The sequence below is a fragment of the Taudactylus pleione genome, unplaced genomic scaffold (assembly GCF_031769625.1).
Source record: "Taudactylus pleione unplaced genomic scaffold, aTauple2 ptg000130l, whole genome shotgun sequence".
In the NCBI taxonomy this organism is placed as follows: domain Eukaryota; kingdom Metazoa; phylum Chordata; class Amphibia; order Anura; family Myobatrachidae; genus Taudactylus; species Taudactylus pleione.
Window position 1 is genome coordinate 5,503,414 of NW_028284532.1, and position 144,179 is coordinate 5,647,592.

A 144,179-nucleotide genomic window follows, 5' to 3' on the forward strand; every position below is an offset into this window, starting at 1 on the left:
CATACATATTCCTATTTCTTTTTTTAAAGACCTCCATAAATTAGTTCAGGATTTTATATGGGGTAACAAGCATCCTAGATTTAAATAGTACCCTCTATAGACGAAAACACCAACGTGGTTTGCATCTCCCTATTTTTTTACACCATTACCATGCTGTTCTTATTTGTGGCATAGTCGAATGGAGGAGAGGTACAGATTTTTAACAGTGAGTCTGTATTGAAAATTGTTTCTTATCTATCCCCATTAATATAGCCCCTTGGATACAGATATCCCCATCTCTGACACACCCGACGATTTCTCCTACGCTATCATGTTGGATAAAACACAGGACTCTCATTTCTACTTTAACTTCACCTCTTACTTCTTTCTTCTACAATTCCGACTTTGTGCCAGGCCTCCATCCACACTCATTCCCACATTGGCGTACATCTCACCTGCTCCGTCTTGGTCAACTGGTGGAGAATGATGATGTTGTCCCCTTCCTCACCCTTCAGGAAAGATGGACTTTGGCGAGTAGTGAGATATGGTGATACATGCAAGTGAAACATTTTATACAAACAAATCTTAGGAAGTTTTCACTCTCTAAAGGTGCCCATCCACTAGACGATTAAGTTGAGCGGTTGAACGATAACAATCGTTCATAAATCGTTTGCAAAAATGTCTAAAACGACCAGCGATGCACGTACCTGCTGGTCATTTAGACATCTATCAACGTGCAAACATGCTGGACAACCTGACGATAACGTCAGGTTGAGAATGTTTGCAGATGATTGATGAGCCTGCACTGAATGACTGCTCGTTCAGTGCAGGCTCATCACAGACTGACAAACGACTGCATGATTACAATGTCGTAATCGTGCAGTCGTTTTCATGTCTGCTAGTGGATGGGCACCTTAGGGCCCTCACCCCCTTTGAATCTTTGAATCTCTTCTGTAGCACCTTGTCACATTCTTATATAAATTGCTGGCTGAAATCCAGTATAGTTCTCGTCCCAATTTTAACACTGGGAGTTCTGGAATACGATTATCCGGATCACCAAGGTGGTTGTTGGAGACTGGGCACTTAACCTAATAGACTTACAGTATATCTAGAGATAGGTATGTCTCTACTTATACATTTTATTACTGCAGCAAAAGCTATAATTCCGGTTTAAATGAAGGGCCCTTCACCCCCCTCCGATAGCTGCTTGGTTTCATAGAATAGAAATGTACATGGATATGGAAGATCTCTCCGGGATAGACAACAGTAGTTTACCACCATGTGGTTTGCCTGGCTGGAATAAAAAGAATATACTGAGTACTGGGACCATCTGTCCAGGTAGACCTGGCAGATAAGTGTACACTACTGTTTTCTTTTATCTGGGTGCTATATTTTGTGGATAACTGTTCCTATATAATGGATATGCAATCTGACCTCTTCCCTTTGATGTGTTTTCCTAAAAGTCCTGTGTCCCCCCCCCTCTCCCTCTCGATTTCTGATTTTCTTCTTGATGTTATTTCTGAAAAATGCATTCACACTGTGATTGATGTTACGCTAGTTTTTATTGTACTCATTGTCTGGCTGTTTTTGTGATTCTTAATAAAAATGTATTATACAAAAGAAAAACAATAAGTGATGCAGGGAGCAGGAGACCATAGATCAAACTGTAATAGCAGACAAGGGTTCATGATACCAGCAGTACAGAGTATTCACCAGGTATTCAGATCAGCTAGTTTACACCAAGGCATTAAGCTATAACTAATGGAGCATACACACGGTCAGATTTGTCAGATGAACGATTGAATGATTTTACCAAAGATTTGAACGATTTTTGACTGCATTAAAATTAATGGAATAGTCCAAGTCTGACTGCAAACACATCAGATGTCAGATATCGTTATCTGACCATCGGGAATGCGCATCGTTCATCATTCAGGCATGTCAGATATGTCAGATTTTCCTTCAGATATGAACGATTGAACGACTTTTTAAATCGTTATCGTTCAGATCTGAAGAAAAATCTGACCGTGTGTATGCACCATTACAAAGAGGTAAAAGTCTGGCTGCCTTTTAACCACTTAACTGACAAATTCTTTTTCCAAAAACCGCTCCAAAATTGTCGTTTTTTTTATGATTGAATTAGGTCAAGAACATCTAATTAAAACTTATTCAACACAATTTTATTAAAGAAAATCTTTTTTTTCCTGTTTTTTTTTTTCTATTTTGAAACATAGTAAACCATAAAAATAGCTATTTTTTTTAAATCCATGAATTTGAACTTTAAACACTTTAAAACTATTTAAGACTTATATAAAACTCATTTAACAGTAATTTTCATAGTAATAGCCAGCGTCTGCAAGGAGCAGCGCTGGGCTGATCAGTGAAGAGGGGGGGTGAGTGGCAGGGGGAGGCAGCAGGCGGAGGCTGCCTGTTCTCTTCCCCGGCAGCGCGGGGTTACACTGGAGCATCGGCTCCTTTCATAGTAATAGCCCGGTGTCTGCAAGGAGCAGCGCTGGGCTGATCAATGAAGAGGGGGGTAAGTGGCTGGGAGGGAGCAGGCGGAGGCTGCCTGTTTCCTTCCCAAGCAGCGCAGGGGTTACACTGGAGCATCGGCTCCTTTCATAGTAATAGCCCGGCGTCTGCAAGGAGCAGCGCTGGGCTGATCAGTGAAGAGGGGGGGTAAGTGGCAGGGGGAGGCAGCAGGTGGAGGCTGCCTGTTCTCTTCCCCGGCAGCGCGGGGTTACACTGGAGCATCGGCTCCTTTCATAGTAATAGCCCGGTGTCTGCAAGGAGCAGCGCTGGGCTGATCAGTGAAGAGGGGGGGGTAAGTGGCTGGGAGGGAGCAGGCGGAGGCTGCCTGTTTCCTTCCCAAGCAGCGCAGGGGTTACACTGGAGCATCGGCTCCTTTCATAGTAATAGCCCGGCGCCTGCAAGGAGCAGCGCCGGGCGTGTGTGTGTGTGGAGGGGGGGGGAGGCGTCGGGCTGCTGATCACTGTTCCTAGCAGTGATAAGCACAAACGAGTATAATGCGTAGTTGCAGAGGGACCGGACGGTCGCTCTGAGGCTGGTGGCTGCCGGAAGATTCTCTTCCAACAGCCACCTGCAGGGCATTTCTGAATGGTCGTATCAGATACGACCATGTCAGGGAAAGCCCAGTCTGGTATGGTCGTATCTGATAAGACCATGCCAGGCAAGTGGTTAACACACACACAGACCAATCACAAAACATCAATTAGAACCAACCCCCTGCAAGTGAAATAAGTTACAGGTGTGATACTGCACATAGGAGAGCAACTAATGAGTATCCCAGCAATTAAACACCAGCTGCAAACATTCCTGTGCAGCCTTTGATCACATACACTGGGTCCTGGTCTCCTAGCAATGACCGGGACCAGCATGTACAGCGGTTACTGATACTGGCATTCAGCCCTCCTAGCAATCAGTGGAACCCAAGGAGGTAGTGAAACGCTGCACTGGCCACCGCAGCTCCTAACATTACCCCCCTTCCTGAGGTGAGTTTAAAGATCCAGGTTTACCCGGAGACAATCTAAAGAAGTCCTTCTTTAAATTTTATGCATGTACATTCCTATAAGGAACCCAAGATCATTTTTCTGGCCCGTAACCTTTCCAATGTACCAGAAAATGTATCTGACCATGAACTCTTTTGGAGTCCAAAATTTACTCTACTACATATTCCTGGTGACCTTGGACTAGTACTGGAGATGGTTTTCTAGGATGAACAAACTTGAATTTCCTAGAAGAAACCAAAAACTTAAGTAATGGAAGACATTAGGAATTTTCAGACTTAGGCAGTCTGAGGGCCTGATTCAGCTTGGATCGCAGTTGCTAACTTGTGTGCAATTCTGTAGGCAGGTCTTAGGCGAATATATGCAAACGCTGCATTCGCAATGCCGTCGCACAGCTAACATACACACGCCCTCTGTCTACAATCACATTCATAACACCGCCCAAACCAGGCAAACATCGGACACATCGAAGGACATCGAACCCACACCCAGCATTGCGGCAGGTCAGACCTTGCTCACAAATTGCTAACTTTCAGGTCACATGGAAAGCTCAGGCTAATTTATGCACGCCCATGCAACGGCGTTCAAATGCACAGGCACGCCTGCGTTTCCCTGATCACCCCCCCATCACCACCCCCAAATGCTGTCTGCCTGTCAATCAATCTGCTAATGCCCTGTGTGGTGTCATTCACAATGGCGAGTTTGCACGCACACACACTGCGATGCGCAGTACGCAACAATCGACCGATTGCGTACACATTAGCAACTGCGATCCAAGCTGAATCAGGACCTAAGACAGAATGTCACAGGATGTACTTGTATAATGATCTGAAATGGTCCAATGTACCTGGGACCAAATTTTGTCGATGGTTGACGAATTCAAATATTACGAGTGTATAGCTATGTTTTATCGGCCACTTTAAAAGTACAAGGTCTACGATGCTGATCTGTAAAAATTGTTGAGCGTTAAAAAGCCTTGTTGAGGGCAGAATGTATACCAATAGTCAATGCGAGAAGCCATATTGTGAGTCAGGGGAAAGTTACTGGGCATTAATGAAGAAAGAGAATTTGCTCTAGAATGATATCCATAAACACAAAAGAATGGAGATAGCTTGGAGAAGGAATGACATGTTTTATCATAAGCAAATTCTTCAATCGGTAAGTATTCCACCAAATTATTATGCAGTTTCTAAATATAACGGAGATAGTGTTCCAATGATTGAATCAATTGTTCAGTTTGTCTGTTAAGGGGCTTATCCATTAGGCGACCTGAAAAACTGAACGACTAGTGTTCAGTCCTTCAGGTCACCTAGGTGCTGTGCCCGCACTGAATGGCGTTCACTGAACGTCATTCAGTGCAGGAGTCCGACCTCCTATCTGCGAACATGTGGAACCTGTCGATGATCGTCAGGTTGACGAGCATGTTCCACAGATAGTCGGCATCGACAAGCACCATTGTGCACGCGCATCGCTGGTCCTTGCCGGCTATCCATTAGACGACTTTCTGAACGTTCTGGTTTTTTTTCGGATCGTTCAAAATTTCGTCTAATAGATAGGCCCCATTAGACTGAAGATGATATCCAGAAGACAGACTAAGGTTTATACCAAAAGAAGAGCAGAAAGATTTCCAAAACTGGGCAATAAATTGAGAACCTTTATCAGATACAATCTGAAGATGTGTTTAATAAACAATGATGCCAATCCTGAGCACTGGGTAATCTAACAAGAGGATTGGAATGTGCTGATTTACTGATGCGGTCTACCACTACCCAGATGGTATTACATCCTCATGCAACTGGCAAGTCCTCAATAAAATCCATGAAAATGTGAAACCACGGTTTTTTAGAAATATTCAGAGGCATAAGTTGTCCAGATGGAGTAGTTTGAGGCAATTACCTCCTCCAAACACTGACTACACTGTGGACCTCATTCAGAGTCGGTCGAAGCGGCCGCACGGTCGTACGGGAAAAGGGGCCGGATATGCAAATGATTCTCTCGCAAGTTGCGTCCCTAAGTTCGGATCGGTAGCTGGCCGACCAAGGGGAGGAAGCGGCCGGAATTAAAAAAAAAACGCCCCCTTCTCGTACGCATTGCACGTCATCTCCGGGCATATAAGGATTAATCGAGACCATCGGAACTGGTCGTAGAGCTTAAGGTTGACCATACCCTCTCTTAAGCTCTACGATCATGTCAGTGTAACATGTGCCATGACGCTACTTTGTTAATTATGCACTCCCATAAACCGTATGCACACCCATAAAACGCCGTTCGCATAATTAGGCACGCCTGCGTTCTGATCTCCACTCCCCCTTTTTCAAGCACCTTCCCCTGTTACCACCCACAAACGCCTCAATCTGTCACTCAAACTATCGACCTGGCTGTGTTCAAGGAGAGAGAAATTTCTGATCGTAGCGGCTAGTTTGCGCACACGCATTGCGGACTTTACGCATGCGCAGTATAGTGAACATCGGTGACGTACGACCATGCAGCCGCTTCAACCGACTCTGAATGAGGTCCTGTGTCCGCCATCTCAAATCCATCGTTGTGCATGCACAGTGCGGCACTGGCACATGTGCAGTAGCCATAAATCACTCCACAGCATCTGACATCGACACTGAATTTGCCTATGAATCAGGTCTTACATGACTCAGGGCCTGATTCAGAGATGGACGCAGCTGCAAATCGCATGCAGATCGACCGATTGTTTGCCATTGCGCATGCATCGCAGTGCGCGAAAGCAGCAGTGTGATTGCTGTGCCTTCACGCTTCACGCAGACCAATTGCAGATTGATTAACAGGAACTGACGTTTGGGAAGGGAATGCCTCCGTCTGGCAGCCACGCCCCCGGCACGCCCACCAAAGGGGGCGTGCTGTCAATCAACATCGACAGCACGCCCCCTTTGGTGCGAGACCCGGAGCGACGGCTATCCCGTCGCTAGCCGGGTCTCGCGCATGCGCACGACGGAGCTCCATCCGTCGTGCGCATGCGCAGTAGGGCACCTTCGACCCGCTTGCGAGCTGGTCTGAATGACCCCCTATATTCCCTACCACATGCTCACACACATACACGCTAGGGATAATGTTTGTTGGGAGCCAAGTAACCTACTAGTATATTTTTGGAGTGTGGGAGGAAACCGTAGTACCCGGAGGAAACCCACGCAAGCACAGGGAGAATATGCAAACTCCACACAGGTAGAGCCGTGGTGGGAATAGAACCCACAACCTCAGTGCTGTGGGGCAGTAATGCTAACCATTACACCGTCTGTGTTGCCCAAATTGTAGTACAATAGGTGGACCTTCCCCAAGATTTCATCTTGCTGGGAAATGTTCTCTCTCTTACTAATATCACACAGGTTCTCAAACTCGGTCCTCAGGACCCCCAAACAGTGCATGTTTTGTAGGTCTCCTCACAGAATCACAAGTGATATAATTAGCTCTACCTGTGGATCTTTTAAAATGTGGCAGTGAGTAATGAATACACCTGTGCACCTGTTGGGTGACATGGAAAATGTGACCTGTGTGGGGTCCTGAGGACCGAGTTTGAGAACCACTGTAATATCACCTTGAGAAATCACTGGTCCTGCTAATTAATGGGACTGACAAAAATACTGCCAAATTGTTTCCTGTATATACTTTGTTTTGTACATGTACTCCCACTCTGAACTGATATGATAAGGCACTTGTGTCTAAAAATTAGACTAAATATAAAATCCAATGGATTCTATTCACTACTAACCTCATGAACAAAAATAAAAACTAAATCATGTCAGCTAGTGGTCAGGTTGACACAGCTAACTTAGCATTTTATGTGCATATCTTGTGATTGAGCTTTTATGTACATGTTAAATATCGCAGTTAAGATTTTTCCCATTTATTGCCAGTAAACATCATTTTAATTTCCATTTTATACATTTAATATTAGGCAGTTGTTGTAGCGAGTTATTTATTAATTTCCATATAATATATTTAACATTGAATAATCCTTCGACAAATAACGTTCAAATTTCCTTGGTTCCTACTGAGGGTTTTTGACTTAAAAGGGTTTCAGATCCAATGTAGGTTTCTTATTCTGTATCCTTTGCCTTTGGAGATCCTGATGCGGGAGTTGCTACCCACTTTGATACATGTCTAATGAATGGGCGTTTATCAAAAGCACCCACAATTCCCATTCCAAGTGCCAAAAAGAGGGTATAGATCGCAAATGTGGCTGCTGGCACTGGATTAAGACCTATATGATCTTCTGCATTTGTAAATAAGGGCATTTTTAAATTGTCTGAACAACTTGAACTTTTTAAAGGATTGTAATCTAAATCCTAGCTCAGAGTCGCTGCTGGTTATATCAGAGGTATGAGATTACTTTGATTTGTTCTAGGATCTCAGCCAAAAGGCCCCCATACATCAGTGATGGATTGTCACAATTCACAAATTCCCAAACCACGATGTCTTTGCCAAAATATGGTTGGGACTGGCAAATCAATGTTTTTTAACAAAGAATTTCCATGACAGATCAGCTTTTCAGACAGACGGATCCAGGAATTGGCAGTCTTATGTATGGGGCATTTTAGAAATGATAATTTGGCAATTAGTTTGGCTTAGATCTTGGGATGGAGACGTAGACCCTGTAACTCTTTGGCATCCCTATCTTTCAAGGGTAGTGTACTTTTTGATCCTGACAAAGCCATCTGTCAATACACAGGGAAAAGGTGGAGCATTCCGTGGTAGCCCTTAAAATGGGTAAGTTAGGTAGAGGCAGGTAAAATATCCCCAGATGTATATAATGTAGCTTCTCCTCTTCCCCTGTCTGAGTCATTTCCCAAGCTGTCTCTGATAAATATAACATCTGAAACAAAATGGGGTGCAAGGAGTACCTTGAAGAAAAAGAATTGTCAGGTACATAATTCACTGTTTCTTCCTTCTGCACTCTATGGCAGCCTTTACAATGGATGTACCAATCCAATAGAAAAATTAGTGCAGGAAAGAAGCCAAATATGCTGCATAATCAATAATTTATTTAAATGGCTGCATGGAGAACATGACTCGCACCCATAGGTTCATGAGTTTGTAGATGTTCCTGTGTTTCCATACTCTGAAATAAAATAAGGGTAGGTTAGTTGACTGTGGAGTAAAATTTACCCTATTGTGTGCACACTTTGTGTTAGGGAATTTAGGGCCTGATTCAGACCCGCTCGGAAGCGGGTCGATGGCCGGGCAGTGCGCACGCGGGAGCCCCGGAGCGAGTGAGAAATTCACTCGTGACGGGGCTCGCTACAAACGGGGCGGATGTCGATCTTTAGCTCGCCCCGTTTTGTAGGCGTGTCGGGAGGGTGGCTTGCCAAACGGAGGCGTTCCTGAAGGAACACCTGCCATTTGGGGGCGGCCCTACTGACATCACGAGTGATGTCAGTAGTGAGCTTCCGGCTCTATTAGAGCCGGAAGCTCACTGGGGCTTGCGGCAGACGAGACCCTACCACAAGGGTCTCGTCGCAAGCGCGATGGTCGGGACCATCGCAACCATCACCTGGCCGCTCGCTAAAGCTGTGGGTGGTCACCCACAGCTTAGCGAGCGGCCAGAAGGCCGGTCGAAAAATAAAAACGCCCTTCAGACCTGTGAGCTGCCACCGACAGCAAGCGGGTCTAAATCAGGGCCTTAGACTGTAACCTCCAATGCGGCAAGGGCTAATGTGAATGTTAAATCTCTGTACAGAACTGTGTAAATTGTGGCACTATATAAGTAAATGATAATAATACTTCTGAACCATCCAGTAATGGCTTGTTTGGAGGAGGCATAACATTTATGGGTTCCTTATGGAAAAACTAACTGTATTCCTGATATAGTTTAGGGGAGATTTACTGAGCCTTGGAGAGATATAGTGGAGTACAGAGGCGGATTGACCGTTATCTTCAGCGGCATAAATCCCGGTGGGCCGATTGGTCCGAGGGGCTGCTTGTTATCTTTAGCTCCGCCCCCTGAATCGCGTCACAAGCTGTCCCTGTTTTGTGTGTGCATGACAGGCAGCCCGCCTGTCACAAGTACCAACCCGCCTCTCTTATGCAAAGAGGCTTTCCTTTTAAGCCTGGGTGCTGCTTCATTCATATGCAACGCAATATGGAGGAGGAGTGGGCCAGCGTACAGCGGTGGCAGGTAAGTCACAGAGGTAGGAGGGGGGTCCGCCATGCCTGACAGCCAGCCCCGATTGTGTTCTTTCCACTCTGTCCCCTCCCCAGGCTGTGAAGTTAAACTGTAACTTTACAGCCTGGGGAGGAAACAGAGTGAAGATGGAGCAATCACTGACCCCCCCCTAGCAAAGTCAGTCCTACCTCAAGTCAATCCTGCACTACGCAGGTTAAGATCCCTCTGTGCACACAGCCCCCAGGAGCTTTATCTACGATCAGCCTGCATGCTTTATTAGGCTGTGCTGTAAACGGAAGGTGATGGGGGAGGGCTGCAGTGTCCAAAATGTTATTCATGCAAGCAGTCAACTCCCAACCACCTGGAACTGGGTGCACACAGCTCCATAACATGCTAGACTGAGCCGGGGGTGGAGGCTGCTGAACTTTTAGCTCATAGAGCCGCTGAGGCTGAGTTCTGTAATAAGTTAATAACAGTGAGGAGCAGCAGCAGGCATGATCCTGTCCCTTCCCTCTCCCTGACCACACTACACCCTCTCAAGTCTGCACATTAAGTAATATGTTCGACCTGGCCTGCCTCACCCAGATATGTGGCTGCAGATTTGGGCACCTGGGCTGACACCTTCCTGTGCCTACTTTAAGCAGTTTCTAGTGCTGTTTGTCATGGGCATTCCTGTATGTATCTGATGGAATTGTTATTATATACCGCCGGACGTAAGCCCGGTGGATGTAATACCGACACCGGGAGGCAGATGAGGTAAGTATGTCATCTATCCCTAACCTTCCCCGCCCTAACCCTCTCTTAGGGGTGCCTAACCCTAACCTCCCGAGTCTCCCTAAGTGCCTAACTCTAACCTCCCCCCAGGGGTGCCTAAACCTACCCCCCCTCCCTGCACCATAAACCTTACCCTCCCAGGGGGGTCGCTGACCTCTCCCTGTGGGTGCCTAACCCCAACCCCCCCCCTTTCCCTAGCCTAAGTCCCCCTCGGGAGCCCCTAACCTAGCCCTCCCCCCCCGCCCCGCGGCTGTCTACTCTCGCCGCCCGGCTTACCTACGTTCGGTATGCCGGGCGTCAGGATCCCAGCACAGGGATAATGATAGGTGTCGGGATTTCGACGCCTATCTTTAGTCCCATGCCGTAATTTGACAGTCGGGAAGCTGGCGGTCAGCATTTCAACCGCCGGTTTCCTGACCGCATACCGTATCCAATTGCCTATAGAAAGCTATAGGCTTCTTTCTGCAGAAATCCCCAGAGAGGGATCCTTCTGATCCCTCCTCCCCCCTGCATGCATTGGCCCACAGTCAAAAACCCAAAAGTCATAACTTCACATGGGACAGCTTATTATCGGAATAGTTGTTCTGAGTGTAAGTAATCATGCATACGGCATCAATAAATGCCAATATGCATATGATAAGGGGTGGGATGCGAGTACGACAAAAAGGAATAAAAAATACAGAAATTGGAATAATCCATGTGACCACCAAAATAAAAATATTTTTCTTAAATACACCAGTACAGGGAAGGAGTTGGAACCAGAAAGGGGAGGTGCCAGGACAGGAGAGAGGAGTCACAAATTATTAAATTTGCCCCCCTTAAAGAAATGTGGAGATCCACCCCTGGGCAGGGACCAGGTTAATTCAACTAGAGGGAAAGCCAGGAGAGGAAACAGACGGGGCTGGGGCGGGAGGGGGGGGGGGGGGGAGTATTCTTTCTTTTTTTAAAGGCTAGGTGATTGCTCGGGTAGGTAGATGGGAGACAGGGGGCTATTCTGTACAAGTCTGGGGGTGGGGGAATGATGATCTGTCTGTCTGAGAGGGAGGGGGGCTATTCTGTACTAAGGTGAGATGTATGAGGGGAAGGGGGCTATTATGTGCTAAGGGGAGATTATCTGTCTGAGAGAAAGGGGGGCTATTCTGTGCTAGGGCAGGAGGAGGCCACTGGGGAAACGCCGGATATTGGCATTGGAGAGATGCAGGATAATGGTGCTGGGGAGATGCAGGATGATGGTGCTGGGGAGACGCGGGATGATGGTGCTGGGGAGACGCAGGATGGCGCTGGGAGACACAGGATAGTGGAGCTGGGGAGACACAGGATAATGGAACTGGGGAGACAGGATGATGGTGCTGGGGAGACGCAGGATGATGGCGCTGGGGAGACACAGGATAGTGGAGCTGGGGAGACAGGATGATGGTGCTTGGGAGATGCAGGATGAAGGCACTGGGGAGACACAGAAGGATGGTGCTGGAGAGAAGCAGAGTGGTGGCACTGAAGAGGAGTAAGGGATAGCACTGAAGAGATAAATGGGGGGGATGGGCTGGAGACACACCAAGGCGATGGTGCTGGAGACACACATATAGTATGATAGGACCACTGGTACTTCTAGAAGAAAAGACGATGCAAATGGTACCAAATCTATTTTATTAATATAAAATTGTTTGACATAGGAAACTCACATTTTGACCCACCCCAAAACTTCTGTTTCTATGTATTGTCTGGTTGAACATATGTTGCATGATAAATTACATTGGCTTTATTGCTACGCAAACAGGTGGCTTTCAGACCATGTGATCTCCTGCATCAATAGTGAATACTGACTCTGAAACTAGAAACTGCCTGTCCATGAAGGATCAATATCTTCAGAGGTTCCCCGCTGCAGAGAAATCATTTAGGTAAGAAAATACTCATTCACTTGCTCACTGTGCTTATTCAGAGAGGGACTGTGGGCATGGCTATCAGATCCTGGAGCGGTGGGCATGCCCCCAGCATGACATAATGGGGGGAGTGGCTTGCAGGCATGGCATTTCACATTAGGCCACACCCCTTGAAATTAGGCTCCATCCACCTTTTCTGGGCGCGCACCTTCAGCGCGCGCACATGGGGCTTTTTTCACAGTTTTTTTCCAGGGCCACTTTATATTCCCAATCCGCCCCTGGTGGAGTAGGATAAAGTACCAACCAATAAGCTCTTGTCACTTTAGAGACATTGGGGTCTATGTACTAAGCCTCAGAGAGAGACAAAGTGGATGGAGATAAAGTACCAGCAAATGAGTTCCTAACTGTCACTCTACAGGCTGTACTTGAAAAATGAGTTATTATGAGCTAATTGGTTGGTACTTGATCTCCGTCCACTTTATCTCTCTCCAAGGCTTAGTACATAGACCCCACTATTTGAAAATTAGGAGCTGATTGGTTGATACTTTGGACCTCATTCAGAGTCGGTCGTAAGCGGCCGCTCGGTCGTACACCTAACGACCGTGAAACTGAAAAAGGAAGCAATCACACGGCCGGTCGGTCGCAACCAAAGTGACGCCCATACGTGAACAATGCACCTCCTCTAGCTAGTGAGTGATAGCAGCTAGCGATCGAGTCAATCGTTGTCAGTCATTGTCAATCGCTGTATGTTAATTTTCTTCTGATGGTTGCTGCCGCTTGTGTTGTGTTGATGCCCACATGTCATGTTTCCATGCTCTATCGATCAGCTTGATACTAGCTTGTTGCCAATTATTATTATTCGCTAATGCAAACGCAACTGAATCAATTACAAGCCATTTAGCAGTGTGGTATACAATCGGGAAGCCGGCTGCCTTAATACTGGCAGCCGGCTTCCTGACTGTCATATCCCGGCAAGGGTGAAATGCCGGGCGTCTATATTTAGATGCCTGTCATTTCCCCAGACAGGTGCCCGGCATCCCGATCGAAGGGATGCTGGGCACCGCGAGCGGACAGCCGCGGAGGGGGAGGGTTAGGTTTCGGGCACCCGGGGGGAACTTAGGGTTAGGCACCCCCCCCGGTTGGGTTAGGCTAGGGGGAGGAAGGGTTAGGCACCCTCGGGGGGGACTTAGGGTTAGGCAGCCCCCAGGGGACTTAGGTTTAGACAGCGGGGAAGGGGGGGTTAGGGTTAGGCACTTAGAGGGGAGATTAGGGTTAGGCACAGGGAGGGAGGTTTGGGCTAGGCATCCCTAAGGAGGGTCAGGGGGGTTAGGTTAGTAGATACTTACCTTATGACGATCAGGATTTCCAGCACTCTCGGGCTTCCGCTGCCGGGCTCTGCTGGTTTGTCGGGCTGCCGCTGCTGGGATTCGACCTCCCAGTCATGCGGCAGCTGGGATATCATACAGATTCCAGCAGTGTTATTAGCTACAACAAACGATTATTAGCTGCTTGCATTGTGTGGCTCAAAATAGAAACAACAATCCTAACATCAGTAACATTCAATAGTATCGATTGTACTCTGGGGCTTGAGAGAGCATGTACCCAACCTCAAGCTGTACGATCAGCCAGGCCTCAAATCTGCTCGCAGAGTGAAGTTTTACTACTTCCGGCCTTCTATGTCGGTCGTAGCAGGTAATTTATGTACGCCCCTAAAACGCCCTGAAAACAGTGAGGAATGCCTGCGTCAACCCCTGTCAACACCCACGAACGGCCTTTCATGTCAATCAACTCTCAGAAGCCACTTCCTGCTCGTAAGCCGTACGATCAACAGCATTTTGGATCGCAAGGTCTCGTACGCACCTAACCGTACGCATGCGTGGTTTGGAAACATCGGATGCGTACGACCGAGTGGCCGCTTCCGACCGACTCTGAATGAGGTCCTTTATCTCTCTCCAAGGTTTAGTACATCTCTGTTACAAGTCGCGGTCACGACTTGTCTCCCTCGAGCAGTTCGCCTTCCCCGGCTGTTGTTGTTCCAGCTCCCTCGGTTGCTAGGCAATCGTCACGCCTCAGGAAGTGACATGCTATCCTTAGCATGGCGTGATTGGATGGTCCTCCTATTTGTACACACTGGCCTTTTGCCGCCTCGCCGACTATAGCTTATCTGTGGGTTGGCTCGGCTGCATGGTCAGCGTTTGGTTTTCCCTAGTGGCTTCCGTGCTATCTCCGGCTCTCCAGCTTCCCTACGGCTTTCTAGCCACACTTATACCACCCTCCTGCCATCAGCTCTCCAAGCCGCAGCACCGGCTACCTACTCCTCTACCATCGGCTCTTGCTGCACCAGCAGCTTCCATGCTGTCTCCGGCTCTCCAGCTTCCCTACGGCCCCCTAGCTGCACATATACCATCGTGTTGCCATCGGCTCTCCAAGCCGCAGCACCGACTACCTACTCCTCTACCATCAGCTCTTGCCGCACCAGCAGCTTCCATGCTGTCCCCGGCTGTCCAGCTTCTTCTAAGGCTCCCTAGCTGCACCAATACTACTGGGCTGCCATCGGCTCTCAAAGCCGCAGCACCTACTACCAACTCTACCATTGGCACATTTGCCGCATCATTGGCTCCCAAAGCCGCAGCATCAACTATTAACTGTCTACTACCGGCTATTGCTGCATCACCGGCACACAAGCCTCACCATTGGCACATTTTCCGCATCATCGGCACACTTGCCGCACCATCGGCTCCCAAAGCCACAGCATCTACTAATAACTGTCTACCTCTGGCGATTGCTGCATCATCAGCACACAAGCCGCACCATCAGCACATTTGCCACACCATCGGCTCCCAAAGCCGGAGCATCTACTATTTAACTACCATTGGCACATATGCCGCACCATCGGTTCTCAAGGCCGCAGCATTCATTATCAGCTTCCTGCCATCGGCTCTTGCCACACCATTGGCACATGGGCCGCACCATCGGCATACAAGCCGCACCTCTCTAAACTATACCATTAAATCTTCCTGTACAACACTCTTTCCCTCATCACAGAATTCCAGTCAACACCCCAGTAAGCTGCTACTACTCCGAGCAGTAAGTCCAGGAGGCCGCCTAAGTGCTGGTGAGCAATTTATCTCTAAGGGAACAACGGGCGGTTGTTTGTGATGGAAGACCTCATAGCCTGAGTTTATTTATTTTATTTATTAACAGTTTCTTATATAGCGCAGCATATTCCGTTGCGCTTTACAATTGGAAACATGTATAGAACAAAACAGGGTAATAACAGACAGACATAGAGGTAAGAGGGCCCTGCTTGCAAGCTTACAATCTATAGGGAAATAGGCATGGATATACAAGGATAGGTGCTATATATTGCAATTTCGTCCGGCCAGAATGCAGAGTTTCTTGGTGGTCTGCATGATCCAGTCTCACAGGAATGTCAGCCAAATGTCAGGAGCATGTGAAAGAAAGACAATATGTGAGATTATGGCCCTCATTCAGAGGCGGTCGGAGGATGCAAGCGGTCGCTCAGAAACTGGGCGGCCGCTTGCATCCTGACCGGCCGCCTGTTTCGGTCGTTAGGCTGTGGGTTAACACCCACAGCTCTAACGACCGCTAGGGTGATGGTCGCGATGGTGATTGACCATCGCGACCATCGGGGCTTACGACGAGACCCTAGGGTAGGGTCTCACTTGTCATAAGCCCCGAAGAGCTTCTGGCTGTCAGAGCCGGAAGCTCTCCACTGACATCACTAGTGATGTCAGTGGGGCCTCCCCCAAACGGCAGGCATTCCCATGGGAACGCCTCCATTTGGGCTGCCACCCCCCGGCCCGCCTTCCAAATGGGGCGAGCTGTCAATCAACATCGACAGCTCGCCCCCTTTGGAAAGAGACCCGCTACGACCGGCGCTGTCGGTCGTAGCGGGTCTCATGCGTGTGCACGAAGGAGCCGGCTCCCTCATGCACATGCGCACTAGACAAACATCGAGGCGGTCGTAGACCGTACGGCCGCCTCTAAATACAGCCCTATGTGTGGACTGTGAGAGGGGATGTAATAAGACATGGAAGCTATGAAGGTTATGTGGTCAGTTCTGGAATCTGATAAGCTTGTCTGAAGAGGTGAGTTTTAAGGGAACGCTTGAAGACTAGAGTTAAGTCTTATTGTGCGTGGTAAGGCATTCCACAGAGTGGGTGCAGCCCGAAGAAAGTCCTGTAACTGTAAATGGGAGCAAGTAATGCGTGGGGATGAGAGACGCAGATCTTGTGCTGAGCGGTGAGGTCGGGTTGGGAGATATTTTGAGATGAGTGAAGAGATGTTGGTGTAATTCGGTTAATGGCCTTATGAGTAAGTAACAGCATTTTGTATGCGTTCTAAACAGCTTACTAGGTGTGGTCACTGGAATTCATAACAATCTACCTCTTAGGAAAACTCTGTCTGTCTGCCGACAGAGATCCTGGCCTCTTGCTTCTCCCTCCAACTGTGTCATCATGCCTCCGTCTAGGGCAACGGAGGCCATCACCGCCTACTGACAGTCTGCTGCCGCTCTACGATCAGGCAGGACCTGTTCTGCACATGCGCAGAATGGGTCCTGCGCACACAGTTTCCCAATAATCGGTAATCTGTGTTCAGCTAGTAAAGCTTGGTTGTGATCCTGAAGTTAACAATTCCAAGTTCCATCTTGCCCAAGGAACTATTTCTATGGGGGAAATCATTCCCGATAATTGAAGCACTCTAGTCACTTCTGACAAGCAATGAATATGTACTTGATGCACAAATTTGTTTTTGATAAATCTTTCTTTTGACAGAATTAGTTTGTTTTGTATGGTATTTATTTGTACCAAATAGAAATTGTATTTAGTGCGAGGGAATGAGTTGACTTTTTGCCCTGGTCACAATTCAGCCATGTTTTCCTAAGAACATTATCACATGTATTGTCTTCATATTTACAGCATGTTCTCATTCTCCTATAACCATTATGTATCCCTGGTATTGACCCCGTTTGCTCAATTCTGCTATTCATGCCAGATCAATTTTGTAAAGGCTCTTGGAGATGTTGTTACACAAAGATGGCAAGTTGCTCAAATCAATTTATTGGTCCACTACAGGTGCTTGCAAGGGAGGGGCTAATCTAGAAACCTAGTCTAGAAAAGATATCTTGGAGATTTCACCAGTCTGGTGAATTGGACATGCTGTAATGACACATTACCATTAATCTAATAAACTAAAACAATATTTTTAATCAGAGAAAGAGACTTCTAACAACATGCTAGAAAGCATTGTAAACACGTGTAGCATAAAGACTTGAAGGGACACATGCAGCCATATACCTGCCTTATTGCCCATTACTGTTGTAGGCTATTCTCTAAGACCTTTATTTTAATTAAGTCTGATGGAGTCTTAAATTGTACAAGGGTATTTCCATCTGGCTACTGATGGAATTTTATTTTTAATTAAGGGCCTGAATCAGAGCCGCTCGCTGCTGGCGAGTGCTCGCTCTGAATCAGGGCGTTCTTTGTTTTTTTTCACCAGTCCACTCGCAAAGCTGTAGGTGACCACCCACAGCTTGTGTGAGCGGCCTGGAGTCTGTCGCAATTATCGGGCTTGCGACGAGACCCTGTGGTAGGGTCTTGGGGCTGCCCACAAACGCCAGGCGTTCCTAAGGGAACGCCTGCGTTTGTGCAGCCACCCCCACTCCCCGCCTACAAAACGGGCGAGGTGTCACTCACCATCGGCAGCCGCCCCGTCTTGTAGCGAGACCCGTAGCCACGGAACTGCCGTTGCTGGACGGGTCTCGCACATGCGCATGCCGGGGTCGGCCATGCGCAGTGGGGGATCATCGACCCACTTCTGAGTGCTGTGCGCTTGCGACCGGGTCTGAATCAGGCCCTAATTCTTTATAATGTCTACAACTCATTGGTGTTTGAATGTGACCATATGTGTGCATAATGTACAATTCTGAGCCCTACATAAATTAGAGGGGACTGAACCTGACCATAGTCATTGTAGGTTCCTCTGATTTGACCTTTCAGTTTTGAAGTCCCAAAATGGCTGTCTACAGTTAGAAGGAACATTCTTTTATTTTGCCTTTCAGGTTTATAACACAAACCCTTTTTACACTAGTCAAATAACCCGGGTTATTGTTGTGTCAACATGGGTCACGGCTCAGTGTAAACGGGTCTCCGAAAAATAACCCAGGTCCAGTGACTCGGCAATCAAACCAGGGTAGCAAGCAGGGTTGGGCTCGGGAAGGACATGGGTTGCGGGGCAGTGTAAATGGGTAACCCGGGTCAACCAATCCGGGTCCCATTTACAGCCGGCTCATCAGGGCTTGGAGATGATGTAATTTCCATGTGCTGGCAGAAAAATTAACACTGCACCAGTGTGCAGTGTAAACGGCCCTATCCTGGAATAACCCCGATCGGAGAAGCAATGTGAACGGGGTCTGTCCCGGGTTAAAACCATGTTCCAAATTTCGGGTCAGATCCAGGATTTTACTGTAAAAGCGGTATTATCGAGTCTCTGAGCTTCTAATGTTATGAGCAGGGGCGGATTGGACCGCCGGGACACTGAGCCGGTTCCCACTGGGCTGGTCCCTACATTGGCCGGTGGCCCCCCAACTCCCCCGCTGCCGTGATCGGTGTTCAGCTCCGATCGGGCAGCACAGCAGCTAATGGTAAAAAAAAAAAGGCTGACAGTAGAGCCGCAGCAGGTCCTCTCACAAGCCTTTGTGGAGCGGAGCCTGTCAGTCTCCACTGACGCCTCCACCTCTGTCCAGCTCCTCTGCAGCCCGCCTAACCCCCCCACCTCCGGGACAGGACAGCAGCCTGCACAGTGACGCCGCAGCCGAGAGAAGCAGCAGGCAGCCAAAAAGAGCAGTGGCAGGTAAGTTGCGACAGCGGCGTCTGCACGGGAGGATGGGGAGGGGCAAAGTGGAGACATACACAGGTGCTGGGGGGAATGAGGCTAACACATTAGGGCTGGGGCACATGGTATCGAAGCTAGATGATTGACTGAGACAGAATCTGTTAATTAAAATCTGCACAACGCCCTTTTTGCGAATGGCCGCACAGCGCCATTTTAGCGAATCTCACATATTATAAGTATATATGGCGATGCTATTATTTAGTGTCGTGCGATTCCCACGCAATAGAACAGTGTTAAAAGTCCTCATTATATAAATACATACATTTACTTAAACATTTAATATGAACAACCCTGCAAAACAGGTACCACGGTGTACTCCACAAGCACGTAGTCGCACAACGCTAACTAGCGTCTTTTCTTAATATTCTTACACTTAGCACACTTACACAGGAAGGTTCCCTAGCATTTAAGGTTAATTTTCAAGGTTTTATTCATTATTAATTATGTAATAAAGCGACTGTATTTAAGATCTCAGGTTTAGTACATGATAAACAGACCGTGTTTGGTGCCATTCTGAACCACTGTTTATTTGCAGATTTCCGGTTCAATCGGCAAGGAAATCGCAACCTGCGTCTGGGAATTATGGATCATAGAGAGATAGGCATTGAAATGTACTCTGTTCATGTAATGTAATTAGCCAGTTTAGACTTGTTCTTCGGCGGGAAAACAGACACAAAGAAGCTGTTGGAGGCTGAACTATTACAATACAAACTGACCTATGAACTGCATCGTAACAGGAGAACCAGGAAGAAGAACCAATGGGATTATGCCAATTTGTTCTATTGTATTACCTATCTCTGCAAGGGTTTATATGCAAGCACCCTGAATCTGCTAGTCAGTCATCTTTTCTTTGCTGTTGATGGAGGTTTCATAGTTGATGCCGGGAATCTGGATTCAGAGTGCATGCGTATGTATTCGACTGTACCTAGTGATTGTATAATCTGTTTGCGCTAATTGTATTTAGATCACAGCGTGTAACTATCTGCTTTTTGGTGAATAATATCTTTTCGTGCTTTGGAAACACAATCAAAGTCTGGAAAGCAATTATTTCTTGTGTGACTTATAACGCTAAATAGCGACATTTAAGGTGTATAGATAGCATAGTTGGGGGCTCGTAGTGAAATCACGCTACCATTCACGCGGTAACACAAGGTTATTGATCTCTCAGCAAAGGGAGGAGGCACCATACGCAGAAAAGAACGCATTGTGCCTTCGAATACCTGCTATCACTTTGTTGTTGAGACCGCTATCCGTTATTGTGTGAGCGCTGATTAGAATCCAGGGACCAGGAAGGAAACATTTTTTTTTACTTCGTTGATAAAACTTCATGTTAAAAGGGGAAGTCGAACAATAGAGTAAGGGTAATAATATGTTTTGTGTAACGGTCGCATTATTGTATATGCGACTAGTCGCACAACAGCGTATTCATAATGGACTGAGGCACAGGTGCTGGGGAGAATGAGGCTAACACATTGGGGCTGTGGCACATGGGCTGAAACACAGATGCTGGGGAAATGAGACTGACACAGGGACTGGGGGGAATGAGGCTGGCTGACATACAATGGGGCTGGGAAATGGGGTTGAGGCACACACTGGGGCTTGGGGGGAATGGGTCTGAGACGCACACTGGGTCTGAGAATGGGGTCGAGAGAGACACACTAGGTCTAGGGAATGAGGCTGAGACACACTGGGGCTGGGGGAATGAGGTTGAGAGCTAAATGTGGGCCTGGGTATGGAGAGACGCAGGGGGTCCTGGAGAAAGACATGGATGCCTGGAGATGAAGAGATACAGGGAGCCTGGAGAACCACAGGGGGGCCAAGGGAAGGAGAGACATAGGGAGGTCTGGAGTAACATGGGGGCCTGGAAAGACACAGAACTTGTTTGATCAGGGAAATTCACATTTTGCCCTGCACAAACACTTTACTGTTACTATACATTATCTAGTTATAATGAAGACATTGGTTATATTTATACGTAAACAGGCATCTTCCAGTGTGATTTACATGAATAGTGAATACCGGCTGAAGACGCTGACCAGTGAAGCTCAAACTATTTAGAGGTTCCCTGTTGCAAAGAAAATACCATATCAGTAAGAAAAAAAGACTTCCAAACTGACTGGCCTATACTTAGTGCAGAGGGATGGGGGTCCCCCCCAAAAATGCATCATTCACGAAGACTTCTGCTCTCCTCAGTGGCTTGCAAAAGCCCCTCCAGGCCCTAAGAGGGAGTATCCTGCCCTCCTCCACAGACCCCACCCTCTCAACAGACCCACACCCATAAGGGCTGCTTTCAGAAATTTGCCAGGCTGGTTTTCCATCCCAATCCGCCCCTGGTTATGAGGGAAGATGAAAACCTCTTTAACGTCTTGTGAGAATCAATTAGATCTCCCTCTGGAGGATTTTAGTATCATGGATTCTAGTTTTTATCTATATAAGAGGATTCCTCAAAATGGGAGATTAGCCATGAGCAAAACCAGAGGCTTCTTCTTGCCTCTGCTGTTGATGCAGTAGAGTTTGAAGAAACAATGGTGACAAAGTAGCTTCACACATAAATTAAATTATTTTCTGTATAACTCTCATACTTCTGAAGTTTCTTGAATGCACTCTCCATCTTCTTATACATGGGGTCTATAAGTGACCCTTATCTTTTAGGGGAATTTTAGTATTTTTTTTTTATTTTTTATTGAAGCATCATACAGAATGCATAAAAATAACACAACATCGATACAAAATCAATACTATTGAAATACAGAATGTATAATGGTTACAACGTACAAAATAAAAAAGCAAACGACTATATTAGAACAGTCGCAATCAGACATAAATATATATATATATATATATATATATATATACACACACACACACACAGTATATATATATATATATATATAAATATTCTTGCATTGATCACAGAATAAAATAAATTTGCATTGTAGTATTACCAGACATAGGCCCTCATTCAGACCTGCTCGGAAGCGGGTCGATGGTGGAGCACTGCGCACGCAAGCCCCGTAGTGAAAAAAAATCACTCGCTCCGGGGCGGCTGTCAATGTTGATCGACAGCTCACCCCGTTTTGTAGGCTGGGAGAGGGGGTGGCTGGACAAATGGATGCGTTCCGGAAGGAACGCCTGCCGTTTGAGGGCGGCCCTACTGACATCACTCGTGATGTCAGTAGTGAGGTTTCTGCTCTATTAGAGCAGGGAGCTCACTGGGACTTGCGGCAGACGAGACCCTACCACAAGGGTCTCGTCGCAAGCCCGATGGTCGGGACCATCACCTGGCCACAGGGTGTCGTCGCAAAGCTCGATGGTCGTGATGGTCTAGACCATCGCGACCATCATTTTGGCTGCTCGCTATAGCTGTGGGTGGCCACCCACAGCTTAGCGAGCGGCCAGGAGGCTGGCTAAAAAAAAAAAAACCCCGCTCCCTCAGTGAGCGGCTCTGAATGAGGTCCATAGTGTGCACCTCTGTAGCAGGCCCTAACTGCATGCAATGCCAATATTCTGTACATAGATTTGGAAGAACTGCACATACGTTCTAATGGTTACCGCACGGAAACGCAGAATGAATTTGGACTGAAGAGCTGTCGATTACAATAAATTTCCTGTGAGGTAACAGGGGGGTTGGGCTAGCCATACGCGAGTGTTATTGACCACAAATGCATCAAATTATGCAGTATTGCTAGCACAGGACGCCATGTTCAGACAGATGTTGCGCCCAACGATGTGCCTAAAGATGCACCGAGTCATACACTTAAGTGCCAATAGTCATGGGATAGCAGTATATAAAGGTAATGGTGGGTGGCATCACCATACTGCGACTTCTGCCCAGACCTGCATTATTTGTAATCGGACACCTTTTGAGTCAGTTTGAACTAGGGATGTGCGCCGACCCCGTGTTTTGGATCTGTATCTCCTTGTGTTTTGGATCTGGATTTGGTTTTGACAAAATCGCCCCTTGCATGTTTTGGATCTGTATTTTTTCTAAAAAAAAAATCATAAAAACAGCGAAAAATCACGTAATTTGGATGTTTTTGTTTCTACAGTATAAAGAACCTCAATAACATTTAATTTCAGTCATTTCCAGTCAATTTTGACCACCTCACAATATTGATTTTTTTCATGTAGTTTAGGGCCAAAAGTTGCATCCAGCTAGCTGGCTTAACTAAGCTAAGCGACAACAGTGGGCGGCACTAACATGTGTCAGTTCAGCTTCCAACATGGCACAGATTGGCATTGCAGTGGTTGATTGGATGGCAGTTTAATAAACTATACGACCCCTAGGAATTTTAAAAACCAAGAATGTTTTCTTTAACTAGGTCAGAGACCCGACGGAGTTGGAATATGTTTATGGACTGAAAACAGGGAAAGGACAGAAGGATTGATTAGTTTTTAATTTATTTTAATTTTTTGATTCTTAAAAAAATTTTTTAGGGAAAAATCATTCTAGGATCAAGTTCTTCAGTTTCCTACGGAAAGAGGCACCTTAAAAGGAGCCATCTGACCTCCCCTAATAAGAGCCATATACTCAGGACCATTTGTCCATAACCACTTGTCTTGTATATATACAATTATTCCTACTCAGAAACAAATAAATGTTTTAACATAAACAATTCTTGCATACAGATATTATTTATATCCCTAGGATTTCAGATTTTAGGATAGCGCTGGACACAACCCCCTTCTTTTTCTATCAATTGGTTATACTACATAAAAACTACTTTTTATTCAACAACACGTTCTTTTTACAATGCCATGGTACCGCTATGGGGTCAAATATGGCCCCTTCATATGCAAATCTGTTCATGCATGTCTTTGAGAAACGACACATCTGTTAGCTTTTTTTCATTTAATTTGTTTGTGATACATCGATGATGTGTTTCTCATATGGGCAGGCGGACACAATCGGCTCATTAAGTTCTTTGAAGAACTAAACAATGCCAGCAGAGATTAAATTTACATTGACTTTAGAAGAGTATCAATTACTTGGATGTGACAATTGACATTTCTACAGGTCTGTATGTCACTACTGTATACACAAAAGTGACAGACAAAAATACTCTGCTGGTGGCTGACAGTTTCCACCCTGCACCTCTGAAGGGATTACCATATTCCCATATGGTTAGTGTAACAAAAATCACCTCGGACCACTCCCTTTTACCTCAAGCTTGATCAGATGTGGGTAACAAATTTAGTGGGTATGATGAAAAAGACATCCAAGAGGCCATGCATAAATGCTTAATGTTGGACAGATGGGAATTATTGACGAGACAACACCAAAAGAACGACTGAGCGTTTTATTTTTTCAAGTACTTTTTCTATTGGGTCACATATTATCAAACGTGCATTTCATCAACACTGGCACACTATTCAAACTGACCCGATATTGGGCCAGTTAAGCAAAGAACCACCATTATTCTGCTATAAACAGCAGCAGTAACATTAAAGACGAAAATACGTCTTCGGAGATTGGAGCAAAAGTGCAGAAAAATTGGTTAACCTTAAGACCTGGCTCATTTTGTTGCTCTGGATGTACAAACTGTCGCTTATTGCTAACAGGTGATAAATTCTGTGATCCTCTATCACAGTGGTTCTCAAACTTGGTCCTCGGGACGCTACACAGTTCACATTTTACAGGTCACCCAGCCGGTGCACAGGTGTATTTATTACTCACTGACACAGTTAAAGATCCGCAGGTGGAGCTAATTATTTCACTTGTGATTGTGTGAGGATACCTGCAAAACATGCACAATTTGGGGTCCTGAGGACAGTTTGAGAACCTGTGCTCTATCAGGTCGAGCATTCAAAATGAATCACCGTTTAACATTTGAAAGCAAATTTGTCATTTATGCTTTTACCTGTCCGTGCAAACGGATTTATGTAAGACTATCAGAATTCTCAAAGAGCGAATAGCTAGTCACCGATCTTCCATCAAAAAAAGCCTCTACCATCCAGGATGCAAATACCCCTCCAGTGGCGAAACATTTTATAGAAAAAGGACATAATATGCTTGACTTTAAAGTCATTCCAATTTACCTCTTTTTAGAGGGGCAATGTGGTCATCGAGAGAAGCTTCTTCAGAGAGAAGCACGTTGGATCTATGATCTGAACTGTCTAGCACCAGCAAGGTTAAACGAAGAATTCAATTTACTGTTTTCTTTTGAGTCATTTTCTTTTCTTTTTCCATTTGTTTATGCTTTACCTGTATGAGCCATAATTTGATATCTCTGTAGTTTTACAGTGCATTTCATTATTGTATATATTCTGTATGCGTGTTTTATAATCATGCAGAACTCATGTGTCACATCAAGTGTTGTTGAGACTTATCTGATTCACATTAATACTTTTGCTGTATGTTGTTTTAACAGGCACTTTTGGCTGATATGCATTAACAGTAGTTAATACTACAGGACCAGTTTGTAGTTTTTATAAGCTTGATTCAGTTGCCATTTCTACCCAGTGTCCCATTCCTATAATGCACAGCTATCAGCTGTCCAGTTCACAGCGTTGCCACCAGATGTCTCAACTTCCAGTCTATGGAACGCATGGCTGTTGAGCCGAGCGTTCCCTGATGCGTACATGACACTTCTGAATGCTGGGTGCATACACACACCGGCCAGCATTATCTGCAATTTTCTACAGGCGAGTGCCTATAACTTATTTGGAGTCACACAGAGGGTAGACCTTCCCTTTCTTTGTATACCTGAATTATGGGCCTTTCACTTCAGTTGGTGTTGTGCCCTGTGATAAAGATGCTTCATAGCACCGAAACGGCCATCCATACATTAAGGTTGTTTGCTGCTCTACTGGCTCCAGTGTGCGTTCTATTAAGACTCGATGAGTATGATTTTTTGCACAATGCAGTTTGTAATATGTGGCTGAACACTGTTCTGGATGTCAGTTTTTTGGCTTACATGCACTTTACATAAACTTAAAACTTTTTTGTATCTATATGGAGTGCTGATCTTTCCACTTCTGGATTTAGCTACACATTCTTTATGATTAAGCACCTATAATCTAAAACATGAATACTGAGGGTGCAATGCTCCCTATATTATATAAGCAGTAGCAATATTCGGAAGTGGGTAAAAAAAATCAAATATGGAGCACATGACTTTAGTGCAGCCTGTCTCACCGATCATTATCAAGCACGGAGCAGCAGATTAATAGTGGAGAACACTACACCTAGCCCTTGGAAAGCCTACCTGGCGGCTCCATATGTAACTAGAGTTGGTCAATGGAAGCCGGATATCGAATGTAGGACGATGGTCTACACATGCACAGGTCACAAGGTTGTGCTTGCAGCGCAGCCCACAGGCACAATACAATTGTTTAACATTGGAAGACCATCACTTCCACACCATTTGATGATAGCCAACATTGGACAGTCACCATTAAGTGGACAAACCACTTACATCAGGGGAAACCCATTGATGGCAGTAACCCATTGAATATCAATGTTCGTCCCTATTAATAACCTGACAGTCTACATGAAGAGGATATAGTGGACCCAACATGATTGTAGCTGTGGCCTCCTATGATGGGAAATGTTTTCACTTCGCTTAACTCACGTTTAATGTATCAGAGGTCTAAGTTCATGAAGTGCCATACCAATGTTTTCTTTTTTGGTCACAAAACTAGTCAGACCCCCTGGTTCATGTAGTGACTGACCCTCAATCATAGTCCCACTCAAGCTCAGATTTATCAGCATAAATCCGTAACCTATCTTCTCACACAGAATTCTTCCATCTTATTTCATTGCATGCTTTGACTATCCTAAATACCTTACTTCATCCTTTCCTCAGAGACACCCTTCAATCTAAATTTCACAGTGGATGCTCCATCACTAATCACCTTTACTTCAACTGAATCTGTTGGCTTGGAGTTTATAGACCAACTGCGCCTTACAGGTGGCATACATATCTTATCTTTAAATGTGGCACGGGCCTTGGCAGCAGGGAGTAGTGAGCAGCAGACTTCAGACTATAGTGGCCTTTGTGTTCAGGTACACAAATCCACACACTAGAAAACCAGCGACAAAGGATAGAGATTGATTGCTATAATATAAATATATACACATACACAAACTTGGCACTCAATTGCTTTTCAAATTGCAACTTGTTGCAGTTTGAAAAGCAAGTGAGTGCTGAGTTTGTTTGATATTTTTTTATGTAGATGATGTGGTCACATACCAAGGGCACCCCAGATGGTTTAGTGCTGTGGATTAAGCCGGTCATTTATTTAAATTTTGTGGACACACTTGCTAGGGCACCCTGTTTTTCAAAAGACAAACCTTTTTATGTCTATCTCCAGGTGCTTATTAACTGATATTCCTGGGTGTGGTCCTGTCTCTTTAAGCCAGGACCCATATTCATGTTTAAAATGTATGCAAGCTTGAGCCAAAGGTGGCAGACCAAGATCATTTATCTGAGAATCAGTGTAGGGACTGGCCAGATGGGAATGACCGTGAAGTGGTCGGTCAGCTTAACAAATTATTGCAATATTTTGGAACCAAAATTCCCTGTATTCAAAAGGAGTTGCAGTTTGAAAAGCATGTGTGTGCCAAGGTTGTATGATATTTTTTATGTAGATGGTGTGGTCACATACCATCTACATGTAGATGGTGTGGTCACATACCATCTACAGATGGTTGAGTGCAGTGGATTAAGCCTATAATTAATTTAAAAAAAATATATAAAAATGTATATTTATATATATATTTGCTCTGGCTGGTTGGCAACCAATATTTCTTATGTTATGCGCTTTTAACTCAGTTACTTGTACACCTAATTTAGCTCTTGGAACATTCCTGAAAATTGCCATTTGTGTGTCTAGTGCACCCATTTGGTTGTTAAAAATAAGTAAACTGCAGTGTTGGGACCATTTTCTTTCAATTATGGTGTCTTGGAAACACAAGCAGCAGGATAAGGTTAAGGATGATCTTGCTCTTCTGGTAAACACAATCTCAATCGTCTCTTCCCTTATGTCACCCTGTTACTACAACTTGTTCTGTCCAAGACTGAATTAATTCCATTAACCTCTACGCAACTGAAATTAATTTCTGCAAGCATTCGACCATCACTCCCAAAACTATGAACCTATGGTATTGCATTGTATTTCATTCAGACTTCCCTTCACTCACAAACAATGCTTTCTAATATAGGGTGGCCCTACACATTACATTATCTTAATGACAACTTAAACATTCCTAATTATGGCCTTAATTACGATGACTATATGCCATTTGCGGTTTCATTAACCAAACTGGTGTTCCTTCAATATACATTGAATGTGGCTTAAAATTGATTTTCTATACTAAACTGTATTACTAATGCTGCTAGGCTGCCATCTACTGCACTGGCTGCATTTTTTTTACCCAGCATAATTGAAAATCTTCTAAATAACAAAAGTTTCACAATACTGTACCCCCCTACAGGTCTTCATTAGTTTCTTTACCTCCCTACTCATGGTCTCCAGTATGCCAGTGACTTACACTGATCCCAATTTAATAACGCCCCTTGCCCACCTCCAAGACTTCTCTTATGCTTCACCAATACACTGGAATGCACTTCAGCCAATAAAACCACTACTGTTTAGGTACCTTGAACCACATCTCTATCAAATAGCTTAGGCACACTGGTAGTAAATCCCTTATTATCAGTTAAATCCATCTGATTATTACACATTCACCTAAACAAATATTTATTCTACCTATAATAAAACACTAACTGTATCCTCCCATCAATATGTGACCCACAATGTGCTTTATTCATGGAATTGTAAAAACAGAGAAGTGCTTTCTGACTGGCCTATAGAGAATTTTACACTTGTCCAAATTCTTCTTTGTAAGACAGAAGATGCTGGTCCACTGCATAACATAACAGGCACATTTAGTTCCTCCTACCTACACAGACTTTAATATGTAAAGAGTAGGGTCCTTTAAAAAAAAATGTTTTTACTGTACAAACCTGCAGAATATTGTATTACATTTTTTTTTATAGAAATGTTTTTTTTGCCTATATGACCTTACTGGACCTCTACCACTTGCATTGATCAAAACAGAACTTTACTAAGACCAGCATGACCTCAAGATTGTGCGTTTCTGGATAAAATTCATTTTCCTGCTAAATGGGAATGGACTTTCCCAATGCACATATTTTGAGCTTTCAATGCCTTTATCACTGATTTTAAGCAATGCATGCCCCACACTTAAGATCCCCATTCATGAATCTTACTTTATATTGGTTGGACCTAAGCCCTAGGTATAACTGCCTCACAGGAGACAATTGTTGCACCATCTGTAAATAAAACAAAGTTTAAGCATCCAACTTGTTTTCTCTGTTTATCTCCTTTATTGCAGTGTTTGTTATGTAGACGCATCAGAATAAAAAGATACAGAAGGGGTAGCCCCTCCACCCTTACCGGAAGACTTATAATCCCTCTTCCCTCATTAAGCTTCTGGTTAAACATTAAGACTTTAGCCCTCAGGCAACAAGAGCTGCAGTAAAAGCCTGCTCTCTAGCTTATGCTAGCTCTTATAATTTGCTATGGGGGAATATTTAATAGACAAGCACTTCTCTTACAATAGAGTTGTCATTTAAGTTTGTACAACAGAGAATCTACAACAGGGATGGGGTACCTTTTTTTCTGCCGAGGACCATTTTAATATATATAACATTATTTGCGGGCCTCTTGCAGGCCACGCTCCTCCGTGTGATGTCACACGGGGGCGGGGCCACAATTGCCGGTGATTACAGCAATGCCCGAAGCATGCTGCGGGGAGCTGTAAGGGCAGCGGGTGTGACCGTCTGAAGCGTTCTAAGGACGCTCCACGCGGCACTGTTGCATAGATTCTGGCTGCAAGGGCGCCATTCTAGGCACCCTGCTAGCCAGATGAAGCTAGCAGAAAAAAGCTCAGAGGGCCCGACCAAATGACTCCGGGGGCCTTATACGGCCCCCAGGCCTGAGATTCCACATCCATTTTCTACAACAATATAAGCACTCTGCAGTTACCACCCCTCGTGCACATAATTACATCACTGGTGGGCTTCCAGGGGGATGTACACTTGGTCTGCTCTGTATGATCATCATATCCAGTCCTAAATGGAAAGGAGAACTGAATTGCTAATAATGTGACCATGTACAATTACATTCAGTTACTGTAAATGCCAGTGCTGTTCTCAATGCACTTAAAGAAATCAGTGTGCAATTCAATGGTGAAAGTGTGTTGAAACGGATGAAATTCCTCATTATGTCAGAGTGATTTTCTTCATCAATGGCACCTGTGCTCCTTTCCTTTTGTCTAAAGGCCCCATACATCAGTTTCCCATATCTGACCAGACAGGCTGATCGGTGGTCAGAAATAATGCAGATCGGCGGCTATCGATGACTGCTGATCCGTCAGGGAAATCTGTGAAATTCATGTTAAAAATCCCCTATTTGCTGATTCTTATCATATTTTGGTCGGGATTGGCAAATCCAACATGTTGGATTTCAGAGTGTCCCGACCACGGCATCTGCCCTTAAATCCGTGTGGTGACTAATGCTGCATGCTCTCCCCTGCCCTTGAGTACAAGCTCATTGAGCACTGAACTGGATCCACTATGCAACTTACACTCAGCCTGTGTCCTCAACCTACTTAGTCTGTCATTTTATTGCTGTATGTTCATCACAGATAAGTCAATTTCAACTGTAATTATAAGTCAAATTACACTGCTCTATATATTCCTTGAATAACACTGCGGAAACTTTGTGGCACCTTAAAAAATAAGCTATATCAATAATGTATTTCCAATAGTCCTGGTTTAAAAAAACAAACCACAATTTCAAAAGGTAAATCACCAACAATAAGCCACAACTTTATTAAATCAATAGAAATAGTATAAATCTCAACTCGAGCTGCACCCATCCAAGAGCATGACGAAAACCGATCACCGAGGGGAAAATCACATCGTCAACTCCTAAGGAGGAAAGAGACATTTTATTAGAGGAAGTATTCGCCAGGCACAATGAGTTTGAATTATCACGTTTATACCACTCCAACAGGAATAATGAAGACATTAAATGCAGGCTTTAGAACAGTTTACACGTGTGTCTCTAGCATGTAGTTTAACGCTCTAAAAGAGATGCATTTTATTAACAGAGGCAGGCAAAATGGCTCTGCAATCATATAAGGGGGTTTGACAAGCTGTCTGATTGGCTAAACTGGTTATGTAAGGAACAATTTATATTTTTTTTCTAAACATACAGCCATAGACATACAGAGGACATGTATGCCCCCAATGATGAATATTTTGAAGAAAAGAAAAAAAAAAAATGCTCCTCAACAAATGCATCTATTCCCTCAACCCCCTAAAAAAATATTTGTTCATAAAGGTTTGTCTAGGGCAGAGATCCATAACAATGTGGTGGGGTTTTCGTTTTAGTTGCACCGAGCTCTGAAACAACTACTCAAAAACACAATGCTAGATCACTATATACCTAGCCTATGGGAGAGGCATACACGGAGGGTATACGTTTAGGAAGCCTGCGGACAGGATGCCGACCGTCGGCTTCCAGACAATTTAATCCCGACAAGGGACAAATGACAGGCGTCTAAATCTGGGTGGGCAGGGTTAGGCACCCTCGAGGGAAGGTTAGGGTTAGCCACACCCACTGGACCGATTCCACGGGGAGACTCACCTGAAACATCCTGAAACCAACAGCTAGAGCAGCACACCGATAATTGACTGTGAGCGTCTCATATACATGAGGCAGGTAGGAGGAGCGACCCAGACGTGCAAAAACCTTTGAAGGGACTGCGTCTGGGTCGGAGCTGCCGGGGGAGTGCCTACATCCCCTACGCTGCATCAACTGGCCTAGTACACTGGCCTCATGGCAGCAGAAGGGTCTGCTGCCGATCCCCGGCATCAGACGATAAGGTCCCGGTGGTCTAGTGAGAACGCAGACGCTCCGGGTACTGACTGCAGCGGCTTTCAGTGCGTCTCCTATGCTGGAAGGACTGCAGCACGCGATTCCACGTAAGAGAGAAGTTGCCTTACCCGACATCTCTGTGCGTCTGGTTGCAGTCCGGGTACCAGCATCGCTGCTAGCAAGCTCAGCCGAGACACACCGAAATCACCAGCCCAGTTACTTATGTTGCGGCCCGGCAGAGGTAGATGGAGTCGCAGTACATGCGTCTTAATTCAGACGCTGAGTAGTGCCAACCCAAAAACATAAAGAATAAAGTAAAACATAAAATAAAAGCTTAGGACTGCCTGAGCAGTCCCCTGTTACAAAGGTGCGTCTGAAACCTGAATATATGGAGGAGGACCAAAGGCATCCTGGAAGCTTTAACTGTTTGGTGCCTTGATCTCTCCCCATGGTATCCCTGTGGATTCCTATGGACCCTGAGGAATAAAACAGTGGTGAAACGGTCAATTAAAAGTTTCTTTAAAGCCTCAAATCAGTGTGCAAGACACACTACAGCTAAAACGGTGGGAGGTTGCTTCTGCCAATAAGAATGTTGCCAGAACAGTCAGCACTTACCATGATGGCATTTACTATGTCATTGCTGTTGTTCTTAAGAGCGCGCACAGCCTTCGCCCTGGACACATTAGCCTGTGACATTACAAGTTCAATGTCCTTTACTTCTACTCCAGTCTCATCAACCTGAAATAAAAAAATAGGATATAAGGATTCTATACGTGCAAAGAGATAAGAAATGTGATATTGTTCTGCATAGAACTGGAGGGCCGCATTCACAACCTGGCAACGTCTCTCTCAGAGTGAGCAAACAAAGCTAAGTAGTGCCGACATGACACCTCAATATTATGTTTTTTCTGCCCCCATGAGACGCCATATATGGTGCATTAAAATTATTTTGCCCACCACCTTATGGGTAGGGATACCAAATATCCAGGTTGACCTAAATTACTCTTTTCAAGAAATATAAATCTAGGGCGGGAAGGAAATTGTAATGGTGACAAGATTTATTATTTGAAGACATGCACAGCTCCTCCAAGTGTCATTCCGGATTGTGCACCCACCCCAAGTCACCAACACTAACTTTTCACAATCGCTTGGCGATACTGACATCGGCCTTTCTTTACTTACTCGACAGACCCTCTATAACGGTATTCACAATAAGCCAGTTTTCATCCAGCACAACCCTTATAACTGGGCACAAAATACAATATAATAAAAAATAAAAAGACCCCCGTTTGGACTTTCTACGCTACAGGCAAATAGAGCCTCCTCAGCATTTTCTGTACATACAGTAGAGGTCGGCATGGAGAAATCGTATTAGGTATGGGTTACACATTATAGTGTTGACCTATAATTCCCCTCTCCCAATATGCAGCACTAATTCTAGGGAACACTCCAGCTTTAGTAACAGATACCAGGAGATCTCACCTCTTCCTCTTCGCTCTCCTCCTGTACTGTGGGAGTCTGCGTGTTCTCCTGTATGTTTGATACTGCTTCTCCCTGTACCTTGAATTTTTCAGCTGCTGCCAGCTGGGCTTGTTGTGAGAGATCTTCAATCTATTGAAAGCAGGAAGATGGCATAGAAAGCAATGTATTAAAAAGTTACAGTGACAAAAGTACATTTTTGAATAATGACAAGAGTATTAAAAATATATCATTAATCTGAAAATATATTAACAGAAAGGCAGCAATAAAGCCACAAAGCCTTAGACCCTGAATACACAGGTCTCCTGTAGTCACATACCTTAGCCTCCCCAAACACAATGTAAGTGTCAGATGCTGGGCTCTTGTACACGTCTGGCTTTGTGATGACAAACAGAATATTTTTGGATTTTCGGATTGTGACTCTTGTGACTCCAGTGACCTGGCGAAGCCCCAGCTTTGACATAGCCTAAAACAAAAGTGGGGAAAGGTATTTAATATCGCTTGTGTTAAATGTAAAATGATTATATATGATGTCTATTGTTTTGTATTTTCACTCTACTATAACATTCCAAGCAGCACAATAAGGACGACATCATTTAACAGGATCTAAGCGGATATATTCTGCATTTTAAAAATGTATCTTACATGGAGCTTGTGAATAAGTTTTTGCATATTACAATTAGGTATAATTTTTCATTAACTACTGTGTTGTATTTGAGTCAGAAGTGGATATATAATTTTACCATGACTTAGCAGTTGCATGGCAATTTCTTAACACAGAAAAATAATGCATTATGCAGTGGGAGTACAAACACTGTTGGCAATGACAATTAGCATTACAGGCGGAAACACTTGTCTGGCTGCACTCTTACAAGCTATTACACACAAGCACAGACGGTGTAATGGTTAGCGTTACTGCCTCACAGCACTGAGGTCGTGGGTTCGATTCCCACCAGGGCCCTACCTGTGCGGAGTTTGTATATTCTCCCTGTGCTTGCGTGGGTTTCCTCCGGGTACTCCGGTTTCCTCCCACAGTCCAAAAATATACTGGTAGGTTAATTGGCTCCCAACACAAATTAACCCTAGTGTGTATGTGTGTGCGCATGTGATAGGGAATATAGATTGTAAGCTCCACTGGGGCAGGGACTGATGTGAATGGCCAAATAATCTCTGTAAAGCGCTGCGGAATATGTGTGCGCTACATAAATAACTGGTAATAAATAAATATAATCCTTAGGCCTCTCTCCTGAATAAATAGAACCACCGTTGTCTGAACATTTGGCTGGAGTCTTCCAATAATAAATTAACAAACTTGTAAATGTACAAAAGCCTGAGCTTTTTGTACATTTATACCCCTTTTACACCAAAATCCCGGGTCCGACCCTGGAATTTGAATACTGGTCAGTCCTGGGTCGAACTCGGCTTCAGACCCCGTTTACACTGCAACTGAACCCGGGTAATCCCTGCTTTTCCCTATAGATGTCATTAAAAAACCAGAGATATGGTAAGAACTTACCTTTGTTATCTCTGTTTCTACGAAGTCCATAGGGTCCACAGGGTTTACCTTGAGGATATAGCTGGATCAGGAAGCCGTCCGGTCCACATAGATTCTAAGCGCCCGGAAGACATCTAAGGAAGTCTCACCAGCTGAAAGATCAGGGGACTGAAAAGCTGGTTCCTGATTAATCAGAAAAAAGTTCCTGATTAATGTGGAACTTCGAGACCACTTTGGGCAAAATCTCAGGACGAGTGCGGAGCACCGCTCTGTCCAGATGAAAAATCAGGAAAGGAGGGCGACAGGAAAGCGCCCCCAATTCAGACACCCTCCTGGCCGAAGCAATTGCCAGGAGAAAAACCAGTCTTAAACGTCAGCCACTTGAGCTCCGACTCAAGAGGCTCAAACGGAGGACCCTGCAGGACCCGTAGAACCACCGCCAAGTCCCAAGGAGCCACAGGAGGCACAAAGGGAGGCTGGATCCTGAGAACACCTTGGAAAAAGGTGTGAACATCCGGCAGTATTGCAATCCGCCGTTGAAACCACATGGACAAGGCGGACACGTGAACCTTCAGAGATGCAAGGCGTAAGCTGAGGTCCAATCCTGATTGAAGAAATTCCAAGATCCTAGAAACTCGGAACACCTGAGGATCATAATGTCTGGACTCACACCACTGAAAGTAAGTGTGCCACATCCTGTGATAAATCCATGCTGAAGCAGGCTTGCGTGCCCTGAGAATGGTACCAATAACCGAACTGGAGAAGCCCCGAGACCTCAAGACGGCTGTCTGAAGAGCCACGCCGTCAAAGACAGCCGACCCAGATCCGGGTAAAGGCAGGGCCCTTGAGACAACAGGTCCCGACGCTGAGGAAGAAGGTACGGCGCGTTGATGGAGAGGCTCCTGAGATCGGAGTACCAAGGCCGTCTGGGCCACGCCGGAGCCACCAGCACGAGTGTGCCGCCGTCCTGCTTGAATTTCCGCAGAACCCGAGGAAGTAGGGATATCGGAGGAAACAGATACGCCAGGTGAAACGTCCATTTCACCGACAGCGCGTCCACCAGACTTGCGCCTGCGTCTCTTGTCCTTGACCCATAAACGGCAACTTGTGATTGTGACGGGAGGCCATCAAGTCCAGCTCCGGCAGTCCCCACCTGTCCACGAGTAGCTGAAACACCTCTGGGTGAAGCGACCATTCCCCGGGATGCACGTCGTGACGGCTGAGGAAGTCCGCTTCCCAATTGAGGACTCCGGGGATGAAGACCGCCGAGATCGCTGGAATGTGACACTCCGCCCAAGTCAGGATGCGAGACACCTCCGACATCGCTGCCCGACTGAGAGTTCCTCCTTGGTGGTTGATATACGCCACCGTGGTGGCGTTGTCGGACTGCACCTGTACCGCCCTTCCGTGAAGACGACTGTAGTGCCCTGTATACTGCCCGCAGTTCCAGGATGTTGATGGGGAGAAGTGCTTCTTCCGCAGACCAACGACCCTGGAGAGACAATGAGCCGGTCACTGCCCCCCCAACCCTGGAGACTGGCATCCGTCATGAGCAGGACCCAGTCCGGGATCCAAAAGGACCCCAGAACTCTCATAGCCGAATGGACCGACAGGCGGCGACTGCTCAGGCAACTGCGTATCCGCAGCTGTAGGGAGGCGACCTTCTCCGGAGTCAGGAAAATCTTTTGCTGACGCGAATCCAGCAGGGCTCCCAAATGAACCATACGCTGTGATGGAATCAGGGAGGACTTTTTCCAATTTATCAACCACCCGTGTGCTTGCAGGCAAGCGATCGTCAGATGGAGATGTTGAAGCAGTACCTCCGGGGAGCTCGCCAGCAACAGGAGGTCGTCCAGATACGGCAGCAGCCGTACATTCTGGTTCCGAAGATGTGCGGCCATGACCGCCATAATCTTCGTGAACACCCTCGGTGCAGTGGAGAGACCAAAGGGTAGCGCTCGGAACTGATAGTGGTATTGAAGGATAGCGAACCTCAGATACCGCTGGTGCGAAGGTGCTATCGGAACATGGAGGTAGGCGTCCTGGATATCCAGGGTCACCATGTAATCCCCCGGTTCCATCGCCAGAATGATGGAACGTAACGTTTCCATCCTGAACTTGGGAACTCTGAGGAATTTGTTCAGAGACTTCAAGTTGAGGATAGGGCGATGAGAACCATTGGGTTTTTGCACCAGAAACAGAGACTAATAATACCCCGTCCCTCGTTGTGATTGAGGAACGGGAACAATGACCCCTGCTTTCAGCAAGGACTCTATAGCCTCCTGAATCTGTAACGCCTTGGTCTTGTCCTGAGAAGGACTGGTGCAGAAAAACTGGTGGGGTGGTCTGTGCCGAAAAGACAGGGCGTACCCCTGGGAGACCACTTCTCGAACCCAGGCATCCGTGGTGGTATTGTGCCAGCACTGGGCAAATAGAAGAAGTCGGCATCCCACTCTGAGGTCCCCCAGAGGGAGGCCCGTCCCATCAGGCCGCAGGTTTATCTTCCTGCTTGGAAGAAGGGCGCCGAGCACTCCAGGCTTGCTTCTTGGGTTTAGAGGCAGTCTTACTCGCAGACTGTCTCGGGAAGGACTGACCTTTTGCCTTACCCTGAACCCGAAAGGAACGAAAAGCCGAACTCCGAACCTTAGCAGGCAGTGCCGCCGAAGGGAGGAAAGCCGACTTGGATTTAGCCAGGGTATCCACTATTTTGTCCAAGTCCGGACCAAATAGTAATTCCCATTGAAAGGTAAGGCCTCCAGGCCTTTCTTTGAATCAGAGTCCGCTCTCCAGGACCGCAACCATAAGGATCGGCGGGCAGACACCGCTGCAGCCGATACCCGCGAAGTCAGCAGACTAGCATCTAAAGAAGCTTCCCCAATGTAAGAAGCAGCGTCCCTCATCTGTCCCAACAACGCCCTCTGGACATCCGGAGCGTCGTCCGGGAAGGTATCTTCCAATGCATTGGCCCACCCCTCAATGGCCTTGGCCACCCAGGAGATGGCCATGGACGGTCGGGCCACCGCCCCAGAGAGGGAGTAACTAGACTTTAAGCAAGTCTCAACTTTCCTGTCCGTGTGATCCTTCAGCGAGGATATCGACGGTAATGGTAAGGTAGCGCCCCGAGTTAAATGGGTGACATGGGAATCCACCGCCGGTGGAGTTTCCCATTTTTTACAATGTGCCTCAGGGAAGGGATAATTAGAAGTCAACCACTTCTGAGGAAGGAATCTCTTACTGGGCGCCTGCCAAGCTACCGCCATATGATCCATCAACTGATCCGACAGGGGAAACACCGCAGAAGCCACCTTAGTTTTTTTGAAACTAGGAAACTTCGACTTAGGAACCGGTGCCTCATCCTCTATAAGAATAGCTCGCACCGACCTAACCAGTGCTCGCACATTAATGGACGACTTGGTATCCATTTCCTGGACCGAGGCGTCCGAGTCAGTGTCATCAGGGACCTCCCCATCATCTGAGGAACCCTCTGAGTCAGATACCTGAGCCGCCCGCGCCATGAGTGGGCGTTTTGAAACCCTAGAAGGCATGTAAGTCTGCAACATTGACTGAATAGCCGAGGATGCGCGGTGCCAAATTTTGCATGGAGTTGGAGAGCACATCCACCCAGGGTGGAGGAGTCGCCATAGGGGCCTGAAAAGGTACCACAGGCTGCTGCGGCACAGGGGGAAGCCTGTATATACATAGGCAACCCCGCATATGGACCCACAGGCTGAGATCCACGAGGACTCCGCAATAACTGCGGGACACCCGGGGAATGGTCGGCTGGGGTAACTCCCTAGTAGGAAGAGCAGTCGGGACCGACAGACGGTCCGCAATAGACACCAGCACTTGAGAAAACATCACCCACGGTGGTTCCTGCGTCAGAGAAGGTCTGGATGGGCCAGGAGCCACCTGGCACCGACTACACAGACCATCCTGTGACAAATCCTCCCTATCCACTCCTGTAGAACAGCGTCCGCAGGAGGCCAACACCGGAGCCACTGAGCACTCAACCTCCTCGTCTGACATGACAGAATATATTATATATCTGGCAACAGGGCAGAAGTAAACGCACAATATGGCACTGTGTCGCACACAACTGTATGTGACGAACCTCACAAATACGTGATTTATATAGGCGAGGTCTGTAGAAACGCCCCTCCCCCACACACCTGTAGGGTTTGTAGGAGAAGTAAAGGGACAGGTATAAGCTGACAGTAAGCGGAAAATAAGCACAGACAGGCAGCACTAGCAAAAGTCACATACCATGCAGAGAAGATATACTCACTGCACCTTTCCATTACAATCAACATGCCCAGATTCAGTGTCTGGGAGGGCTATAGTGCTGTGTACACTGTCCTTGTCGGGGGAGAGGTACACAGGGGGACCGGTCCGCGTGCTCCCTGAGATCTGCGTTGCCACAAAGAAAATGGCCCCCAGAGACCTCAAAGGAGGAGTGGCCGAAGAGTCTGCAGCTCAGCGACGCCAGACTGCGTGCTGAAAGGCGCGCTGAGGGGAGGAGCCGCTGAACAGGGAAGGCTTCCTCCCCTGGCTGGCCATAACCCCAGGGATGCTGGCTTCCCGCTTGCCTGTTATCCCTGGTGGTCTAGTGGTCCCACGGGTTATGGGGGGCCCGCCGCCACTGCCAGCAGCCTCCGGTCTGTCCCCAGGACCGGAGGCTAATGGACTGCATCTTAAGGCATTCCGCGCGCCGCCGCTAGCCAGCGACGCGCGGCTTACCTGAATCCCCGGCGACTCCGGCAGCAGTTCTGGGAGGTAGAGAGAGTCCGGCTAGTACGGACTGTCCTCCCGCCGCGATCCTCAGATCAGTACTGGTGTCGCTGCGCCAGTCGGGGATCAGAGCGGCAGCGTGGGCGTCTGTATAGACAGCCCTTCGCTGCCGTCTGTAGTAAAAAGAAAGATAAAATAAATAAAATCTATACTAAAATAAAAAGCTTCTGGGGGCTGCTTCCGCAGCCCCCCTGCGCGGTGACAGACTCCGGCCGGGCACCAACTTACACTGAGGTGCCTGTGGCTCGGGAGCAGGGTATAGAGGAGGACCCAAGTGCATCCTGGGAGCTAAAAGCTTAACTGTGTGGTGCCCATGGATCCTGTTCCAGCTATATCCCCAAGGTCAACCCTGTGGACCCCGAAGTAGAAATGGTCTTTTTTAAGGGCTGACAAAGATGAGGTCAAAAAAGGCAACAAAAGAGAGGGGTGGGGACTGCTTACAGCATTGCAGCAATGATGGCAGACGGAGCACTTGTGTGGCTGTGGTGCAGACTGCAGTTCTGGCTGTGGCAGGCTGTGTATCAGCCTGCGTTTTGTGGCTGTTGGTCAGGCTGTGGTGCAGGTGGTTAGGCAGGCAAGTGATGGCTGCGTGTGCGTCTCTCTGCAGGGCACTGACAAATGACATCTCCCTGCGCCCCAGAAGCTCCAATCAACAAATAGCGGAATGTAGCCGGGTCAAATAATCCGGGTAGCACCCGTTCACACTGTCGCATGACCCGGGAACAACCCGTTTTCAACCCTGCTCTCAACCAGAGTAAGATTGCCGGGTAAATAGTCCCGGGTTTTTTTTCCTGGCAGCTGTTCATACAGAGCCTCGACCCGGCAATAACCCAGGTTATTTGGTTGGTGTAAAAGGGGTATAAGTAAAACTCTGGAAAGGAAATGGAATGCAAAACATTTCTAGGTTCTCATTTTGTTTTCATTTTTGTAAGGGCAGCACAGACAGTGTAATGGTTAGCATTACTGCGTCACAGCACTGAGGTTGTGGGCTCGATTCCCACTATGGCCCTAACTGTGTGGAGTTTCCGCCGGGTGCTCTGGTTTCCTCCCAAAAATATACTGTCCTCATACAGCGATCCCTTTTGAGCTATATGGAGACAGATGTCAGACGCGATTCCCATGCTGCATAATTTTATCTTCATTTTGCTTTTTCCTCAGTTTTGCCTTTTAGTAAACAAAGTGTACTAGGTATTTAGGATTAGTTCTTTTTGGCAATGGAACTAGTGGGAAGTCACAGATTAAGCATAATGATGCATGGCGAGGGTCATTCATATAGGACCTTCTTTGCCGTTTAACAGATTGTGTATTTTTTTACTGCTACTTTTTCTTCATCGACGCGTCAAAGTTCACTTACTAGGTATTTCAGTTTAGTGTTTTGGAACGGGTAAATAGTCTATGACGCGTTTAACTGGGCAATTTTGCACGATTTAAGGAGTGTTATGTGGACACATCTGTATAAGAGCATGACAGAGCTGATCTAGCACTACCCCGCTGTTTTTGCATTAATATATCATGTATAATAGTGATTTTGCATTCGATCACATTTACAAATTATGGCACCCACCCTCTGACAAAAAAAAATAAAAAATTATTTTATGGCTCAAAGTTAGTCTACATACATGAAATTCATTTATGATTCATATACACCTTATAGCCTGAAGGTAATTTAATAGAATATTTTTAATGATTGTGTGCATTAAAACCATCAAAGCACAACCTTTATAAGCAAAGGTTTTACGATCTCAGAGATATCTATATATATATATATTTTTTTTTTTTTATTAAACATTCATATGTTTGTATGAGAGTTGACTGTCTCAGAGGATGGGTGACAATTTGTAATGGTATTTATATATTTTGGCATACTTTGTAATGTAATATATAGATTTCTAAAAACATCCAAATCACCAGTTTTGGTGTATGTCCCCACCCCTACTGCACTATAAAAATGAAAATGTACACCTTTGTCTTTAGGCCTTTGTACAATTAAAATGATGTAATAAATAAGTGGGGTTACCTTAATAATCTAACAGTGGTTTTGGGAAGACCTGTGAAAATATGTATACCCTTCTACCTTTTTTATGATTATACCCCATCTAGTTTTGTTATTGCTCCTGTCCCCAAAATATAAAACACTATGGGATATGCTTGAATTGTATAAGTAATAAAAAGTAATAAGTATATAGCCTATTAGATAAAGTTCTACAAATAAGCTACCAAATGAAACAGATAGCATAAACACGTAGAAAAACAAAATTCCTGTGAAAAAGGCGTGACACCAGTAAACATAAAAATGGGCTCGGTGTTGAGTGGGCGATAACCTGCAAATGATGCCATTAATGCCCACTTCACCACATCTGGCCTGTATTAAATGTAGTGTGTAGAACAGTAGCTTAAATTTATTGCTGTTCTATAAGCTTATGCAAATGTAATGTGATATGGGACTGCAAATCTGAAATCACTCGCTAGTCAGGTGGTAGAAGACAGCCGCAGACAATCTTAGTCAGTTAGAAGGTATTCAGCAGCAGTATGTTATGTATTGGTCATCGTTATATCTAGAACAAATTACCTTTCTCGCTTTCTTTTCACTCCTGCTTTGTTTTGCTTTGCTGACAGGTTCCTCATCTATTTCTGCTGCTGCTGCAAGCTGTCAAAAACATGAACCACATTGAATGGCTAGTATACAAGATACACATTTGTGCGGAATAGATCATTTCAGAACCGGAGATGCAAATTAGAAGTGTGACCTTACCTGCGCTTGTTGTGTTGAAGTTTGTGTGGAGTCCTGTTCCAACTCTGGAGGAGAATCATCACTGTCAGATTCTGTTCCTGACCCTGACAAATAAAGCATCAACATATTAGTCTAACGGCGTCATTAGGGTTCTGGTCCATGGAAGCCAAATTCTATTGTTGCAACCTACATGGGCAAAGAGGGGCAAGACCGTGAGTTAGCACAGAGACAGAACCTATGCAAATTAAGACTGGACAGAACAATATAAACCAGAAAGGACACACAGTTTTTATATTGTATATTAGAAAGTAAAAAATTGTCCACATGATGTTTAGACGTACAAACCCACAACGTGTTCCACATTAATACCAACAATTACATAGCCATCAACAGTTAACATCTTTGTCACAAATTGTATCACTGTATCAAATACCAAATTTTAAGAGGACCTGTCACTGAAAGTTTTCCTGTAACCAGGTTAACTCAGGAGAGGGAATTATGTAAGCATCCTCTTCATGCCCCGGTCTTTGGGTGTGCCATCATCCAGGCAGCACAGCAGACAAAGTAGGAGGCATTGAAGGGCATGGAAACTGGTTCTGTAGGACTCATAACCAGAGTAAAACTAGGTTACAGTGCTCCAAGTCAGCTTCTTCTATATCCACCAGCTCTTCTGCTGACCCACAAGGGAGCATAGTACATAAAGAGCACATTAATGTAATCATTTCCCCTATGTGAACAAGAGTCAGAAAATAACTCTTTTTGCTAACCACATAATAGTGCCTTGTGCACATTGCAGACTAGCATAGATCCTGGTGGCAACAGGACCTATTTAAGAAGCAGGCTAATCGCTTTGTATTAAATGTCAAACAACTATTTTGTAATTGATCGCTTAATAAGCACGTTCCAAATGAAAGACTGCTAATGCGCATTGAAGAGCTCTTGTTAAATGCAAGGAGGATGGATCCATGTCTAAGTGTAGCACTGTTTTTCTAACTTGAAAAATAGTGCATTCAAAAGATGTGAAACCATGACGACACTGAACATGTACTATGCAGGCACTTGGAACAGAGAGACGCTGAACAATGACATGACCATGCTTTACAGTTTGTTAATTGTACAGGTTTTCCCCACAAGGGATACAAATTAAATATACTTAGAAGACATTATACAATGCAACCTGTCTATATCCCAGTGTCCCCTAGTGGATGAAGGAGAAATTGCATATCATAATAACCTTAAGATACATGATTTATCAGCCTGCTAAGGCGTCAAAGTAAATATATCAAAAACAGCTCATTACTGAGAGTACAGAGCTATTTAAAAACAAACAAGGAACAACATTTTTGTGCCAACAGACATGCAAACGACATCAATTTACGACTCTACAGTATTTGTTAGCAATTAGAAAACAGATAAAAGTTGGGTTGTTTTCCTTCCAGTAAAGTAAGGTAAACCTACTAGGGAAAAGGTGATGTTTTTTGTTTCTTTATGTTCTAAATGCAGACTATAAAACTATTCTTGAATAATGTTATACACATTAGAGTACAACTGTGCAGAACCAGAAAACCAAAACACATAAGGGGTCATCTGCACATCAATGTAAGGGATTATGTTGGTACCAAATTAAATATTACAAACAAGAATAAAAAGGGGATAATTCAATTAGCTGCAGGTTTTACCACATGGCTTAAGCTCCCGGCTAAGGTGCTCTGAGCTATTCAATTAACGGCCCGCAAAAAGCCAGAAACCAGAACTCCGCGTTAAGTGGTGCATAGTGGCTAGTTGCATACCGCTAATTGAATAGCTCTGGGCACTTTACCCCATAAATTAAGTTACTGTAAGCTGCCAACAAATGTGCAAAAAAATATTCTAAATATTCTCATATCAAGTAAATAAAGCAAAAATAGGTCCTAAAGAACTAAGAATGCACACGTAGAAATTCAGAAAAACAAAAATTTGCAATGTACTCAGCAGTTTAAATGGAAAGAAAACTACCCATATTTCTAATTAAATTAAAACTCATTAAAGAAATATTAAGGTTAGTTGGATTATCAAATGGCATTAACAAGGTGGTAACCTTAAGCGTCCACACCATGCACTGCAACAAAAGTAGGCAAAATCCAAATAATATACCCTTGTCGTTCTTCAGCACGGGCTCCTTCACAGGAGCAGCTACAGGAGGTTTGGGAGAACGGAGGTCCACCTCAACAGGCTGGAAGACTGTCTCCTCAACAGAAACCTCTGAAGGAATTAAAGGTGGCATTTCCTCCTCTTCATCAGCAACAGGCAGAGGTGCAGGTGGGGAAGGGGAGGTGGTTGGTTTGAAGGTATGGGGTTGGGAAACAGAAACAAGCGGAATAGAAGGGACAGTTTCCATGGTAAGCAAAGCAGGAGGAGGGGTTAGCTCTTTAGCAGGGCTTGGTAAATCTAGAGCTGGGGTAGGCTGCGGAGCAGAGATCCGAGGGGAGATGCTCTCAGCTTTATTAGCTAGAAGAGGAGAAGAAGACAAGTTAGGAGCTGCAGAAAACGTAAGGTCGGTAGATGGGATTAAGTTACTGCTTGCAACTGGGGCAGCAGAAGCAGGCATAAGTAGGGAAGTGGCACAAACCATCATTAGGGAGCTGGGTTGCATAGATTCTTCTTTACAAGTAGAATAGGTAAGGGAAACATCAGCAGGCAATGAAACTGAGGAGTCAACATGCTCTGGCTCAGAATAAAACGTACAGTCAACAGGTGCTTCATGCTCACGCAGGTGGTTAATCATATGTGGGGATTGCAGGCCTGGATAAGTTTCATAGGAGTGCGCAAATTGCTTTTGCGCAATAGGAAGAGAAACAGACTCATTGGTTAAACCCTCACAAATAAAATGCAGAGTGTCCTTGGGGACAGTTAAGATTTTATTAGTTTTGGCTACACTTCTGGCCTCTATAGTTTGCAGGTCACTTTTCAGTAAAGTTTCAATAAAAGGAGATTCATGAGCCTCCAATGTTTCACCAATGGAAAGCAACAAATGTTCATCACGAGTTTGAGAATCAGGGACTGATGCCTTTTGAGTGGGAGCCACCTCGGAAGCAGACACAGACTGTGAAGCATGTTCCCTGAAGGACTCCGAAAGTACTACTTCAGAGCTGATCATAGTTCTCATCTCAGCAGACACCTTAAGAGCACTTGCAAAGGATATAGCCTCTGATTCAGCAAGGAGTGCCTTTGTTTTCAACAGAATCTCATCAGAACCTTCTGCAGGTGGTTCTAAGATGGCTGCAAATGTATCCTCTGACGTTAGCTGATCCGAGCTATCTGCAACTACCGGTATATCTTCCACAGATGGCAACTTTAACCTAGTTACGATTACTTTTGCATCCATCGGGGCCTGTGTGTCACTACCCTCCACATCAAGCTCCTCAGAGCGGTCCCCAACTACATCTCCAGCAAGTGACTCCTCAAAGTTAGCTGCAACTAAATACTCTATAATAGGGGGCTTTGAACTGGTTGCAAGTTTTTTAGATTCAAACAGGGAATAAAAAGCAACTCTCTCGTCCTTTATCGACAGAGCCTTCAAACCGTCCCCTACCACATCCTCCACCAGCTGAGCCTCCGAGTCCTCCTCTACCACATCCTCCACCAGCTGAGCCTCCGAGTCCTCCTCTACCACATCCTCCTGCAGCAGTGCCTCTGAAGCGTCCCTTACCACATCCTCTGCAGGTGTCAAGTCAGCTGCAACCTCCATAGATGGCACCTCCAAGCGGTCTACAAGTACATTCCCAGGTGGAAAATTAAAGTCAAGTGGCTTAGCTTCCAGCAGAGTCTCAGAAACACATGTAATAATCACCTCCTGAAACCCCTCTGCAAACATTTCATTACAGTCCACTACCACATGCTTTGGCTCTGTGCAGTCCCCTACTACTTGTTCTACCGACAGCCCCTCTGAGATAATTTCTGTAAGCAGTGCCTCAGCCTCCAGTGGCGTATAAGAAACACTTTTAATGCCCATGTCACGAGACACCTCTTCAAACTTTGCACATGGGCTGTCCCCTACCACATCTTTCAAGTTAATTGCTACCAACTGCTCCACAAAAGCTGGCTCAAAGTCAGCTGCAACCACTTCCTCTGTAGGTAGCACCCTTGAGCTATCCACAACTATGTCCTCTAAATGTGGCACTTCCAAGTTGGTAAAGTGTGCCTTAGCTTCCAGCTGAGTCTCACACACACTTGTAATCACCATCTTCTGAGACTCCTCTGCAGCCAGGGTCACCGAGACGCCGCCTGCCACAGGCAGCGCCTGAGGACCACCTCCTAACACATGCTCCAAGTCATCCGCAAGAACCTTAGCTTCTAAGGGAATAACCCCCTGAGATAATGCTGCTGAAAGCACACCCAAGCCATCCTTCAGAGGCTCTGTGAAGTCTCTATCCTTTGTTATTCTGTCTGAAGAGGCAGTGCAGCCTGCAGAGATGCCTGTAAACTCTTTGGAAGACACAAAAGCTGAGGCAGCACCAAGGGCTTCCTTCAGGGAAGCTTCATGCAAACCAGTATCCAAGATATCACCAGACAGTAACTGGGCCTCCTTCATGGGACCTGTATCTGAGGTATGCACGAAGGCTTTGTCATCAGTTGTTGAGTACAGGACTTTTTTAGGTTGCGGTTCCTCTGTAGACAGTGGATTTCCCACAACAGAAGCATTTTCTTGGAGAGCCAAAGTTTTGTTCTCTGCTACAGAAATGGGTGTATCAAGGACATCAGGTTCTCTCTCATCTGGAAGAGTATTAGGGATACCAACATAACATTTATCCATAGTAACTTCACAAGTGCCCAAATGTGACTTTTTACCTTCATCTACAAAATGGAATTTATTCAACTTAGGTACCATTTTATGGTGTTCTATTGGATCAAAGGAAGGACAGAGCTGAAAGCTAGCAATAGCATCAGACTTTGTGCTATGTAGGACAACAAGTGATTTTTCAACTGATCCTGGGAGAATATTTTCATCGTACGTTGCCTCAACTGAACCTACACCTGTAACATCAGATTGACCATGATGATCAATTAAGTCACTTGATGCAGACTTTACGCTGTCAGACGCTGCATTACAAACTACTTCAGTAACAGGATCCTCATTCTCTATTTTAAATTGGGCTCTTTCAACACCCAGACTATCAGGGAACTCAGCAATTTTACTCTGCTCAAAATCATTTGAGGCAAAGGTCACAACATCTGATGGTATCAAATCTGACTGGGAGGTTTGCTGAGTAACAGCTGAAGTCCCTTCGGAATCACTGAAAAGTGGGGCATCTGTCACACACACATCTGCCCACACTGGATCGGTCAGGTTAGAAGCAAGCAGTTCAGAGGAAATTTCCTCCTCGGGCTGGCATATAGCACTATGAACTACAGCATCAGCTTTTACAACCAGTGAAACAGAAAAGCAAGCTAAAAGGATAGAGTCAAACCCACAGGCAGGAAAAATTGGGAAGGAAGAGTTAATCATTTCCATGCTAAAACATAAAAAACAAAGCATTGACCTGTCTCTTCATGCATAACTCATTAGTTTCAAGCCTCTGTGGCAAAATATTAAAATAAAAAAGTGAATTGGTAGTACTATTGAAAGGACCACAGAAAGTGAAATATAATGCACAACTGAAGACAATTTAAATAACTTTAAAAATATACCTCCACTTGGATTTTTTTTTTTTAAATTATAATTTATAGTACAATGGTCCAGTACTGGAATCCTCGCTCAAACGAAGCCATCCCCGTTTAAAAAAATATAGGTGTTGAAGCCCTTTCACCATTAATTTCCTGAATCAAGCTGGCTCAGAAGGGGCAATGGTAAACTTGCTGCAAAGGGTAGGAGAAATGAGAACAGAGACTCTTATTTCCCAACCCTACACTAGAGGCTGTAATAGTATCACTACCAGTAATGTTAGTGCACCAGATGCCATTATACAATGCACATATTCCTGGAGAGAACAAATGGAATGCATTTAGCAAATAGGATTTTTTCAAACAAGTTATGAATACCTTTATTTGGAAAATTGCAGCCCATGCATGAATATAATTGCATATTTCATACAGTGACTGTTTAAAAGTTAATTACCGTAAGTTAAATTTAAGTTAAACCATACGGTAAACTTGACAAGATTTGACAGGTTTTAAAGAGAATAGGTGTAAAGGGCGTCTGGTTGGCCAGACCACTGTGCATTCGGCTAGTCTACTACAGATCGGGTAGTAGGAGGACCAAAACCAGTTAGTATCTTACAGAATCTACAACATGCAACACACTAAAAGCTTGTGACTCATCACTGCCTTCATGTTAAATATATGGTGCAATAATCCACAAAGCAAAGAAGCATCTACACCAAACCAATTAAATAGTGCACAAAACACACTTTATTAGTGAAAAAAAGGTGCAAATGTAAACCATAGATAACTGTTGGATACCTGAAGTCTGCACATCAGAAACTTGGACCTCAGGTGCTGCAAAAGCAGCAGAGGAAATAGCAACTGGAGCTGGGAAAAGAGCAAGAACTGTTACTCTATTCTCTCAAGCAAACAGAGTAGAAAAACTGTCCAAGACAGAGACCGGCCGAGATGTTGCATTTGAAACCAAAGCAAAAAAACCCCCAAAAACTACCTACTCATACAGCTAAACTTAATAATGGCTGCAAACCGCGAGTAGAAAGATGAACATGCATTTCATTTAGAGTAATAAGGTGGCAATAGTGAGAGGAAATGTTTGACGTTAAAGAATAATATTCATTATGGAGTTAGATCATTCTGAGGGGCTGGTGGAAAAGACAGTATGCTTGGCTGATGTGACTGCCATTAAATGCGTGTCACTGACCGACCCCACTAGTTGTGGCCCAGATGATTCAGTCTGATGTGTCAACATGATTAGGCTCTTTGGCCTGACTGATCTACAAAGAGATCAGCGTTCAATTTGGCAACAACTGTTATTTTTATAAACTATATATATTTTGCACTTGCATAGGGAATATTGGTCATACACATAGAAAATGACCTTGTGGGTGCATAGACATGATGGCTTTATATTCAGCTGTGCCATATTTTGCATAGAATAGTTGAAAAACAGGCATTTCAGGGCCCTCATATAGGGTAAAATGCAGATGAAACAACAAGTGGTAAAATCCTTGCTTAGATCCCAGTAATGGAGATGACCAAATCAGCCCATGCAGCCATCATACCTGAGGCTTTAGATTCAGCAACAGGAGCTTTTGGGACATCAGTGGGTGGAGGCTTTTTCTTTTGTGCTAAAGTAAATAAGCGGTGTGTGTGGGTTTTCATGCATGGGCTCACTCATTGCTACAGTAACATAATTTAGTCCCTACATATACCACCAGCATGCTCTCAGTACCTGGAGCTTTGGATTCAGCTGAAGGAACTTTAGGGACATCAGCAGGTGGAGGCTGCGTCTTAGGAGCTAAATCGGATATACAAATAGGTTTATCATCAAGTTCCACACATGGTTTCTAGATTTAACACTGATATGTGAATAAATAGCAATTATACTACCTGGAGCTTCAGAAACAGCACCAGGGGCATCAGTGGGTGGGGGCTGTGTCTTAGGAGCTAAAGAAAAGTAAAGAGGCTCATTGTATTGCACCATATAACTTCTGCTGTAATATATTGCGGGTAGGTGCTAATGACATGTTGCACCGGCAGAGAGATTAATTTTCTGTAATCACATGTACATCCATGCAGGCAATACCTGGAGTCATGGAAGCAGCAGGAGGGTTTGCAGGGACCTCAGAAGGAGGGATCTCTGTCTTTGAAGCTAAACAAAGAGACCATATACTTAGTGTATAAAGAGTACACACAACAGCACTTTAAAAAGATGAAAATAAATAGTTCTCTCAAACTTGAATCTGAACTTATACAGGAAACACAGTCAGGCATTTTATAAAGATATATGGTAACTAGACACTACAAACGGACATCATATTTAGATATAAGCAGTCAATGCCTGGTGAGCTGCAATCTATAACTGGCACTTCAGGTTTATCAATAGAAGTCGGTGTCATTGGTGCTAAAGCAAAAATAAAAAAGCTCACTGTGGACCCAAGGCTGACCACCACCCAATTTTAGAAGTATTTTATGGATGTACAAGAAACTCATAACCAAGGGGTACGAAAGTCAGCATGTAGGGAAGGGGGTATTGGTCTGGCAAAATAATGCAGTTGTACAATGACAGGAATCTTTTAGGATACCAACGGTGTATCATGGCATTAAGTTGCTTGATCTGAGCACTACTACCGTCTGATTTGGTCACATACACGTGTCAAGTATCCTGATCAGCCCAAGTATGGGCATTCTTAGATCGGGTTGTTTGGTCTGACTGACTCATAAGCAGACCAGTTTCCAATTGAATTCTAACACTTGCTGCAAGCTGGCAGTTTACGGTTATGAAGTTTAGCAGCAAGAATGAAAAACAGGATTTGTGATTGGGGGTTGTATAGACAGATTCACTCATAAATGCAAACACTATAGTAGTGCCCATATGATGTATGTGAACCAGGAATAACTGGTAAAATCCTTGATTAGACCCCAGTAATGGAGATTACCAATCAGCTCATGCAGCCATCATACCTGAGGCTTTGGAATCAGCAACAGGAGCTTTTGAGACACCAGTGGGTGGAGACTTTCTTTTGTGCTAAAATAAGTAATACCCCTTTCACATTGCAAGAATAGCCTGGGATATTGCTGGGTCGTACTCGGGTGCAGTGTGAACGCTCCACCAAAAAAATTCCTGTGTCAAGCAACCCAGCATTTCAATAGCAGTGTTGAACACAGGAACAAGCTGGGTTGAAGTGCAGTGTGGACGGTCCCTACCCAGGTTATGCTACCCAAGAATCAGCAAACAGCGATGGGCAGAGGCAGCATTCTGGCAGTCTAGGGCTTAATACCACTACTGTCCATCCTAGGTTGGATTGCCGGGTCACTCAACCCGGGTTATTTTTCAGGGACCCTTTTAAACTGAGCTGCAACCTGGGTAGACCCAGCAATAACCCAAGTTTTTGCTCTGGTGTAAAAGGGGTATAAATGGGGTTAATACCACTACTGTCTCTACAGTGATAGCTAACTGGAGTGATGAAGCACACACAAATGAACTGAAGGCTACACAGTGGTAATCCACCAACCATGATTCCTGCAATAATGTGAGCAGTCGTCACCCCTTACTTTTGTTCCCTTATCTTTGTGAGCCTGAAAAAGTCCATTTTTAATGACCATTACCAATCAGCCCATGCAGCCATCATACCTGAGGCTTTAGATTCAGCAACAGGAGCTTTTGGGACATCAGTGCGTGGAGGCTTTTTCTTTTGTGCTAAAGTAAATAAGCGGTGTGTGTGGGTTTTCATGCATGGGCTCACTCACTGCTACAGTAACATAATTTAGTCCCTACATATACCACCAGCATGCTCTCAGTACCTGGAGCTTTGGATTCAGCTGAAGGAACTTTAGGGACATCAGCAGGTGGAGGCTGCGTCTTAGGAGCTAAATCGGATATACAAATAGGTTTATCATCAAGTTCCACACATGGTTTCTAGATTTAACACTGATATGTGAATAAATAGCAATTATACTACCTGGAGCTTCAGAAACAGCACCAGGGGCATCAGTGGGTGGGGGCTGTGTCTTAGGAGCTAAAGAAAAGTGAAGAGGCTCATTGCATTGCACCATACAACTTCTGCTGTAATATATTGCGGGTAGGTGCTAATGACATGTTGCACCGGCAGAGAGATTAATTTTCTGTAATCACATGTACATCCATGCAGGCAATACCTGGAGTCATGGAAGCAGCAGGAGGGTTTGCAGGGACCTCAGAGGGAGGGATCTCTGTCTTTGGAGCTAAACAAAGAGACCATATACTTCGTGTATAAAGAGTACACACAACAGCACTTTGAGAGAACCATTTTTCATCTTTTAAACTTGAATCTGAACTTATACAGGAAACACAGTCAGGCATTTTATAAAGATATATGGTAACTAGACACTACAAACGGACATCATATTTAGATATAAGCAGTCAATGCCTGGTGAGCTGCAATCTATAACTGGCACTTCAGGTTTATCAATAGAAGTCGGTGTCATTGGTGCTAAAGCAAAAATAAAAAAGCTCACTGTGGACCCAAGGCTGACCACCACCCAATTTTAGAAGTATTTTATGGATGTACAAGAAACTCATAACCAAGGGGCACGAAAGTCAGCATGTAGGGAAGGGGGTGTGGGTGTTGGTCTGGCAAAATAATGCAGTTGTACAATGACAGGAATCTTTTAGGATAACAACGGTGTATCATGGGCATTAAGTTGCTTGATCTGAGCACTACTACCGTCTGATTTGGTCACATACACGTGTCAAGTATCCTGATCAGCCCAAGTATGAGATCGGGTTGTTTGGTCTGACTGACTCATAAGGAGACCAGTTTCCAATTGAATTCTAACACTTGCTGCAAGCTGGCAGTTTACGGTTATGAAGTTAAGCAGCAAGAATGAAAAAGAGGATTTGTGATTGGGGGTTGTATAGACAGATTCACTCATAAATGCAAACACTATAGTAGTGCCCATATGATGTATGTGAACCAGAGATAACTGGTAAAATCCTTGATTAGACCCCAGTAATGGAGATTACCAATCAGCTCATGCAGCCATCATACCTGAGGCTTTGGAATCAGCAACAGGAGCTTTTGAGACACCAATGGGTGGAGACTTTTTGTGCTAAAATATGTAATACCCCTTCACATGTCAAAAATAGCCTGGGATATTGCTGGGTCGACCTGGGTGCAGTGTGAACGCTCCACCAAAAAAATTCCTGTGTCAAGCAACCCGGCATTTCAATAGCAGTGTTGAACACGGGAACAAGCTGGGTTGAAGTGCAGTGTGGACGGTCCCTACCCAGGTTATGCTACCCAAGAATCAGCAAACAGCAATGGGCAGAGGTAGCATTCTGGCAGTCTAAATGGGTTTAATACCACTACTGTACCTACAGGGATGGCTAACTGCATAATGTACAGTTCTCTTCTTCATCACTCCAGTGTTCTCCCCAGAAAATGTTTCCAGCTGCTGGCATCAAGAAGTAGCCAGGTGGGGGCCTTCGCAATAATAAAATGTTTTAAACCCTGACCTTATAATGATTTAAACTTGAAATAACATTTTATATATTAATTCTCCTCTTATTAGAGGCCCAGTCATCTGATTATGAAAAAGCTGCAAAGTCTATAGGATCTGGTCCTTTTTATACAGCTCCCAGATACTGTCCCCACTTGCAGGTTCCCAAAGTGCTGGGTGGTAGGCGGTTTCATGCTCGGTGGTGCACCGCAAAACACAGCCTGGGGAGAACACTACTGTGCTGTCAGAAGCTGCATCATGCTCTCACTGGCTGAATTAAATAGCAGTAAAGCACACACACATGAACTGAAGGCTACACAGTGGTAATCCATCAACCACTATTCCTGCAATGCTGTGAGCATTCATCACCCCTTACTTTTGTTCCCTTATCTTTGTGAGCCTGAAAAAGTCAATTTTTAATGACATCCATAGGGTTCTACAGGGCCGACCCGGGAATAACCCAGGTCGAAGGAGCAGTGTGAAAGCGTTCTGACCCAGGTCGCAGCCGGGTTGGACCCAGCTTCAAAATCCCGCTCGGAGCCAGGTTTGCGATGTGAAAGGGGTATAAATAAGCTCAGTGTGTTGGTTTTCATATGCATGGACTCACTCACTGCTACAGTAACATATTTAATTCCCTAATTACATATATCACCAGCATGTCCTCAGGTTGGTTTCTAATTTGCCCACACACATTGATGGTCAAATTAGATAGCGCCTAAAATGTGCCGACAGTTTCTGGCCACAAAGGTTAGTAGCAACAACAAAAAAACAGGAATTGTGATTGGAACCTGTTTGGAATTATCATTTATGAGATCAAACACTACTGTAGAGCTTGGACGAGTGCTGAAGCCAAACGCATATAATGTAAATGAGCATGTGATTGTTGGTGAAATCCTTGATTAGACCCCAGTAATGGAGATTACTAATCAGCCCATGCAGCCATCATACCTGAGGATTTGGAATCAGCAACAGGAGCTTTTGGGACATCACTGGGTGGAGGCTTTTTCTTTTGTGCTAAAATAAGTAAATAAGCTCAGTGTGTGGGTTTGCATGCATGGGCTCGCTCATACACCTGCTACTGTAACATATTTTAGTGTATGTCACCAGCATGTTCTCAGTACCTGGAGCTTTGGATTCAGTCGCAGAAACTTTAGGGACATCAGTAGATGGAAGCTCTGGCTTTGAAGCTAAATCAAGTACATAAATAGGTGTAACATCAAGTTCCACGTATGATTTCTGTATTTTACACTGATTTGGGAATAAATTATAATCACAGTACCTGGAGCTTCAGAAACAGCACCAGGGACATCGGTGAGTGAGGGCTGTGCTTTAGGAGCTAAAGAAAAGTAAAGAGGCTCATTGTATATTGCACCACACAACTGTTTCCAATACAATACTGTGGGTAGGTGCTAATGTCATGAGATCATATGTACATCCCTATAGGCAATACCTGGAGTTAAAGCAGCAGCAGGAGGGTTTGCAGGGACCTCAGGAGGAGGGCTTTCTGTCTTTGGAGCTAAACAAAAATAATTAAATCATCTATCACTGGTCTGTGGATCTATACAGGAAAGCACTCAAAGAAAAAAGTCTCAAAAAAAACAGGTTGAACTTTTTCTATGCTTAATGAAAACATACTGCAAAATGGCACACTGACAAGTGAGTTGGTGAACTATCTAACATCAAGCTATCAGTATCTGGAGGTATGGAATAAAACATAGGATAAGTAATTGAGGCTGCATCCTTGTAGCCAAATAATATATGCTATTTCATAAAAACCGATAGACTAGCGCAAACCAGAGACTGCACCCTGGCAGTTTTAGATTTCTCATCAGGAGAATAAACCATGAGCAAGGCCATGCAGTAAATACCTGGAGCATCAGATACAGCAATGGCCTTGGCAGGCACCTTAGTGGGAGGTTTTTCTGTCTTTGTAGCTGAAATAAAGCAACTATGCTTAGTGACCAATTCAATTCTGAGCGATGTGCTGATTATCACACGATGTTCAACCGCACACATTTTCCTATTATGGTAGCCAATATATTGCAATATATCCTATGCACCTATATGGGGTGCAATTTAAAACTTATGCTGGCCACACACAGCGATATTTTACCCGATCTGGCTGATTTCGACACATTGGAACGACAGATCGTGTAAAATATGACCAAATTGTGAGTCCCCACTCACGATCACGACGCGCGTCCCCGCTGGTTGCACATCGCATCTTCAGATCTGCCGTGCAGTACGGCAGATCAGACAATCTAGGAGGCGATGCACTGTGAAAGTCTGGATGCAGGAGAGATCGTATGAAGATTGGACACCAAATAGTGTGGAGATCATGTGCAGAGCTGCCGGGGAGAGTTTCAAGGGAAATTGTCCACATCGGCTGATCGTGTGCAGATCGCCATGTGAGTGTCCAGCTTGACAATATTGATTTTCGCAGAGTGCTATTCCAGAACAGCACATAAATGGCATCGCGTTGAATTGAAGCGACCCCTTAGTGTATATGGTTATCTGACATAACTACAATAAAATGTGTTGAGTTATTGCAATATAATTGTAATTGTGACTCAATAGCTTGCGTGGTAATTAGAAAAAATATGAGATATGGTAAGAACTTACCCTTGTTATCTCTATTTCTACGAAGTCCATAGGGTTCCACAGGATACCTTGGGGTATAGATGTGACGTCAGTCGCAGGGCACCAAAGAGTTAAGCTTTCAGCCTCCCAGGATGCACTAGGTCCCCCTCCTATACCCCGCCCCCGGGCCAAGGCACCTCAGTTAGTTACCAAGCCATAGGCCGGAGGAGGAGAAGGAAGAGAGAGAACAAAGATCTGGACACATACAAGAATCACATTCTCACCAGAGGGAGACGGAAAACCGGAGACCAGAGCAAAGCCCATCTGCAGCACAGGTGCGACAGGGCGGGAGTCCTGTGGAACCCTATGGACTTCGTAGAAATAGAGATAACAAGGGTAAGTTCTTACCATATCTCATATTTTCTACTTCAGGGTCCATAGGGTATCCACAGGATACCTTGGGGATGTCCCAAAGCAGTATCCTTTAAGGGTGGGGACGCTCCTGTGCAGAAAGGAGAATCCGCCGCCCGAAGGAAGCATCCTGAGAGGCGAAGGTGTCAAACCTGTAATACCTCACGAAGGTATGGACAGAAGACCACGTAGCAGCCTTGCAGATCTGAACTGCCGAGGCACCACGTCGAGCTGCCCACGAAGGACCCACAGACTTAGTGGAATGAGCCTTCAGAGAAGGAGGGACCGGTAGGCCTTCATGAAGATAAGCTTCAGAAATAGCCATACGGATCCAGGCTGCCAAAGTTTGCTTTGAAGCAGGCCAACCCTTTTTACGGAAGCCAAAGAGGACAAACAAAGCGTCCGACTTCCTAAACGAAGAAGTGCGGTCAACATAAGTCCTTAAGGCCCGCACAACATCCAAAGAGGCCTCACCCACGGAAAGACCCGGTGAGTTAAAGGCCGGAACAACTATTTCCTCGTTAATATGAAACTGGGAAACAACTTTGGGAAGAAACTCGGGCCGAGTGCGGAGCACTGCCCTGTTCCCATAAAAAACCAAGAAAGGGGGTCTACAAGAAAGAGCCCCTAACTCAGAAACACGTCTGGCCGAAGCAATGGCCAGAAGGAAAACAGTCTTAGCTGTCAGCCATTTAAGATCCACTGAGCCCAGTGGTTCAAACGGCGGTCCTTGGAGAGCCCTCAGGACCACAGCCAAATCCCAAGGCGCCACAGGTGGAACAAAGGGCGGCTGAATGCGGAGAACACCCTGCATAAATGTGCGCACATCCGGGATTGTAGCAATCCTACGGTGAAACCAGACAGATAGGGCCGAAACCTGTACCTTCAAAGAAGCAAGGCGAAGCCCATGATCTAGTCCCGCTTGCAGGAAGGCGAGAATCCGAGACAGACGAAACTCCCGCGGTGCATAACCTCTCGGTCGACACCACTGGAAGAACGTATGCCACACGCGATGGTATATCCTCGCGGAAGACGGTTTCCGAGCTCGTAACATGGTACGCACCACAGAGCTGGAAAACCCCCGGGACCTCAGCATGGCCGTCTCAACAGCCACGCCGTCAAAGACAGCCGAGTCAGGTCCAGGTGAAGGCAAGGACCCTGAGACAGAAGGTCCGGTCGTAGCGGCAACCGCAGAGGAATGTCCACGGACAGACCCTGAAGGTCTGAGAACCAGTGCCGTCTGGGCCACGCGGGAGCTATCAACAGGAGCGTCCCTCCTTCCTGTTTGAATTTCCGGATTACCCGTGGAAGAAGGGAGACCGGAGGGAACAGGTATGTGAACCGGAACGTCCACCGGACGGACAGAGCATCCACCAGAGACGCCCCTTCGTCTCTTGTGCGAGACCCGTACACCGGCAACTTGTTGTTGTGCCGGGACGCCATGAGGTAGATTTCTGGAAGACCCCACCTGTCCACCAGTAGTTGAAAAACGTCCGGGTGCAGGGACCATTCCCCCGGATGAACGTCCTGGCGACTTAGAAAGTCCGCCTCCCAATTGAGCACTCCCGGGATGAAGACCGCTGATATGGCCGGAAGATTGCGCTCCGCCCAAACCAGGATCCGAGAGACCTCTACGAGAGCCGCCCGACTGCGAGTTCCTCCTTGCCTGTTTATGTAGGCCACGGTGGTAGCATTGTCCGACTGGACCTGCACCGGGCGACCCTGGAGAAACCGCTGTGCCTGCTGGAGAGCATTGAAGACCGCACGGAGTTCCAAGATATTTATTGGAAGCTCCGCTTCTGTCGGCGTCCACCTGCCCTGGAACAAGTGTGGACCCGAAACTGCTCCCCAGCCCCGAAGACTGGCGTCCGTTGTCAACAGGACCCAATTTGGAACCCAGAACGGACGTCCCTTGTTGAGGTGGGTCGTCTGTAACCACCACGTAAGGGACAGGCGAACCTCCTGGGTGAGCACAATCGTCTGGGACTTCAGAGACTGAGTCAGCCCGTTCCACTTGGACAGGATCAGGTGCTGCAGAGGTCTGGAGTGAAACTGGGCGTATTCCACCATGTCGAACACCGACACCATGGAGCCCAGTAACCTCATCGCCGAGTGTAAGGACACCCGGCGGCTGTGCAGACAACTGCGCACCCTTGACTGTAAAGCAGAGATCTTGTCCTCCGTCACGAAGATCCTTTGCTGTCCCGAGTCCAATAAGGCTCCAAGATGCAGAATCCTCCGAGACGGGATTAGAGTGGACTTCTGCCAGTTGATTAGCCAGCCGTGCCGTTGCAGCAGTGCAATGGTCAGGTCCAAGTGGCGTAACAGGAGCTCTGGAGATCCTGCCACCAATAACAGGTCGTCCAAATACGGCAACATGCGGACTCCCTGCAGCCGCAGAGAAGCCGCCATGACCGCCATCACCTTGGTGAAAACACGTGGTGCTGTTGCCAGGCCAAAAGGTAACGCCCGAAACTGGAAGTGGTCGCTGCTGATTGCAAACCTGAGGAACTGTTGATGGCGCCAAAGAATAGGGACATGCAGGTAAGCGTCCTGTATGTCCAATGACACCAAGTAGTCCCCAGGTTCCAGCGCCAGAATGATGGACCGTAGGGTCTCCATCCGAAACTTCGGGACCCGCAAAGACTTGTTGAGTGCTTTGAGGTTGAGAATCGGACGATATGACCCATTGGGTTTCTGTACCAAAAATAGATTTGAATAGAAACCCTGGCCCCTCTGGGAGAATGGAACCGCCACTATAACTCCAGCCTGGAGCATAGTGTGCAATACCTTCCGCAGCTCCATAGCCTTGTTCCGGTCTGATGGGAGACCCGTGGTGAAGAAGCGAGCCGGGGGTCTGTGCCGGAAGGAGAGGGCGTATCCGTGGGAAACCACCTCCAGAACCCAAGTGTCTGTCGTAGTGAACGACCAACACTGGGCGAACTGTAGCAGGCGGCCTCCCACCCTGGGATCCCCCAAAGGGAGGCCCGGACCGTCAGGCCGCAGGCTTGTCATCTGGCTTGGGGGCCGGACGTCTGGTACTCCATGCCTGCTTCCGGGGCTTGACCGATTTCTTAGGGCCAGCCTGTTGAGGAAACGACTGTGGTTTGGGCCTGCCCTGGGCCCTAGATGACCGAAAGGACGATGGTCCCGAACCAGAAGGAGCAGCGGCCGACGGGAGACAGGCAGATTTGGCTGCCGCCAGCGTGGCCACAATCTTATCCAGATCCGGACCGAAGAGAACTTCTCCGGTAAACGGCAACGCTTCCAGACCTTTCTTGGAATCTGCGTCCGCCTTCCAGGATCGCAGCCACAAGGTGCGACGAGCAGCTACCGCTGCTGAAGAAATTCTAGACACCAGAGTACTAATGTCTAGAGCCGCCTCGTTGATGTAGGTGGCCGAATCACGGAGATTGCCAATCAACTCCGCCTGATCGGCCGGACAGTCGGATTCAAAAGAAGCCTCTAATGAATCCGCCCAGCGCTCCATCGCTCTGGCAACCCAGCAAATGGCCATAGCCGGCCGTGCTGCCCCCCCTGCAAGGGAATAAGCGGACTTCAGGCAGATTTCTACCTTGCGGTCCGTAGCATCCTTAAGGGAGGACATGGATGGCATCGGCAATGTGGCACTACGGACAAGACGGGTCACGTGAGAATCCACCTGTGGAGGGGATTCCCACTTCGCAAAATAATTATCCGCGAACGGATAAGCCACCGCCAGGCGTCTCTGCGGCTGGTATCTTTTGCCAGGTTGTTTCCACGCCTCCTCTAAATGGTCCACCAACTGACCCGAAAGAGGAAAGACTGTGGCATCGCCCTTCACATCTTTGAAAAAGGCATACTTAGATTTAGCCGCTGGGGGAACTTCGTCCTCAATCACCAAGGCTGTGCGGACCGCCCGAATAAGTCCAGGAATATATACTTTGGACTTAGCATCAGCGTCCTTAGTATGGAGAGGTTCCTGATCGTAAGGATCTAGAATCTCCCCATCATCAGACGTCCCTTCGTCATCCTCATAAGGAGCGGACAGAGACGCCACCGGCCTTTTATGAGACCGCATCACAGACTCCCCTTGCAACACATCCGACAAGTGCTGTACAGAACTCGTCAGGGAGTTAACCCACGCTGGCTCCTGAGAACCCGGGAGCGGGGAAATAGGGAGACTGTGGGGTACCACCAATTGTCGTGGGAACCCCTGCATGGGTGACGACACCACAGACTGCTGGGACAAACCCATCGGAGTAAACGCGGGCTGCGGAGCTAACTGGCCCACTAAAGCTGTTAACGCCTGAGCGAAACAAGCCCAGGGCGGCTCCTGTACCGGTGCTGTAACCGTAATAGGCCGCGCCATGGAAAACACTGCCGGCAAAGGCCCTCCGCGCTACCCTCCCCCTCCGCTAACGGTACTTTGCACGTGGTACACTGTAGCCGGAGGGGAAAATCACTTTCAGACATGATGGCACCACGTATGTGACCTCTCTCACCAATTAAGTATTAAATAGGCGAGAGACCACCCTGCAGCACCGCACCGCAAGGGCTTTAGCAGAAAGAACAGGGACAGTAATAAAGCTGACAGTTTAGAGAAGAAAAGATTACAGGCAGCAGCGCTAGCACAGTCACATACAATGCAGAAAAATAACAATTCCTGCACTAACAGCGCTGATCACTCAACTACACAGACACAGGGCCTGGTAGGACACAGCGCTGCATACACAGACCTGACCACAGCGGAGGAGAGGTATGCGGGGGGACCCAGACCACGATGCTTCCTTCCAGCGCTTCCAGCAGCGTTCACCATGCGTTCTGGAGAAGATGGCCGCCGAGGAGCAGAGAGGAGGCTGGCCTGGGGGAGGAGCACTGCCACAGGACCAGTCGGCAGCATGCAGAGAGGGCTGTGTGCAGCGGGGGAGGCGCCGGCTGTGAGACAGGGAAGGCGCGCTCCCCTGGCATGCATTTAACCCCTGGGACGCCGCAGCGCTACCGCTCTGCTGCGGTCCGCTGTCCCAGGGGGTAGTGGAAGCGCAGGTTGGTCGCCTGGCTCCACGCTGCAGCCAGTCCCCAGGGAGCCCCCTGCCTGGGGACTTAGGACCATGTGATCAGCGGGGACCCACCGCGGGACCCCGCTGCTTACCTCTGTCCCCCTTGAATCCGGCCATGGTCCGGAGCATCTGGGGTCACCGCTAGCTGTGACCCCAGACGCCCACCAGCATCCCCGGATCAGTACCGGCGTTCTGGTACCGGCGGGTTGTAGGGAAGACAGCATGGACGTCAGGACTGACTGTCCATGCTGTTCATCCAGTTGTGCAGCCACAGCTGCATGAAGAATAAGCTTCAGGGGCTCTTCTAGCCCCCACTCCAACAGGTGCACCCGACTCCGGCCGGGCACCAAACTAAACTGAGGTGCCTTGGCCCGGGGGCGGGGTATAGGAGGGGGACCTAGTGCATCCTGGGAGGCTGAAAGCTTAACTCTTTGGTGCCCTGCGACTGACGTCACACCTATACCCCAAGGTATCCTGTGGATACCCTATGGACCCTGAAGTAGAAATATATATTTATAACTAGAAATCTCTCCTAATATCTGCTCTAGATTGTCACTTGATTGGTAGGTAAATTAAATTCTAGACCATAGTTCATCATTGTAGTTTTGTATACTGAATTTGTTTTAGCCATATCTGTTTGGTTATTCATGTACAGTATTTAAGACAACAATGAAACTATCATACAAAGGTGGTTTAGCGGTCAACGCACTTCAATGCAGAGCTCACGACTGCTTGTGACAGACAATTCTCACGCCACAATACTGTCAGATGGTACCTTTTTCCCTGCAAACTAATTCTGGGTACACACTAGATGATTTGCCGAAATGGACAGACATATCGTCCAGTGTGTATGCACTATGCGCGCCCCAGCTGCCGACACCAGGAGGTGAAGGATATATTGGGCAGTTGTTCACCGGATCGTGTAGTGTAGCGACAGCATGATAGATCATGCAGTCGTATTATCAATTGGTGCATTGGCGGGTCGCCTACTGTGTACACAGCCTAACCCTGCATGAGGATCCTGATGCAGGTATCCTATAGCAATTATATGATGGAAGCAGGTGGTGTCCATCTGACAGTAAGTAAATGCCAAGACACTGCTAACAAGGAGAGGCCAGAGCTAGTGTTGTGCTAGCAGAGACTTTATTACGCTAGTAGCCACAACGTCTTGAACCTGACAACTGCCAGCTTGTTATATAGGCAACAAATTTAATTTTACTAGTTCCTACAGAATCTATAAGCTGAATATTGGTTCAAACAAACATGCCTCCATGTATGGAAATTACAGGTACACTAACTCTCCTGCATAAAACAATTAAACATTCGATATAAAATGAAGTTTGAGTGCTCTCTCTTTGATTGAGATTGATAAATATATATCTATCATCAACTACCTAAAACAATCTTCAGAAAGATCATAGTAAGCATTTTTATCACATAAACATGCACATTACAAGTCATCATGCATCGGCGCAATAATTGCTGCATAGTCTATAGTGTTATCTGAAGTTACACAATAACCAGTTTGGTTCTCACTGAAGCAGGCTGTTGGTATCAAAATGCATACATCTGAGAAATCAACAGGAGATATTAAAAGGTAAGATTGTCCTAAGAGCTAAACCAAGGACAAAGATGCTCAATGTGAGTTCAAACTAGGGATGTGCAGGCTCGGATAGGTTCGAGTTTGCACGTGGAGTTCGGATTTTTCCCTCCAAAAAAACGGAACTCAGAACGAGGCAAAACGTCATCTTACATGGACGAACATCATCATTCCTGGACAAAAGACCAGGAATGATGATGTTCGTCCATGTAAGATGACGTTTTGCCTCGTTCTGAGTTCCGTTTTTTTGGAGGGAAAAATCCGAACTCCACGTGCAAACTCGAACCTATCCGAGCCTGCACATCCCTAGTTCAAACACTATTAAAAAACTTGGAAGCCAAACCCAAATAAATGCACATGAAACAGTCGTAACTGGTAACATCCATGATTAGATCCCAGTTATGGAGATTACCAATCATCTCATGCAGGTATTATACCTGCGGCTTTGGAATCAGCAACGGGAGGTTTGGTGACATCAGTGGGTGGAGACTTTTTCTTTTGTGCTAAAATAAGTAAATAATCTCAGTGTGTGGGTTTGCATGCATTGGCTCACTCATACACCTGCTACTGTAACATATTTTAGTCCCAACATATATCACCAGCATGTTCTCAGTACCTGGAGCTTTAGATTCAGCAGCAAGAACTTTAGGGACATCAGCAGGTGGAGTCTGTGTCTTGGGGGCTAAGTCAAACATATAAAAGTTTATTTTAACATGTTCCACAAAAAGTTTTTGAATTTAACACTGAATTGGGAATACATTTTGGAAGATGGTACAGAGACTCGCAATGAGGACATATAAGCATAGTACCTAGAGCTTCAGAAACAGCACCAAGGGCATCAGTAGGTGGGGGCTGTGTCTTTGGAGCTAAAGAAAAGTAGAGAGGCTCATTGCATTGCATCATACAACTTCCGCTTCTAATGTAGATACCAATGTCATGTTGCACTGGCTTGGAGATTGTGTGTAATGGAGATCATAAATGCATCCATACTGGCAATAACTGGAGTTATAGAAGCAGCAGGAGGGTTTACATGGACCTTAGGAGTGTGGGTTCTTTGACATTGTAGCTAAGCAAAGAAACACTATACTTAGCGTATATAAAACACAAAGCTACAATTTAAAAAAAGATGAAACAAATGATCTAACATTGGACTCTGAAACTATTAAGAAAACTTCTTCAATTACATTTCTGGATGAACCCCAGATATACAATAATCCCAGTAGCTAATAACCATTAGATTAGATCGTTAGCAGGTTCCTTTAAAGGTTTAAGGATTATGCATGCTCAGGAAGTCACTACAGAGATTTAGGTTCAAGAATAGGCTCTACAGTTGTCCATAGATCAGGCTTTCTTGACAATCTGAAACGCACACTAATGTTATTTATATAGAAAATACATGTTCCCTAAAACTGGTACAATAACATGCTAGCACTCAAGTATCAAGTTACTATTAAAACCATGCAGCCTTGGAATTGGCAACATATATTACAGGGAATTTTGTATGCAGAGTATGTATGTGTCTTTGGACTTCCAGGTATATTCTCATATGGGAAAAGATTCATATCTGAATCTGTCCCAAACACATGAAAAATTAAACACATGAAAATTTAGCATAAAGCAGAAAATTGTACCAAAACATCAGTTTATGCTTTGAAAATCGGCAATATATTTGCTGTGCCTACACACTATACTGGGAGATAGTGTGTCCATAACTCCCTAATGAGTCTAATATGTCAGAAAACTGTAGTGTGCTATTCAATACAGACATGCAAGCAATACCTGAATTTTCAGAAACCAGGACATCAGTGGGAACAGTCTTTGCCTCTGGAGCTACATAATAATAAAAAAGCTTACTTTTGAGAAAATCATTCACGCATTCTGTATTAGAATATATTGTATGGCAACCAGACACTGCAAACCAGTGTACATCAGTTTTAGGGCCATGCAGTCAATACCTGGAGCTTTGGAGTCCACAACTGGCACTGCAGGTTTATCAGTAGGAGGCTGTGCCTTCGGAGCTAAAGCAAAAATAAATCAGCTCACTCTTGACACAACACATAGGTTCAAGAGTTATATTGATGGATGCTTGCTACGCTGTTTACAGCCGTCAGCATGTGAGAAACTGGCTGTAAAGGTGGTTTGATGTCGATTGACAGCAGAGTGTAGGATCGCTGACTGACCACCCAATTGTGTCATATGGTATTAGAAAGTCTGGTCTTTGCATCAAACTGACACATCAGTCTGATCAGGCTACACAACCACTGAGTAGTCCGATTTGCTCATGTATGGGCAGTTAGATCGGTTGGTGTGGCCTGACTGACTTCCAAAGAGATTTGTATATAAATTGGCCATATGTGGGTATTCAAATTGGAAACTTTCTAGCATTTGCTTCAAAGTAGCTTCCCGATGTACGAAGATTAGTGTCTACAATGAAGCAGAAAGTGTCTGGGGGCTGTACGGACAGATTAATCTAAGAATTAAACGCTATTGTAGCATTTGGCTAATACAGAAGCCAAGTTGATCTGCGATAACTGATAAAATCCTTGATTAGATCCCAGTAATGAATATTACAAATAAACTCATGCAGCCATCATACCTGAGGCTTTAGAATCAGCAACAGCTGCTTTTGGGACATCAGTGGATGGAGACTTTTTCTTTTGTGCTAAAATAAGTAAATAAACTCAGTGTGTGAGTCTTCATGCATTGGCTCACTCATACACCTGCTACTGTAACATATTTTAGTCCCTAATAACATAGATCACCAGCATGTTCTCAGTACCTGAAGCTTTGGATTCAGCAACAGGAACTTTAGGGACATCAGCAGGAAGAGGCTTTATTTCTGGGGCTAAATTGAACATATAAATAATGTTTAATGTAGTAATTTAATATGTTCCACACATCATCAGTATTTAACATGAAGGTCAATTAGACATGACTTTCTAGCGGCCGCAAGTAAGATCTTACGGTATCATTCGGACTGATCACAGCCCCATACACAAATCCAAGAGTCCGGGTGAGATCGGGGTGTGGTGCCGTTGGCTGCGTTTCCATGCCATTATAGCATCAACTTGCCTCCTTCGTGTCTAATTGAATTGACCCCTTTATTGGGAGTTAATAGCAGGATGTTGGAACAGTGACTCCTAATAAGGACTTGTAATCTCAGTACCTGGTGCTTCAGAAACAGTACCAGGAGCATCAGTGGGTGGGGGCTGTGGTTTAGGGACTAAAGAGGCTCATTGCATTGCACCACACAACTTCTATTTCCACTACAATATTTATGGGTAGGTACTAATGCCATGTTGATTTGGCACAGAGATCATAAGTAGTATCCACATAGGTGTTACCTGGATTAACAGAAGCAGCAGGGCTTGCAGGGACCTCAGAGGGAGCGCTCTCAGTCTTTAGAACTAAGCAAAGAGACCATTCATTAACTTCGTATATATAGACCACACACACAGCAGTGCTGTAAAATATAAAATTGGCCATCTAAAAACTTTAATCTGGACCTATAGAGGTATTGTAGAGAATCAGAAATGAAGGTAACCAAACACTGCAAAATGGCCCATCAGATTTAGGGCCATGCAGTCAATACCTGGAGCTTTGGATTGCACAACTGGCACTGCGTGTTTATCAATAGGAAGCTGTGTCTTTGGAGCCAAAGCAAAAAATAAGCTCACTGTACGCCAGAGGCAGGCTGGACACCCCGTTTAAGTATATTATTATACATATGTGACAAATCTCATAGTGGGGCCAAGTGAAATAATGGGGGTGTACAATTACTTATCGGAGTGCAGAATCACTGACTGATCACATTGTTTCCCATGGGATTAATTTGTATGGTCCAAGTGCTAAGTTGCTGCTACTGTCTGATAAGGCAGCCTGTACTGCCCAAGTATGAGCACCTTTAGATCAGGTAGCTTGGCCTGACAGCCTATTGCCAAATTAGCTACACACACTGATGGTCAAGTAGGACAAATCCTAACATTTGCTGGCAGTTACTTCCAAATATGAAGAGTGGCAGCATGAATTAAAAAACAAGAGATATGGTAAGAACTTACCTTTGTTATCTCTGTTTCTACGAAGTCCATAGGGTCCACAGGGTTGACCTTGGGGTATAGCTGGATCTGGATCCACGGGCACCACGCAGTTAAAGCTTTGCTGCTCCCAGGATGCACTTGGGTCCGTCCTCCTCTATACCCCGCCCCGGCCACAGGCACCTCAGTTGGTAAGCAGCTAAGGCCGGAGGAGGAGACTAAACAGAGAGAAGGAAGACTGGAACACACAAGAAACCATACTCACAGAAATGGGAGACGGAAAACCGGTGACCAGCCACACAGCCCATTTGAAGCCAGGTGCGTCAGGGCGGGCGCCCTGTGGACCCTATGGACTTCGTAGAAACAGAGATAACAAAGGTAAGTTCTTACCATATCTCTTGTTTTCTACTTCAGGGTCCATAGGGGGTCCACAGGGTTGACCTTGGGGATGTCCCAAAGCAGTTCAACTAAGGGCGGGGACGCTCCTGTGCTGAAAGGAGTACCCGGCGCCCAAAGGATGCATCCTGAGAGGCGAAGGTGTCAAACGCATAAAACCTCAAAAACGTCTGAATTGAAGACCAATTAGCCGCCTTACACAGCTGAACAGCGGAGGCGCCACGTCTAGCAGCCCAAGAGGGACCCACAGAACGAGTGGAATGAGCCTTAACAGAGGCTGGCACAGGTAAACCCTCCTGCGCATAAGCCTCACAAATAACTGAACGAAGCCAACGGGCTAACGTTTGCTTGTTGGCAGGCCAACCCCTCTTGTGAAAACCGAAGAGGACAAACAAAGAATCCGACTTCCTAACCGAAGCAGTCCGGTCCACATAGATTCTAAGTGCCCGGACCACATCCAAGGAAGCCTCACCAGCAGAAAGATCAGGTGACTGAAAAGCTGGCACAACAAGTTCCTGATTAATGTGGAACTTTGAAACCACTTTGGGCAAAAACTCAGGACGCGTGCGGAGCACTGCCCTGTCCTGGTGAAAAATCAGAAAAGGAGGGCGACAGGAAAGCGCCCCCAATTCTGAAACCCTCCTGGCCGAAGCAATTGCCAGGAGAAAAATGGTCTTAAACGTCAGCCACTTGAGCTCCACCGACTCAAGCGGCTCAAAAGGAGGACCCTGCAAGACCCTCAGTACCACCGTCAAGTCCCACGGAGCCACCGGAGGCACGAAGGGAGGCTGGATCCTGAGAACACCTTGGAAAAAGGTGTAAACATCTGGCAGTGTAGCAATCCGTCGCTGAAACCACACGGACAAAGCAGACACATGAACCTTCAGAGAGGCCAGGCGTAAGCCGAGGTCCAAACCCGATTGAAGAAATTCCAAGATTCTGGAAACCCGGAACACCTGCGGATCATAGTTTCTGGATTCACACCATTGAAAATAAGTGCGCCACACCCTGTGGTAAATCCGCGCGGAGGCAGGCTTGCGTGCCCTAAGCATGGTACCAATCACTGAACTGGAGAAACCCCGAGACCTCAAGACGGCTGTCTCAAGAGCCACGCCGTCAAAGACAGCCGACCCAGATCCGGGTAAAGGCAGGGCCCCTGAGACAACAGGTCCCGACGCTGAGGAAGAAGGTACGGAGCGTCGATGGAGAGGCACCTCAGATCGGAGTACCAAGGACGTCTGGGCCACGCCGGAGCCACCAGCACGAGCGTGCCGCCGTCCTGCTTGAATTTCCGCAGAACCCGAGGAAGTAAGGATATCGGAGGAAACAGATACGCCAGGTGAAACGTCCATTTCACCGACAGAGCGTCTACCAGACAGGCGCCTGCGTCTCTTGTCCTTGACCCGTAAACGGGCAACTTGTGATTGTGACGGGAGGCCATCAAGTCCAGCTCCGGCAGCCCCCACCTGTCCACGAGTAGCTGAAACACCTCTGGGTGAAGCGACCATTCCCCGGGATGCACATCGTGACGGCTGAGGAAGTCCGCCTCCCAATTGAGGACTCCGGGAATGAAGACTGCCGAGATCGCTGGAACGTGACACTCCGCCCAAGCAAGAATGCGAGACACCTCCGACATTGCTGCCCGACTGCGAGTTCCCCCTTGGTGGTTGATGTACGCCACCGTGGTGGCGTTGTCGGACTGCACCTGAACCGCCCTTCCGTGAAGAGCGGGGCCGGACGACTGCAGTGCCCTGTACACAGCCCGCAGTTCCAGGATGTTGATGGGGAGAAGTGCTTCTTCCGCGGACCAACGACCCTGAAGCGATAATGAGCCGGTCACTGCCCCCCAACCCCAAAGACTGGCATCCGTCGTGAGCAGGACCCAGTCCGGGATCCAAAAGGGGCGCCCCTCGACCAGATGCACCGTCTGAAGCCACCAAGCCAAAGACTGCCGAACCTCCGCGGACAACACCAGCATCTGAGAGCGGATCCGGTGAGGTAACCCGTTCCATTCCGATAGAATCAGCCCCTGCAGGGGCCGGGAATGGAACTGGGCAAATTCCACCATGTCGAATGTCGACACCATGGACCCCAGAACTCTCATAGCTGAATGGACCGACAGGCGGCAACTGCTCAGGCAACTGTGTATCCGCAGCTGCAGGGAGGAGACCTTCTCTGGAGTCAGGAAAATCCGCTGCTGACGAGAATCCAGCAGGGCTCCCAAATGAACCATCCGCTGTGATGGAATCAGGGAGGACTTCTTCCAGTTTATCAACCACCCGTGTGCTTGAAGACAAGCAATGGTCAGGTGGAGATGTCGAAGAAGCACCTCCGGGGAGCTCGCCAGCAGCAGAAGATCGTCCAGGTACGGCAACAGACGTAGACCCTGACCCCGAAGGTGGGCAGCCATAACCGCCATCACCTTGGTGAACACCCTCGGAGCCGTGGAAAGGCCAAAAGGCAACGCCCGAAATTGGTAGTGATGGTTCAGGATAGCAAACCTCAGATACCGCTGATGTGCCGGTGCTATGGGCACATGGAGATAGGCGTCCTGGATATCGAGGGAGACCATATAATCCCCGGGTTCCATCGCCAGAATGATGGAACGTAACGTTTCCATCCTGAAACTGGGAACTCTGAGGTATCTGTTCAGAGACTTCAAATTCAGGATAGGGCGATGAGAACCATTGGGTTTCTGTACCAGAAACAGAGTAGAATAGTACCCCGTCCCGCGCTGAGACTGCGGAACGGGAACAATGACCCCTGCTTGTAGCAAGGATTCTATAGCTACCTGAATCTGACCAGCTTTGGTCTTGTCCAGAGAAGGACTCGTACAGAAAAACTGGTGGGGCGGCCTGAACCGAAAAGACAGGGCGTACCCCTGAGAGACTACTTCTCGAACCCAGGCATCCGTGGTGGTATTGTGCCAACACTGGGCGAATTGGAGAAGTCGGCCTCCCACTCTGGGGTCCCCCAGAGAGAGGCCCGTCCCATCAGGCAGCAGGCTTATCCTCCTGCTTGGAAGAAGGGCGCCGAGCACTCCATGCCTGCTTCTTGGGCTTGGGTGCGGCCTTGGTCGCCGAATGTCTCGGGAAGGACTGGCCCTTGGCCTTACCCTGAACCCGAAAGGACCGAAAGGCAGAGCTCCTCACTTTAGCCGGCGCAGAGGCCGAAGGGAGAAAAGCCGACTTGGACTTAGCCAAAGTATCCACTATTCTGTCCAAATCCGGACCAAATAGTAAATCACCATTAAAAGGCAAGGCCTCCAGACCCTTTTTTGAATCGGCATCAGCCCTCCAGGACCTCAGCCACAGGGAGCGCCGAGCAGATACCGCTGCAGCCGACACCCTAGAAGTGAGCAGGCTGGCATCCAAAGACGCTTCCCCAATATAGGAAGCTGCATCCCGCATCTGTCCCACTAACGCTCTCTGGATATCCGGAGCCTCATCAGGAAAGGTATCCTCCAAGGCATTGGCCCATGCCTCAATGGCTTTAGCCACCCAGGAGATAGCCATGGACGGGCGAGCCACCGCCCCGGAAAGAGAATAAATGGACTTTGAACAAGTCTCCACCTTCCTGTCCGTGGGATCCTTCAAAGAGGAGATAGACGGCAATGGCAACGTCGCGCTTTTGATCAAGCGGGTAATGTGGGAATCCACCGCCGGCGGAGTTTCCCATTTCCTGCAATGAGCTTCAGGAAAAGGATAGTTCGCCGCCAACCTCTTCTGTGGATGGAACCTCTTACTAGGTAATTGCCAGGCCGCCGCCATATGATCCGATAATTGATCAGACAGGGGGAACACAGTTGAGGTCACCTTGGCCTTTTTAAAATTAGGAAACTTCGACCTAGGAGCCGGCGCATCATCCTCAACATGTAGGATAGCCCACACCGCCCTAACTAAGGCTGGAACATTAATGGAGGACTTAGCTTCCACCTCCTGCCCCATGACATCAGAGTCAGAGTCCTCATGGATTTCTCCATCATCTGAGGACACTTCCGAGTCCGACAACTGCGCAGCTAGTGAACTCACAACCGGACGTTTAGACACCCTTGGTGGCACATCACCTTGCAACATGGACTGAAACGCCGAGGATGAAGCCGCCAGACTCTGTACGGAGCTGGATAGAACATCCACCCAAGGCGGAGGAGCCGTCGGAGCAAAACTCTGCAAAGGCACTACAGACTGACACGTCCCTGGGGAAGACTGCACATACACAGGCAGTCCCGAGTAAGGACCCACAGTCTGGGCCCCGGGGGAAGACCGCAACATTTGTGGAACCCTCGGGGAATGGGGGATGGTGGGCTGCGGTAACGCCCTAGAAGGGACCGCTGATGGGACCGATAACCGGTCCGCAATAGACGCCAGCACCTGTGAAAACATCGCCCAAGGAGGGTCCTGTGATACAGGGGGGTTGGAGGGGCCCGGTACCAGCTGGCACCGCCCGCACAGACCATCCTGAGATAAGTCCTCCCCATCAACTCCAGCAGCACAGCGTCTGCAGGAAAATAGCACAGGAGCCACAGAGCGCTCAGTCTCCTCATCAGACATGATACCGTAAATACACAAGAAATAGGTATCACCAGAGGAATTACGGTTTTAACACCCGCGCACTCACCAGTATGCGACACAACAGCCCAGATATGGTACTGTGTAGCACACAACAGTATGTGACTGACCCCACAAATACGTGTTTTATATAAGTGAGGGTCTCAGAAAAACGCCCTTCCCCCACACACCTGCCGGGCCGTAGGAGAAGGAAAGGGATAGTTATAAGCTGACAGTAAGGAGAATAAGTCACAGACAGGCAGCACTAGCAATAGTCACATACAATGCAGAAAAGTTATACTCACTGCACCTTCCGCTACAATCAACCGCCCAGATTCAGTGTCTGGGAGGGCTATAGCGCTGTGTACACTGTCCTTTAGCAGGGGAGAGGTACACAGGGGGACCGGTCCACTTGATACCGCCTGGGAGTCTGCGATGTGCCAGTAAAGATGGCCGCCGGAGACCTCAGAGGAGGAGTGGCCGAGAGATAAGAGCAGCTCAGCGACGCCAGACTCCTAGTTGAAAGGCGCGCTGAGCTGAGGGGAGGAGCCGCTAGACAGGGAAGGCTGCCTCCCCTGGCTAGCAATTAACCCCCGGGTTGCCGGTCCCGCTACCAGCCTGATACCCTGGTGGTCTAGCGGACACGCGGGGTATTCCTCAATTGAGGGGGAGCCCGCCGCCGCCGCTAGCGCCTCCGGTCTGTCCCCAGAGACCGGAGGCTCCTGACTGCATTGAAGTATCCGCGGGCCGCCGCACGCGGCGACCCGCGGCTTACCTGATCCCCGTCGCGTCCGGCAGCAGTCAAGGGAGTCCCCAGAGCCCGGCTAGTACAGGCTCTGGGGTCCCGCCGCGATCCCCAGAGCTGTACTGGCGTCGCGGCGCCAGCGGGGAGAAGGAGCGGCAGCGTGGACGTCCTAAAGGACAGTCTGATGCTGCCGCTCTAACAGTGTAAAAAAAGAAGAAAAAAATAAAAAATTTCTCTTTTAAAATAAAGCTTAGGGGCTGCTCCTGCAGCCCCACTGCGACAGGGTGACCCGACTCCGGCCGGGCACCAACTAAAACTGAGGTGCCTGTGGCCGGGGCGGGGTATAGAGGAGGACGGACCCAAGTGCATCCTGGGAGCAGCAAAGCTTTAACTGCGTGGTGCCCGTGGATCCAGATCCAGCTATACCCCAAGGTCAACCCTGTGGACCCCCTATGGACCCTGAAGTAGAAACAGTTATTGAATGGCCTGTTTGGACAGAATCAGTAATGATTTCAAACACACTTGTAAAGTTTGGACGAGGGTAGAAGCCAAATCAACATAAATGCACATGAAACAGTGGTAACTGGTGAAATCCTTGATTATATTCCAGTAATGGACACTAGCAATCAGCCATCATACCTGAGGCTTTGGAATCAGCAACAGGAGCTTTTGGGACATCAGTGGGTGGAGGCTTTTTCTTTTGTGCTAAAATAAGTAAGCTCTGTGTTGGTTTTCAAGCATGGGCTCACTCATACACCTGCTACAGTAACATTTTAGTCCCTACATATCAGCAGCATGTTCTCAGTACCTGGAGCTTTGGATTCAGTCACATGAACTTTAGGGACATCAGCAGATGGAAGCTTTGTCTCTGCGGCTAAATCAAATTTAGAAATAGGTTTATCATGAAGCTCCGCACATTGTTTTTGCAGTTAACACTAATTTGGGAATAATTAGCAATCACAGTACCTGGAGCCTCAGAAACAGCACCAGGGACATCAGTGGGTGGCGGTTGGGTCTTAGGAGCTAATGAAAAGTAAAGAGGCTCATCGCATATTGCACCACACAACGGTTTCCACTACAATACTGTGGGTAGTAGGTGCTAATGGCATGAGATCATAAGTATATCCCTATAGGTAATACCTGGCGTTATGGAAGTAGCAGTAGGGCTTGCAGGAACCTCAGAGGGAGGGCTCTCTGTCTCTGGAGCTAAATAGAGAGCATATACTTAGTGTATATAGACCACATACACACAGTTGTACTTTAACAGATGAAAATAAATGGTTAATTAACATTTTTAATCTGGACCATTATAGGAAACAGTTGAGCACTTTTTTTTCTTATTGAAATGGCTTACTAAAAAATGGATGGTAATCAGACACTGCAAACTGGCATATCAGATTTAGGGCCATGCAGTCAATACCTAAAGGTTTGGAATCTACAACTGGCATTGCAGGTTCATCAGTAGGAGGCCGTTTCTTTGGAGCTAAAGAAAAATAAATATGCTCAATCTGTAGACAACACTCAGGTTTAATATTATTATTTATGGATGCATGCCAGACCCTTTAGAGCAAAAGGGGACTGGTGGTAAAATGTGTCGCCCGCAGAAGTAATGAAATATGACATCACAAGTGGGCAGGTATATTCAAATGACTGCTGGCCACACACACACACACACTACGGCAGAACGATTGGCAAGTGCATTCAGTTACCAATCGTTAGATAGGTTGGCAGGTCGGCCGACCCACTGGCCAGGTGTGTACCCAGCTTAATTTGCAAGCAGACCAGTTTTCAATTTAGTCACACATTGTTACTTAAATTGGGCACATTCTAACATTTGCTGCAAGCTCTTACCATTATGAAAATTAGCAGCAAAGATAGAAAAACAAACAAACCAAGATTTAAAGTTGTATAGACAGATTCACTTATAAATTCAAGCACTATGTTAGAGCCCATGTAATATGTGAACCAGTAATAACCAATAACATCCTTGGTTAGATCCCAGTAATGGACATTACCAATCAACTCATGCAGCCATCATACCTGAGGCTTTGGAATCAGCAACAGGAGCTTTTGGGACATCAGTGGGTGGAGACTTTTTCATTTGTGCTAAAATAAGTAAATAAACTCAGTGTGTGAGTCTTCATGCATTGGTTCACTCATGCACCTGCTACTGTAACATATTTTAGTCCCTAATAACATAGATCACCAGCATGTTCTTAGTACCTGAAGCTTTGGATTCAGAAGCAGGAACTTTAGGGACATCAGCAGGAAGAGGCTTTATTTCTGGGGCTAAATCGAACATATAAATAATATGTTTAATGTAGTAATGTAATATGTTCCACACATCTTCTGTATTTAACACAGAGGGGTATTCAATATGAAACGTTAACTTCACTGTCGAAGTTAAGGTTTCATATCCGAGTTTTTTTCTGCGTTAAAGTATGGTGCGCGCTCTCGCTTATCCCCGTATTCAATATAAAATTAACGAAAACGGGAAACTCCGAAGTTGGATTTGCGTAAAGTTACTAATTTGTCCTTAAAATAATTGTAAGACCCCCCTAAAGTTGTAAAAACATTGAGGAACACTATGGGTACCCCCGTTATAGCCTTTAATTGAAAGACAGCGATTTAAATAGCAGCAGGTGTTTTTTTCCCCGACAACGAATAACTGATGCAGAAGGGCACTTAGGTAATTTTTTTCGTTTTTTTAAGTGGTCCCATCAAATTTGGGGTACATGAAAATGGGTACTAGCATATTTTTAAGCCCCTAAAGTAAGATTTTTAAAATTCTGCATTTGTGCACCTGCCGCTATAATTCTATTCTAGAAAACATCTGCCGCATACTTGCAGAATAGCCCTGAACCTATTTCCCCGTTAAACAATTTTTTCCCTTTTTTTCACCCCAATTTTTAAATTATTTTTTGGGGTGTCCCTAATTTTTTTTTAAACTTTTTTTGGACACAGTCCTTTTTTAAATGTCATTCCCAGGGGTGCAGGCTATTTTTTTTAAAGCCTGCACCCCTAAACCCCAATTCTGCACTTTTTTTCGACACCTATTCAATGGTGAAAAGTTATCCCCGTTTTTTATCAAAGACTTTTCAAAACTGCGATAAGTCTTTGAAATTGAATACGGTGTAAAAGTAAAACCTGCGATAATGACGTCATACCTCCGATATTAACGCAAAAACGATGTTATCGCACCCATATTGAATACCCCTGTGAGAGGTCAATTAGACACTACATTCTAGCGGCTCCAAGTTCTTACAGTACCTCTGGACTCATATTTGATCACAGCTCCATAGGGCTGCATACAAAAATCTAAGAGTCCGGGCGAGATCGGGTTGCGGTGCCATTGGCTGCGTTTCCATGCTGTTACCCCATCAACTTGCCTCCCTCATGTCTTATGGAATTGACCCCTTTATTGGGAGCTAATAGTAGGATGTTGGAACCAGAGCCGTAGCTAGACTTTTTGGTGCCCTGTGCCAGAAAGAGCATTGGTGCCCCCCTAATTTTTCAAAGGTACATAATGCACCCAAAAAAGGGGAATGGCCTCATCAGGAAGGGCCAGGGAAGAGATAGGGGAGGCCAGGAGATGCTGGGGATGAAATTAGAGGAAGCTATAAGTGAGAATGATAATAAACAGAAATTTGACAGGCCCAAACAGTGCCCCCTGACCTGTGGTGCCCTGTGCGATGGGTCCGGCACACTACCCTAGCTGGAATAGTGGTAACTGGTGAAATCCTTGATTATATTCCAGTAATGGACTTTACCAATAAGGACATGTAATCACAGTACCTGGTGCTTCAGAAACAGCACCAGGAACATCAGTGGGTGGGGGCTGTGGTTTAGGGACTAAAGAGCGCCATTTCATTGGACCACAATTTTTATGGGTAGGTACTAATGCCATGTTGCATTGGCACTGAGTTCATAAGTAGTATCCACACAGGTTTTACCTGGAGTAACAGAAGCAGCAGTAGGGCTTGCAGGGACCTCAGAGTGAGCGCTCGCTGTCTTTGGAACTAAACAAAGAGACCATTATATAGACTACACACACAGCAGTGCTGTAAAATATAAAATTGGCTATCAAAAAATGTAATCTGGACCTATACAGATATTGTAGATCAGAAATGAAAGTAACCAAACACTGCAAAATGGCCCATCAGATTTAGGGCCATGCAGTCAATACCTGGAGCTTTGGATTCCACAACTGGCGCTGCAGATTTATCAATAGGAAGCTGTGTCTTAGGAGCCAAAGCAAAAAATAAGCTCACTGTAGGCCAGAGGCAGGCTGGACACCCCATTTAAGTATTATACATATGATATTCTTTACAACTAAAAGGTTCATAAATCTAATAAATAGTGAGGCCAAGCGAAATAATGCAGTTGTACAATGACTCCGGAGTGCAGAATCACTGACTGATCACATTGTTTCCCATGGGATTAAGTTGTATGGTCCGAGTGCTAAATTGCTGCTACTGTCTGATAAGGCAGCCTGTACTGCCCAAGTATGAGCACCTTTAGATCAGGTAGCTTGGCCTGACGGCCTTAAGAGTGATTTCCAAATTAGCTACACACACTGATGGTCAAATTGGACAGATCCTAACATTTGCTGGCAGCTGCTTCCAAATATGAATATTAGCAGCATGAGTGAAAAACAGTTGCGATTGGGGCCGGTTTGGACAGATTCACTGATAAGTTCAAACACTAGTGTAAAAGCTTGGACGAGCGCAGAAGTCACATCAACATAAATGCACATGAAACAGTGGTAACTGGTGAAATCCTTGATTATATTCCAGTAATGAGGAGGAGGAGGTGATTGCAAGTGAACCAGGAGCAGCGTTGGGGACCCAGCCTACTTTGGCCTTTTAAGCCTTCTGTGGTGGTGCAGAGCTGCTGAAGCTCAGGACCCATTGCTATATCCTAGCACCAGATCTCAGCAGCATCGAGAGTCATTGGGAACCTTACTCCTCAGCACATTTGCACAATATTTGGATGTCTTTTAACCTATGTTTTTAATGTTTATTGTCTTATTGTGAAATAAATTGTATAATTTCTCCTTGATCATTCCCATTTCTTCAAAATATATATTATATATATATATATATAATTTTTTTTTTCCTAAGGCTACTAAAGACACTCATGTTTGCTTGATTTGTACTTTGAAGTTGATATTACTTCTTTTCGTGCCAACTGGAGCTGCAGGATTGTTAGATTGCGCAGATACAAGCAAAACTCATTATTTAAACAATATATTCCAGTAATGGACATTACCAAACTCATGCAGCCATCATACCTGAGGCTTTGGAATCCGCAACAGGAGATTTTGGGACAGTGGGTGGAGGCTTTTTCTTTTGGGCTAAAATTAGTAAATAAGCTCAGTGTGTGGTATCTTTATGCATGGGCTCGCTCATACACCTGCTACTGTAACATATTTTAGTCCCTACATATCACCAGCATGTTCTCAGTACCTGGAGCTTTAGATTCAGAAGCAGGAACTGTTGGTACATCAGCAGATGGAAGCTTTGCCTTTGGGGCTAAATCAAATATATAAATAGGTTCATAATGAGGCTCCAGGCATGGTTTCTGTATTTAAAACTGAATTGGGACTAAATAGTAGTAAACCAATAGAGTGACTCAATAAGGACATTTAATCACAGTACCTGGAGCTTCGGAAACAGCGCCAGGAACATCAGTAGGTGGGGGTTGAGTCTTAGGAGCTAAAGAAAAGTAAAGAAGCTCATTGTTTGGCACCATACAACTTTTGCATCTATTGCAATATAATGTACTAATGCCATGTCGAATTGACAGATTATTTTTTGTAATCAAGATCATTAGTACATCTATATATGTAATACCTGAAGTTATAGAAACAGCAGTAGGGTTTGCATGGACCTCAGAAGGAGAGTTCTCTGTCGGTGTCTTAGGAGCTAAACAAATAAAACACTATACTTAGCGTATGTAGAACACAATACTACCATTTCAGAGAAAGGAGGATAAATGGTTATCTGAAATTGACCTATGAGAACTATAAAGGAAACATTTTCAATTTCTGGACCAACCAGAGACAGAATAATTCCAGTAACTAAGGACATCACCACTAGTTACAATTGTTAGCAGTTTCCTAGAGAGCTTCATGTCAATACAAAGATTTAGGTTTAAGAATAGGCTCTACTGGTGTCATTAGAAGAGGCTGTCTCATTTGAGCTACACAAAACCACCTCCATTATATGAACCACACACAGATGCACTTGCTTAACTTCTACTACAACAGATGAGAATACATGTTCTCTAAAACTGGTAGAATAACATGCTAGCACTCAGTTTCAGAAAACACTATTAAAACCATGCAGCCATGATACCTGCAGCCTTGGAATCAGCTACAGGTAATACAGGGACATCAGTTTGTAGAGGATGTGTCTTTGGAGCTACAATTAAATCAATAGTCTCTTTAGGGAAAAGACAGACTTGTCAAAGACATATGAAACATGACATAACATTCTAATGTATCCCTATGGGGCTGCGAAACAAAAGTATGCGGGTTCAGTGGTACCGTAAGTGCAAAATACAGCCGCACTTATTCATGATACAAGGACAATCGCACCTACTTGGATCAAGCCTTTTATTTCCCATAAGAGATGCAAGTTTGTCTCAAAACATTAAATTATGCTTTAAAACCTGCAACATCTTTGCCATGCTTATGACACTAACGGGATTATTTACATTTTGACAATAATCCGTATGATGGAGCCTTCCAAAAAGGTTTATTCTGTCAAGTCACAGGGAGCTTGTCACCGTGGCAAAAAAATTATGCGCTGAAAAATTCATATCAAGCACCTGACTCTAAAATGGGAGGAAAACTAATGTGCTATTCAAAACAGACATGCAAGCAATACCTGAATCGTCAGAAACAGGGACATCAGTGGGAAGGGTCTTTGCCTCTGGAGCTAAACAATAATAAACAAACTCACTGTGTTGAAAAAATTATTCTTGCATTCTGTATTCTAATACTGAACAAGGATGGCTATCGGACACTGCAAACTGGCACATCAGATTAAGGGCCAAGCAGTCAGTACCTGGAGCTTTGGAATCCATTACTGGCACTGCAGGTTTAACAATAGTTTAAGCAAAAATAAATAAGCTCACTTCATGAACACCATGCTGGACAATAAACCTGATTTGGTATATTTATTGATTGATGATGCATAATAGACTCTTCACAACTAAGCAGTCACAAATATCAGCGTGTTGAAAAGGTAAATTAATGCCATCGGAGTGTGGGATTGCTGGCTGACCACACTGGTTGCACCCTTTGTTGGTATTAGGTTGTGCCCTATGGTATTAGGTTTAGTCTGTGCCAAACTACCTCATCGGTCTGATTCGGCTGCACAACTGTTGAGTATTCTCATCTGCCCCCGTATGGACACTTTTACATTAGGCTTTTGGCCGGACTGCCTTAAAAGATCTTTGTCCAATCTGGCCACACATGAGGGCATTCAAACTCGAGAGATCCAAGCATTAGCTGTGGCAACAGAATAGCACACCGACAAATGAGCTTCCCATTATGAAGGTTAGTAGCAACAATGATATGCAGGTTTTGTGGTTCAGGCCTGTACGGACAGGTTTAGCTATACGTTCAAACACCATAGAAGAGTTAGGACCAGGCCAAATCCATATAATAAATGCAAACCATTGATAGCAGATTATCCCACAATGGACATTACAAATCAGCTCATGCAGCAACAATACCTGAGGCTTTGGAATCAGCAACAGCAGCTTTTGAGACATCAGTGGGTTTAGGCTTTTTCTTTTGTGCTAAAATGTGTAAATAAGCTCAGTGTGTGGGTTTCATGCATGGGCTCACTCACTGCTACAGTAACATATACTTGTCCCTAATCACACATTACCAGCATATTGTCAGTACCTGGAGCTTTGGAACCAGCAGCAGGAACTTTAGGGACATCAGCAGGAGGAGGCCTGGTCTCTGAGGCTAAATAAAATATATAAATATGTATACTAACACATACCACACATGGATTCCGTGTGTAACACTAACTTGGGAACAAAAGATTGGGACATGCATCTCAGAACTCAGAGCTTTGGAAACAGCACCAGGCAAATCAGTGGGTGGGTGGGTGGGGGGTCGGTCTTAGGAATTGTATTTATTAAAACCTTAACCAAAAAAATAAATAAAGAAAAAGGAGCAAAGAGGCTCATTGTACTGATACATACAACCTCTATTTCTTGAAAAACATTTTGGATTAGATGAATTACAACATATTTGATGGTAACTAGATATGGCAAGTTTACACATTCAGGGCCAAGCAATCAATACTTTGAGCTTTAGAAAAAATAGGCTCTGGTAGGGGTCACAGCGGCTGAGTGCTCCGTCTGTAAGGCCAAGAAAGAAATAGGCCAAATGGTGGTCTTAGTACTGGAAATTCAACAGACTATTCCCACAATTCATCTAATGAGGCCCATACATCATTGTACGGGGCCTTTTCCCAATTCCCCAATCCCCAGGGGCATCTGTGAAAGCAAAAATTTTGTATTTCCATGATTTGCCAATTCCGACTAAAATATGACCAGGATCTGCAAATCTGAGATTAACATGGCCGATCAGCGGATCTAGTCGGCCGCCGGCAGCATGGGGCAACTAAGGGTATGTACACAGGAAGGTTTGGACAAGTGTCTCACTTTTTATTCAGCGTGCTGCTCTGTGTTTCTGGAAACACAAGAGATATTACAGGTTCCGGATATGGCGCTTTTCAACTCCTATACATGCACAGCATAAAGACAAATACATTGAGGGGGCAATTCAATTGCTTTTTGGGAGGTGATAATTAAAGGGTGCCAGATGGAATAATTCAATTTAACATTCATGCGCTTGTCGCGCCCAAAAGCACCGGGTTTAGCCACGCAAAGCGACTGAACCCATCTAAGCTAATGGACGCAACCGGAAAAGTGCAGTTTGAGCGCCCAAAACCTGGACTTTATGCACATTTCCGCTCGCCACTTGAGGACACTGCAATGAGAAATGTGGGTGCCCGCGGTATTCACGCCTGATCGGAGCAACAATTGAATTGCCACGACAGGCCCCCAATAATAGCACACAAATGTAGCAAACAGAGACAATCCAAACAACTGTGGTCTTGTCAGCCAGACATTAATTTTAAGGTTGCTACTAACTGTGCAGAACTAATGCAAATCTACATACAAGATATTGGAGACAGCATCAGCATAACCAGCAGTGTTCTAGGTCTTTATCTTCAAAGTAAAAAACCTTCACATACAGACACTGTTCAACAACTAAAAAGCCAAACTACTCCCTATAACATGTTAGTGCCTTACTGGACACAGCACACCATTAGTGAGGGATGCAGAACACTACAGTCAGCATACCTGGAGGTTGATGTACAGGGAGTGCAGGAGGACCAGTGGATGGGGGTATAACATCTAGAGTCGAATAAAGTGACAAATACAGCACAATGTAAAACTATGCCAACATTTCAAAGCAAAGTAAAAGATATGGTTCACATGTAAATGTCTTTTCTGCATGCCATGAATTTCACTGGCATTTATTTTTCATTTCCATAGATTCGCCATTAGATCAGTTAATGCCAACCAATGTGTCGGAAAGAGTTATAGCGCTAGATTTGACGCTACATTTTAGTTGTTAAATGTTTCTGGAACATGCTATGGAGATGGCATATATATTTACTTTCATTTCAACCTAAAGGAAATAACTAAGATTTCACTTGTCTTTTCAGGATAGGAGTTAAAATATTGTTGAAGTGTGTAAAAAAATAAATATGTAAGGCAAATGTAACAGTAGGGCAGAAATGAGAAAAGCGGACATCTGCTGCACTAGCACCGTGCCGGTTAACTGAATCTGCCTGCTCAGATCATTGGTAACCTATGGACAGATGATATTTAAAAAAAAAAAAAAGGAAAAAGCCAAACACAAAGCGTAAATGGTTGTGATCAGTAGACCGTGCGGTAAAGAAAAAACTTCAATTGATGTACTAGCTCAGCACTTTCCCACAAGCAGATTAACAGACATGGGGAGGCAACTTCATAGTGCTTAGGAGGATAAAAAAAAAAAGTAGGTAATTAGAATTATTTTACATTTTGCCTTATGACAAACAAAAGATAAAAAAAAAAAAAGAAATAAAGACAGATGATAAATGTAAATTAAGTAGGAGCTAAATGCGAGTGCCAGCATCAGACAGATCTGTGGAATATCACACAGAAACCACCCATAAGAGCTCTGCGGGTAGATAACACTTGCTTTCCATGCACCAAAACATAGTTGTGACCAGCTTCCAGCTAATTCCCTAATAACCAGGGAACCAAACTACTAGCCTGGCAACTACTAATGTGTCAGACTGACAGATGCACTGTTTAAGTAAGACAAGCACCTATTATGCTTAGTTACATATTAGCAAATACAAATTGGTTATTAACCATCTCTGCCTTGACTGCAGGGAACTTATATTATTCTTTAGAATGAGCCTGCTTGTTCTGTGCCACTGATGGTTAGACAGACCTACCTGAAGGCTCCAGAGAGGCTCCCGTGTGTGCTGCCTCCGTCTGAGAAGCCTCACTAGCCACTTCCAGGTTCTGAGTGACCGTCTCCTTAGGTGCTGCCACTTCAGTGGGTGCAGCAGCCTCCTCCCCAGAGCTCGAGGGAGAAGTTGCTGTAATACCAGCAGCAGGTGAATAATTGTGACTTTAAAACACTGTGTATTATTTCCACAACCACATGCTTGTAAACATTACGCAAGTCTTTATGGTTAATAAAACGTGAAAACCAAAATGCAAGCTTTGATAGGCGTGAGCTGGAAGAAAGAAAACACTCCTGTATCTGGTTTATTGCAGAAAGCCCCTAGTATAAAGCACATGAATACCTTAAGAACATTAACCAGGAGAACTAGGTATTTCTATACTGAAAAATCTTAACAGTATTTGCAAGTCACAGGTCTCCTCCTTTGTAAAAAGGCCTTAAAAAGTAGACCTTGGTCATTGGAGTCCCAACTTGTAACTACACAATGCTCGTCATGAACACAGTATCTTTCAAGTAGCTCAGCAAGATATGTGACAAGTACAAGATGTATATTAGAGTAGTCACTGCTTGTAGCGTTTTACAAGCGAGTTTTCTAAATAGCAGTCACTTAGGACCTTTGTAAGTATCCCCTCACCACAAACTACACCCCCCCAGTGCTGAAAGTAAGGAGGAAACCCATTGGACCCAACCTGTTCTGGCTATAAAGAAAACGTATGTACTAAATGCTACCCCTGGCTGAAATGGTAGAGCATCATTTAAATCATAAACAGCATTTACTAAATGCATAATGAGATAGTGTTTAAATCTCCTATCCAGTATTCACAGGCAGTAAGTGACACAAAGGGAAAAAAACTGGCAAAAGCTATAGTCTCAGTTTATATTGATAAAAAATAAAGACAATTAACGACATACTGCACACAACCAAGATAAAAGACGTGTTATTTTGTACAAACAACTAGTGAGGCCACACAAGCTCACAACTAGAATGTTTCCCCAATACACAGTGCTTCAACAACCCTCCACCAAAAAAATGCAAGCAGTAATCAAAGTGCAGTGAGGTACAAACCACCATGACGAGTGAAAATTGCTTTAAAAAAAATAAATAAAAAAACCCCCTAAACTACAAAGCAGACGAGTGGATATGAAACGTAAGCACACAATACAGCATTATTGTGTCACAGCACAAATGTGTACACAGGTCACACATCTGCAGTTTTCCCTCATTCATCGCAACCACTCCATTATAAAATGTAACTTTAATGTATGAAATGATAAGAGCACCACATCTGGCTTTCCTGCTGAATATAAACAGCTTTCAGACTGTTCTAGGAGTGGATGCTCGATGAATGATTTCAGGAATGTGAGCTAGAACATGCAGTAGACTCGAGCACATACCCGTCTCAACTTGAGGCTGGTGGAGTTCTTGTTCCGCAACTGGGACAGTTTCTGTGGCTTCACCAGGCATTTCTAAGAAAAATAAATAATGCATTTACCTTATCACACTTCATTAATAAACTCAATACATTAGACCATTTAATTGTAAAGTACAGTTTGTGTTAGCTTTTAATACAATGGATTCTTTTAGACCTAGCAGACCAATAGGAGTGAAAGTGGCAAATACTGCATATGCTTTAGGATCAGCTTACACATGCAGGTTCCAAACTCATACCCTACAGTATACTGTAAACTCAACAGTTTAGTTATAAATACCACAGTCAGTAAGACAATTTGGCACATATTGGATCCATTGCATTATCAGATATTTTTTCTGTGCATTGCTGCAAATCAAGCATATACAGCTATGAAACCATTTTAAGCAAGTAGAAGGACCATACAATTTGGGACATTTTGCTTCAATTTTAATTTAGTTAAAACATTACACAAATTTGAAGTAGACTAGCAAGGAGGAAACTAATATCACCAACAGAATATTTCTCATAGGCACCGGTATTCTCTCCCTCACTGAGTCACTATGAAAACTATATTTTTAAACAGGACAGGGCACAGCGATGAGATCATATCCCACAGCCAGGACAGGGCACAGCCATGAGATCATATCCCACAGCCAGGACAGGGCACAGCCATGAGATCATATCCCACAGCCAGGACAGGGCACAGCCATGACAGCAGATCCCACAGACAGGACAGGGCACAGCCATGAGATCATATCCCACAGCTAGGACCAGTCACAAGCATGAGATCAGATCCCACAGCCAGGACAGGGCACAGCCATGAGATCATATCCCACAGCTAGGACCAGTCACAAGCATGAGATCAGATCCCACAGCCAGGACAGGGCACAGCCATGACTGCCAAGATCAGGCACAACCATGAGATCAGATCACACAGCCAGGATCAGGCACAAACATGACATCAGATCACACAGCCATGACAGGGCACAGCCATGAGATCAGATCCCACAGCCAGGATCAGGCACAATCAGTAGGGGGCACAGCCATGACATCAGATCACACAGCCAGGACAGGGCACAGCTATTAGATGACACAGAATGGAGTTACGAGGAAGACCCCACAGCTTTATGTGATAGGTCACCAACAAGGGGCCACTATAGTATTACAGAGAGGCACACGCTGCCGGGACATGAGCCGGGTCCCCGCACTGAGAGGAGTACTGCGGGATGAGGCGGCGCAGTACAGCCAGTGCGGAAGCTCCGGTCACACACGGCAGGTAGCGCCCTCCTCTGCATGTGACAGCAACAAGTGCTCCTCCAGCCCTGACCCCTCACTCCCCATACAGCACAGGCTGCCGGCCGCTTCCCTGCGAGCTACACAGTAGCGGGACCCCGCTGCCCGGCCAGACAGTGACCACCCCGTACAGCACCCCACTCCCTGCCCCCGGGAGCCTCCTGGGCGATCATTTACTTTGCTAATACTCAGGATGGGGACGGATGCAGCACGGGACACTTACTGTGAGAAGAGTTCAGTTCCAAGATGGTGGAAAAAAAAGAACGCCCAGAGCCGAGTGCTTCCGGAATGTCGCGGCGCGTGGAGTATGTTCTTCCGGGTCATCGGCTGGTGTAACAACACCTGCTGCCTGTCATCACCCACGGGGGCCGGCCGGGTCCTAGTTCTTCTCAGTCTGTATTTGCATGTGGTGGTTGTAGTAACTGCAGCTGTCCTGGTCCCATAGCAACAGCTACACGGCTGCCGTGTGTGGGATGTGTCACACATACTGTATATATACACAGGGTGCGCACATGGCCGCTGTGGGAATAATCAGAATGTGTTGCCATTGATTGCTTACTGTACAAATAGATCAGAATGGTGACAATGGGCGCCATGGATCCTGTAAAGTGTGTGTCATATATGGCTACAATTCAATTTAGTTCTCATTTGTACAACCAAAGTAATTATTAGTGATGTATTTCACTATAATCCAGGAATTTATCATTACAATATCTATTCCCACAGGATCACTGGAACTCGTATTCTAAAAATCATGATATTTAGGTCCAAACCAGAGAAATGGTGATGTGGGCATTCATGCACGTTATAGCATTGGTTCCTAAACAGGGTGCCATGGGTCACTTGCAGGGGGTGGTGCAAGTTGGTGGTCAAGGACCAAATGAAATTATTTAGGATCATGTGATAGGCATCCCTGCCCACCACCACATAAGTGAACCTAAAAGTAAACACAATTTGCTTGATGTAATAATTTTTGCTGAATTTCTCAATAAGACATTTTTGTCCTAGGGGTGCTGTGAAAAAAATCCAGATACTGTAGGGCATAGGTTCTCAAACTCGGTACTCAGGACCCCAAACAGTGCATGTTTTCCACGTCTCCTCACAGAATCACAAGTGACATAAATGGCTCCACCTGTGGTTCTTTTAAAATATGTCAGTGAGTAATGAATACACCTGTGCACCTGCTGGGTGACCTGGAAAACGAGAACTGTGTGGGGTCCTGAGGACCGAGTTTGAGAACTTGGTCCTCAAACTCTGTCTTCAGGACCCCACACAGTTCATGTTTTCCAGGTGCACAGATGCAGTCATTACTCACTGACACATTTGAAAAGATCCACAGGTGGAGACAATTATTTCACTTGCGATTCTGTGAGGAGACCTGGAAAACATGCGTTGTATGGGGTCCTGAGGACCGAGTTTGAGAACCCGTGTTCTAGGGCAGTGGTTCTCAAACTCAGTCCTCAGGACCCCACACAGGTCACATTTTGCAGGTCACCCAGCAGGTGCACAGGTGTATACATTACTCAGTGACACATTTAAAAAGATCCACAGGTAGAGCTAATTATTTCACTTGTAATTCTATGAGGAGCCATGGAAAACATGCACTGTTTGGGGTTTGGGGTCCTGAGGACCGAGTTTGAGAACCTGTGCTCTAGGGCACAGTGAAGTAAGAAAGTTTGGGAATTGCTGCGCTATAGTGTTGTGTTTTGGCATCCACTCCTGTCCTGACACACCCAGTGAATCACAGGGCCCACGCCTAGACATTGTATGAATGCTGAAAAGGGGAGTGCAAACAATTTATCTATAAATGTCAGACACTTTTAAATCATGAATATTAATTATGGCACAATTCATACTTGCCTAGTTTTGAAAAAGCATTTCAGGAAAGTTTGTGACAGTAACACCTATGAGCGTGGCGTTACAGTGGCGTGCCATAATACTGACTTACTTTCAAATGTAAATGAACCCAAAAGCTGTTAGTAAGATCTATTTTTTTATGAAAACACACTGATACATGACAGAAAATGCATGTACCCATAGGGATCATTGTGCCTTATAACCAATGCAGAGAAATGATACTAATGACCCCATTTGAATGTAAATATCTGTTTATTTTTATATATAATATATTCACAGGGCCGGATTATAGGGAGAGCGATAGGGGCGATCGTCCTGGGGCCCCCACACACTGTCCCCGGCCCCCAGGGCCGGCGCAACCCGCTCTGCAAGTCCTGCACTGCAGGGAGACGCCAGGCTGAAGAGACACTCTCCCTGCAGCAGTTCTTGCTTCTGTCGGCTGCCGCTGCGTCTGTTACACTGAGACAGGCAGCGGCAGTCTACTGCTGAGCTCTTCATAGATGATGGGGGAGAGGAGTGGGGGAGCGCTAGAGACAGGAGTGCTGATTAACAAGCCGATCTGCCTGAACTGAAGGAGGCTAAGCCGCTGGGGTGGATGGCTGAGCTTCTGCTCCTCCTCTCTTCAGCTCTCTCCCTGCCTGAGAGATGGTGACGCTGGGAACAGGCAGGGACAGTCTGCAAAACATTTGCCAGTTTACAAGTGTTTTCAGACACTGTTGATTACACTTGTATAGTGGCAAGTAGTTTGTACACTGTCCCTGCTTGTTCCCAGCGTGACCCTCTGACCTCCCAGCCAGAGAGGATGTAGAGAAGGGACTGGGAGACAGCAGGAGTGCAGCAGCAGCAGCAGCCAGCACAGTAACTATGTTCTACTATTGGTGGGTACACACTGGGCGATAAAGTGAACGACTGAACGATATCGTTATCGTTCAGTTGTCCACTTTATCGTCCATTTTTAACCCCAAAACGATGAACGATAACAACAACGCGCGTTCACGCGGGTTGTTCGTCATCATCGTTCATCAGGCTGACATGCAGACAAACCTGACGACCTCGTCAGGTTGCTGCATGTCAGGGAATGGGGGAGAGAGCCCGGCGCTGAACGATATCGTTAATGATATCGTTCAGCGGCTGTGCTCAATGTCATGAACGACATTGAGCACAGCCTGCCGGGGACACACTACACGATATCGCTCAGGGAGCATATCGTGTAGTGTGTACACACCATATGAATGTGTGTGTGTCTATATATATATATATATATTATATATATATATATAAATTAGGGATGTGCAGGCTCGGATAGGTTCGAGTTTGCACGTGGAGTTCGGATTTTTCCCTCCAAAAAAACGGAACTCAGAACGAGGCAAAACGTCATCTTACATGGACGAACATCATCATTCCTGGACAAAAGACCAGGAATGATGATGTTCGTCCATGTAAGATGACGTTTTGCCTCGATCTGAGTTCCGTTTTTTTGGAGGGAAAAATCCGAACTCCACGTGCAAACTCGAACCTATCCGAGCCTGCACATCCCTAATATAAATGTGTGTGTGTATTAGGGGTGTGCACCGGCCACTTTTTGTGTTTTGGATCTGGATCTTTCTTCGTGTTTTGGATCTGGATTGGTTTTGCCAAAACCATCCTTCCGTGTTTTGGGTTCTGGGTTTTGTGTTTTGGATCTGTATTTTTTTGAAAAAAAGCATAAAAACAGCTAAAATCACAGAATTTGTAGGTTTTTCTGCTCCTATGCTATTATTAACCTCAATAACCTTAATTTCCACTCATTTCCAGTCTATTCTGAACACCTCACACCTCACAATAGTGTTTTTATGTCCAAAAGGTTGCACCGAGGTAGCTGGATGACTATGCTAAGCGACACGAGTGGGCGGCACAAACACGTGACCCATCTAGGCGTGATACTGCAGTGGCAGACAGGATGGCAGTTTGAAAAACTAGGCCCCAAACTGTACATAATGCAAAGAAAAAAAAGAGGTGCAAGATGGAATTGTCCTTGGGCCCTCCCACCCACCCTTATGTTGTATAAACAGGACATGCACACTTTAACAAACCAATCATTTCAGCGCCAGGGTCTGCCACACAACTGTGGCTGAAATAATTGGTTCGTTTGGGCCCCCACAAAACAAGCTGGCAATTAATCTGTCCCTGCACAAACTGGCTCTACGGAGGCAAGATGTCATCCTCATCCTCCTCATCCACCGATTCCTCACCCTCTTCAGTGTGTACATCCTCATCCTCACAAAGTATTAACTCGTCCCCACTTGAATCCACCACCACAGGTCCCTCTGTACGTTCTGGAGGCTGGTCTCCCTGGAAGAGCTGATAATTCATTTTGATGAACATCATCTTCTCCACATTCTGTGGAAGCAACCTCCTACGCCTTTCGCTGACAAGGTTCCCGGCTGCACTAAACACTCTTTCGGAGTACACACTGGAGGGGGGGCAACTCAGGTAAAATAGAGCCAGTTTGTACAGGGGCCTCCAAATTGCCTCTTTTTCCTGCCAGTACAGGTATGGACTGTCTGACATGCCTACTTGGATGCTGTCACCGATGTAATCCTCCACCATTCTGTCAATGGTGACAGTATCATATGCAGTGACAGTAGACATGTCAGAAATTGTTGCCAGGTCCTTCAGTCCGGACCAGATGTCCAAACTTGGTCCTGCCTGCCCTGCATCACCGCCAGCGGGTTGCTTAGGATACCTAAGTTTTTTCCTGGCAGCCCCAGTTGCGGGAGAAAATGAAGAAGGAGCTGTTGACGTGTCACGTTCCGCTTCAGCTGACAGTGTGTTCACCAGCAGGTCTTTGCACCTCTGCAGGCTTGTGTCGGCCGGAAAGAGAGACACCACATAGGCTTTAAACCTAGGATCGAGCACGGTGGCCAAAATGTAGTGGTCTGATTTCAACAGATTGACCACCCTGGAATCCTGGCAAAGCGAATGAAGGGCTTCATCCACAAGTCCCACATGCCGAGCGGAATCGCTCCGTCTTAGCTCCTCCTTCACTTTCTCCAGCTGCTTCTGCAAAAGACTGATGAGGGGAATGACCTGACTCAAGCTGGCAGTGTCTGAACTGACTTCACGTGTGGCAAGTTCGAAGGGCTGGAGAACCTTGCATAACACGGAAATCATTCTCCACTGCGCTTGAGTCAGGTGCATACCCCCTCCTTTGCCTATGTCATAGGTGGATGTATAGGCTTGAATGGCCTTTTGCTGCTCCTCCATCCTCTGAAGCATATAGAGGGTTGAGTTCCACCGCGTCACAACCTCTTGCTTCAGGTGATGGCGGGGAAGGTTCAAGAGTGTTTGCTGGCGCTCCAGTCTTCGGCACGCAATCGCTGAATGGCGAAAGTGGCCAGAAATTTTTCGGGACACCCAAAGCGTCTCCTGCACGCCCCTGTCGCTTTTCAGAAAATTCTGCACCACCAAGTTTATTGTGTGAGCAAAACATGGGACGTGCTGGAATTTGCCCAGATGTAATGCCCGCACAATATTGGTGGCGTTGTCAGATATCACAAATCCCCAGGAGAGTCTAAGTGGGGTAAGCCACTGGGCGATGATTTCCCTCAGTTTCTCTAAGAGGTTGTCGGCGGTGTGCCTCTTACTGAAACCGGTGATACACAGCGTAGCCTGCCTTGGAACGAGCTGGCGTTTCTGAGATGCTGCGACTGGTGACGCTGCTGCTGTTGCTGCGTAAGGTGATACATCTACCCAGTGGGCTGTCACAGTCATATAGTCCTTAGTCTGCCCTGTTCCACTTGTCCACATGTCCGTGGTTAAGTGGACATTGGGTACAACGGCATTTTTCAGGACACTGAGGACACTTTTTCTGACGTTTCTGTACAGTCTCGGTATCGCCTGCCTAGTGAAGTGGAATCTAGACGGGATTTGGAACCGGTGACACACTACCTCCATCAATTGTCTAAATCCCACTGCACTAATGGCGGATACCGGACGCACGTCTAACACCAACATAGCAGTCAAGGCCTCAGTTATACGTTTTGCTTCAGGATGACTGCTGTCGTACTTCATCCTCCTCGCTAAGGACTGTTAGAGGGTCAATTGTTTAGTAAAAGTAGTGGTGTTCCTACTTCCTCTCTGGGATGATGAACGACTCCCAGCAGCAGCGGCAGCAGGAGGCGTAGCAATGCAGGATCCTCCGGAGGAATCCCCAATAGGAGAGTCAGTCATGCCAGTGACATGGCCTGCAGGACTACTTCCGATCCTGACTAAGGAGGAAATTGACGAGGAGGGAGTTGACGGTGTGGTTTGCAGGCGCTTGGATGCAACAGGACAACAGGATTTAGGTGTCCCTGGACTGCTTACGGTCTTAGCCAAAGTTTCTGAACTTGACAGTAACTTATTATGAACGCGCTGCAGGTGCCGTATAAGGGAGGATGTTCCTAGGTGGTTAACGTGCCTACCCCTACTTATTCCACCTTTACATAAGGTACATATGGCAAGACAGTTGTTGTCTGGATTTGGATAGAAATATTGCCAGACCAAAGAGGTGGAATGTTTGGTCTTCTGCCCAGGCATGACTGTGATGGGCTTTTTCATCCCACGGACAACTGTCTCCCCCGGAGCCTGATTTAATCAAACCACATCACCATCAGAATCCTCCTCGCCAACTTCCTCAGCGCCAGCTACACCAGTATCCTCATCCTGTTGTACTTCAACAGTGACATCTTCAATTTGCATATCAGCAAGTGGACTGTGGGTGCTCCTTTCAGCACTTGCAGGGGGCGTGCAAATGGTGGAAAGAGCCACCTCTTCCCGTCCAGTGCTGGGAAGGTCAGGCATCGCAACCACCACCACACTTGGACTCTCCTTGGGGATTTGTGATATCTTCTTAGAAAGCACAGTTCTTCGCTGTGCTTTTGCCAGCTTAACTCTTTTGATTTTTTTAGTGGGAGGAGGGCTTCCATCGTCATGTGAAGCTGAACCACTAGTCATGAACATACTAGGGATCGACCTTAGCCGTTCCTTGCCACTTCGTGTCGTAAATGGCATATTGGCAAGTTTACGTTTCTCTTCAGCTGATTTAAATGTTTTTTTCAATGTCATTTTCCTGAACTTTGTCATTTGGGATTGTATGTGCCCTCTATTATGACATTGGGCATCGGCCTTGGCAGACGACGTTGATGGCATGTTATCGTCTATGTCATGACTAGTGGCAGCAGCTTCAGCACTAGGAGGAAGTGGTTCTTGATCTTTCTCTATTTTATTTTTATCGGAGAAAGTTTGGTCCTCCATTTATGTTATATCGATTTGATATATACGTGCGGCTAAACACAGAAAATATTTTTTTATTTTTGCTGGAGAGTAGTGCACTTTGTGGGTTACACCAGCCTTTAAGAAATGAGCCAGCCGGCTCTTTACTTATGGGACACAGGGGCACGCTTGGCGCTGCTCCTTTGTTGATGCACGTGCAGCTACTGCGCACACAATTCACAAACACAGAAAATATTTTTTTTTTTGGTTTGGACTGGAGTGTACTTTGGGGTTTACAGCACCCTTTAACGGTCAAGCCAGCCGGCCCTTTACTTATGACACAGGCGCACGCTTGGCACTACTTTGTTGATGCACGTGCGGCTACTGCGCACACAATTCACAAACACAGAAAATAATTTTTTTTTTTGTTTGGACTGGAGTGTACTTTGGGGGTTACAGCACCCTTTAATGGTCAAGCCAGCCGGCCCTTTACTTATGACACAGGCGCACGCTTGGCACTACTTTGTTGATGCACGTGCGGCTACTGCGCACACAATTCACAAAGACAGAAAAAATATTTTGTTATTTGGTTTGGAGTGTACTTTGGGGGTTACAGCACCATTTAACGGTCAAGCCAGCCGGCCCTTTACTTATGACACAGGCGCACGCTTGGCACTACTTTGTTGATGCACGTGCGGCTACTGCGCACACAATTCACAAACACAGAAAATAATTTTTTTTTGGTTTGGACTGGAGTGTACTTTGGGGGTTACAGCACCATTTAACGGTCAAGCCAGCCGGCCCTTTACTTATGACACAGGCGCACGCTTGGCACTACTTTGTTGATGCACGTGCGGCTACTGCGCACACAATTCACAAACACAGAAAATTATTTTTTTTTTGGTTTGGACTGGAGTGTACTTTGGGGGTTACAGCACCATTTAATGGTCAAGCCAGCCGGCCCTTTACTTATGACACAGGCGCACGCTTGGCACTACTTTGTTGATGCACGTGCGGCTACTGCGCACACAATTCACAAACACAAAAAATATTATTTTTTTAGCACTTGGGGGGAGCACCCCTGATGGACAGAGAACCCCCTGGACAACACTACAGCACCCCTTTAGGACTGGGACACTGCACAGGACTTTGGAGTGGACACAGCCCCTATGGAGAACTGACTGCACAACACAGTCCAGCCAGCCCCTATGGACTTTGAAATAGTGGACACAGCCCCTATTAACAACAGCAGCACAGCACAACACAGCCAGCCCCTATGGACTTTGAAGTAGTGGACAACAGCAGCACAGCACAGCACAACACTACTCTACACTACACTACACAGCCCAGCCAGCCCTAACTCCCACCCTCCCTCTTCACTGTCCACAGCCGAGTGAGAAAATGGCGCCGACGCGGGTACCTTATATAGGATCCAAAACCCGCGAGACTCGGAAGGCGGGATGATAACGTTTTGCCTCGATTTCAGATCCGAGTCAGGCGGGAAAAGTCGAGCCTGACTCGGATCTGCCTCGGATCGGGGGGGCTCGGGGGGTTCGGATTTCAGAAATCCGAACCCGCTCACCCCTAGTGTGTATATATATGTATATATATATATATATATATATATATATATATATATATATATAGGGCCCCCACATGTTTGTTGCCCAGCGGCCCCCACAGACCTTAATCCGGCCCTGTATATTCATAATGGAGGTAAGGTAAAATCAGGGAGATTACTAGGCTCTTCAGGGAGACAGGGTGATTGCTTCTATTTCAGGGAGTCTCCCTGACAATCAGTGAGAGTTGGCAAGTATGGCACAATTACCTATTGAAGATCCTCCTTAATATTCTAATGCATACAAAACTAAAGTAAAATTCTTAAAAATTGTGTAAGCATATGGCACAACAAGATTAATTGTGGCAGAGTATCAGATTTTTAAAAAAATGTATTTTATAGTGAATACATTTTCTTTCAACTATAAATGTAAAAGCAAAGTATTATGTGCATGATAATTAATTTTCTTCTAATTACTACATCACAGCTCCTATAATGGGTTAAGTCACTTCTAAATTAGGTAGTGACAGGTGCATAAAACCCCCACCCCTGGATGGTATATAATGTGACACCTCCTCTCAAGCTGTTTCTGGGAAATATATAACATCTGAAATAACATGTGATAACACAAGAATATGTGGACCGTACATGTTCCTTCAGCAATTCACGAATATATGTATACTTACGTATTTCACTATTACTTTTATTGCAATTAAGAGTGTATAGAAATCTTTGAGATTATATTCAGTATCACTGTAAGTTGTGTGAGTTGCAGAAGACTGCATTTGTTGAATGTCCTCAGGTCTAGAGAGGATAAGGCCTTCCTTTTTCTTTCTAAAGTAAACAAGTGTATGTCTGATGTAGCAGCCATCTTGTTTACTATATTAGCAATAAGGATTATGGGTTTAGAATGTGTCAGTGTGTACAGAACAGCAGACAGCAAGTCTCAGTTTTTATAAACAAAAAGAGTTAAATCAAGATAGCATTTGTCTGCTGTCAAAGCCGGATGATTGGCTGAGACCAGATCTTAAATTAATATCGGGCGACGCCATCTTGTGTTGCCCCTGACGACGCCATCTTGCGTCGTCACCATGAAATCATTGTGTGCGATGCTAATATGCGATTATTAGCATCGTGCGTCTGCATTGCTACCGCATATTAAGAGTCCTAACATACCCCATACGCACATTAAATAAAACATAAAATATACAAGACGTACAGCACACAGTTGCGCTGTTTATCAAAGAACTCTACACATAAACGCACCACGCATATTAGCGATTCCACGCAATATTCTTAATAGATATACCGAAACTTATAAAAAGGTTCCTCCACATTAAAAGCTAGAGGTTTTATTAACAAATACTTATGATGTGAAATATAATGTATACGATATTTAAAATATATAAGCTAGTAGAAATATCATGGTACCATTCTAAACCACTGTTTATTTGCAGATTTCCGGTTCGATCCGCTGGGAAATCGCATCATGCGTTTGCAAGATATGAACTATATGAAAATAGTGGTCAGAATGTGAAAATGTATGAAGTGTGTTTTTACTAGTTTAAACCAGTTCTTCGGCGGGAAAACCACACAAAGCAACATCTGAGGAACTGGGACATACCCCTAGTGATGCTATATGAACTGTCCAATGAACTGCATCGTACCAGAATGTCCACGAGCAAGACCCAATGGAAATCCGTAAACTAGTTTCTTTGTTCTGGGAGGGTATATAGCTTGCATGCTGGTTCTACTATACAGCCATTCTCTTTGGATGACCACAGGCTTCTGGACTGATGACTGTATGCTGGGACCAGTGCGTATGCATATGTATTGGGCTGTATCGTATATTTTGTATTTAATTGTCTTTGCGCTAATTGTGCTAGATGAAAGCGTGTACCTTTCTTTTTCAATGCAATAAGAATTTTTGTGCTTTGGAACCACAATTATTGCCTGGACAGCGATTATCTCTAGCAATTTAAGTGTATTCATAGATGGGGGCTCGCAGTTGATATCACGCCACTGTGATTCGCATGATAGTGAACGGCCCTCGATTCTGCAACAAAGGATGGAAGGCGCCATAAGCGGGCAAGAACGCACTGTGTTTTAAATCCTGCTGCCATTCATTATTGTGGAATCGATGTCCTTTATTGTGTGATCTTAAGGGGCGCTGATTAGGAATCTGAGGACAAGAGAGAAAGGTTTATTTATTTTATTGTCTGTCCGTGTTTTGTGTGTTAGTTGCATTATTGTGTATGTGACTAGTCGCAAAATAGCGTAATTTTTATTTCCGCGCTTTTGTGTATCAGTCGCATTATTGTGCATGCGACTAGATGCACAATAGCATATACGTGTTTCCGGTATTGCTGCCACGTGTTCAAACATATTTAAGATTGCATTGTTGTATTGATAGTGTGATTACATTGTTTAAAGTCTCTTAATCATACTGCCATATCTGAGAAAAAGTTTAATTTCTTTTCTGCGCAGAAAAGGTGCATGATAGACGTATATTTGTGGTGAGAATAGGGGTACTGTATGTTCCCTATTTACTAGGGCTACTGTGTGCTTCCTAGGGTACACAAAAGCAGGTGTATTGCAGAAAGGAATACTGTGTGTTTCCTACTGATAGGAGTACTGTGTGTTCCCTAGAGGTGAAATCGGCTCTCAGCGTGATCGCAAAATCCATTGATCGGTTAGGTTCTTTGGGCATTGCGATTGAACCACACGTTTGGGGCAGATCGTGATTGTGAACTGACTTGTGGAGGAAATCACTGCTAAGCGGTGGAGAGTACTCGGAAAGGGATTTTATTTTTTTACGGGGTACTGTGTGTTCCCTATCCTGAAGGCAGGATATTGTATAGGTGGCATTCTGCTGCTTGTTGTGTAGGTTAACTGTAACGATTAGCGAGTTGGTTGTACACAGCGGGTGAAGTTGAGTGGATGCAGGTTGTGAAATTTCGTCCACCGGTCCACATACTAGTGAAAAGTGCTTAGCGTTTTCCCAGATGGGTGCCAGGCTGTCGCTGGGTAGGGTGGACGATGTGCTGCTTTTGGAAGGGACGACAGGATCGGCAAGGCATATAATGCATACAAAGTACGGAGAGTATGCAACTGCACACTGTAATGTATGGATTAAGATGATGAGGAAGTGTGTAAAACCTTTTCCGAAGATTGGCAGTTTTGATGAGGAAATATTGAACAATGTTAGAGATAGTATCTGTGTAGTGAAATCTCTGAAGAAAAGAGTAGAATATAACGATTGTTTGAAACTGTGGCAGCATGAGGGAAACAACGTGTGCACGCGGCGCGAAATAGCGTCGCGCTCACAACGCAAGAGAGCGCACACGCAACGCAAAATAGCGTGTGCGCGCCACAAGGGAGTGCGTACGCACGGCATGGTAGCGTTGCTGAAAGTACAGCTAGTAGTGCAGGCGCACCTCCACCGCCCTGCGCGGTGGAAGGTGAAGATACAGCCCATACCAAAAATGATAAAAATGTAACAAGTAACTTGTACCCTGTCCTGAGTAATTATAAGGAAAATGTTTATGAAGCAGATGATGAACCTGTTGTAGTGTCTGCCATTTCACATGTTGTACAAATGTTAGTTATTCCACCACAGCAAGCACAGGGAGTGACCCCACCAGGTATAGCAGCAGAGGTGACACCATCAGCTGTAGGGCCACCAACTGAAGCGATTGCTGCGGTTGGTGGAAGTAATATTATACATTGCAGTAATTGACTGAACCCCCCAAGTACCAAGGCCAAAGGTAACGGTGTGGTAGGCATGCATCCAGTCGGGACAATAACAGTTCCCAAAGGGAATCCGGACGCAGGTGGTGTAGTGCCTACAATGGAGGTAGCAATGCATTGTCCATGGACGAGAACGGAGCTACATTCCATAATGACAGATTTCCCTGACCCTAGAAAAGAGTTAGCAAAGTGCCAGAGATTTATAAAAGATTTAGGTAATGCTCATGAGCCAACCAACAAAGATTGGCGGGTCTTATTATGGGCATGTCTTCCACACAATACCGATGTGAAAAAGTTTATCACGGCTTGTGTATTGGATGGAGATAATTCCTTAACTGATGAAAGTAATCAGGACAACATAACCCGCATAATTACCCAATTGACCGTATATTTTCCAGTGGTAGTTAACTGGAATAAAATTTTTACAATTAAACAGAAGGAGAGTGAGTCTGCAGAAGATTATGTCACCAGAGTGCTGCAGACTATTACCCAGTACACTGGGATAGAGGACATAAAAGATAGCACACACCACAGGGGAATGGTCATCACAGTACTTATGGATGGTCTTAAAGACAATCTAAAGACCAGGGTTCAGACCTCACATCCTGGGTGGAGGGGAATTACGGTAGACACTCTCAGGGAAACTGCTATTGAACATGACAAAAACATCCTCAGGAAGCGTTAAACACAGAGTGAGAATCTAATGGCTGTTAGCATTCAAGCTCTTGAAATAATGCATCCACAGCCACCAGACACCTACTCACCTGCGCAGCTACAAGTTCTCAATACATATCATCCTGTGCAGTCACAAATTACACAGCCATACCACACATATCACACTCTGCAACAAAACACATATCAACATACCTTGCCTCAGACACACACACAGCCACAACTCCCATATCCACAGCCCCAGCCATTATCTTTCCACACTCCCCAACCCACACAACAACATCCTTTCAAACCATACCCACTATGAAAGTGTTATAACTGCAACCAGAGGGGACACTTAATTAGGGACTGTAAAGCAAGGAAACAGGAACCACTTATCCAGGGAACTCCAAAACACCCCCAGAATGCAGGAAACTTTCAGCAATCGCCTGCTCACATAGTGGCAGTAAATGCTTTATTGGAGTAGGACAGTCTGCTCTAGGGGTCAGGTCACGCCTGTAGGCTACAGCCAGTCAGGTTAACTGGGAGTACTTGGGAAGAACCTGTAATGACGGTTGATGTAGCTGGTACTAAACATACTTTTCTTGTAGACAAAAGGGCGACCAGATCAGTGTTAAAATCTCCATCCACTTTACAGGTGACCTGCAAGACCGTACCAGCAATGGGTGTAACGGGTTAAGTGCAGCATTATCCTTTAACCAAATCTGCAGAGGTTACTATCGGGCCATTGCATACCAGGCATTCCTTTCTCCTGGCAGCGGCTGCTCCTACTAACCTACTGGGAAGGGATTTGTTGTGTAAAATGGGATGTGTCAATTATTGTACCCCTGATGGTATATTTTTAGATATCCCAGAGAGAGTTGCGCATGAGGTAAGGGATATATTGGACATTTCACAAAGATTAATGCTTCACTCTACCATTCTAGAGCAAAGTCCATCACAGGTAAAGGAGATGTTATCTCAAATACCGGGTTCCCTTTGGACCAAAGATGGACAGGACACTGGTTTAATGGCAAATGTAGCTCCTGACATGATCAACTTAAAGGTGGGAAGTCAGGCTCCAAAAATCCCTCAGTACCCTTTAAAACCAGAGGTGGAGTTAGGGGTGTAGCCCATAATTGAGAGATTTCTCCAGCAGGGAATTTTAGTCCATACAGCAAGTGTAGCCAACAGTCCCATCTTTCATGTGAAGAAGAGTGGTGAGAGGGGTTATACTCTAGTACAGGACCTTAGAGGGGTTAATAAGGTAATAGAGAGCCAAATCCAGCTGTCATTCTCATGCAGATCCCACCAAATGGAACCCATTTTACTGCTATTGACCTCTGTTCTGCCTTCTTCTCTGACCCTCTTCATCCTGACTGTCAGTATTTATTCACATACAAGGGGGGTACAATACACATGGACACAGTTACCCCAGGGCTTCATAGACAGCCCCAGTATCTTCTCCCAGGCCTTACACAACTGTTTACAATCTTTTCAACCTGCCAATGGATCTGTTTTAATCCAATATGTAGATGATTTATTGTTGTGTTCTGATTAGTTTATGCCATGTTTAAATGATACTAAACTACTGTTGCTTCATCTCTCACAGACAGGACACAAGGTTGCTAAGGACAAATTACAGCCATGCCAGACCAGGGTTAAATACTTGGGACACTGCCTAACCCAGGGACTACGACATCTGACTACTGACAGAATACAGGCCATACAGACCATGACACTGTCACAAAACCAACAGCAAATCCGTACCTTCTTGGGCATGTGTGGATACTGCAGATCATGGATCCCAGGTTTTTGTGTTTTGGCTTTACCATTGCAGGACTTAGTTTCTTCCTCAGAACTCGACCGTGTCACACACACTGAGGAAACAGAGCAGGCTTTTCTTAACCTTAAGGACAGTCTGACAAGAGCACCTGCATTGGGAATACCAGATTACGAAAAACCTTTTGATTTATATTGTACGGAGGCTAATGGTTGCGCAGCAGGTGTCCTCACACAAAAACATGGTGATGCTAGTAGGCATGTAGCATACTACAGTGCACAATTGGACACTGTGGCAAGATCACTCCCAACGTGTTTAAGAAGTGTAGCAGCAACTGCTCTTTTGGTCAGTAAGAGTGAGGATGTAGTATTAGGCCATGATATGATTGTTTATACACTCCATGCTGTATCTGCTTTGCTGAATTCTGCCCAAACCAGACATGTTTCCTTAGCTAGGTTCACGAAATGGGAACTAGCTCTAATAGCACCTGCAAATATCACCATTAAATGGTGCAGTACGTTAAACCCAGCAACGTATTTACCATATGTGCCTCAGGATGCACAAAGGGTGGAGAGAGGTGAGTCACTGGTGGAAGGTGAGTTCTGCAGGTATACTGATGCACATGATTGTATGGAATATTTGAATCAGACCTTCACTGCAAGACCTGACATACGTGATACACCTTTACAAAATGTAGATGTGACATTTTACATGGATGGGAATTGTCATAGACAAACTGACACTGGAGTTATGTACAGGTAATGCTGTTGTAAATGACGAGGACGTTATAGAAGCTGAACCCCTTGGTCCACCTCACTCGGCCCAAGTGGCGGAGCTAGTGGCACTAAGAAGAGCGTGTGAGTTGGCAGAAGGCAAATCTGCTAACATATACACTGACTCTAGGTACGTCTTTGGGGTCGTACATGATTTCAGAGCTCTATGGCATCTTAAAAATTTTATGACAGCAGCAGGCACACCAGTAGCACACTCTAAACATATAAAAGGAATATTGACAGCGATCCAAATGCCAAAGGCAGTGGCCGTCATTAAGTGTAAAGCCCATACATGTGAGGACGATCCAGTGTCACTGGGCAATAATAGAGCAGACGAAGCTGCCAAATGAGCAGCAGGGTTAAGAATGAATACACAAATTGATCAAATGATGTTTCAAACTATTGACATGCAGAAATTAATTGAGATGCAAAATTTGTGTTCCATTCAGGAAAAGGCAGTCTGGAGATCCAAGGGATGTGGGCAAGAGTCCTCTGGACTCTGGAGAGATGGACAAGATAAGCTGGTGGCTCTCAAGGCATACTACCCAAGCTTGGCTGAGGCAGCGCATGGCCTGACTCATCTGGGTAAACAAGGTATGTGCAAGTTGGTGAGGGCGTACTGGTGTGCACCGGGTTTTTCTTCTCAAGCGGAAAAGAGGGCAATGTCCTGTTTGACCAGCTTGAGGAAAAACTTTGGAAAAACAATACCAACCAAGCCATCTGACATCCCTCCGACAGACGGACCTTTTCAGGTAATACAAATTGATTTCATCCAATTACCACCCTGCAGGAATCTCAAGTATGTATTAGTTTGTACAGATGTGTTTTATAATTGGATTGAGGCATATCCAGCTGCCACTAATACTGCTGCATGTACTGCTAAAAAGATTGTTCAGGAATTTGTATGCAGGTACTGTATCCCTAGAATCATAGAAAGTGATAGGGGTACGCAGACCTGTCAATTGCGAGCTTGTTCCGGGAAAGTTAAAGACTGCAGTGAGGTACATGAGCTAGGGAAATTTACAGCCCATTAATCCAGCAATGGAGTGGCAGGCTGGGTTTGCATTCCTATTTTCTTCCAGAGTTCTCATCATCCAACATCCTTGTTTGGTTCGGGTTGTCTTGTTTCTGTAACGGTGGGCAGATGATGGAGGGAGAGGTCGATGGTGATACCGATGGAGTGGAGTCGGGAGAAGGAGCAATACAGTCACAAGGGCGGTATCTGACCAAACTCAGTACAGTAATTAAGAGATCTGTCATTCCAGAAACTCGGAGTCAGTGTGAAGGTCTATTGTCTGAGGAATACTGTATGTGTGTAAACTGTGGATCTCTAATTGATGAAAAGTGCATCCAGCGATGCCAATCCAAGAGTATTTGGGTGAGCATCCATTAGAGGATTACCATTCCTTAGTGGGTAAGGTCTTAAACCAGACTGAATGTTCAGTTTCCACTCATGTGTCTCAGGGACAACATAATGTAGGTTTAGTACCACTCCCATTAAATTTACTGAGGTTCTTGGATTACTTAAGGGGAAAACGCTGGACTGGACCAAGCCTCCAAATTTTAAGCTCCATTAGTACCAAGTGGATAGATCCCTGTTATGTTTAAATATCACCAATTCCAATAAACCAGGAAATTGTTCCCAGACACCTCCCAATCAGACAATGACCTTCTCACACAGAGCTGATAATGAATCAGTAGATGTTGGACTTATACGTAACATTACCAGTGGAAGACACTTCCGGTATAAATATACACTTAGTTCTACCAAGGTAATAGTTGGCAGAGTACCAGAAGAGTACTGTGCAGTTATTGTACAACCTAAAACGTGTATCAGTCAAATGGGAAAATCTGGGGTAGTATTATTTGTTAGAGAATTGTGCCCGATGATAATGATGCACTCTATCCCTTATATACTCTTAGATGATGTGTATTTTATATGTGAAAGGAAAACGTACAAGTGGCTCACTCCAAGTTCTGCAGGTTTATGTTATCTGGGAAGGGTACTCCCAGAGGTTATGACCCTTACACATGGTGAAATGCTTGGTATTCATAAAAACACACCATCACCATATCTTCACACACAGTATGAACACAGAGAGAAAAGAAATATGATACCTGGTGATGTACACACAGCCACACAGTTGATTAGCGAAACAACTGGCTTCCAAATTTTGGTAGCATTAGATCCCACCAGGATCGCTCGGGGTACTTTAAATTTTAGATACATCCAAGATCTTGCTAAATTAATAGATAATATCACCAAGTTATATGATGACACGTTCAGGTACACTGGTAAGGAGCTACAGGCCTATAAGAAAGATCTTGTGCAACATAGACTAGTATTAAAGTATTTAACAGCTGTTACTGGTGGATACTGTGTGACTCTGGCCACCCAAATTGGTGTCAAGTGCACTTACATCATAAATAATACTGGCAATCCCAAGGAGGTAATTGACCGGAAGATGGATGAAATTCTGCAGCTGAAATGGGAATTTCGAAAGAACCATAATGCCTCATTAACTGAGGTAGAGGAAAAGGTAGAAGAGTGGTTCTCTTGCTTGAACCCTGTAAAATGGTTCTCCGGTCTAGGAGAGTGGGTCCAGGAAATGGTTGCTAGTATAGGTAAACTCCTGATCCTCATATTGGTTGTCATCTTATTAATTGGCTTATGTGTCAGATGTGTTCCTGCTGTGTTGAAGTGTGGAAAATGTAATGCCAAGGTAAACCAAGAGAATTAAATTATGATGGTGGTTAGTAGTAATAGTATGCATACTTAAGTAAATGAAGAACTGCATTACAATTCTGAACTAGAATGTACCTTCAGATGATGTATAGATTTAGCCATGCATGAAATGTATTATTAAATGTTATTTTAAACATCCTAAATAATGTAAGTCCCTATCCCCTTCAAGACATCCTTTATAGGTTAGGTGCATCCCCACATCTTTCCAATGATCTTCCAAGATCCGCGGTGTGCGTATAAGGGTAATTTTATGTCCCTCCCAGAGACACATTATTGATGGTTTAATGACCATATTGTGCCATCCCCTAATATAACTTTAAATAATATTTCATAGTGTATGACTAAATAAATTTAAGACCAGAGGCCCTGATTCAGAGCCGGATGCTCTGACAGAGCACTTGTTCTGAATCAGGGCCGTCCCTCTTAATTTTTAGAGCGGCCTCCTGGCCGCTCGTATTGCTGTGGGTGACCACCCACAGCTATAGCGAGCGTCCAGGAAGATGGTCGCGATGGTTAAGACCATCGTGACCATCGGATTTGCGATGAGACCCTTGTGGTAGGGTCTCATTGCCGCAAGCCCTGGAGTGCTTTCAGCTCTATCAGAGCCAAGAGCACTCCCACTGACATCACTTGTGATGTCAGTGGGGCCGGCCCCACACGGTAGGCGTTCCCATGGGAACGCCTCTGTTTAGGCAGCCATGCCCCCGGCATGCCCACCAAAGGGGGCGTGCTGTCACTCACCATCGACAGCACGCCCCCTTTGTAGCAAGACCCGAAGCGACGGCTTGCCCCTCGCTATCCGGGTCTCGCGCATGCGCACGACGGAGCTGCCTCCATCGTGCGCGTGCACACTGGGCCAACATCGACCCACTTGCGAGCGCCCAGCGCTCACAAGCGGGTCTGAATTAGGCCCAGAGTGTGATAGCGTATTGTTTGCTATTAAAGGGTGGACTGTCGAAGCCGGATGATTGGCTGAGACCAGATCTTAAATTAATATCCGGCGACGCCATCTTGTGTTGCCCCTGACTACGCCATTTTACATCGTCGGCATGAAATCATTGTATGCAATGCTAATATGTGATTAATAGCATCGTGCGTCTGCATTGCTACCGCATATTGTTAAGAGTCCTACCATACCCCATACGCACATTAAATAAGTTGCGCAGTTTATCAAACCACTCTACACAAAAACGCACCACGCATTTTAGTGACTCCACGCAATATTCTTAATACTTACATATACCGAAACTTATAAAAAGGTTCCTCCACATTAGAAGCTAAATATTAGAGGTTTTATTCACAAATACTTATGATGTGAAATGTAATGTATACAATATTTAAGGTATATAAGCTAGTAGACATATCATGTATGGTACCATTCTAAACCACAGTTTATTTGCAGATTTCCAGTTCGACCTGCTGGGAAATCGCATCATGTTTTCACAAGATATGAACTATATGAAAATAGTGGTCAGAATGTGAAAATGTATGAAGTGTTTTTTTACTAGTTTAAACCAGTTCTTCAGCGGGTGCTATATGAACTGTCCAATGAACTACATCGTACCAGAATGTCCACGAGCAAGACCCAATGGAAATCTGTTAACTAGTTCCTTTGTTCTGGGAGGGTAACTAGCTTGCATGCTGGTTCTAGTATACAGCCATTCTCTTTGGATGACTACAGGCTTCTGGACTGATGACTGTATGCTGGGACCAGTGCGCATGTGTATGTATTGGGCTGTATCGTATATTTTGTATTTAATTGTCTTTGCGCTAATTGTGCTAGATGAAAGCGTGTACCTTTCTTTTTCAATGCAATAAGAATTTTTGTGCTTTGGAACCACAATTATTGCCTGGACATCGATTATTTCTCTCTAGCAATTAAGGGTATTCATAGAAATAGTCAGAGGTGAAGGTTAGATGAGCAATTATGACATGGGAACAGAAAGGTAATATCGAATAGTGTCAATATTATGGTTAAGACACCCATAACCAATTAAGGCCAAGCACGTACGAATATTAAATAAATTAATATTCCCCATTTCCCCATTGTATTAATGAGGTATAGACAAGTAAAACTCACCAGAGAAGGAGGGAGGGGGGAGCAGTCAGAGAAGAGAGAGCATACAACGAGGGTCTGGGGGTGCTGGTGCTGGTGCCGTTGCCGTACGTATGTATGAAATTGGTTGACTGGTATTTCTGCACTGGGTGTCACAAATTTATTTTACAAGTATTCCCGACTGCTGCTGTTATGTTTTTGTTGTAACTCTGCACTGGCAAAATACATGTATAATTATGCTGTCTTTAAAAGCATTGTCATTTATTTTAGAATCTGTATTTGTGTGAATTATTTCATTTCTCTTTGTGATGGGTATGGTTTATAAGTAATCTAGAACACATCATGTTATCAATTATGGAAGCCCATCAGCGGGATACACCAGTTAACGCCCGCTATAGGTCGGTGATTGAGGGAAGGAAAGAGAGGGCATGGGCAATAAGTTGTGTTGCTCATAAATTTATTTTGTTTTTTTCCTCTCCTCTTCCTCCCTCGGTCTCTGATTTAGTGGTAAGTTAAACTGTGCTGTATTTATTGAATGTTCTGGATTTGTTTATTCTTGTTAGAAGTTTTTTCCCCCGTTATTTTAATAGTATAATAAGTGCAATTTTGTACTCTGTCAGAAAATGGCGCTGTGAGTTGTGCTTTTTTCCTTTCCCTCTCAGAAGATTCTCCCCCTTCCTGGTCTGGGTGGTGCCAAGTAGATAAGGAAAGGTCTGCTGTGTGCTTTTTTCCTTCCTTCCACTGAAAAATGTTAAATGTAGAATATTGACAGTCTTTTAATTTGCAAATGGAGTGATTCTCTTTGCATTATTTTTTGTTGATATATTGATTTCTGAAATTATTCTTGAATTGCATTATCTGTCAGATATGGGACAGACTTTTATGTTATAATAATTTCTTGAGAATATAATGTCTTGAACTTGTAAGTATCAAGGAATTGCATGGATATCTTCTATTTTTTTTCTGCTCACTCTTAGATAGGGAAAAAAAACCTTGATTGGGTGGTTAAGGTAGATGTGTTTTAACTGTTTGTATTTTGCTGTTAGATTTAGCAGACAGTTTGATTACCATAGATCAGGTTTTGCTAATATTTTATGATATATGTAAATTTGATTCGTATATAGTAGAATTTGAGGAATTGGACTCTGATGGTTTAAATTCAATAGAATTTTTAGAGGCTAATCTTTTACTTGATTCATTTATTCCAGAAATTTGAAGTTGTATTTGAGTCACTTATTCCAGAAATTTGTGGAAGTATTGTTGAGTTTTATGTTGGGTTTTGTGGTTATTAAAGGAAATGTTGTCAGCAAGGGGTTAGGAAGAGAGGCATTTGGTGACATAGGGCCTGATTCAGAGCCGTTCGCTATTTGTGGTCGTTCGTTCAAAAACAAGGGGTGGCTATTCAAATGATCCGTTCGCAAATTGCAGTCTGTTCCCACCTCTAAGTCTGAACAAGCGAGCAAAACATACGCTCGTTTATTTGATAAAAACGCCCCCTGGCCGCACGCACCATACGTCATGTCCGCTATTTATTAGATTAATCGAGTACATCGTACAGCGTATGAACTGCTCGCTATTCTGTGGTTGGTGTTTTCAACCGCTATTTTGCGAGCAGTTCTGAGTTAAAAAAAACCAAGTGACGTGGTCAATGACGCTGCTGTATTAAATATGCACACCCTTAAAACGCCCGTTTTGACCTTTAAGCACGCCTGCGTTCGGATCTCCACTCCCCGTTTTCAAGCACCTTCCCCTGTTACCACCCACATACGCCTCATTCTGTCACTCAAAATAGCAGGCCCTCGCTATATTGCGTACCAACGATTTTCGGCCGCACTGACTGGTTCGCGCATGCGTACTAAAAACCGTACGCATGCGCAGATGTGCGAACATCGCTCGGAACGAGCGTACTGCCGCTAGCGAGTGGCTCTGAATGAGGGCCATAGTTTTTACCACTTCCCCCTGTAGTATCCTTTTATGAGAAGTGTATGTATAGAGACATGGATCTGGTTGTGGGAGTTGCAAGGGTAATATTATAGACAAAGAAGAGAAGTCCATGGCCATGGCTAGATAGTGTGACATCGATCTGCAGATATTTAAAAATGAGATATTGATATAAATGTGCTAAAATCTGATAACAAAGACAGAAGGGTACAAGGTAGACGTGTAGTAACAGGTTTTCTAAATCTGATAACGAAGACAGGTAGCATGAGGAAAGATGCATTAATCTGATAATGAAAAGACAGGTAACATGGGTAGGTTGTTTGGGTTTTCATTTTGACAGACGTGTCTCAATTTTAAAGTGAAAAACAAAAGTTAATCTCATTTGTTTTTTAAAGGGCAACACTGTCTGAGTATTTGTATGGGATTGAAGAAAGTTCATGCAAGTGATAGAGAGGGTATGAACAAGTGATTTGAATGTGCAGAGGTTGATTGCAGCCTGCAATAGGGCTACAGAGTGCAGGGGCAGGGCGTGTGAAGCACCTGGATGGTAATGGTTGTTTGAATGAAGGTGAGAAGGAATTGGTTTGGTGAAATGGTTAATGAAATCAAGGTAGTTTACCACAAATTGTTTGGTATCCCACTAACAAAACTTATACTTAAGAAAGAATATTATGTTTCTCATTGCAAGTATAAGGCTTATTTGAAACTAGAAAAAGTGTTCCCATTTCAAGGTCAAGAGATTAGCTATTTGAGAAAAAAAAACAGAGTTTTATTTTTGTAGCAGAGAAAAAAAAGAGAGACATTTCTTGTGTATGGCATCGAGTGAGTTGCCAAGAGTTAAGAGGGTAGTCATTTAAAAAAAAATGTTTAGAGCTTTGCAGCAGAGGACGGGGAATGAGGTTAGCGTAATGTGGGATCTAGGGATAATAATAAAAAAATGCATATATAATTAGGAATGACAAGTATGTATGCAATTATGAAAGACTTGTATGATGATGAGAGTGTGAATTTTGTTTATAAATAATGTGAATAAATTCAGAATGGTCACCAGAACCAATGTCTGGCACATTTAATCTGTTTGTTTAAGACGCTTTTAAAACAACAATTATTTTATCCAAATTGGCCAAATTTATTTAATCAAATAATTGTAATTTCTCACATTGTAGCAATAAGAAGCTACACAATGACACCTACAGTGTGGTATGGCAGTCAGCCAACGGCACCCCCTGCCTTCACACCTCTTTCCTCCTTCTTCCTCCCCCTGCTCCGCTTCCCCAAACCCCCTTACCTTTCATCTCCCCATTTTGTCCATTTATTCAAGATTTATACCTCAGAGACTGCTGTCTCTGATGATGACAATGCCTAAGTTTACTGCTATATCTATGCTTGCTTATTTTAATCAACAATACCTAGATTTGTACTTCACAGACTATTGTCTCCGAAGACACTGATTTAATGGTTAAGATTACTGGTATGGTTATGCCTGTTTATTTTAATCAATAATTTGTTTATAACTGTTCCTCAGAAGTGAACTGTTAAATCTGATTCAGCTAATTCAATTTATGACCATTACTGATGTCCATATCCCTCCTGCAACTAATCTCGCTATCATTAGCAGGTTCTATGTGTCCTGGATACCTTGCATTTATCTAACCATTTATTGTTTGTGAGTACTTCAGTTTCCTGATGAAGTGACCCGGATGTTGTCACAGAAATCCTACATCATGTACAGCATCATTCACAGTGCAGGAATTTGTGCCCAGATATAGTATCCCATGTGTTGTTGAAGGTGACAGAGGTACACATGTTACAGGAAAGGTATTCCAAGCAATGTGTAAATATATAGGTATGTAAAAAAGTTAAATTGAATGTGTAAACACTAACATTAAGTACAAAGTTAGCTAAGATGGGTGTGGGGACTGCCATGAGTTGGCTGGGGGCTTTACCTCTGGTTTTGTATAGCATTCACACCACTCCAAAACAACCACTTAACCTGTGGCTTATGAGCTACTTTTTGGAAAACTGCCTATCCTCATTGTGTCCAGCAACAGACTTGTCACTGTCATATGATTTAATTACGGACTATGTTATACAATTCTCACAGCATCTGAAGACTTTTACAAGAAAAGCAAGGGAAACTTATGAAAGTACTCCCAGAGGGATCTTGTCATGGAGTCCAGCCTGGAGACTATGTGATGGTAAGAAAGTTCTTACATTCTGGTTGTCTCATAGATCGATGGCAAGGCCCGTTCCAGGTTCTGCTAACAACTTCGATGTGGCTGAAAAGGACAATTGGATTCACGCATCTCACTGCAAGAAGGTTTCCGACCCGGCGGTGAGTTCAGTTAAAGCAAAAGTAGACACAGATAAAGACATTGACTGTGATTTAAATTTAACGAACTTATTTGATGATGGGCCTGATTAAAGTCACAGTTCAGACCAAGATGAGGTTCACAGAATCGAGAAATATCCGTAGTGATGTTTCTGCGGGTTGTGGACAAAGAAAAAGAAAGATGACTATGTGTGAACAAGTCTCTGTGTATCCATTGATTGGGCCAGTTATTTTTGTTGCATTAATAATTTTTTTTTTTATAGTGCATAAGGGCTGTCAAGGACTGGTGGCTGAGGAGGACTGTGTGGAGAGTTATCCTAGGGGTACTGCCGGGGTCATATTGGTACCCCTATTTTGAAACTCTAGATTATAAGGGATAGAGTATTAACCACATTAAGAGCTATAAAAGACGCACACACTCATTTTTACTACTGATACTCCCAGGTATAGGTACGGATCAGAGGCTGGTCAACAGACCAAGGTGAAAAATTCTAAATAACCCATATAAAAAAAATTAGAAAGTTTAAAAAATAAATATATAAACGTAACACAATACAGGTAAATAAGGACTCATACTGGTACTGGGTATAAGATACATCTAGTGAAGTATCGGAAAAAGAAGAGCCATTACAGTGAGGAAAAGGTGTGAAGGTTTGCCTCACAATTCCAAAATGTAGTGGTCTAAGGGCCTGATTCAGATGTGCTCGCAAGAAGGTCGATGGTCGGGCAGTGCGCATGCCCCGGAGTGAGTGAAAACGTCACTCGGGGCTCACAGCAAAACGGGGCGGCTGTCGATGTTGATCGACAGCTCGCCCCATTTTGTAGGTGGGTCGGTGGAGGTGGCTGCACAAACGGAGGCATTACTGAAGGAATGCCTGCCGTTTGTGGGCGGCCCTACTGACATCACACGTGATGTCAGTAGTGAACTTCCTGCTTTATTAGAGCAGGAAGTTCAGTGGGGCTTGCGGTGGACGAGACCCTACCACAAGAGTCTCGTCGCAAGCCCGATGGTCGCGATAATCGCGACCATCGCCAGGCCACCCGCACAAGCTGTGGGTGGTCACCCACAACTATGCGAGTGGCCTGGAGGCGGATTTTTTTTTTTTTTAAATCCACCCTGATTTAGATCAAGCGCTCGCAAATAGCAAGCGCCTCTGAATCAGGACCTAAATTCAGAAAAGAGGTGTATACAATGGTGCAAAGACAGCACCTCTATATAAACTGACACTTCTTCCCTGGACCCTTATAATGAGCTCATAGGAAGAACAATAAAGTTGATTGTTGGGTATGTAGTCACCGTGTTATTCAGGGAATGTAGTGCTAATGTCTATCTTATTGCACTTAAATCAAACAACACTTCACTCACTATGTGGAACTCTCACTTGAACCGTATAATGTCACAGGTTCCCTATGATTAGAATTGACAAGGTATCCAAGGTATGATCAGGACAACGTCATGTGTATTAACAAAACGGTACAGGAGTTGAAGGTACTTATATGGGAACCAGTATTTGTAACACAATCTTACAAAGAGGACCTTTCAGAATTAAACTTGCTTGTTTTTTTTTTTAGAAATTATTAAATACACAAAACCTAATAATGAAGAATGCGTGAGTGCATTAATAAACTGTGTAATAACAGAAAAAAATGTAGGGGTACAATAAAACATACAGTCATCGTATTGCAGAATGTGACAAGCGAGAAGAAAGCGTAGATGAAAAGAGTGCCCGTTGTAATATTCCTTATGATGTTTTTTTCTAAACACATTGTCTAATAAACCATGGACACTACCACAGGGGTTATACTATATTATATGTGTGGGCATAGGGCTTATAAATGGTTACCAGTGAATTCTTTTGAAATGGGTCTTATAAGACTATTGTTACCTGATACCAAGGTAATACAACATAAACAACTAAAAGAAACATATGAAATAATTACTGTGTAAGAACGGTAAATAGAGATACAAATGGTATTTGAAAAAGTACAAGCACCTCTTTACACTGTCCCAAAGTTACAAGGTTGGTTTGGGATTTGGTAACATAATAACATTTGGTATATGGAGAATAACTGCAGATCAAAGAATGATACAGGAATTAAGAGAATTAATAAACAATATCACAGACATTGTGGCAAGAAGGTTTCAAGCAATAAAACACTGAATTAAATGCTTCACACACTACCCTGCAGCTGCAACTTCAGGACAGTGGGTTACTTTGCAAACAGTATAAGGTGTTGCACATACATCATAAATTCTTCTGATGCAGAAGAAATAATAAAATAAAGGTTAAATGAAATTACTCAGATTTAACCAAAATGAATTTGCGGAACAAAATAAACTTGATGGTGTAATTCCCAACAGCTGGTTCACCTGGTTGAACCCCAGTACCTACCTGGTTTGTATGGGTTGGAAATTGGTTAATCAATATTATGTACATATTGGGAAGGTTAACATTTTTTTGTCATGATAATGTTGTTGATTTTCTATATATTAGTGAAATGCTTCAAGAAGATTTTCCAATGCATTAAGAAATCAGACGATGCAATTTATGAGAGATATGAACTTTCTTCTGAGTTATGTTCAGAATGTTCAGAGAATGGAGCTGATAACACAAGAATATGTGGACCTTACACGTTCCTTCCGAAATTCATGAATATATGTATGCTTATGTATTTCACTATTACTTTTATTGCAATTAAGAGTGTATAGAAATGTTTGAGATTATATTCAGTATCAATATAAGTTGTGTGAGTTGCAGAAGACTGCATTTGTTGAATGGCCTCAGGCCTAGAAAGGATAAGGCCTTCCTTTTTCTTTCTAAATTAAACAAGTGTATGTCTGATGCAGCAGCCATCTTGTTTAATGTTTTAGCAATAAGGATTATGGGTTTAGAATGTGTCAGTGTGTACAGAATAGCAGACAGCAAGTCTCAGTTTTTATAAACAAAAAGAGTTAAATCAAGATAGTATTTGTCTGCAATAGTCAGAGGTGAAGGCTAGATAGCAATTATGACATGGGAACAGAAAGATAATATCGAATAGTGTCAATATTATGGTTAAGACACCCATAACCAATTAAGGCCAAGCACGTATGAATATTAAATACATTAATATTCCCCATTGGATTAACTGGAGGTATAGACAAGTAATAGTATAAAAACTTACCAGAGAAGGAGGGAGGGGGAGCAGTTGGAGAAGAGAGAGCACACAACGAGGGTCTGGGGGTGCTGTTGCCGTACGTATGTATGAAATTGGCTGACTGGTATTTCTGCACTGGGTGTCACAAATGTATTTTACAAGTATCCCTGACTGCTGCTGTTATGTTTTTGTTTTAACTCTGCACTGGCAAAATACATGTATAATTACGCTGTCTTTAAGTAAGAGCATTGTAATTTATTTTAGAATCTGTATTTGTGTGAATTATTTCATTTCTCTTTGTGATGGGTAAGGTTTATAAGTAATCTAGAACACATTGCGTTATCACATGGGTGGAAAACCTGGGCTGTCATTGAGCACTTAGAAAAAAAATTATCAAGCATATATGTTCTGTTTTCTCTTTCAGTACTCCATGGTATATCTTACAATGTGATGTTTCTATGTTTCACCCAAGTAATACAATAGTAAGGATCATAAAGAAATCAAGCCACATATACTGCATAATAATACATCTAAGTCTCTGTTTGAAGAACGTCTCCTAAACTTCCCCTAGATTGTAAGCTCCTAGGAGCAGGGTCCTCCTCCCCACTGTCTCACATCCTTCTTCTCTAGCACTTCTATGACAGCCGTCACCTTCAGAGCTGTACTGTGTATGGAGAATTGTGTTGCTAATTGTTACTTGTGTTCTGTTTCTATTTTGGTTACTGTATTGTAATGTAATGTTCTGTGTCCTTTACTGTACGTACGGCGCTGCGAACCACTTGTGGTGCCCTATAAATAAAATGTAATAATAAAAATAATAATAAACTGAGAATCAGCAGATGCTAAAATATCCATGTGACAATGGTAAGAAAAGGTAAGTATAGACCTTCATCCCACTGCCTTGCAAAGTTTTGTCACCAAGGCCTGCTTCAACTTTGCCCAGGAAGTTGCCACTGCTTGAGTAAAGTGAGTATTCAGTTTTTTTGGTACTTTATGTCCACATTTCTTATAAACTAATGGTTGAACGTTTAGACACAGAAGGATTATATTTCTATGTCCAGCTTGGAAAATTCTATCAGGCTGTCTTAGTTGTTCAGTAGATTTGGTATAAATTGTTTGTTAAATTTATTAGGACAATATCATGTATTATAATTAATCAACAATGTCATACATTTCGGTGAAATAAATTTTTCTAAAATGGACCAGAATACAGCACATATAACAATAACTCAATGGTCAGTTGAGCCTGATTCAGCGTGCACCGCTGAATGCAGATTCCCGATTATCGGGAATCAGGGTGAGCGCAGAACCCATTCTGCGAGTGTGCAAAGTGGGTCCTGCTAAGACGTATGCAAGCCTTTGAATGCCTCTGCCCGATTGATAGGCAGAGGCATTTAAGGGGTGGGGTCGGCGGCATTCCCAGAAACAGGGCATCTGCCCCGTTTTCTGGGTGTGGCCAGCCCAGGGACTGCGTGGACGTACGCTGGGCTTGCAAGCTGGCCAGTCTATGTAAGCTGAGGCTTACCCAGCTGGCCGGCCGTCCACCATCGCGACCATTGACCACCGATAGGGCGCGATGGTGATCCCAGCCTGCAACCTCTGTCACAGTGCTGGTATCACAAATGCAGCAGGGAGTGTCCTACACTTGCATTATTGCAAGGATCACAACTGCAAGGCTGACTGCATGCATCTTTGCAATTGCGATCCTAGCTGAATCATGCCCTGTGTTCCTGTATACCAATCATGGAGAGCTCAAATATGATTATAAATTCAAAGAAAACATAATATATAGGCATCAAGTTTCAAAACCATGTATATGTTTATGTTCTCCCTGTTATTGTTATATTGCCTAGTACACTAAGTAATAGGGTGCAGCCTCATTGCCATTGATATAACGTAAGGGAAGGGGAACACACGGGAATGATGACGCACAGGCAAATAAACAGATTAAATAGTAATACTTAGTATTAACCACTGTTCCTAAGAATAATGAGGGGAAAATTTCAAAAGTATATGTTGGCAGTGGTGGTGCTCACTAGAGTTAGATACAGATTGTCAAAAAGAAAAATAGAAAGAACTCTGTTTGGTGAGCACTCTTTTTAGATGAATAATCAAATAATTAAATCTTAACTTTTAATAAATATCTTTAAAATAAGAAGAATAATTCATATATAAACAGACACAACATCGAGTAGAGATCCACAAATACTATAATATGCAAAATATGACAAAAATTAATAAATTAATTAGCACATATAACAATAAACAGGAAAGTGTCACTATGATGACATCAATGTTTATTAATCCATCTAATTTGGGGCGAAATATTAAGAACCTTAAGTGTATAATTGTCTGGCATCAAAATTGATAAGACATGCAGTATAAATACTTAAAGTGTACTTGAAATCATATATTCAAACATATCAAGTGTTGAATCGGAACCCCCATTTTTTAAAAAACTCCAAAAAGAATCTAATCAATTCAACACAATAGTAACATATATAGAAAATATCCGAGTTTGTCCCTCTAACATATCATTTTGTGAGGGCATAAAGAACATGAAGTATCAGAAAAGTCTGGGTATAGTGCTACTATTCCTCATTCTGCTGCTCCCCACCTATGCAAATTGCTATTTGTGAGGAGTGAGAGATTACCGGATAATAGTTTACCCTTGGAAACAACAGAATAACAGGGACGTTACTCAGGTTTCATTTCTACTTTTGGGTGTCATACTGATGCATTGGACACTCAATGAGAGAACTACTGACTAGAGATTGTCCTCAGTTAATAGAGATAAAGAAAAGCAACACATTAAGAATAAATGACATATGATTAGAATATATGAAGGTTTGATAAGTGTGTTTATAAACTCCTGTTGTCACGTTTACAAATTACATTATTCATACATTTAAGCATTAAACCATGTTACATAGTATTTAGCAACTTATGATAAATCATTTAATAACAGAAAAAAAATTTTTATATCATGAAAGTACCGCTGTATACAAAGTGTTCAGTATCCATACATGCACAGATATTATACTGATAGGGTCTATATTATCCAAACCCAACACCACACAGGCAAGGTTAAAATACTCAGCCAAAAGATGGTATGAAATCAAAGATTCACTTGCTGTGTTTGGGTTCGACACTTATGCATATATGAAAAATCCCTTGTTGCAGATTTGGGAATGTGTTAACAATAATATAGATACATATACTGCATATCAAACTCCCCACAGTGCATAAGTCAAATGCCTGATTATAACATAATTAAGGGGTAGATTACAAGCAATGCTTAACATGACTGTCACAATATGCAAATGACGGTACTAAGTTACCAGTAACATGGCTACCATAGCAAACAACAAATATAAAGATGAACGTGATTCCTTAGAAAAATGAATAGACTATATGCTGATCATCAAGGAATAATACCCTGCTACTGTCCAAATGGTATAGCCTCTATGAGAGTGATTACTCGGATATAGTTATCGGGATTGGAACAGACTTGAGACGTACGCGTCCATCATAGTATGGGCGTACATAGTCCAAAAATGTAAATAGATATAGACCACAATCAATAGGATCCCGATCTGGGTACAAACTTGTGGTAAAGATGCTGCGCCGTGCAGCCACAGACATCCATCCGTCCCGTCCTTCCCCGTCCCGTACGTCCTCGACGCGCGTTTCGCCGCTAGAGCTTGATCACGAGGGTGATCACATGTGACAGTGTTCCTGTTAAATACAGGTGTGTATGTTAGGCTGACCAATCAATTCCCTAAGTTTAGACTGACTCTCGGTCCAGTCTATCGATGTACCGGTTCAAGAGAGATAAAGTATGAGGACAGTTCATCAGAAATGAACCCTTATTAATACCGGGCTTTCTTACCATTGATGTGGCTACAGAAATTCATACTCGATAGTATATATTATCCATTATATTATAAGAGGTTTAAAATTAAGGGGATCAAGAAAGATATCAGTAAAGAATACTTGATACTATATTTAGCTGTTAGGATAGAATAAAAATAATTAAGTATTACGTGATATATGGGTGAAAATTATATAAAATATCAATAAGAGGAATTACTTATACTCATGTTAGTAAGCGGACACTAATACATGTGAAGGTCAGTTGCACTATTGACCATTCTAAGTACTATGAAAATTTGACATTTGAGTTGCAAGTTTGCTTTCCATGGTGTCACTGTTTTCTAATAACCATTACCTCATATATAGATAAACGAGGTAACAATAATAGTTCACTCCCACCTTAGTATGTGTTCTCATATACCAGAAACTGGTACTGATGCTCTACATTTAATACAGTCTAAATCACTCAGGGTTTATCATACTCATACTTGATTGAGTAAGACACCCTGGAGTTGCATATTGGTAATTAATGGATAAACAAACTATTAGTGAGTCCAAAAGTGTGAATACTTATCAATAGTGAATAAAAGTGACATGTGCAAATAAACTAAATTGTAATAATATGTGTGTCGAATGAAAATAAAAATAAAATTAAACATAAAAATAAAGATAAAATTAAAAATAATATAAAAATAAATATAAAAATAAAAAGGAGAGGGGGGATTGTATAGATGTGAGTGCAGAATAAATAATTAATAAAACTGTGAATATTACTGTTGGTGTAGTTATAAGGGCAAGTTTTTCTGTTGAAAAGTGTTGCATGCTAACCTAACTGATAATGTGCTCGTAATAAGATTAAAAAACAATTCTGGACCAAACCTATAGATAGAATTGATGCCCCACTCAGGGTTATTTAAGTTGTTTAACAATCAAAAATAGGGATTAGAACAATAATAAAAAGGTGCCATAATATTATTTACAAGAATGCCTGATAGCTGTTAAACTCATTCAGACCGTCAGGTGTAAGAGTGCCCACTTTGAATATCCATTCTGTTTCTTTTTTAAATAGGGTTATACTCAAATCTCCACCTCTTATGCCCATTGTTAAACAACTTAAATAACCCTGATTGGTTCATCAAATCTATCTATAGGTTTGGTCCAGAATTGTTTTTTAATCTTATTATGAGCACATTATCAGTTAGGTTAGCATGCAACACTTTTCAACAGAAAAACTTGCCCTTATAACTACACCAACAGTAATATTCACAGTTTTATTAATTATTTATTCTGCACTCACATCTATACAATCCCCCCTCTCCTTTTTATTTTTATATTTATATTTATTTTTATATTTATATTATTTTTTATTTTATCTTTATTTTTATGTTTAATTTTATTTTTATTTTCATTCGACACACATATTATTACAATTTAGTTTATTTGCACATGTCACTTTTATTCACTATTGATAAGTATTCACACTTTTGGACTCACTAATAGTTTGTTTATCCATTAATTACCAATATGCAACTCCAGGGTGTCTTACTCAATCAAGTATGAGTATGATAAACCCTGAGTGATTTAGACTGTATTAAATGTAGAGCATCAGTACCAGTTTCTGGTATATGAGAACACATACTAAGGTGGGAGTGAACTATTATTGTTACCTCGTTTATCTATATATGAGGTAATGGTTATTAGAAAACAGTGACACCATGGAAAGCAAACTTGCAACTCAAATGTCAAATTTTCATAGTACTTAGAATGGTCAATAGTGCAACTGACCTTCACATGTATTAGTGTCCGCTTACTAACATGAGTATAAGTAATTCCTCTTATTGATATTTTATATAATTTTCACCCATATATCACGTAATACTTAATTATTTTTATTCTATCCTAACAGCTAAATATAGTATCAAGTATTCTTTACTGATATCTTTCTTGATCCCCTTAATTTTAAACCTCTTATAATATAATGGATAATATATACTATCGAGTATGAATTTCTGTAGCCACATCGATGGTAAGAAAGCCCGGTATTAATAAGGGTTAATTTCTGATGAGCTGTCCTCATACTTTATCTCTCTTGAACCGGTACATCGATAGGCTGGACCGAGAGTCAGTCTAAACTTAGGGAATTGATTGGTCAGCCTAACATACACACCTGTATTTAACAGGAACACTGTCACATGTGATCACCCTCGTGATCAAGCTCTAGCGGCAAAACGCGCGTCGAGGACGTATGGGACGGGGAAGGACGGGATGGATGGATGTCTGTGGCTGCACGGCGCAGCATCTTTACCACAAGTTTGTACCCAGATCGGGATCCTATTGATTGTGGTCTATATCTATTTACATTTTTGGACTATGTACGCCCATACTATGATGGACGCGTACGTCTCAAGTCTGTTCCAATCCCGATAACTATATCCGAGTAATCACTCTCATAGAGGCTATACCATTTGGACAGTAGCAGGGTATTATTCCTTGATGATCAGCATATAGTCTATTCATTTTTCTAAGGAATCACGTTCATCTTTATATTTGTTGTTTGCTATGGTAGCCATGTTACTGGTAACTTAGTACCGTCATTTGCATATTGTGACAGTCATGTTAAGCATTGCTTGTAATCTACCCCTTAATTATGTTATAATCAGGCATTTGACTTATGCACTGTGGGGAGTTTGATATGCAGTATATGTATCTATATTATTGTTAACACATTCCCAAATCTGCAACAAGGGATTTTTCATATATGCATAAGTGTCGAACCCAAACACAGCAAGTGAATCTTTGATTTCATACCATCTTTTGGCTGAGTATTTTAACCTTGCCTGTGTGGTGTTGGGTTTGGATAATATAGACCCTATCAGTATAATATCTGTGCATGTATGGATACTGAACACTTTGTATACAGCGGTACTTTCATGATATAAAAAAAAAATTTCTGTTATTAAATGATTTATCATAAGTTGCTAAATACTATGTAACATGGTTTAATGCTTAAATGTATGAATAATGTAATTTGTAAACGTGACAACAGGAGTTTATAAACACACTTATCAAACCTTCATATATTCTAATCATGTCATTTATTCTTAATGTGTTGCTTTTCTTTATCTCTATTAACTGAGGACAATCTCTAGTCAGTAGTTCTCTCATTGAGTGTCCAATGCATCAGTATGACACCCAAAAGTAGAAATGAAACCTGAGTAACGTCCCTGTTATTCTGTTGTTTCCAAGGGTAAACTATTATCCGGTAATCTCTCACTCCTCACAAATAGCAATTTGTATAGGTGGGGAGCAGCAGAATGAGGAATAGTAGCACTATACCCAGACTTTTCTGATACTTCATGTTCTTTATGCCCTCACAAAATGATATGTTAGAGGGACAAACCCGGATATTTTCTATATATGTTACTATTGTGTTGAATTGATTAGATTCTTTTTGGAGTTTTTTAAAAAATGGGGGTTCCGATTCAACACTTGATATGTTTGAATATATGATTTCAAGTACACTTTAAGTATTTATACTGCATGTCTTATCAATTTTGATGCCAGACAATTATACACTTAAGGTTCTTAATATTTCGCCCCAAATTAGATGGATTAATAAACATTGATGTCATCATAGTGACATTTTCCTGTTTATTGTTATATGTGCTAATTAATTTATTAATTTTTGTCATATTTTGCATATTATAGTATTTGTGGATCTCTACTCGATGTTGTGTCTGTTTATATATGAATTATTCTTCTTATTTTAAAGATATTTATTAAAAGTTAAGATTTAATTATTTGATTATTCATCTAAAAAAAGAGTGCTCACCAAACAGAGTTCTTTCTATTTTTCTTTTTGACAATCTGTATCTAACTCTAGTGAGCACCACCACTGCCAACATATACTTTTGAAATTTTCCCCTCATTATTCTTAGGAACAGTGGTTAATACTAGGTATTACTATTTAATCTGTTTATTTGCCTGTGCGTCATCATTCCCGTGTGTTCCCCTTCCCTTACGTTATATCTGACTATACTGAGGTCTTCTCAGCTTAACCACGACGACTGCACGGCATAGTGTTACTGTTACACAATTTGGAGTTATAGTACTAGGGGATAATAGTGCAACATCCTTTAGGGATACTACTTAGAATATGGCTGGATTTAGCCTAAAAGATGAGCTGACCACGAAGCGAAGAACGCATGAGGATTTGGACAGTATTTTTTCATCTACAGGAGTAGATGATAATCCCAATATAAATTGGGAGGAGGACTTTGCGCAGTTGAAATACCTCTTACATAAACAACTTAGGGTCAATTGGGACCTTACGACACTGGAAAACTATCAGAAACACAAAATCTCCCCCCGAGGTCTGAGACCTAAAATTTTCCCCTCTTTCAACTTAATTACCAATAACCTCCAGAAAGAGTGGGAATCTAGCCTATTAAAATGCTCACAGGATTTAATGACTATACTCATTAAACATAACCATCTAGTACTGGAAGAACTTGAGAAAGAAATAGAGGGCCAAGGTAAAAAACTGATACAGTGGGAACAAGATCAGCAATTTCAGAGATGTTTTGAGAAACACAAAAAAGATCTGGAGAATTTTGAAAAAACGATCATAGAACGTAAACGTCACAAGTTCTCAAGGGACAAAAAAGACTTCTCGTCTGGGAAAATATTCAAATGGAATCAACAACCCAAACAGATATTCCAGAATAGAGATAAGTACAACTATTCCTCATCTGAAGCCGAATCATCAGGCACAGAGGAATACCCGGATTTGAGAAGAGACTCTAGGTTAGATTCCCCACTAGCTGCGGTCCCTTTTTTAGAGGAGGCAAAGGATATCAGAGGCAGGTATCACATAGGTGGGCAACGCGGAGGGGGAAGAAGAGGAAGAGGTACCCCAAATTGGGACCCACCCCTACCACCACGACAATCAGCAAGAATCAACAGGCGGAGATAGGGGATAATATACAAGAGGACGAACTTAAAGTAATACATTTATCGGATGAGACCCTCTCATCAGCACAACTCTCTACTAAAGAAGGGACTTACCTTCTCCCCAACCACCAGTTTTAACCGTTTCCTATGGGAAAAAGATTTACAGCTTTTTGGGAGGAAGCTCCTCCTAACCAAATTTTTTCAGAACCAAAGACGAAATATGGAACTATCTTGTTCCATTTCACAGGAAACAGGAGATAATAGGATGGTTAGTAAAACATCGACATTGGATACCATACAAGATCAAGAAGCACTTAATATTCTGGAAGAACTAGCAGAAGAGTCTTCTCCCTTTTCAACCATGCCTAGGATTGGAAGAAAGAGACCTACATGTAAAAAAAAATCTACTTTCTTCCCACCAGATAATACATGTGCACAAGTACAAGTCTTTATGGAATTGGTCTCCAAAGATATGGATAGATTACAGGAAAAACAACAACAATTCCGTACAATGAGCCATAATATCACAAAAGCTGAGAAATTAGCATTGAAAACCATGAAAGAATGGAAACATGTAGTTATAAAACCATCAGACAAAGGAGGCAATGTGGTATTGTGGCCTAAGGAAATGTACATGAGAGAGGTACTCAGACAATTGAATGATACTTCGTGCTATACCAAACTGCTGTTTAATCCAACTGAGAATTTTCACTCACTTTACAATAAGTTGATTCAGGAAGCTCTTAGAGAAGGCATTATTACGAAAAGTGAATTTGACTTTTTACAAGTCAAATCCCCTAAGGTACCTACATTTTATGCACTCCCAAAGGTACATAAAAATCTGGAGAACCCCCCTGGCAGGCCGATAGTGTCAGGCATAGGCAGCCTGTCAGAACAAGGAAGCAAGTTTGTGGATATCCATCTGAGGGAATATGTCCTTACTCTCCCATCATATCTGAGGGACACCAGAGATGTATTACAGAAAATACATGGGATCAAACTGGAAGATCACTATATACTTGCCTCCATAGATGTAGAATCTCTCTATACATCCATACAGCATCTAGATGGCTTAAAAGCGGTGAGTTATTTTCTGGAAATGGACAGTAAAAGTGACTTTAACGATTTTTTGATCAAATTACTGTCATTTATTCTCAATAGAAATTATTTCACCTTCCTCAATAGTTTCTATCTTCAAACGAGAGGAACTGCCATGGGGACCACTTGCGCTCCCACTTATGCCAATCTTTTTTTGGGGTGGTGGGAGCGGGAGGTGGTCTTCTCAGAAACCAATGACATATATACCCAGCATGTAATACAATGGCTGAGGTATATTGATGACATATTTGTCATCTGGGGGGAGGTGAATCAGCATTCTCTGAATTTATGGGAGTGTTGAAAACCAATAACCTTAATTTAAAATTTACATGGGAAATCAGTGCACAAACAATTACGTTTTTGGATCTAACCATCAGTAAGGAGATTGATGGGGAAATCACCACTAACTTATTTAGAAAATCTACAGCTACTAACAGCCTGTTACATGAACAAAGCTGTCACTTTCCTCCTACAATCTCCAATATCCCTAAAGGAGAATTCCTTCGTCTAAAACGAAATTGCTCCAATGAAGTGGAGTATTCTGAACAATGTGAGGCCCTCACTGTGAGATTAAAAAACAGAGGCTATAGTAACAGGATCATCAAAAAAGCCAAATATCAAGTCTCTCAGACTAATAGGGAAACATTGGTGTTTCCAGAACTAAAGGAGAAAGGAGAGGACAAGGAACTAAGATTTGTAGGAGATTTCTGTAGGGAGTGGAAAGAATTGAAGGGGATTTTACAGAAACACTGGCCAATTCTCTTATTAGATGCGGACTTGAGGACACACCTTAAAACAAACGTCTCACTAAGTTGGAGGCGAGCTAAAAATTTAGGAGATTACTTAACTCACAGCCACTTTGAACAGAATCCTAGGAAGAAACCCATATTGGAGGGCACCTATCCATGTGGGGGTTGCAGAGCCTGTAGCTATGTCAAATTGACTCCTAGTATCCAAGACAGATATGGCAATCATATTTTTTTACGAGGCTTCTACAACTGTAATACAGTTGGAGTCATTTATTGCCTAACATGTGAATGTGGCTACAAGTATATAGGCATGACAACAAGAGCCCTAAAAATTTGTGTATTGGAACATTTGGGCAATATCAGGAATGCACTAACTGATATGAGCAAGATGAAGAAAATCACCTCAGTGGCTAGGCATTTTGCACGACAACATAACAGTGACACTAAGAGTCTCAAAGTCTTCTGTTTAGAACAGGTGAAAATGGGCATAAGAGGTGGAGATTTGAGTATAACCCTATTTAAAAAAGAAACAGAATGGATATTCAAACTGGGCACTCTTACACCTGACGGTCTGAATGAGTTTAACAGCTATCAGGCATTCTTGTAAATAATATTATGGCACCTTTTTATTATTGTTCTAATCCCTATTTTTGATTGTTAAACAACTTAAATAACCCTGAGTGGGGCATCAATTCTATCTATAGGTTTGGTCCAGAATTGTTTTTTAATCTTATTACGAGCACATTATCAGTTAGGTTAGCATGCAACACTTTTCAACAGAAAAACTTGCCCTTATAACTACACCAACAGTAATATTCACAGTTTTATTAATTATTTATTCTGCACTCACATCTATACAATCCCCCCTCTCCTTTTTATTTTTGATGAACTGTCCTCATACTTTATCTCTCTTGAACCGGTACATCGATAGACTGGACCGAGAGTCAGTCTAAACTTAGGGAATTGATTGGTCAGCCTAACATACACACCTGTATTTAACAGGAACACTGTCACATGTGATCACCCTCGTGATCAAGCTCTAGCGGTGAAACGCGCGTCGAGGACGTACGGGACGGGGAAGGACGGGACGGATGGATGTCTGTGGCTGCACGGCGCAGCATCTTTACCACAAGTTTGTACCCAGATCGGGATCCTATTGATTGTGGTCTATATCTATTTACATTTTTGGACTATGTACGCCCATACTATGATGGACGCGTACGTCTCAAGTCTGTTCCAATCCCGATAACTATATCCGAGTAATCACTCTCATAGAGGCTATACCATTTGGACAGTAGCAGGGTATTATTCCTTGATGATCAGCATATAGTCTATTCATTTTTCTAAGGAATCACGTTCATCTTTATATTTGTTGTTTGCTATGGTAGCCATGTTACTGGTAACTTAGTACCGTCATTTGCATATTGTGACAGTCATGTTAAGCATTGCTTGTAATCTACCCCTTAATTATGTTATAATCAGGCATTTGACTTATGCACTGTGGGGAGTTTGATATGCAGTATATGTATCTATATTATTGTTAACACATTCCCAAATCTGCAACAAGGGATTTTTCATATATGCATAAGTGTCGAACCCAAACACAGCAAGTGAATCTTTGATTTCATACCATCTTTTGGCTGAGTATTTTAACCTTGCCTGTGTGGTGTTGGGTTTGGATAATATAGACCCTATCAGTATAATATCTGTGCATGTATGGATACTGAACACTTTGTATACAGCGGTACTTTCATGATATAAAAAAAACATTTCTGTTATTAAATGATTTATCATAAGTTGCTAAATACTATGTAACATGGTTTAATGCTTAAATGTATGAATAATGTAATTTGTAAACGTGACAGCAGGAGTTTATAAACACACTTATCAAACCTTCATATATTCTAATCATATGTCATTTATTCTTAATGTGTTGCTTTTCTTTATCTCTATTAACTGAGGACAATCTCTAGTCAGTAGTTCTCTCATTGAGTGTCCAATGCATCAGTATGACACCCAAAAGTAGAAATGAAACCTGAGTAACGTCCCTGTTATTCTGTTGTTTCCAAGGGTAAACTATTATCCGGTAATCTCTCACTCCTCACAAATAGCAATTTGCATAGGTGGGGAGCAGCAGAATGAGGAATAGTAGCACTATACCCAGACTTTTCTGATACTTCATGTTCTTTATGCCCTCACAAAATGATATGTTAGAGGGACAAACTCGGATATTTTCTATATATGTTACTATTGTGTTGAATTGATTAGATTCTTTTTGGAGTTTTTTAAAAAATGGGGGTTCCGATTCAACACTTGATATGTTTGAATATATGATTTCAAGTACACTTTAAGTATTTATACTGCATGTCTTATCAATTTTGATGCCAGACAATTATACACTTAAGGTTCTTAATATTTCGCCCCAAATTAGATGGATTAATAAACATTGATGTCATCATAGTGACACTTTCCTGTTTTTTGTTATATGTGCTATTAATTTATTAATTTTTGTCATATTTTGCATATTATAGTATTTGTGGATCTCTACTCGATGTTGTGTCTGTTTATATATGAATTATTCTTCTTATTTTAAAGATATTTATTAAAAGTTAAGATTTAATTATTTGATTATTCATCTAAAAAAAGAGTGCTCACCAAACAGAGTTCTTTCTATTTTTCTTTTTGACAATCTGTATCTAACTCTAGTGAGCACCACCACTGCCAACATATACTTTTGAAATTTTCCCCTCATTATTCTTAGGAACAGTGGTTAATACTAGGTATTACTATTTAATCTGTTTATTTGCCTGTGCGTCATCATTCCCGTGTGTTCCCCTTCCCTTATGTTATATCTGACTATACTGAGGTCTTCTCAGCTTAACCACGACGACAGCACGGCATAGTGTTACTGTTACACAATTTGGAGTTATAGTACTAGGGGATAATAGTGCAACATCCTTTAGGGATACTACTTAGAATATGGCTGGATTTAGCCTAAAAGATGAGCTGACCACGAAGTGAAGAATGCATGAGGATTTGGACAGTATTTTTTCATCTACAGGAGTAGATGATAATCCCAATATAAATTGGGAGGAGGACTTTGCGCAGTTGAAATACCTCTTACATAAACAACTTAGGGTCAATTGGGACCTTACGACACTGGAAAACTATCAGAAACACAAAATCTCCCCCCGAGGTCTGAGACCTAAAATTTTCCCCTCTTTCAACTTAATTACCAATAACCTCCAGAAAGAGTGGGAATCTAGCCTATTAAAATGCTCACAGGATTTAATGACTATACTCATTAAACATAACCATCTAGTACTGGAAGAACTTGAGAAAGAAATAGAGGGCCAAGGTAAAAAACTGATACAGTGGGAACAAGATCAGCAATTTCAGAGATGTTTTGAGAAACACAAAAAAGATCTGGAGAATTTTGAAAAAACGATCATAGAACGTAAACGTCACAAGTTCTCAAGGGACAAAAAAGACTTCTCGTCTGGGAAAATATTCAAATGGAATCAACAACCAAAACAGATATTCCAGAATAGAGATAAGTACAACTATTCCTCATCTGAAGCCGAATCATCAGGCACAGAGGAATACCCGGATTTGAGAAGAGACTCTAGGTTAGATTCCCCACTAGCTGCGGTCCCTTTTTTAGAGGAGGCAAGGGATATCAGAGGCAGGTATCACATAGGTGGGCAACGCGGAGGGGGAAGAAGAGGAAGAGGTACCCCAAATTGGGACCCACCCCTACCACCACGACAATCAGCAAGAATCAACAGGCGGAGATAGGGGATAATATACAAGAGGACGAACTTAAAGTAATACATTTATCAGACGAGACCCTCTCATCAGCACAACTCTCTACTAAAGAAGGGACTTACCTTCTCCCCAACCACCAGTTTTAACCGTTTCCTATGGGAAAAAGATTTACAGCTTTTTGGGAGGAAGCTCCTCCTAACCAAATTTTTTCAGAACCAAAGACGAAATATGGAACTATCTTGTTCCATTTCACAGGAAACAGGAGATAATAGGATGGTTAGTAAAACATCGACATTGGATACCATACAAGATCAAGAAGCACTTAATATTCTGGAAGAACTAGCAGAAGAGTCTTCTCCCTTTTCAACCATGCCTAGGATTGGAAGAAAGAGACCTACATGTAAAAAAAAATCTACTTTCTTCCCACCAGATAATACATGTGCACAAGTACAAGTCTTTATGGAATTGGTCTCCAAAGATATGGATAGATTACAGGAAAAACAACAACAATTCCGTACAATGAGCCATAATATCACAAAAGCTGAGAAATTAGCATTGAAAACCATGAAAGAATGGAAACATGTAGTTATAAAACCATCAGACAAAGGAGGCAATGTGGTATTGTGGCCTAAGGAAATGTACATGAGAGAGGTACTCAGACAATTGAATGATACTTCGTGCTATACCAAACTGCTGTTTAATCCAACTGAGAATTTTCACTCACTTTACAATAAGTTGATTCAGGAAGCTCTTAGAGAAGGCATTATTACGAAAAGTGAATTTGAATTTTTACAAGTCAAATCCCCTAAGGTACCTACATTTTATGCACTCCCAAAGGTACATAAAAATCTGGAGAACCCCCCTGGCAGGCCGATAGTGTCAGGCATAGGCAGCCTGTCAGAACAAGGAAGCAAGTTTGTGGATATCCATCTGAGGGAATATGTCCTTACTCTCCCATCATATCTGAGGGACCCCAGAGATGTATTACAGAAAATACATGGGATCAAACTGGAAGATCACTATATACTTGCCTCCATAGATGTAGAATCTCTCTATACATCCATACAGCATCTAGATGGCTTAAAAGCGGTGAGTTATTTTCTGGAAATGGACAGTAAAAGTGACTTTAACGATTTTTTGATCAAATTACTGTCATTTATTCTCAATAGACATTATTTCACCTTCCTCAATAGTTTCTATCTTCAAACGAGAGGAACTGCCATGGGGACCACTTGCGCTCCCACTTACGCCAATCTTTTTTTGGGGTGGTGGGAGCGAGAGGTGGTCTTCTCAGAAACCAATGACAGATATACCCAGCATGTAATACAATGGCTGAGGTATATTGATGACATATTTGTCATCTGGGGGGGAGGTGAATCAGCATTCTCTGAATTTATGGGAGTGTTGAATACCAATAACCTTAATTTAAAATTTACATGGGAAATCAGTGCACAAACAATTACGTTTTTGGATCTAACCATCAGTAAGGAGATTGATGGGGAAATCACCACTAACTTATTTAGAAAATCTACAGCTACTAACAGCCTGTTACATGAACAAAGCTGTCACTTTCCTCCTACAATCTCCAATATCCCTAAAGGAGAATTCCTTCGTCTAAAACGAAATTGCTCCAATGAAGTGGAGTATTCTGAACAATGTGAGGCCCTCACTGTGAGATTAAAAAACAGAGGCTATAGTAACAGGATCATCAAAAAAGCCAAATATCAAGTCTCTCAGACTAATAGGGAAACATTGGTGTTTCCAGAACTAAAGGAGAAAGGAGAGGACAAGGAACTAAGATTTGTAGGAGATTTCTGTAGGGAGTGTAAAGAATTGAAGGGGATTTTACAGAAACACTGGCCAATTCTCTTATTAGATGCGGACTTGAGGACACACCTTAAAACAAACGTCTCACTAAGTTGGAGGCGAGCTAAAAATTTAGGAGATTACTTAACTCACAGCCACTTTGAACAGAATCCTAGGAAGAAACCCATATTGGAGGGCACCTATCCATGTGGGGGTTGCAGAGCCTGTAGCTATGTCAAATTGACTCCTAGTATCCAAGACAGATATGGCAATCATATTTTTTTACGAGGCTTCTACAACTGTAATACAGTTGGAGTCATTTATTGCCTAACATGTGAATGTGGCTACAAGTATATAGGCATGACAACAAGAGCCCTAAAAATTTGTGTATTGGAACATTTGGGCAATATCAGGAATGCACTAACTGATATGAGCAAGATGAAGAAAATCACCTCAGTGGCTAGGCATTTTGCACGACAACATAACAGTGACACTAAGAGTCTCAAAGTCTTCTGTTTAGAACAGGTGAAAATGGGCATAAGAGGTGGAGATTTGAGTATAACCCTATTTAAAAAAGAAACAGAATGGATATTCAAACTGGGCACTCTTACACCTGACGGTCTGAATGAGTTTAACAGCTATCAGGCATTCTTGTAAATAATATTATGGCACCTTTTTATTATTGTTCTAATCCCTATTTTTGATTGTTAAACAACTTAAATAACCCTGAGTGGGGCATCAATTCTATCTATAGGTTTGGTCCAGAATTGTTTTTTAATCTTATTACGAGCACATTATCAGTTAGGTTAGCATGCAACACTTTTCAACAGAAAAACTTGCCCTTATAACTACACCAACAGTAATATTCACAGTTTTATTAATTATTTATTCTGCACTCACATCTATACAATCCCCCCTCTCCTTTTTATTTTTATATTTATTTTTATTTTTATATTTATATTATTTTTAATTTTATCTTTATTTTTATGTTTAATTTTATTTTTATTTTCATTCGACGCACATATTATTACAATTTAGTTTATTTGCACATGTCACTTTTATTCACTATTGATAAGTATTCACACTTTTGGACTCACTAATAGTTTGTTTATCCATTAATTACCAATATGCAACTCCAGGGTGTCTTACTCAATCAAGTATGAGTATGATAAACCCTGAGTGATTTAGACTGTATTAAATGTAGAGCATCAGTACCAGTTTCTGGTATATGAGAACACATACTAAGGTGGGAGTGAACTATTATTGTTACCTCGTTTATCTATATATGAGGTAATGGTTATTAGAAAACAGTGACACCATGGAAAGCAAACTTGCAACTCAAATGTCAAATTTTCATAGTACTTAGAATGGTCAATAGTGCAACTGACCTTCACATGTATTAGTGTCCGCTTACTAACATGAGTATAAGTAATTCCTCTTATTGATATTTTATATAATTTTCACCCATATATCACGTAATACTTAATTATTTTTATTCTATCCTAACAGCTAAATATAGTATCAAGTATTCTTTACTGATATCTTTCTTGATCCCCTTAATTTTAAACCTCTTATAATATAATGGATAATATATACTATCGAGTATGAATTTCTGTAGCCACATCGATGGTAAGAAAGCCCGGTATTAATAAGGGTTAATTTCTGATGAGCTGTCCTCATACTTTATCTCTCTTGAACCGGTACATCGATAGGCTGGACCGAGAGTCAGTCTAAACTTAGGGAATTGATTGGTCAGCCTAACATACACACCTGTATTTAACAGGAACACTGTCACATGTGATCACCCTCGTGATCAAGCTCTAGCGGCGAAACGCGCGTCGAGGACTTACGGGACGGGGAAGGACGGGACGGATGGATGTCTGTGGCTGCACGGCGCAGCATCTTTACCACAAGTTTGTACCCAGATCGGGATCCTATTGATTGTGGTCTATATCTATTTACATTTTTGGACTATGTACGCCCATACTATGATGGACGCGTACGTCTCAAGTCTGTTCCAATCCCGATAACTATATCCGAGTAATCACTCTCATAGAGGCTATACCATTTGGACAGTAGCAGGGTATTATTCCTTGATGATCAGAATATAGTCTATTCATTTTTCTAAGGAATCACGTTCATCTTTATATTTGTTGTTTGCTATGGTAGCCATGTTACTGGTAACTTAGTACCGTCATTTGCATATTGTGACAGTCATGTTAAGCATTGCTTGTAATCTACCCCTTAATTATGTTATAATCAGGCATTTGACTTATGCACTGTGGGGAGTTTGATATGCAGTATATGTATCTATATTATTGTTAACACATTCCCAAATCTGCAACAAGGGATTTTTCATATATGCATAAGTGTCGAACCCAAACACAGCAAGTGAATCTTTGATTTCATACCATCTTTTGGCTGAGTATTTTAACCTTGTCTGTGTGGTGTTGGGTTTGGATAATATAGACCCTATCAGTATAATATCTGTGCATGTATGGATACTGAACACTTTGTATACAGCGGTACTTTCATGATATAAAAAAAAATTTTCTGTTATTAAATGATTTATCATAAGTTGCTAAATACTATGTAACATGGTTTAATGCTTAAATGTATGAATAATGTAATTTGTAAACGTGACAACAGGAGTTTATAAACACACTTATCAAACCTTCATATATTCTAATCATATGTCATTTATTCTTAATGTGTTGCTTTTCTTTATCTCTATTAACTGAGGACAATCTCTAGTCAGTAGTTCTCTCATTGAGTGTCCAATGCATCAGTATGACCCCCAAAAGTAGAAATGAAACCTGAGTAACGTCCCTGTTATTCTGTTGTTTCCAAGGGTAAACTATTATCCGGTAATCTCTCACTCCTCACAAATAGCAATTTGCATAGGTGGGGAGCAGCAGAATGAGGAATAGTAGCACTATACCCAGACTTTTCTGATACTTCATGTTCTTTATGCCCTCACAAAATGATATGTTAGAGGGACAAACTCGGATATATTCTATATATGTTACTATTGTGTTGAATTGATTAGATTCTTTTTGGAGTTTTTTAAAAAATGGGGGTTCCGATTCAACACTTGATATGTTTGAATATATGATTTCAAGTACACTTTAAGTATTTATACTGCATGTCTTATCAATTTTGATGCCAGACAATTATACACTTAAGGTTCTTAATATTTCGCCCCAAATTAGATGGATTAATAAACATTGATGTCATCATAGTGACACTTTCCTGTTTATTGTTATATGTGCTAATTAATTTATTAATTTTTGTCATATTTTGCATATTATAGTATTTGTGGATCTCTACTCGATGTTGTGTCCGTTTATATATGAATTATTCTTCTTCTTTTAAAGATATTTATTAAAAGTTAAGATTTAATTATTTGATTATTCATCTAAAAAAAGAGTGCTCATTGCCATTGATGCCAGAAACATCCCTGAATTCCATGTCTGCAAACCAGCCAGGTGGTTGGTGTCCCATCAATCTCATCTCTCGCGCTGGTGGAGTATGGGCGAAGCCATCTTGGCTGCTATCACTTGTACATGGGCACCATACTTTAACATGCTCTGGCAATTAATGCTTTGCCAGAACCATTAGATTGTAATCTCTCACGAGCAGGGCCCTCTAACCTCTTGTGCTTCCCCTTAATTATACCTTCATCTACTCCTCACTCCACACTAGGGCGCCTATTGGAGCATACACATGGTCAGATTTGTCAGATCTGTCAGATGAGCGATTGAACAATTTTACCAAAGATTTGAACGATTTTTGACTGCATTAAAATGAATGGAATCGTCCAAGTCTGACTGCAAACATATCAGATGTCAGATATCGTTATCTGACCATCAGGGACGCGCATCGTTCAAATCGTTCATCTGACAGATGTCAGATTTTCCTTCAGATATGAACGATTTTTTAAATCGTTATCGTTCAGATCTGAAGAAAAATCTGACAGTGTGTATGCACCATTATACTTGGTTGCTTACGTCCTGTTGCTTATTTGAGTTTTATGATCGCTAATACAGCAATGTATTTAAACCTGGTTCTTGTCCTGTATTGTACTGTAAGTCACTAGTTTCTTGTTCACTTATTTATGTACTTTGTAAGGCGCTGCAGAACATTTGTGGCACCATATAAATAAAGGATAATACTGTAATAACAACTTCTCTCCTGAGACCTGCTTCCTATCTCAGAGTGCCTGCATCTATTCCAGTCCATTCCTGATCTCCTGCTGACTCTGTCACCACTCCAGACGGTGCTCTACATACAGTAAGTGCCAGCATCCACTGCAGGTTGTACGCTATACACAACAAGCGACTACATCAGTTCCAGATTGTGCGCTATATACACAGCAACTACTATATTTTTTCCAGGCTGTGCATCATACAGTAGACTGCAACATCCAGTCCAGACTGTACTCCATACAGCTGACCACATTACTAATTTCTGGCTACGTGGCGCACTCCATACATTCAGGTTGTGCCAGGCTGTCAAATTTAAGCAGATAATACGATCTACTTCAGACTGGGCACAGGATCCAAATATATCTCTCATCTGCCTCAGCTTTATATTATATTTGCGAAGACTCCATTTACTGATCTCTGGTGCCTTATTGCCTGCTACCTCGATCAGCCTGATCCAGTCTATGCATCCATCTCATACAGTCAGGTGCATAAATATTGGGACATTGACAGAATTTTCATATTTTGGCCTCTATTCACCACCACAATGGCTTTGAAATGAAACAAACAAGATGTGCTTTAACTGCAGACTTTCAGATTTACTTTGAGGGTAATTACATCCAAATCAGGTGAACGGTGTAGGAATTACAAAGGTTTCTATATGTGCCTCCCACTTTTTAAGGGGCCAAAAGTAATGGGACAAACTAAACAATCCTAAATCTAACTTTCACTTTTTAATACTTTTTGCAAATCTTTTGCAGGCAATTACAGCCTGAACACAGAAAAAAAGAGAGATTTGCCCCCCAGCACACTGCAGCAAAAACAATACTTAAATCCTACATGATAATAGAGATTTAGAGGTATTAGTTACACACATTTACAAATATATGAATAAGCGCCAGGCCAATCGTCAAGGCTCCTCTATACTGGTGTCCCTAGCATTAAGGGGTTCACGTCCGAGAAGCAAGGCACCCCAAAAAAATTCCAACCAAGGGCCATCCCCAGGGCATCACACGAAAAAGGGGAAAAAGGTGATAGTGAAGTATAAAGAAAAGATGTGTAAAGATAAATCAATAAGTGTTAATGAAATGATAAAGAATTAAAATGACATAAATAATGTACAAACTCATTGCATCACCACTTAATTCACAGTGTGCTGGGGGGACAAATCTCTCTTTTTTTCTGTGTTCAGTGTAAACCCCGCCTTTTACAAGCACCTGTGTTATGCAATTAAGCTCATCTGAGCAACTACCAATTTTTTTTGCAAGTTTGGAGAGGCATGAAGGCAGTCAGCATTAGGAGGAGGTGCTGATGCTTATAGTGCCATGTGGAGGTTTTTTGGGGTACGTCCAAGGTAAGTTAGCTCTCAGCTTATATATGTACTGTTATCATGCAGTACATCAATTGTAATTATATGACCCAGAGTGGGTGCTACCATTATGTAGCAATAATTATTTTGGGGTGAGCGTTTGGGAGTGGGGCCCCCAGGGGGGGTTCTGACTGGGCCTTTCTCATGGCATCACCACTTAATTCATATAGAATACTTTTATCACTTCTCTATTTTGTTTGTACATTATTTATGTCATTTTAATTCTTTATCATTTCATTAACACTTATTGATTTATCTTTACACATCTTTTCTTTATACTTCACTATCACCTTTTTCCCCTTTTTCGTGTGATGCCCTGGGGATGGCCCTTGGTTGGAATTTTTTTGGGGTGCCTTGCTTCTCGGACGTGAACCCCTTAATGCTAGGGACGCCAGTATAGAGGAGCCTTGACGATTGGCCAGGCGCTTATTCATATATTTGCAAATGTGTGTAACTAATACCTCTAAATCTCTATTATCATGTAGGATTTAAGTATTTTTTTGCTGCAGTGTGCTGGGGGGCAAATCTCTCTTTTTTTCTGTGTTCAGTGTAAACCCCACCCTTTACAAGCACCTGTGTTATGCAATTAAGCTGATCTGAGCAACTACCAATTTTTTTGCAAGTTTGGAGAGGCATGAAGGCAGTCAGCATTAGGAGGAGGTGCTGATGCTTATAGTGCCATGTGGAGGTTTTTTTGGGGTACCTCCAAGGTAAGTTAGCTCTCAGCTTATATATGTACTGTTATCATGCAGTACATCAATTGTAATTATATGACCCAGAGTGGGTGCTACCATTATGTAGCAATAATTATTTTGGGGTGAGCGTTTGGGAGTGGGGCCCCCGGGGGGGGTTCTGACTGGGCCTTTCTCATGGCATCACCACTTAATTCACATAGAATACTTTTATCACTTCTCTATTTTGTTTGTACATTATTTATGTCATTTTAATTCTTTATCATTTCATTAACACTTATTGATTTATCTTTACACATCTTTTCTTTATACTTCACTATCACCTTTTTCCCCTTTTTCGTGTGATGCCCTGGGGATGGCCCTTGGTTGGAATTTTTTTGGGGTGCCTTGCTTCTCGGACGTGAACCCCTTAATGCTAGGGACGCCAGTATAGAGGAGCCTTGACGATTGGCCTGGCGCTTATTCATATATTTGTAAATGTGTGTAACTAATACCTCTAAATCTCTATTATCATGTAAGATTTAAGTATTGTTTTTGCTGCAGTGTGCTGGGGGGCAAATCTCTTTTTTTTTTCCTGTGTTCAGTGTAAACCCCGCCCTTTACAAGCACCTGTGTTATGCAATTAAGCTGATCTGAGCAACTACCAATTTTTTTTTTTTTGCATTTTTTTTGCAAATTACAGCCTGAAGTCTGGAACGCATAGACATCACCAGACGCTTGGTTTCATCCCTGGTGATGCTCTGCCAGGCCTCTACTGCAAATGTATTCAGTTACTGCTTGTTCTTGGGGCATTTTCCCTTCAGTTTTGTCTTCATCAAGTGAAATGCACGCTCAATCGGATTCAGGTCAGGGGATTGACTTGGCCATTGCATAACATTCCGCCTTTTAGCCTTAAAACACTCTTTGGTTGCTTTTGCAGTATGCTTCGGGTCATTGTCCATCTGCACTGTGAAGCACCGTCCAATGAGTTCTGAAGCATTTGACTGAATATGAGCATATAATATTGCCCGAAACACTTCAGAATTCATTCTGCTGCTTTTGTCAGCAGTCACATCATCAATAAATACAAGGGAACCAGTTCCATTGGCAGCCATACATGCCCACGCCATGACACTACCACCACCATGCTTCACTGATAGATGGTATGTTTTGGATCATGAGCAGTTCCTTTCCTTCTCCATACTCTTCTCTTCCCATCACTCTGGTACAACTTAATCTTTGTCTCATCTGTCCATAGGATGTTGTTCCAGAACTGTAATGGATTTTTTAGATGTTGTTTGGCAAACTCTAATCTGGTCTTCCTGTTTTTGTGGCTCACCAATGGTTTACATCTTGTGGTGAACCCTCTATATTCACTCTTGTGAAGTCTTCTCTTGATTGTTGACTTTGACACATATACACCTACCTCCTGGAGAGTGTTCTTGATTTGGCCAACTGTTGTGAAGGGGTTTTTCTTCACCAGGGAAATAATTCTTCTGTCATCCACCACAGTTGTTTTCCGTGGTCTTCCTGGGTCTTTTGGTGTTGCTGAGCTCTCCGATGCGTTCTTTCTTTTTAAGAATGTTCCAAACAGTTTATTTGGCCACACCTAATGTTTTTGTTATCTTTCTGATGGGTTTGTTTTGATTTTTCAGCCTAATGATGGCTTGCTTCACTGATAGTGACAGCTCTTTGGGTCTCATATTGAGAGTCGACAGCAACTGATTCCAAATGCAAATGTCACACCTAGAATCAACTCCAGACCTTTTACCTGCTTAATTGATAATGAAATAATGAGGGAATAGCCCACACCTGTCCATGACATAGCTTTTGAGTTGATAGTCCCATTACTTTTGGCCCCTTAAAAAGTGGGAGGCACATATAGAAACCGTTGTAATTCCTACACCGTTTACCTGATTTGGATGTAATTACCCTCAAATGAAATCTGAAAGTCTGCATTTAAAGCACATCTTGTTTGTTTCATTTCAAAGCCATTGTGGTGGTGAATAGAGGCCAAAATATGAAAATTCTGTCAATGTCCCAATATTTATGCACCTGACTGTATGTCAATTAGTCATGTTCAAGTTTGCCTTAATATTCCAGGCCAGAAGGTAGCTCACCAGCCTCTTCCGCATTCTGGGCATGATTCAGAGATGGACGCAAGGAAGTGTCTGTGCAATACCAGCAGGTATGTGTCTGGAGGAAATAGACACCTCTTTGCTGCATCTGCGATCCGTGTGCAGCTTCTGTAGACGCTGCCTCGGATCACCTTCACGACCATTGGCCACACTGCATGAGATGAGACTAACTCAGCCTAGCCGGTTCCTGCAGCTTGTGAGGCCAGCAAACCTATGTGTACCGATGCAGACCCTGGCCTTGTCCCTCTCGTACGTTAGGGGTGACCCTCCCCTGTTTCCGGAACACTGGCCAGCCATGCTCCAGCTTGGCCCCCCAAACGCTGCAGCATAAGAGATCTGCAAGAGAGATCGCAGGACCTGTTCTGCGCATGCACAGACCCCAAAATATCAGATATACACAAACCATCGGGTTTGTATACATCTCTGAATCTGGCCCCATCTCTTACCCACACTACTACTAAACTGCGTGCGGAGGAGCTTCAAGCTGCCTGGCTTCACAAAAACCAACCCTAAGATTCCTGACCTGGGACAACAAAACAATAGTGAACTGACGCCTACATCACCTCCAGCACTTTCATTTTGAGAAAGATACATTGGTCATGGGAAGTGCCAGAGGTATTAAGACTCTTATTTCTCATGAATTAATATATGGATGCCCAGCTGCTGTAAGGAGTTACTCCTCAGTGGATGTCTGGATACCACTGTAAAACCGCTTACATGTACATCTTTGGCGGACTTCAGTTGTTATGCATGCTAATCCCCCCTCTGATACGCTATCAAGCAAGTGGTAATCTTGTAAACACAAAACACAATCATATATCTGCACGGTATGCGTTTATGATGCCGGCGGTCGCTATGCCGATCGCCGGCATCTCCACTACAGAATCTTGGCGAGGGTTAATTAACCTATGCCGGGAGACCGGCATCCCGATCGAAGGGTTCGGGGGGGGGACTTGGGGTTAGGCTCCCCCCCCCCCCCGAAGGTTAAGTTTAGGCTAGGGAGGATTAGGGTTAGGTACTCCCTGGGGGACTTAGGTTTAGACGCCGGGAAAAGGGGGGGGTTAGGGTTAGGCACAGGGGGGGGTGGGAGGTTATGGTTAGGCACCCTAAAGGAAGGTTAGGGGGTAGATTAGGTTAGAATATACTTACCTTTCGGACGATCAGGATTTCCTTCCACGTCGGGCTGGCGCTGCCGGGATTTGAACCATGCGGCCGGCGATGTATCATACTGATTCCATCTGCACAATGCTGATTTCACTCCAATTGGGATTAATATGGTTATTTGACACGAGGAATGTTTGTTATCTTGTGAACACATTCACCTAATCTACCTATACTTCTGGATTATTCTGTGTGGAGAGTTGGTTCATGATAACACTATATCCTATTTAATCACCTGGTGCCATTATTTTAGCAACTCTCATACAGTATACGCTATGTATCGTAAGTTTTTGTTCCGATGCTTATGTTTCCACAGACGAGTAAAATGTCAGGAAATGTTTAAAGCAATAATCTACCTCTAGCAATGTACCTAACACTTTATTACTTTCAATTCACTGTATTGTGGTGCTAGGTGTCACCTATGTTGTGTGTAGTTGCAAAGGGTTTCAAGCGCTGTAATAATATTTACAATGAGAGGAAAAGGAAGGAACATATACCCTAGTTTCAAATGCCATGGCACTGACAAAGCATCTATACCTTGTGTGGGGGATAAGAATGATTTACCTTGCTGTTAGAATATGTCACCATCAGGACTATTTGAGGGAATCCAAAACTTCTGTACTACTAGTCGTGCATGTCCCATTCTCCAGGGTAGATTTGATAACTAATGAAATAATCAATGTCCTGTGGTCCTTTCTTGTCACGTGCAATGCTGAGTGAGATATTACATTTTCTTCTGCCAATGACATGACTGTTGACATTTCTGCAATACTTCCCTCATGTCCAGAATGTTTGCATGCAGGTATCGTCCACCCTGAAGCCATTCTCCTTGTATTCACATCTGTAAATAGATGAGAGACACACCTTCAGGGCCAGAGTCTGTGGCAAGTAGAATCAATTAAGGTTCTAATTAGGGATGTGCAGGCTCGGATTTACTCGGTTCTTATCGCCACTTTACCGCTAGTTCGCATTTATTATATTGGCTATCTAAAACACATGATAGGCCATAGCCAATAAAATGCCGTTTTGAGATCCGAGTAAATCCGAGCCTGCACATCCCTAGTTCTAATAGGAAAACTCCACAATTCTATAGTTCAACCAGCCAAGAGATTTGTACTTGTGACATTTGTAAAGTCTGATGATGTGATCTAGAATGTGATTTAGAGAAGCTATAGTACTTAGTAGGTCCAATATAAATTCTTGCAAATGCCAACTTGCCCAAGTAAAAATGTTTACAGTGAATGAGAACATTCTTAGAAGACACTCTGATATTAACACCGTTGGCTAAGACATAAAATGTAACATCTAGCATCCAAACTTTAAGTCTTTCACATGACGAAGACAATGTATTTTGCAGATTTTATCCATACTCCTAACACCTGTAGCTGTTGAGAAGGCATCACATGAGTTTATGTTGTATTGATGATCCAAAGGTGTTCCTGTATAAATGTCATCACCTGAGTTGTAGTCTCTTTGTCTACATGCTTTGACTTTCCTGTCACTTGAATGTCATCCAGCTAAGGCCATACTGTGGTTCCATTTGACGAGTGAGGGCATACGAACTACCAGCCCCTAAGTGAAGGTCCTTGGACAAGTGGACAGTCCAAATGGGAGACATGTGGCACCTGGAGAATGGTCTTTATTGACTCCAGTCAAATGTCTTGCATAAATCAATTTATTTGCTTCATTTTGAAACAATTGAAAATGTGGTTATCAATTATTTGACTGTGGATCTTTCATCTATGGACAAAGAGATAGGGCTCTCCTGGCAACTACTGCTGGAGCGCACTGTATCAAGGGAAGTTTCACAAAGTAACTTAATTCCTTTTTGTATCACTTCAATATTTTTAAGTAAATGTGGTGTATTTATTTTCTGTTATGTATTTTAATGAAGGATGTGTGTCCATAATCTTAGCACCCTGGAGACTAAAGTCATAGCTACACCAGGCTTCTGTACTGATCTTGAAGAAATTTTCTTAGACGTTTTCCCAATTTCCTTGCCATAGGACACAGGTTCTCAAACTCGGTCCTCAGGACCCCAAACAGTGCATGTTTTCCAAGTCTCCTCACAGAATCACAAGTGAATGAATTAAATACACCTGTGGATCTTTTAAAATGTGTCAGTTAGTAATGAATACACCTGTGCACCTGATGGGTGACCTGGAAAAAGTGAACTGTGTGGGGTCCTGAGGACCGAGTTTGAGAGCCACTGTTCTAGTGGAATTGTAATACTAGTAGAAATTAGGGGTGAGCGGGTTCGGTTTTGCTCGGATTTACTCGGATCTTTAAACGGCATTTTATTGGCTATCGCCTATCATGTGTTTTGGATAGCCAATATAATAAATCCAAATTTGCGGTAAAGTGGCGATAAGAACCGAGTAAATCCGAGTAAAACCGAGCCTGCACATCCCTAGTAGAAATACTGGCTACAACTGCACCAGTTATAGGCACTAAACTATATCCTTTCTAGGTTGGAGAAGCTTATAATATCAAAGGGGTAAATTCACTAAAGATCGCTTTGAGGTCTGTTATCACTGCTTAAAAAGAAATGGTTAAAATAGAAAAAAAAAGTGGAATCACCCCCAGATCCATAACCAGCCTCGGACCTGAGCCTAGGCTGGTATGGAAAAGAGGGAGGAAAAAATCTGCATGGGTTCCCCTATTTTCCAGTAACTAGCAGAGGAGGGTGATGCTATAGTAGGGGGACAGACCGTGTGGTGTCCCCGTCATAAAGACAACCATCCCCAAACTAGTTAACAGGGCTGGAATCCCTAGGGAAGTGGGGACCCCAAAAAATGGGGTCACCTGTCCCCACGGACAACCAGCCCTGGGCTGAAAGCCCACAGTTTTTCCCTGCACCCCTGGTGGCAAAGTGCGAAGATAATTGTCATTAAATAGTAAAATAGTTTTTTACACGTGGCCTACAAATCCCAGCAAGCCTGATCCCACATGATGGTACCTGTTGAACTACAAATGTCAGCATGCCTGGACATTGAAAGCCCTCTAGCACCTGTAAAAAAAAATAATTACATTTTAAATGAAGACATACACTGTATGTTGTATTATTTTATTAATTATACATTCCTCCACACATTCCTAATTCTCCAAATTAATACTTACAAAATGCTGGGATCGCTTCCTCTTTAGTCCACGTAGAATCCAGTCTTTGCAGAATAAAAGAAATTATGTACGAGTACTGTAAAGAGCATCTGACGAAAGTGACAGTAAATTTACCCCTAATGCTCCCAAGGTTAAACTGATGTCTATCCATATATTTCCATTGATCCCATGAGATCCTTAAACACTAAAAACACTGCTTTTTTTTTTTTGATGATCCTGGAGAGAAGGATACTTTAAGTATGGACTGTGGAAGCTGCTGATGGTGTATTGGAGGCGGGGATATACATTACATTCTACCCCTATGATTTTGGAGAAGCTGCAAACACATGCTTAAAATCACTGGAAGCACTCACCACCAGTGGCGTAACCATGGCAGGGCACGTGCCCAGGGAGCCATGGCAAGCCCTGCAGAGGGGGGCGCCGACGGCCAGGGCATCGTACCCGCACGCCCTCCCCCGCACCACCATTGTGTCGGAGTATGCTTTTTTTACGAGCAGGCAAGTGTGCCTGCTAGCCTGCTGCTGGCTTGGCTGCCTGTAGGGGGAGCTGCAGCAGAGGCTCGCAGCCCCTCCTAGGCAGACTTCCTACCAAGCTCTATCCTCCTCCAGACTAGAGCTGCTGTCTGCGCCGGGTGGGGAGTGATTCTTCCCTCCCCGGTGCTCTCCATCGCCGCTGCCCGCTCGAACAGGTAAAGGCCCCCATACATCAGAGATTGATTGCAGCAATCGTGCAATTTGCAATAGATTGTGTATAAAAATCTTTCTCTTTTTCAATCGACTGTGGCAATTCTGCAATTTGCAATCAATTGTGTATAAAAAATCTTTCCCTTTTTCAATCGATTGCAAATTGCATGATAGCTGCACTCAATATCTGATGTATGGGGGCCTTAAGTTCTCGGGAGTGGGGGGGGGGGAATGTATTGGACGGCTAAACTGCTGCGGGGAGGGGGGAGAGAGATTGGATGGCTAAACTGCGGCGGGAGGGGAGGGTGTGTGTGTGTGTAACTGTATAGGCTTTGTGTGTATGTGTAAGTGTGTGTATAAGCTGTGTGTGTGTGTCTGTATAGGCTTTCAGTGTTTCAGTGTGTGTC

At 43.7% G+C, this 144,179-nt stretch overlaps 1 protein-coding gene across 1 annotated transcript; it reads right to left on the reverse strand.

The window, feature by feature from the left end:
- Window positions 1-31,041: 31,041 nt before the first annotated feature.
- NACA (nascent polypeptide associated complex subunit alpha) lies at window positions 31,042-86,701 on the reverse strand. Its single transcript, XM_088473118.1, has 49 exons — window positions 86,579-86,701; window positions 85,046-85,117; window positions 83,637-83,783; window positions 82,486-82,539; window positions 81,008-81,073; window positions 80,833-80,898; window positions 79,980-80,030; window positions 79,446-79,511; window positions 78,942-79,013; window positions 78,747-78,803; window positions 78,555-78,620; window positions 78,380-78,442; window positions 77,040-77,105; window positions 75,310-75,375; window positions 75,127-75,192; window positions 74,507-74,569; window positions 74,227-74,292; window positions 74,053-74,109; window positions 73,895-73,960; window positions 73,726-73,791; window positions 66,709-66,771; window positions 66,144-66,209; window positions 65,961-66,026; window positions 65,320-65,382; window positions 65,144-65,194; window positions 64,174-64,230; window positions 63,981-64,046; window positions 63,802-63,867; window positions 55,603-55,668; window positions 55,185-55,250; window positions 55,014-55,070; window positions 54,856-54,921; window positions 54,683-54,748; window positions 52,412-52,477; window positions 52,216-52,272; window positions 52,058-52,123; window positions 51,888-51,953; window positions 50,340-50,405; window positions 50,144-50,200; window positions 49,986-50,051; window positions 49,816-49,881; window positions 49,052-49,120; window positions 44,747-48,040; window positions 42,635-42,717; window positions 42,452-42,529; window positions 33,919-34,065; window positions 33,603-33,731; window positions 32,736-32,858; window positions 31,042-31,168 (listed from the first exon to the last, which is right to left on the reverse strand). The coding sequence occupies exons 2-49, from the start codon at window positions 85,113-85,115 to the stop codon at window positions 31,154-31,156; spliced, it is 6,561 nt and encodes a 2,186-aa protein (XP_088329244.1). The 5' UTR covers window positions 85,116-85,117; window positions 86,579-86,701; the 3' UTR covers window positions 31,042-31,153.
- Window positions 86,702-144,179: the final 57,478 nt, after the last annotated feature.

What these genes read in the sequence shown, in the direction of transcription:
- NACA (XM_088473118.1), bottom strand. Translation starts at nt 85,115, where the DNA reads ATGCCTGGTGAAGCCACAGAAACTGTCCCAGTTGCGGAACAAGAACTC. An exon ending in CGCTGTTTCCGAAGCTCCAG is followed by an intron (nt 78,621 to 78,746) that starts GTACTGTGATTA and finishes TATTTGATTTAG; the next exon opens with CCCCAAAGGCAAAGCTTCCA. An exon ending in TGCTGCTGCTTTAACTCCAG is followed by an intron (nt 55,071 to 55,184) that starts GTATTGCCTATA and finishes ACTTTTCTTTAG; the next exon opens with CTCCTAAAGCACAGCCCTCA.